We start from the raw sequence: 144179 nt of genomic DNA on the forward strand, positions 1-144179 counted from the left end.
ACTATTTTAATGTCCATTCTACAGACCATCTAACTAACTCTGAGGTGTTAATCGTCTAGGGTCATACAAATAGTAAGGGACCCAGGGTCTAACTTCAGAGACGCTGGATTTAACTGCCATGTATGCCTTTATAACAAAAGTGAATATGGGAAAATTTATAAATGAATGACACCAGAATGTTGATGTAAGGGATTTACTCTTTTGAAAGCTTCATTCAAGGAGTTAATGGTGTCAAATCAGAAACCAACAAGATCTCTCCCACCTTCCTCCCATTTCTTATCTTCGTCCATGTTATTGTTCCCTACCCCCCCAAAATCTACATGATACAATGAGATTTGTATAGCATTATAATGGACTCTGTCAGGGAAAAGTAGTTTTAAAAAATGAGTAAATCTTTATCCATTCATCTGTTGATGGATATCTAGGCTCTTTCCATAGTTTGGCTCTTGTGGACATTGCTGCTGTAAACATTGGTGTGCACATACCCCTTCAGATCCCTACATTTGTATCTTTGGGGTAAATACCCAGTAGTGCAATTGCTGGATTTTACGGTAGCTCTATTTTCAACTTTTTGAGGAACCTCCATACTGTTTTCCAGAGTGGCTGCACCAGCTTGCATTCCCACCAACAGTGTAGGAGGGTTCCCCTTTCTCCGCATCCTCGCCAACATCTGTCGTTTCCTGACTTAACTTTAGGCATTCTGACTGGTGTGAGGTGGTATCTCATTGAGGTTTTGATTTGTATTTCCCTGATGCCGAGTGACGTTGAGCACTTTTTCATGTGTCTGTTGGCTATTTGGATGTCTTCTTTGCAGAAATGTCTGTTCGTGTCTTCTGCCCATTTCTTGATTGGATTATTTGTTCTTTGGGAGAAGATGTGGTGTATATATATACAATGGAATATTATGCAGCCATCAAAAAAACTATATCTTGCTATTTGCAATGACGTGGATGGAACTAGAAGGTATTATGCTAAGCGAAGTAAGTCAATCAGAGAAAGACAATTATCATATGATCTCACTGATATGAGGAATTTGAGAAATAAGACAGAGGATCTTAGGGGAAGGAGGGAAAAATGAAACAAGATGAAACCAGAGAGGGAGACAAACCATAAGAGACTCTTAATCTCAGGAAACAAACTGAGGGTTGCTGGAGTTGGAGGGGGGGTAGAAGGGATGGGGTGGCTGGGTGATGGACATTGGGGAGGGTATGTGCTATGGTGAGCACTGTGAATTGTGTAAGACTGATGAATCACAGACCTGTACCCCTGAAACAAATAATACATTATATGTTAATTTAAAAATGAGTAAATCTTTGTCAATTTGCAAACTGCCTAATTTAAGTCTGAAACTCTTAAGCTGACTTGTCTCCCCTGCCACACCAAGTGTAAAAAGGTACAGAGCCAAAAGAAAGACTTTATTTCAAGTGTAAGAAGTTTTAAAAATAATGTTTTTTTTTTCTCTTAGCTCATCTTGATATTGAGGGTTATTTTTTTTTTCTTAATTCTGTGTTGTAACTTGTTTATGTATGTAGGATTTATGGGAGGAAATATTTTGGGGCTAAAAAAACTGCCTTGTTATTTTCTTTAAACTCCCAAGGAAAAATTAATAAGAACCAGAGGTAAGCATATGAAAGTATATCTGCAGAAACACCTTCCTGAATTAAAAATAAAGGAAAAAGGCAGGCAAACAAAGGAAAAACTACAAAACAAATTAACTCCCGGAGCCTGATGCCTGATCTAGAGAAGGAGGGCAAGAGCATTTATGTTTGACCAGAAAAGAATTTCACTGCACCTTGAAATTTCGGGGCACATGCCACTTGCATGTTTTAAGAGAAAGCTTTTTATAAAGGTCAACAAATTAATTTATATATGAATGCTTGAGATTTCGTGTGGGATTCAGACAGGCTACTTCCTGGAGAAAAACAGTTAACATAAAATATACTAAATCTTCCTTGTCAAAGTTTATTCCTTCTATTTATTTCTTCGTTGTTTCTTGTCATTAATATCTAACCCCCAACATATCAAAAAAATAGTCACCATTATTTGCCATCTGGGCCCGTGGACCTGTTAAAAATAATTTTTTGGTCATTTAATAAATAATTCACTGAGGTAAGAATAAAGTGAGTGGAAAACAGCCATGTCAGAAATTTTAAAATAAATTTAAACATTACAAACCTTTTGGTAACAAGTAAATTTTGGCACATAAACCTCATAAAAGATGAAAAATATGTCACACCTCCTTCCAGGTTCTTGCTGCAAAGCATTTCCCAATGAAGTTTTCCCTATTTAATGACTAGCTAGATGAAATTACCCTATTTCCCTTTGTTCTTGGAAATATATTGCTCACTTACAGATTCTAGAAAATTCATCTAGATACTGCCATCTGAAGACTCATTGTCTCATTGTCTGGGATTCCACTTACATGATCCATTCCATGTCCATGATCCATTTCACCATCATTACAGTACTGCTATCTGTCCCTTTGGATTTATCTTCTGATTCATCTAATAATTGTTAAACATCTTTCTCCATCAACTTTCTTCTCTATGCCATTAAAAACAGAAAATGAAAAATTCTGAAATCTCAATCGTGTTCAATAAAAGCTAAAAGCAGACTATAGAGATGGTATCTCCAGCATTTGCTTATACCTTCTTAAAAGATGATGCAATATTTTGGGAAACAGATTAGTAAAAGTGAAAGATAATAATTATTTCACTATTATTCTATCCTTCTAACAGAACCATAGCATAGGTAAACTTTTCCTTAAGGGACTATTGTAAATATTTTAGGCATAGGAGTTATATGGTCTCTACTGCAACTACTCAATTCTGCCATGGAAGCAAAAGCAGCTGTAGACAATACATAAATTAAATGTAGTTGTGTTCCAAAACAAATGTATTTACAAAAAGAGGCAATGACTTTGCCCCTGGTTTATATACCTCTGTGTGACTAGATGATTTCATCATTCTTCTGTTTTCTTATTATTTTTGCCTTTTAAAAATAATTGATAATTATTGATGAAACAGTTCTTCTAATGATGAAATAGAAAAATTTTTCAAGATATAGAAAAAGATCACCAAGATCCTATAATGTAGCTTAGATTTAAAGATATGTCCAGTGAATTCGTAAGATAGTATGAACTTCATTCTATTTTAAAATAATTAAATTTTCACTTTGTTCTGTGAGGAGTCCTCAGAAAAATACATAAGTTATGAAATACCAATTTTGCTAGTAGTTGGTGATATTCAAAAATAAAATTTAATTCTAAAATTTGTTAGTAGATCCTGATGATATATTAGGTATTATGGATCTCTTATGTATGTGTCATTGTGCTAAATGCCAGTGATGGTACCCTTATCTATGTTTGTATTTTTCTATGAAATACAAGATCTAGGCACCTGGAACAAATAAGAACCACACAAGTCAGGAAATGAGAAAAATGTTTGAGGGCTATGTAGACTAAAATTTAATAGCAGTGGGGGCTGGCTAAAAAATAAATGAGTGGCAAAAGTAGATGTTGATGTTAATAAAAAGTGAAAATCGGTAAAATTGGGGTAAGATAATATAAGAATGATGTTTTAGGAAATATTTAAAAAGTGAGGCTAGAAGGCAACTAATAATCTCTGAGGATGGGGACAAATCAAGGGTCAAAAATTCCTTCGAGAATTGAAAATCAAAAAGCAGTTTCAGATAAATGAAGGAAAAGAAGAGGTAATACAATATGAGGTTAAGTCCAGAAAGGAAAACTAGGGTTACTTTAATTTAAAAAAAAAAAAATGTAATTAATCTGTGAAAGATTTGGAGATACCCTCACATTACTGCCTAAATTTGCTCTTACGTTTACATTTACCAAGATTTTCACAAGAAAATTAATCTCTCACTTGGTGGCAATTGCCAGATGCCAGTCTGTGGAACAGAAGAAGTAAAAGCATCCCACCCACCAATATAACAGCTTGACTTAAGAAAATATGAGACAGCTCTTGATGGGAGAAGACAAACAAAAACAAACCTAATGGACACTTGTCAAATTAGAAAAAAAGTACGTTCAATTAATTATATGAAAACTTCTTTATAACTTGAATGCAAAGAACTGTGGAAAAAGAAAACTAGAAACAGTGAAAGAAACTTAATTTTGCACTGAAGAATTTAAAACCAATTTGGTGAAAACCTCTAATACTTTTTAGGCAGTAAGAACTGTTATATGAAGATTTGATTCTTAAAACTCTCTCAAAATATGTTTCTTTTATTTCTTTATTTATTTTTAATTAACATACAATGTATTATTTGTTTCAGGGGTACAGGTCTGTGATTCATCAGTCTTACACAATTCACAGCGCTCACCATAGCACATACCCTCCCCAGCCACCCCATCCCTCCCACTCCCCTCCACTTCAGCAATCCTCAGTTTGTTTCCTGAGATTGAGTCTCTTATGGTTTGTCTCCCTCTCTGGTTTCATCTTGCTTCATTTTTCCCTCCCTTCCCCTATAATCCTCAAAATATATTTCTAAATTAAGTTTATGATCTCTCTGTGGAATGCATCACTTGCTAATCTGAAAAATGTTCCTTTTGAGGCTAGAGCTTCAAAAAATTTAAAAAATTAAAATTAAAAAAATTAAAGAGTACATTGTGTAAAAGTGTAGAGCTTCATTTTATTAATAACAAATAGTATCCATATTTTAGCACCTTAGGGATAAGCAGAGAGAATGCTTAAGCTATATTATATGTCTTTGGCCATTAGTAAATGCTACATTGGCAGTAAGATTTTGATGCAATACATATTAATGCCTACTCTAAAAGTGGTTTACAAAATGCATTATAGGAAATAGTCATTACTGATGGTTTTGCAATACAAAAGTAAATATTGGAGACATTGGGTAACAAAGAGAAAATTAGGAGTCAGAAGCTCTGATGTCCTAATTCTGCCACCAATTAGTTGGACAATTCATTTAACATCTCTGGCCTTTGTTTCTTTATCAGACCTGAACTTATTATTTTAGTTTCCTCCTTTTTCTATTACACTGGTTAAGTAAAAAAATGCCATGGATTTTTCTCAGTGAGTCCTATGTTCAGCTGTTCCTGGTTTACTCTAACGTGTACTAGCAACTGAAAGGCATGTTTTACTAACCAGGACAGGTTCAACGAGTAGTTTCCATGTCATGATAGAAACCTTGAGGATTAGGGGCGCCTGGGTGGCTCAGTCGGTTAAGCATCTGCCTTTGGCTCCGGTCATGATCCCAGGGTCCTGGGATGGAGCCCTAAATCAGGTTCCCTGCTCAGCGGGGAGTCTTCTTCTCCCTCTCCTTCTCTCCCCCCCCCCCACCAGCTTTTGCTCTCTCTCACTCACTCTCTCAAATAAATAAATAAAATCTTAAAAAAAAAAAGTTGAGGGTTATATTTCTAAAAAGTATTGCGCTTGGCAAAACTAGAATTAGCAAGATCAAACTCTCCTAAAGTACATGGGTTAGCAGGGGAGAAAAAGGAATCAATATTACTGTATTAAATATGTTTAAAAACTAACATAATAGAAGTTCCAAAAGGCATTTGTGTCCAAAGAAAAGTTGTCGGCATTGTAAACTTACTCTAGTAGAATCATCTTCATTTTCAAGCAACATTGCTGCAGCAAGATCCTGCCTGATCTGCTAAGATCAATCTTTACCATAATTAAGGCTTTAATTAGAGAAATTGCATGTCTTTAAAAATATTTTTATTAGATTGAGATTGAATGTCTTCGAACTTATGTACATCATTGTTTTATTTTCAAATTTTTCTGCTATGTAACTCTTCCAGATTAAAAGAGACTACAAAGCAAGTAAATGCAACATGTAATCCTGAATTGGCTCCAGGAAAAAAAAAAAAATGCTAGAAAAAAATGTCTTATTAAGACACTTGGCAATATTTTAATATGGATCATATATTAGATAATAGTATTAGTCAATTCCTAAACTACTCAAAATCCTAAATTTGATCATCGTATTGTGGTGATATAAGAAAATGTCTGTTCTTATGGCTACATACACAGAAATATTTAGAAGTTATAGGGTATGTCTATAATCTACTATCCAACAGATTAGGAAAAACAACAATTCAGATTAGTTTGTGATAAGGAAATTCCAGTGGGGAAGGGAGAGAGAGAGGGGAGGGAGAAAGAGTGTAGAAGTGGCAAAATGTTAAGTAAAGTTGGGTGAAGAGAAGATATATAGAAGTTATTTGTAATATTCTTGCAATTCTTCTGTAAATTCGAAATTTCTTTAAAATAAGCATTTTCAAAAGTCTTTGTTAATTCTTGCCACATCCATATTATCTAATCAGAAATTATTTTCTGTGTTCAAGTTTACATTTTTTCTGGACCCTTCCTTTTGTCCATATATAAGGTGAATATATCTTTCTCTGCACTACCATGTACTCTCTCATGCAGGGAGGGTCCTTTTTTTTTTTAAGGAAATAACTTATAACCTACAAGGCAGTGTCATAAATACTTTTAAAATGTTTTTTAAAACATATTTCTATACATACAAATATATGGGAATAATTCCAGAGAGCCTCTGGAGTCCGTCTATAGATCGAACTGGTTCTGAACAATTGATATATAGAAAGATCAGCTGTTTAAAAAAGACTATATTATGCTAAGTACTAAAATTTTTATTAGTATACTACACTACTTACTAACTATAGTTAGCTCAGGATTACAGTGTCTCTCTCTTTAGAAGATGATAAGCCAGAGTTGTCATAAATGCCAAAATTCACTAAGTCACCTTGATTTCACAGTTTAGTAGGGCAGATTAAAATCGTAAATTTATTTTAGACATTGCAATTTTAGCATGACACCCTTATCTAATATCAAATTGTGGCATCTCAGAATCTCACGCAAAGCATGATAATCAGTTTTTAAATGCAAATCCTGAAAAATGGATTTCGGCAGAGAATGAATTTGAAACTTCAAGCTGGCCATGCCTGGGAGGACATGTGAGTGTTTACTGTTGAGTTGTGACACACATACATTTTTCTTAGCAAACTACTGACAAGAAGGCATAATACTACATAGCTTATTTCTGACATAAATCATGGTCCAATGAAAGTAAGACCATATGGCCAAATGGTGCCTCCCTCTCTGATTTACTATTCACTTATTTTTTAAATACCTGGGTAAGTAAAGAAAAACGAGTAAAATTTTAATGAATATTTTAAAGTAAAAGTGAATTTCATAGGGGTCAAATCATTACAGAAATGAAAATTTTCAACTAAAAATGAACATCTACAAATAACACCTTCAGATATTAGGCAAGATAATTACAACATCCAGCTGATATTCGGTAGATGAATAATTTTCCTAACCCTAAAGGTGCTTCAAGATGCCCTGGGTAGTAGAGCAGATTGTTCTGTAATAAGAAAACCCTCAGTCACCCAGTTGAGGAACTTTGCAAAGTTGCAGGAACTTTGCAGGCCAATATATAAGAATTTACATGACCCTTAACTTGAAGAAACCGATTTTCCCAGATTCTTCAATTCATGGAAATTTAGTTTTGAAAGAAACATTCAGAAAACATGAGTCCCGCTGTTTTTACAAATGTGAATTCACCTTCTTGCCCAAAGTCACCTGATAAATTAGTGGCAGGAATAGGACAGCAACCAAAGTCTTTTGGCTCCCAGGTTTATCCCTGATGCACTCCGCTATCTCACTTTTCCATTTTATGTGAACACAAAAAATGTGTAACTGTTAAAAAAAAAACAGTTGTTTTATGGATTTTCAGTCTTTAGTAAAAACCATTAGATAACAATTTAAAACATATTCCTCTTTGAAAGAGCGGATCATATATTATAATTGAATGCATATATTATAATTGAATGGGAAGAAAATAATCAAAGACAAAATTTCACAATAAATTCCTTATATTTACCTTAATTTGTACACTAAATATTTTAAGCTTATATGATGTACATATTCTTTGAAGATCACTTATTTATGATGCATATATTATATATGCATATTATATATATTATAATTGAATGGGAAGAAAATAATCAAAGACAAAATTTCACAATAAATTCCTTATATTTACCTTAATTTGTACACTAAATATTTTAAGCTTATATGATGTACATATTCTTTGAAGATCACTTATTTATGAATCCCCATTACTTGCTTTGTATTGAAAAGATAGTTTAACTGAGAGTATCTATTTTATTTTATTTCATTTTTATACCAAAGGCTTAAATATCTTCAACCTTATTAATTGCAATAGAGCTAAGGAGTTCCTTCTAACTTCTTTTTGTGGCATGGCATTGATTTAACATAAAGACTTTCAGTACATTTCAATAAGAAGTAAGGCAATCTAGTTAAATGAAATAAGTAGAAGAGAGATAACAAGGTGATGATGAACATCAAAGCAAATTTTCAACGACATGATAGTGTTCCTATTCTAAGAATAAATATGATAAAATATTGACAGGAACTCTAAACCTAGCTATGGTCCTGATTATTTGAATTTCAATTAATATGATGATCTGTTTGTATATATCTTGAAGTAAATTTTATTGATGACCCTTCTTCATTAAATCAATTGAGGATTTCAGTTCCAACTCTCACAATATAAAGAGGATTTAAGGGGCTAAGAAACAATCTCTTATTCTCTTCTGTTAAAATCAAATATGCAAAGGTTCTCATGATAATTTCACCAGAACAAATTATTTGGGAGCCAATCACCATGAAAAAACTTGTCTACTATAGAGCGCTTTTAATTCCTTGCTACTCAAAGTGGTCCGTGAACCAGCAGCATCAAAGTATGTTAGAAATGCAGAAACCCAGGCCCTACTTGAGACCTACAGAACCATAATCTGCATTTTAAAAGAATCTCTGAATGTTTTATATGCACATTAAGGTTTGAGAAGCATTGCTGTATTTTATTTTTCTTTTAAAGATTTTATTTATTTGACAGAGAGAGATACAGCGAGATTACAACATCCAGCTGATATTCGGTAGATGAATAATTTTCCTAACCCTAAAGGTGCTTCAAGATGCCCTGGGTAGTAGAGCAGATTGTTCTGTAATAAGAAAACCCTCAGTCACCCAGTTGAGGAACTTTGCAAAGTTGCAGGAACACAAGCAGGGGGAGTGGAGAGGGAGAAGCAGGCTTCCTGCAGAGCAGGGAGCCCGATGCGATGCGGGGCTCGATCCCAGGACTCTGGGATCCTGACCTGAACGGAAGGCAGACGCTTAACGACTGAGCCACCCAGGCGCCCCAAAGCATTGCTTTAAATTAGATTTGCAGAAGATGTGAGAGAGAAGGAGTGAGTGGAAGCAATTCTATTTACATCTGTATTTTCTTCCCTAACCAAACATACCACAATAGCATGTATACAATATTATATACTATTTGTTAGATACTTTGTGAAGACTTTTATATTCATTGTCATGTTTAAATCTCACAACAAACCTATGTGATGAGAACTGTCACTGCAATAAGAAAACAGATTTACAAAAGTTAAGTAGATAGGGCAAGTTCACACAGATAGTAACTGGTAGGAGGCAGACCGACTCAAGAGCTTGTGCACTTAATCATTGTATTTTATGGCTTAGCATATGGCTATATGCAGATTCCAATTTATGTCAAAATATGATACCAATTTTTGAATGGAGAACATATAAATTATACAAAGGCTCTAGTGGAAAAAAAATCTGCCTTATATATAAAAAAATTTATCATTATGAATCTTAAATAGCCAGGCTTTCAAAATCCTTTATATCTGCCAATTTGTGATTTTTAAGATGATAAAATACATAATCAGAACGTTTGGATAGGAGGGCCTCTGGGTGGCTCAGTCTGTCTTCCACTCAGTTTATGATCACAGGGTCCTGGGATCAAGTCCCACATCTCAGGCTCCCTGCTCAGTGGGGAGTCTGCTTCTCCTTCTCCTTCTACCCCTCCCCACCGCTCATGCTCTCTCTCTCGCACACTCTCTCTCTCAAATAAATAAGATCTTTAAAAAAAAAAAAAGAAAAGAAAATTTGGATGGGTACAACTACTGGTTAATTACTCATTCACCAAATAAGTTTAACTTGTACTTAACCCTCTACTCATAAAAATATGAAGGGAGATAATAAGAATGAATTATAAAACTATTTAAGAGTGTTCTGATAATCATAACACTAGAAAATACTTATTTGTATCTGCCTGGAAAAATGTATGTCTATATTGTCCTTTAATCTGGAAAAGAAATTATAGAATCAGAGAGATAACATATTTTTTACATTTTTCTTTCTTTAGTTACAGCTATTTTTTGATAAATTATAAAAAAACAAGAGGCTACTCTATTTCAGCGGTGGTGGCAGGGACCAAAAAACTAGCGAAAAGTGAAGGAAATACTATAGTGTTTTTATTAGAATATATTCTGGTCCAAAACTAATATGATTAAAATAGCTGACATTTACTGAATGCTTGCTTACATGTAAGGCGCTGTCACATGAGGATATTTTACAAAATTATTTAATCTTAACCATGAAATAGAGACTAGCTTTATTCAGGAAAAGAAATACGGAACTGCTAAATGTTGGATCTAGGATTTAAACTCAGGTAGACAGGATCTAGTCTCACACTCATGCTGCATAATTTTAGGAAAAGCTTCCTTTATTTCCCAGTGTATTTAACATATTTCACATTTCTTCCCTCTTTAACAGAGAATGTACGTATAAATTTCTCTTTGCATTATTTTAGAGATGTAAATGATGATCTACTTATGATCACACGGACTTAACGGACTTATAAATGAGATAAACGCCTTAGGTTCATGGGATCAATATATGTGAATTATGTCTTCAGTGTCTAGTTCTTCATTAAAAAAAAAAAATCTTAAAGACTGAAAGATAAACTATATTGTAATTTGTTTCCTTGCACCATCTAGTGGATTTAAATGACAAGTGCGGCAGTAGTATAAATGATTACAAGTCAATTATATAAGTCAAATTTTCAAACGTATCCGGGGAACCGTTCCTAAAATCGTATTTTGGATCATACCACAAATGTGCACGGCATTATTCGTCATTTTCCTGAGGGAGTCAACTAAGCATGTGTGCTGAATTCATTAGTGAATGTTTAAACCTACAAAGAAAACAAGATAAAATAGCATCTTTGCAGTTCTTTTACGTTAGAGATAATGAAAGTCAGCTCCGTTTAGTTCATCCCAACCATATTCATAAATTGCGAGGATTCCCAGGAAGCTGCGCGGAGGGAGAAGCACCGGGAGTCTGCGCGGCGCCAGTGCGCAGGCGGGCTGAGGAGCGGAAGTCGGGAGGCGGGGCTGAGCCCGGACCTGGGAGCGGAAGAGGCCGGGGGTGCTGGCTGAGGCGCGGAGACCGTTCGGCGGCGAGTCCCGGGCCAGCCCGAGCTCAAAGTCCCAGACCCCGGGAGACGCCAGGAGAAGCTGAAGGACTTGGGGTTCCGGAGCAGTCGCCGCTGGCTGCTGCTGCTCTTCTGCCTGTGCACCGCGGACGCCGCCGCCCCCGCCGCCTGAGGACGCGGCCCTGACAGGCTTCTAGGCCTAGGCGCGGCCCGAGGAGCCCGTCGTGTTGCTGCCGGTGCTGCTGTGAGTAATACGAGCGCCCTCTCCACAGTCGTTTACAAATTAAAATGGAGGAAATTTCGTTGGCTAACCTGGATACTAACAAGCTAGAGGCCATCGCTCAGGAGATATACGTAGACCTAATAGAGGATTCTTGTTTGGGCTTCTGCTTTGAGGTGCACCGGGCAGTCAAGTGTGGCTACTTCTACCTGGAGTTCGCAGAAACTGGTAGCGTGAAGGATTTTGGCATTCAGCCAGTGGAAGATAAAGGAGCATGCCGCCTCCCGCTTTGCTCCCTTCCTGGAGAATCTGGGAATGGGCCTGATCAGCAGCTGCAACGCTCACCCCCAGAATTCCAGTAGCTGCAACATGAGAGAGTCAGAGAGTGACCAGGACAATAACATAGACCGGTCCTGTGGTTTGGAGAAGTTAGGTATCTAAGTAAAAAAAGAAAAAAAAAAAAAAAAAGAAAGAAAAAAAAATCAGACGAAGTCCCAATTCTCATTGAACATCCTAGCCTTTAAAAACCCAAAGTGGAGAATTTAGGAATTCGGATCCTTTTATAAGCATATTACCTGGAATCAGCTTTGAAACCCTGGGCAGGAGGAGCTGTGCATCCTGTGCACCGTACCATGCAGGTTGATCTCTACACCAGGAAGTGCACAAGATCCCTGTACTGTCCCCAGTGCACAGGTGAGCAGCTGTGTGCCCGGCGTATAAATCCTTTGGTTCCTCAGCCTTTCTGTCTGCCTGATGTCAAGGGCTTTCTGGATAACTGACAGTTTGGACATAGCTGATGGTCAGGCCTTAATCGTTGGGCCTCAATGGGACTGCTCTTCTGATCTCTGAGCCTCTGATTTGGATTTCTCCAAGACAAATGAAAGTCAGGTATGAGATCTGGATATTAACAGTTCCAATTTGGGAAAACCAAGAAAAAGAATTACAACTGAATCTGGTAGGGGAAGCTCTGTGATCTTGGCTCCAACAAGAAGAAAAGGTCAAAGCTACCAGTTTCCCAAAGGTCCAGCATTGCAGTGACTTGAACGGACTTGGGGACAAGGGCTAACCTTTTGCTGAACAGAGCCCTTTGTCTTGCACCCCACCCGGTGGCATAGGCTTATTAAATGGACAACTTGGTTATCCAGGCAGGCTGAGGATTTAGTTATGATCCCTTAAGGAGGTAGCAGGGGCCTCTGCAACTATGCACGATCTCTTAAACTGCAAGATTCATATCTGGATATATTATGCTGTGAACAACAGTTTGGTGGGGCAGTCATTTTCTTACTCTGAGTTACTAGTTACCTAGCCAGTCATGTGTCTGACTTGGTCATTATGTCAGGTCACTACCTGCCTCCTATGCCAGGGTTAGGCCTGAATTATAGAAGAGCATAATGGCTGTGCAGGAGACTGTGATTTGAAAGCTGAGCCCAGAGGGGACCTCTTCCAGCTGCCCTCTATGTTAATGGGTTAGTACTAGGAGCCAAGGAGCAAGACTGGGTCGTCTCTCATCTGACTACAGTATCCTATTGAATGCCCCTGTTCTTGGGTTGGGCAGTCAAAGCTCTGTTCTAGTGAATATCTAGACTGTCACCACCTCTGCCCCTCAGGAGGGGCAGCCCCTTCCATTCAGTCCCTTTTGGACATTCTTGACAACAAGAGCTGTCTTTTTGTTGTCAGGAGTCAGGGAATGGGATAGGCAAGGATGGGAAATGTGAGCCACATATCAAAACTACCCTCCACTTTACTCCCTGATCGAGGGTTTATGAAGTGTAGAGGGGTGAGAACCCCAAAGTGAGCGGGAACGGTGCTGCTTTATTTGAAATGTTTTCTTACCTCATTCTGTGCCCCAGTAAGGGGCCCAGCCTCATCTGTCTGGCTTGGCCCCATGTTCCTACTGTCCCCTGCTCCACTGCCTATCTGGTGCAGCTCACGACCCCAGGTGCTGCCTGCTACCCTGCTTTCACACTGACCAGTTTCAATTCATCTCTCTTGATGCTCCTGCTTCTTAAGCCTGCCCAGTTTCGCTTTCCTTGGCTTCTTTTAAGTTTTTTTTTTCTTGGGTTTTTGTTTTTTTTTTTCCTTTTTCTTTTAGGAGATCCAGAGAAGAATCTTTCTGGTGGGTTCCTCTGTTGGGATTAAGATGGGGAGAGAACGTAATTTTTTGTGTATGAAAGGCAGTGTCATGCCTAAGCATTTTCCTATAGGACTGCCTTGCTAGATGCCTTCCTGCTGTGTCCTACTTCATAAGGAGTTACATCTTCCCACCTCCATTTGGATACTGCCTCTTAGGACCTAAGCAGAAGACCAGTAAAGGCTGACTGACACACACAGGGATGGAGTGGGTCCTGATCTATTTTCTCTAACCCTTGCTGTGCATGTATCCTTCCTTATCCCAGAAGGAACTGTTTGGACTGTATGGGCTGATTTTTGTTACATATAGACATTAAGTGAACCATAGTGATAGGGCCTCAGGACTGTCTATTACTGCATTCTCCCCCTAGAATTGTCCTGGTCAGTGTTGAGGTATAGTTACAGATTGGTCTTCAAGAATTGTGGTTTTTAGAAAGTTAAAGCTTGGGAAGAGCTAAAACAATATTGGGTTATCTGCCCTTGACTTTATAGACATCTCCTTCTAAGGGGATGCAGAGGGAAAGGAGGGTCTAAGTGAAACTCTGGCCTACTTCCAGCTAATGTCTGGGAAACAGGTTGAAGGTAAGGTCATGGTCCACTCTTCTTCAGAGAGGGAGCTCTGATTATGACATTATTGTTTCCTTTCTGGTCATTCGCTTGGTTACAGGAGGAAGAAGTGGAAAGTAATTTTGAATAACTGTTGGTTCATATTACCTCCCTCTTGGTTATTGTTTTTGTTTTTTTGCCCTCCCATTATTAGGGCAATAGCCCTAGGCCTGTCCTGGATGGGTATGAGGTGGGCTAGCTCCAACAGGTGCCCTGAGGGGACAAACTAACTCCTTTCTTTTCTGGGGAGTGAATTCTCCCTACCATATAGTTGACAGTGGTTAGGAACTCTCCCTTTCCCTACCTATCTTCCCTCTAACAGCAGAATTCCTATCCTTCCTTCCTTCCTCAATTAAGTATATTGATCACCCTGTAATTCTATTATGTATCTTGAGTGTGTGTGTGTGTATGGGGGGAAGGGACTCTTTACAAATTTTTGTGGTTTGTGGCTTTTTCTTCCATACATTAGTTCCCACCACCGCATGTCCAGGGGCCATTGCCTGGCATTATCGCATGCTGGGATCATTGGGGAAGTGTAGTGAAGCTCACCACTGTTCTTTGTTTTGGAGATTATTATTTTTGCATAAGTAGTCCATCCTATACAGATTGCTAACTAACTGTGTATTCCCCTTGCCCTATGGCTGCTGGTGTAAATAAACTGCATCTCCCCATTGGTAAACAGTACTAATAAAATTTTAAAAAATGACCTTATTTAGACTCTGTATGTTCATCTTTTAAGATTGTACATGTTTTTCAGGTATTGACATAGTAAAATAAATGTTGAATTGCTGTTGAACCCTAGTCACTTTCTCCTGAATGGGAGTTTTATCAAAGTAGAGGAACTTTGCCCAACTTTATTTCTCCATCTAGTCCTACAAATTTAGCTTTCTGCAAGATCCAGTGAAAAATAAACTAGGTGGTAAAATAAATATAATCCAGGCCTGTCACTAAGTCCACCGTGAAAGCTACTTCTATTTAAGTGGAACTCAAGGTACCTTAATATATACATTTTTACCACTTTTTCAGGCTAATATCCTTGTTCTCAAAAGACAAATGATTCAAAAAAAGACAAAAGATTCATAGCAGAAAATGAGTCGACTTTTCTAAAGGTAATTTTTTCCCAGTACTTTTCATTATTCTTTTACCCCAACTCTTTAGATCTTTCAGTTTGTCTTAGAGTAATTCTGAGAATTTTTATTCCTTTCTCTTCCTAATCCAGAGCTGGAGCACTTCCCTTAGAAATTGTATGTGTTCCTTAGTCCTGTTCAAAATCACTTATTTGCCAAATGTTCTAGTTCATTAAAGAAATAGTCCCAAATTGGAAGTAATACTTAGATGAATAAAAATTATCATAGGAATGGGGCCAGCAGAAAAACCATCTCAGTACAATACCTCAGGGATGTTACAGACCTGTACCATGGTATTGAGTCACCTAACATTTAAATGCCACTGCAGCAAATACTTTTGTATGGTATTTTGTATGTTTAGATTTGAATTAATTTATTTGGTGCTAACCTAGTTTTCTGAAATGAGGTATTTGCAAGATCTCAATGCTTTACTGGGTCTATTGGACTGCAGGACTTTTAAGACTTTCTTTTCATGTTTTCTAACTAATGTAATCTGTATATTTAAAAAAAAAAAAAAAATTGCATACCTCTTAACTCCCTGGATACTGCATTTTAACTACAGCATGTAGCATGAGGTCAGGAACCTAATTAATTGTTACTTGATGTTGACAAATATAAAGACCCCCAAAATAAAGCATGCTCTGTAGTTAAGGATTCAGGAAGAGCTTTCTTCGCACACAGTAATAATTTAGTAGCGCCTTCCATTGGGACCTGAGGTACTTTAAAGTGTTTTTATAATTTTTTAAAATATTTTATAAAATGAAGAGAATATATTAATGTGCTAAAAGCACACCATTTATACTTTATTAAATGCCCTTTCACATTAGTCTTCAAAATAGTTACCATGGTTAGTGAATTTCTGGTTCTCGGATCAGCTAGAGATAACTTGTAACATCAGACTAGAAGTTTCAGTCTGCTGTGGAGGATGCAAGCTGTTTAATTCTCATTCATGTTCCAAAAGATGCCAGTGATGCTTTGGACAGTAACGTTTGTTACAAGTGATGCATTTGTTCAAAAAGATACTGCAGATACACCTGTAAATCCTTGGGTGGCTTTTTTTCCCCAGATTTTTTTCAAAATGTTTTTTAAAACGTTTTCAATCATGTTACTTGAGCCTCATTGGACATATGTGAGCTGAAAGGGAAATATTAAATTCATTTTAGAGATGACAAAATATGTTCAACAGCAGTGATTTACTCATAGTTCAAAAACAAAAATACAGAAGCAATAGAAGCAAAAGTAGAATTCTGATGCTAGGCCAGTGCTTTTTGTTGAAGCAATAGAATTTTTAAACTAATAAATGAAAGGACTAAAAGACAAAATAACAGTTAAAGCAGAATGAAAAAATTGAGGTGCTAGTGAAAACTTAAAGGCAATGAATTGAATGGAAAAAATGAAAAACATTTAAAAATATAATTCCAAGGAATTTTTGTCTTTAATAAATGAATACATCTAGAACTTAAACTAATCCCATCTCTACCCAGATATACACACAAAAACACTAGACACTTAGAGTTTTATAGACAATACACAAAATACAAATGATTGTAAGCTAAGTGTATTATGAAGATAGATGAAGAAAACAAAGATGTTGGCAAACCCCAACTCCATTAAAATATCAAAAATAAACATCAACAAGTTAGGTTAATCCCAGGAAAGAAAGATTTTGACTCAGAAAATCATCACCATTGGAGAAAAGCCATGTAAAAATTTCAATAGAAACAGAAAAAATAGTTTTAAAGTTCAATACCAATTATTGATTTTAAAAAATACTTATTAGTCAATAGAAACAAGGGCTAAAAAAGTTTCATAAAATAATGTATTAAAAATCTACAATTGCCTTGTTTAATGGTGAATACTTGGAAGCATTCTCATTAAAAGCAGGAATTGGAAGAAGCTTCTCATTCTCAGATGATATCCAAATGGATAATTTTATAGAATCTATGAACATACAACTGGAAGTAATGATAGAATACAGTAAAGTTGCTGGATATTAAGATCAATATCCAAAATCAGAGTAATAGAAATTTTAAAACATTACATTTATAATGTAACAAAAATTATGATAGTCTTATGAATTAATATGACAAGAGAAGTGTAAGGTTTTATGGAGAAGATGATAAAATTTTCTTCTGGCATATTGAAGAAACCCAGATAGATGGAAAGTGATAGGATGTTCATAGATTGGAAGTTCATTATCATCAATCCAAATAAATGAATTGGAAGTAATCTTGATTAAAACCCAAACATATTTTTGTGAAACTTGACAAGCTAATCTTAACATTTATATGAAAGCAAGGCGCAAGAATAGACAAGATCTTTTTGACAATATTTTATATAGTTTGGTTTTGGTGCAGAAACAAAATGGAATAGAGAGTTCAGAATTAAATGGAAAACACACATTAATGGTATTCTGATCCATGACTAAATCCAAATCCTGATGTATTAAAATCAGTGGCTTATAAACCAATATATTGTTCTGGCATGGATTACCCATAAATAAATATTAAAACCTACAAAAACTATCATGTGGATTTAAGACTTACTATGGAAAAGTAGAACACCAAACCTTTCTAGGGAAATATAGGAGTGTATGTATATAATTGTAGGCAAGGGAAAATTTCTTAAGTAAAAGCACCAAAATAAAAGATTGACATATTGGACCATTATCATAAATGTAAAACTTTCTGCGCCTGTCATACTACAAAAAACAGCAACAAAATGCTATGACATGCTAGTAGAAGTGCTGTAGTTCTTATGACTGATAAGGATTATTACTATTTTTTAAAGATTTTATTTATTTGACAGAGAGAGAGAGCACAAGCAGGGGGAGCAGCAAAGGGAGTGGGAGAAGCAGGGAGCCTGACCTGAGGCTCAGTCCCAGGACCCTGGGATCATGACCTGAGCCGAAGGCAGCCGCTTAACCCACTGAGCCACCCAGGCGCCCCACTGGTAAAGATTATTAACAGAATAATTATACAGTTGACAAATGGACAAAGTAAAAGAACAGCTCACTTGAAGAAATCCAAATGGCAAAAAAGATATGAAAAGTTTACTTAGGTTTGGAGAAATGCAAACTAAAAACATGAAATACCAATTTATACCACTCAGTATGGTTAAAATAAAAAAGGTGATGATATCAACTCTGACAGGCATACAGAGCAATTAAAACTTGTACATTGCTGGTGTAAATTGATAAAAATATTTTTGGAAAACAATCTGAAATACCTACAGCAGTTCATAAGCATAACCAACACCCCAATATGTCTACTAGCTCTTGTAGCATTATTTGTAATAGGAAAAAATTGAAAGCTATATAAATACCCATTTAAAAATAGTCCCTATATATAAATGAAGATTACAAGGGTTGCACAAATATTCAGTAAAACATATATTCTTATAATTTGCTACCTTTCATTTGAAGTTTAACAATATGCAAACCAATGCTATATATATTGTTTAGGGGTATATGTGTATGTAATTAAAAAGTATACTCAAAATGTTGAGCTAGACTTCTACTTCCATGTGTATATGGTCTGGATATTGGAGAAAGACTTCTTGATGCAAAACATCTGAATGCTGAAAAAAAAATTGCAATAAACATACTTTAAGAGTCTTGCTATTCTGCCAAGAAAGTAAGGGAAACATCCAGCTTTCCCTTATAAATGCACACACACACACACACACACGAGCACAAACCAGAGATACAAGTAAAAATAGAAAATGGGGCTGCACTGAGAAACATACAAATATCAGAAACTTTCAGATGGGAATGAGAGATTATGCCACCATATATATATATACACAAGATACCTGAAATAATCTGCATCCTTACTGAAAGAATGGGCAGAGTAAAAGAGAGACCTTCCTGACTACAGAGAGAACAGATAAGAAAGTTTCTGCCATGGCCTGAGGTAAAATTAATTAAAATAATAAAAATATCATCATCATCATTTCCTTTGGGAATATGTACCCATAACCTTGTTATCCCATAGTTAGTTACCCTGCTAGTTGGAAAAAACTCTACCTGAAAATTATATAATAAAACGTGTCCAAGATGATACTATACCTCTTGGCTACATGATAGATTTTGGGTCCCTCACAAAATATAAACTTGGCAATGAAAGAAACTTCTGTTTCTTTAAAGATTTCTCTTATAGCTCATATTATGCATTTAATAATTCTGTTTATTAAGAGAAAGTTCTGTAGAGTATTATTTCTGCTGAATCTCTACAAATATGTACTCCTTTCTCATAAATAGAATTATTAAATGCAGAATATAAAGGCCATAAATTAAATCCTTAAGTTAATGGATGGAATTATGAACAAGAAACAGGAGAGAATGATGATGCAGTTATGAAAATGAAAGGAATAGAACTTTTCAAAATGAAAAGAATGTATGCCAATAAAATTAAAAAATGTATATGGTGAAACCTCAGTTTAATCAAACTGGAAAAGAGAGATGAAGGAAAGAATCATCATGGAGCACACTCTGTTGGTGAATAGTCACTGCTTAGTTATACAGACAGCAGAGTGTTTGTGTTTGCCTCCTTGTTTTCCATTGATAAACCCACAGGGTCATTTTGTTTTCTTTGCTGCACTGTCATCTTTATAATTATAATGTAAAGGTAACAGTGCAGCAAAGAAACAAGGTGGTGGCACTGAAAGTGCAATCAGATGTGATCAGAAGATGACTGACCATGGGAATAATGACACTGCCAATATTCTAGGGACCCAAGATATGCAGCCAGAGGAACTTAAGGAAGGCAAAATTACCAATAGAAATGAAGAAATGTAACAAAAAGAATAAAGATGTTTCAGAGGAAGTGAATCTACTAGTATACTTGACATTAAAGGGTATCAGAGATATTTCAAAATATTGAGGGCATGGGGTAAAATGTGCCTACAGGCGGAATTCTAAAGATGGTCTTGAGATTCTAGTCACCAGGTTATTCAGCCAAACAGTAAGCTAAATTCTGTTGTGAAGGGGTTTTGCAGATGTGAGCAAAGTGCCAAGTCAGTTATCCTTAAGATATGGAGATTATTTGGCTGGACTTTGACCCAGTCAGGAGAGGACTTTAAAAACCAAGTGTTCTCCATCTGGTAGTGGAAGACGACATCAGAGAGATTTGTGCAGAAAGTATTCAGTGCACCATTGCTGGCTTCAAAGATGAAGGGGAAGCATGTGAGAAGGGATCCAGGTGCATCTTGGAGCTGAGTGGCCTCCATCTGATGGGTAGCAAGGAAAGGGGAGCCTTAGACCAAAACCCCTGGAAACAGTGAATTCTGCAAACAATCTGAATGAGCTTAGAAGCTGACACTTTGTCTTTGGCCTGTGAGACCCTAAGCAGACAGTTCAGCCAAACATGCCCTGACTTAGGACCTGGAGAATAGTGAGCTAAGTGAGGACTTTTAAGCAGCTAGGTTTGTGATAAGTAGTTACACAACAATAAAAACTAATAACAGCTGCAACTGATCCAAATTTAGGAAGGATTATGACAGTTTGCCAAGGCTTAGAAAAGATGCTCACCCTAAATCATGATTTATGTATGAGAATAAGACAAGTATTGTTGAAACTAAATTTGATACATTTTAATACAAATGAAACATTTATTTTCAATGTTTCTAATGCTTATATTAACAGTGTACTAAATAAATACTGGTTTTACCATTTTTTAATTTCCCCATATATTTATTCACTGAAAATAAAAGAATTTTTAATATTCTGACAAAAAAATTTTTTAAGTGATCAGATGACCTTAATTCTTCCCATGTATTAGGATTGCTTTGCACTGTTTCAGCTTGCATGGTCAATTTTACAATCCACACAACTTTGCAGAGCTAGTGCTGCCTGTATTACTATCACGTCTTTTACTAAAATATATCAGAGATACTAATGCTCCATCATTTCTAAAATACATTCCAAATTCAAAGAATTAGCAGCCAAGAAATCGCATATCAACCTTTTATAGGTAATTTAGGAGGTTTAGCCTAAAACACAAAAGGTACTGTTCCCTGCCCCCCTCGGCCCCTCACAGATAGCTCTAAGACTGACAGAAGAAGAAAAATAAGGAAAGCAGTTGGTAGCAAGAGGGGAGCAAGAAAAATATCAGCTAAATGAAATCAGGAACATTTAAACAAGAACCCTGGAGAGAAGGAAGGTACTATCTGCCTTAATGAAGATCTCAAAGTGAATTGCATAAAAAAGAGCACAAAGTATAAGGAGAGAAAAGTTGATGGGCAGTACTCAGATACTCTTGACACTCATTCTACTAGTCATGAATTTGGGAAGGTAACTCATTCTTTATGACTCTGACTTTATAGTAATAATATAGCAATAGTACTTCACACTTATAAAAACTAACTGCAAGTTTTAACCTAGTTGGGGTAATAGGTAGTGACAGGAGTAAAGTACGGCTTTCCCGAGAAAGTGATACTTAAACAGAGCCTAGGGTTAAATGAGTTACCTAGGATAAATTTGTCAAAGTAGATGAAAAGTAAATTGGGGATGGGTTGTTGGATGGGGATGGAAATGGAAGAAACTGGTGTGTTAGAGAACCATTCAAATGGAAAGTTTAAAGCTCTGGGAAAATAATCATTATGCTTCTTGTAGATGGAAAAAAATCTGTTGTTAAAATAAAACCACATATCCCTTCTATTTCTATCATGAGGTTTCAGGATGCTCTTGAAAGCAAATGTCATTAGATGGTGATCGTTAATATTGGCAAAACCCCTTACTTGGATTTTATCAGGTAAATAGATAAATCACAATTAGGAACATAATTTCACAGAACTCTAAGAAAACTAACTTATTAATAAATATAACACTTTACACCTATAAGGTTAACCTTACATCTGCAAGATTCAGGTGTGCTTTAAGTACATAGTGAACTCTCCACTTTTAATGTGCTTTTTTCTCCTACTTATTCTTCTCCCTCTGGATTTCCCCCAATCCCCCTGCCCTTTCTGTTTTCAAACACATGCCCCCATGCATACCCATACGCCTGTGCAAACACAAAAGGTATAACTTTAAATCAAGCCCCAGTTCAGAGTAAGTTTAGCTAATCTGCTTCTGCTCTTGCTGCTGTATGAATTATTACAGTTCAGGCACTTACTAACAGACCAGCTACTTTTACAGTTTGAAGGTAGATTAGTGTTGGCTTCTTAAGTACTTCCCTTACAGCTAATTTTCTTTTTCAATTGAAAGTGCTTGTGTTATGTCTGCTTAATATTGGATTCAACAATGACCCAACAATTGATTTAGACTTTTTGTAATAGATTGGGAAGAAAAAAAAAATCTTACATTAAGCTAGTCTTAACTCTGCAACGAACTCTGTGACCCCAATCAGACAAGTGCTTTCATTCATAAATTAATAAGCTTGAATGAAATGATTTCTTAGCTCCATTCCACCTGTAACATTCTGAGATTGCATGAGCTTAAGGTTTACTCCAACTCATATAAAGCATGGAAGATCCAGATTCAAATATCTTTATCCCCTCAATTTTCTCATATATCCCAAATTACTCCATCAGTTAATCCACTGGACATTTTTTTACTGTATGTCAATGCAAGTCATACCTTTATTTCTAACTTCTGACCAGTTGCATACTTTTATCAAATATTATGTATAAATTTAACACTTTCTTTAAAGATTTGCTCTCATAACCTTCATTATAGTTTGGCCTTCAAAATCTATTTTTTAAAAATCTCCCAGTCATGGGGTGCCTGGGTGTCTCAGTCAGTTAAGCGTCTGCCCAGCTCAGGTCATGATCCCAAGGACCTGGGATGGAGCCTCATCGGGCTCCCAGTTCAGCAGGGAGTCTGCTAGTCCCTCTCCATCTGCCCCTCCGCCTGCTCCTGCTCTCCCTCTCTCTCTCTCAAATAAATAAACAAAATCTTTAAAAAATAAATAAATAAATAAATTTTTAAAAGTCTCTCAGTTATTCTGTGAACTTTAACTAGGGTAACGATATAATTTATTGCACAAAATATAACACTTTTGAAAGAACAAGGAGGCACTATCAATAACACCCAAGTAACAGTTGTAAACTGAGACTCTCCCAAGAAAACCAAAATGTATGGTCACTCACTCTAGTAATAACCTTTGGGCCTTGTTAAGACAGGAGGTCTGATATATATTTTTATACATCCACATGATAAAGCAGTTTAATTACCTTTTTCAATCTGAACCTAATAAATGTCCCTAATATACCACTTTTTGGTCCTCTGGTGCCCTCTTAGGTCTATCTCCTAGCCTTCCCAAATAGTAAAAATTATAACTATTATAGACCAGTTAACACTACTCTTGGGGGAGGGGATGTTAGACTGTACTATAGATTATTCCTCTCCCTGTTAATAATGAATAACCTATAATAAATACTAGATAAACCAATTGGAGTCTTTACTCTTTTATATATTCTATACTTAGAACATTATTTGAATAGAGATGGTTTTATTAATCTCTTCTTGCAGCCTGCTGTCAATATGCAGAAGAAGAGTTTTTACAGCTAATGTTAACAAATTGATGATGAGATAAAGCAAGACAGCATCTGCTATTTAAGGATCTTGGTTGTTGACTTTATTTCCATTCATAGGGAAAACTTATCAATAATATGTGGTATGTAAACAATAGACTGTGACAGTCCCCCTTTTTGGAGCACTTACTTGGGCACCCCCGTCCCCTCCACCCCCCACCACCGCAGTCTCAAATGTTCTACCCAAATCACTCTCGCCTCTCCCCTTACTAATGGAGGGGAGCAAAGTAAGCACACTTCTTGAAAGCAGAGATCCTTAACCTTAACACAGCTCCTTACAAAGTGTAAAATTTTCTATTAGAGTCTAAGTTTCCTGAGAACTGACAAGATTGTCTTGTATACTGCCCAACACAGTGTCTGGCACATTATAGATGTTCAATAAGTATTGATAGAATAATGATAAAAGTAAATGTATAAATGAATTGAATAATATTCTGTTATGTAATTACAAGAGTAAAACAATGGATTCATTTTGTTCTTAGCAAAGGATGAACAAAATTCTCTTACCATTATTTCAATTATGAAATCAGTCTTCTTTCTAGATATTTGTATACTCCAGGTTTTGATTTATCTTTTTAAAAATGTAAGATCTCACACTTTTTTAAAAAAATTTATTTTTTTAAAGATTATTTTAGAGAGAGAGAGCAGGCATGGGGCAGGGGATGAAGAGAGGCAGAGGGAGAAGGAGACAGAATCTCAAGCAGACTCCCTGCTGAGGGCAGAGCCTGACATGGGGCTCTATCTCAGGACCCTGAGGTCATGACCTGAGCCAAAATCAAAAGTCAGATGTTCAACCGACTGAGCCACCCAGGTACCCCTCACACTTATTTTTTAAAGATTTATTCATTTGAGAGAGAGAGGGAGGGAGGGGCATAAGGAGACAGAGAGAATCTTAGACTCCACGCTGGGTGCAGAGCCCTACTCAGGGCTCCATCTCACAGCCCTGACTGAGATCATAACCTGAGCCAAAGCCAAAAGTCGGGTTGCTTAACCACCTGTACCACCCAAGCACCCCAAGATCTCACGTGTTTAAGCAAATGCAATATTTCTAAGAATCAAGAATTTTTAAATTATCTTTTAGAAATGTAACAAACTACTACCTGTCCTTTTGCCTAGTACATTGTTAATCCAAACAGTGAAATGTAAAGGTTTTATGTTTGGTTGCAAAATGTAAATAAGATAAATTAATATTCATCTCATAACATCCATTTCCTAGGAAGCACCTTGGCAATTAAAGTTTGATTAATTTATTTTCTCTTTTTTGGGGCAGCACGAATGAGGTCATCACAACTTCTGTAAAAAGCTAAAATACTAGGTTTTGAGGGTGGACTATTATATGATGATTTAGTCACAGATTACACTTTAATTTTACATAGAAAAACAAACTTATGTTCAGGTAGCTTATTACAAAAGAAAAGTTTATAACAAAATATACAATACCACAACAAAAGCATCCAACAAATCTTAGAGAGCTATAATTAAATTTAATCACTGGAACAGAGAAAACCCCCAGTTTTAAGACATTTCTCCATTTGTCTGCATTGCTCATATATTCCATCATTTATTTTTTCTGCTGTGCTTGCTAAAATTAAATTCATCCTAAGGTTTTATCAACTCTGGCATATCTGTTCTTGCCATGATGGAAACTGAATAAAATTGTAAATCTTGATTAACTTCTTTCAGTAACCAAACAATGGTGACCAAATCTGAGGTCTATTTAGAGCAGCAGATAATTTCATGTGCTGGATAAATGTCATATTTGAATAGAATTTTTTAAACAATTACTTTTCAAAACAGTTCACGTGTTGGAAACATCATTTTTAGATTTGTGAACAAAGACAATTCATTTGTTAGGAAAATAATAACTAGACTATAAATCATATAAGCTATAATTTTAAATGCCACCCACTTTCCCCCAGTGATTTTGTTCTTTGTTTTCACTTCTGCGGGTTCGCTACAGGTCAGCCAATCACTCAACAGTTCAGCTAGAGGATCAGTGAAATGGCTTCAGAGCATCATTTAATGAAAAGAGCCTTTGATCTGAAAAGTAATTCAAGAGCGATCTCACAGAAGGACCAAATCAATGTACTAGATTATTTTAATGTAATTGTAATTTATTTTGAACTAATTTGTGATTGAGTTAAAGCCCCAAACCTGAAAAAAAGAGCAGATGGTAATACCAATTCTGCCATAGAAGAGCCATGTGATCATTGGTAATCATCTTGAAACTCCCAGGTTTTCGCACACTTAAAAGAGGAATGATAGTTTCTACCATTGTACCCTCACAGTGATGTTGTCAGAATTAATTAAGGTCATGGATATGGCAGAGTTTTTAAACATCAGTGTGTTTTAGTCTTATTTGACTCAGCTCAGTCAATGTACGTGAATATTGCAACTGCATACCCAATGTTCACAAATATCTTCAGAAAAGATCTAGTGGAAGATTCCTGAATTGCCCTCTATTGAATGTCTTGTTATCAGTGATTGAATTTTAATTCTGCTCGAAGGATACATATCATTTATGTATTCTAGAAGGAAAAAGAAGTTACTTTTCTTCTACTTTTATTTGGTAATTTAAACATTTAAACATTTATCCAAGTATTGCAGTAATTTATAGAAAGATGCTCTCACCAAAAAATCTTTCAGAGTAGTTAGCTATGTATTTTGCTCTTAAAATCTTTTTTTTAAAGTGTATGTAAATGTATGAATATAATTATAAAATAATCTTTACTGTGTGACATGTGAAGGAGCACAGCTTATATAAAAGAGAGCTTACCCAGGGGCGCCTGGGTGGCTCAGTTGGTTAAGCGACTGCCTTCGGCTCAGGTCATGATCCTGGAGTCCCAGGATCGAGTCCCGCATCGGGCTCCCTGCTCAGCAGGGAGTCTGCTTCTCCCTCTGACCCTCCCCCCTCTCATGTGCTTGCTCTCTCTCATTCTCTCTCTCTCAAATAAATAAAAATAAAAAATCTTTAAAAAAAAAAAAAAGAGAGAGCTTACCCAAAAATCACACCTTTACCTTATCTTAATTATGAGCTTTGCTTATTCTAAAAGCCTATTCCATTGTTACAGGATTGCCAGTGTCTGTGCTATTCTCAGTGCCGGATTCAAAATAATACTTTCAGCCAAATATAACAATTAGACTTCTTCTATCATGATTTTTTGTCCATGTGTATATTTTGTTAAACATGGAAAAAACACAATTACATAATCTATGTAGCTTCCCCCGTCTGTTTCCTCTCTTCTTTCCTCTATGGACTTGGGCTGTGAAATGATTGCCTTTATCAGTAATTCATTCCATTGTCATTTAGCAATATGAGAAGTGAGTGGCCTGTCATGACCAAAATATATAAATGTACAAACCATGTTTTGGAGAACTAAAAAACAATGTTTCCTACATACACAGTCCAGTAAATCCAGCTAAATATTATAGAACATTTATTATAATTCTCTGTAATTGTAAATACTGTGATTATAATATACCCCTAAGATATATCTCAAAAATAAGTTTTGCTTTCCTAGTCTTGCACTTTTTTGAGGAAGATCAGTAAACTCAGTTTAACCTTCCAGGCTAAGGTTTAAATCAAGGAAAACTTCAGGATATAAATATTATAGGATTAGAGCATCTCATTCAAGACTGTACACTGAATATATATTTTTTCTGTTATATCATGATTTTTGCTACAGAATAATTCATTTTACAAATAATTTCCTGTTCCATCATTTTTTATTTAATAACAGAAGTCATCCTTTCTGCTTCCAGTTTTAATAGGCTTTTTTCCAGTTGTCAAGATTGTTTTTTGGTGGGTGCAAGATACTTTGTTGTAAATATAATGTGAAGTAAAAAATTGTATACTGTATCCTTTTATGTAAAACTTCTGGCCTAGCCAGCACAATTAGAATTGGTAACTATTGTTAAATATACCTCTGATGCTCCAAATATCTTTGCCCAAATAAGAAGCAATTTTAACTTGCCATTTTGAGTCACCAACATCAGTATTTCCAAGAATATGTCATGGTGACTATTGATCTGGGGGTTCTAGCTAAAGTAACAGTTATTATTTTATAGCATCTTAGTAGGTATTGCATGTCTCTTTGTGTGGGCATAACCTCTAGTTATGTTTCTATTAGACTATAGGATAACTGCCTCATCCCTTAAGACTTCTCTCAGAGATCCCAGCATGAATTTTTGTATGCTAAGCCATTACAAATGTACTTTCCAAATTTGGGGAAAGCCATCTGGCTCTTTTTGCCAGATGTGATTTACAGACGAATGGACAAAAACTGTATTTGTAATAGAGATTGTATTTAAGTTGAATGGTTCTAAATTAGTGCAGCTTTAAGATGCATGAGCATTCTGCCATTACCATCAGTAGTAAGCACAGGTGGTCCAAGTTGCTGCTCCCTTGGTGAGATTTTAGGTCTTCTAATATCTTTTGACTCTCAGTCTACTTGAACTGAATTTCTCGGTTGAGTCACCTCTGTAAATTCAACAAAAGCACTAGGTTACTGTCTGCAAATATGAAAGAAGAAAAGAACATTTCACAGACTCTCATTTAGTAATTTTCTCATAAGCTTGTTCAAAACGAAGTTGAGTCTTTAGAGAGACAGCACTATGCAATAGCAACAGTATAAGGATCTTCAAATTATAGAAATCAGAATTTTAATCCCAGCTTTCTGACCAATAATCTTGCCATTTTACACAGTACATAACTTTCCTGAGCCTTGATTTTTTTCATGTGTACAAAATGGGATTATAAAAGCAACTTTTTATGTTGGTTGTTCAGATTCAAAATTGCATACACACACAAACACATGTACACAAACATAATTAGCGTATAATGACTTCATTAAAACAACATGTCTGTCCTCGGGAACAGCAAAACTATCTACTCACTGATTTCCTCACTTTGTCTGCCCAATAAACTGCCAGAGTCATCTGCGTATAGCAGAGACCCTTGTTTGAGTTTGAGGTACCTTGGTTACGTCTGGAAACTTAATACAGCGTAGCCATCAAGATTATTCTAGGGGCTATGTCATGAGGGAATGTTATGGGCCAAATTGTGTCTCTTCAAAATTCATATATTGACGTTCTGACCCCCAGTACCTCAGAATATGATTGTATTTGGAGACAGGGTTTTTAAAGAGGTAATTAAGGTAGAATGAGATCATATGGGTGGACCCTAATCCAATATGACTGGTATCCTTATAAGAAGAGGAGATTAGAACACAGACTCAACAGACAGAAGGACTACCACTTGAGGACACAGAAGGAAGACGGCCATCAGCTTCCAAGGAGAGAAGCCCCCAAAGAAATCAAACCTGCTGACATCTTGAGCTTAGACTTCTAGCCCCCAGAACTGTAAAATAAATTTCTGTTGTTTAAGCCCCTCAGTCTGTGGTATTTTGTTATGGCAATCCCTGCAAACTAATACAACTGTATGTTGAAGCCAAGAGATTTGTTTTAAGGTTGATAACTCATCATCTGAAGGGAGGGAGGATTCTCAGTACATACAGCCTGGTGCTTATAACTCAGACTGATCCTGCCAGATTCTCATAGAATTATGACCAATGCTCATTGAGTACATAAAAATTGAAAAAATTTTTTGCCACATTTTGTGCCAACAGGTGACAGCTCTAATATAAGTAGCAGACCCAGAAGTAGAACTTGGGACACCAGATGGATCCCATGTCGTAGGATAAAGGAATACAAGAACATGACTAGAGTAGGGGTGAAATTGAGAAGCTTCAAAATAGGAAACAAAATGGATGGCAAGTATTTTATTTGTAGATTTTCAATGAATTTGTTGGTTCTAGTATCCCAGAGAGCATGATTACATATAATTACAGCTTATATTGGAGATGCATTACTATCTAACATAAAACTTGAGTTAGTCAAAGAGCATGTCTATAGAGTGGGTAATGAGGGACACTGAAGTTATTAAAATGTATCTGTAGCCAATTTGGCAATTATTTGATTTAGATTTAGCTATCAATCCAGAATATATTTAGAAATAAATGATCCTAATAATTTTACATTGATGAACAGCCCGATGAAATGAAGTTGTCAAATACTGGCATTATTCCCCATTCATGAAAAGCTAGAAATGGCCTTTTTAATGAGCACTATGTTTGTTTGGAAAAACACAAGGTCTGTGAAGCCAAGTAAACAGCATGAGGCTATCGGGTACAATAAAATATAAACAAAGAAGTGAGGCTAATCACGAACAAATTTGTGAATTAAGAAGTTTTCTCATTTTAAATGCTCGAGCTGTCTTTCCTCTTCTATTGCCATTTTGGTAATGTTTGACTTCCATTCACCAATGCCCAATGCCCAAATACTGTTCAGTTTTCATTCATGCTGTTTTTCATTTATTCATTCAACAAGTGGTTATTGAGCCCTTTATTTGTGTCAGTCGCTCTCGTAGTTCTAAGGTCTAGGGGTTTTGAAATAGCACAGAGAGAATCTCTGTGAGCATAGAGCTAAACTGGACTTTGCTAAGACTAGAGCATGCCAGACTCATTTCTATCTCAGGGCATTTATATTAATTGATGTTTCCCTTTGGACCTCTCTCTCCTCACATCTTCACATCTTGGTTTTCATTGTCCAGGTCTCTACCTATATTATTTTTAGAATACTCCAATGGGTAAGGATGCTAGAGGCCTTAGGACCATACGGTCAGGTCTCCCAGGAGAAAAGGATGAGTTTCATGGTCAGAATTATAGTTTCAGGATTTAGAAGACCCTATGAAATAAAACTGATCTCAGCAAAAGTAGCTGCTCCCTAATCTCCATTTCTGCTATTTATTATGACTCAGTTACTTCCCCAGCTCTCCTTCCATTCCTGCAGGTGTTACTGGAAGCCTTCAGAGTATAGACTCGGATCAAAGTGTTGGACTCAACTAGCTACATGATCTCCCTGTACCTCAGTTTGCCACTTCTGTAGGATTTGGAAGGATCCTATAATACTTGTAGGATTGTTGTGATAATGGAATGAGATGGTATATGAAATGATCTTCCTAGCGTCTGGTTACAGCTGTCCATGCTATAATTATAAGTGTCAATGTACTTTGCTTTTGCTTCCCTTGTATTTTCTGTTCATTAGCAGCCACTTCTGCTTCAATCGCAGATTTTACTTGCTACCTTCTCAGTACAGTTTTAGCCTTCTGCCCACCCCCATCTTGCCCTAGTTGCCTTTATTAATGCCTCAAAGAGATGATCTTGATTTAATCACCATCACGCATGTTTGGCCAAACTTTAATGACAGATGGAGCTGGTCCTCGCCTCCCCACTCTACTCCTGGCCTCAGGGCGGCTGTGACTCAGCAGCAAAGAAACACGGCCTCCTTCATCAAGGGTACTTCAGGCACTGAGACCCTCACAGGCTTCTCTCCAGGGCATCCACCACTCATGAATGAAACACCTTACCAGAAATCTAAATGAAGTTTCCAAGTGCTGGTTCCTAGTACTTGTTGGAGATACTCCTGAAAGAGATGTCCGAAAACTAAGGAGAGAAAAAATAAGTAAATAGAAAATGATATTGAAATAAAACAAAACAGGAAGTCTGCTTTTTTTTTTTCCCTCCCAGAAAAAGTAAGTTGTTTCCACAGCTGGAGGCTAAAAAGAGCTGCATTATCTATAGCCCATTAAATGGAGATCAGTCCTTAATATTTTACTCATGTACACACTTCATTTTGATGCAATTTTCCTGTATAACCAGCCAGAATCATTTGCAGGATATTTAACAAAAATGATGGAAATACTCAGCTGCATCTGTTCATCATTTGGCTAACCATATTTTTGCATAAATTTAACATGGGCGTAAGCCACCACCATTATTTTCCTCATCCTTTTACTTCGCTGTTCAAATCTGCAAGCCAAAATTTATTATTATTCAGGTAGCCAATCACATTACCATCCCGCAATCAAGTCAAAAGCAGCACAGCAAAATTGAGGAGATGTTGTTTGCTAAAACTGCAGGGGCGTACAATACTTCCATGAGGCAACAACCGGTGGTTGTTGCAATGACAAACAGCTTTAATAATGAAAATAGACTCTTGGTTTTACCTACACAGATGCAGTTTAATTTTCTTCTTCCTTATTAGAATCCTCACTAGCTCTCCTCCTCCACCCTGCCCTCAGTTATAAGAATGAGTTGGCAAACACCACAACAGTTCTATTCATTCTCAGTTTAATATACAATTTCTCATATACACAAAGGGGTGAAATGGTTTCTAAAAACATTGGCTGGTAATGATGACAGTAGAATCTAATTCCCTCAGGTGCTCACTTAATACTTATCTCTCTGCTGGAGAGTGTAATAAGGTTGTCAGGATTATTGAAGTTGACAGAGCACCAAGCTCAGATTAATTACATCATAGAATTCAGAAGGAATTAGAAAAAGCAACAATACTGCTTCTGGCAAGTGCATATATTTTTTTATGGTTCTCTAAGGACTCTCAGTATAATATAATACAAATGAGTGAAGGGTGGCTAATGTAATTGATTTGTAGGTTTTGTGATACATGTTCTGAAAGATCAGTTATTCTGAAAGTAAGAAATTACCACCACAAATTCAAAGAAAATACTCAGAGTGGAATGTCTTAAATAAGGGAGGAGTAATTGAAGGGTAAGTGAAGGGTACTAATATATATGAGTCTCCTATTAAGTTCCAGAAAATTTGTATTCACTGCAATATTTAATCCTTACAAACAGGGTAAATAGGTATTGTCCTTTAAAAATGGAAACTGAAGCTGAAATACACTTTCCCCAAATCTCATATCTAGTGGGTGGTCAAGTAGCATTTGAATTTATTACCCAGATTTCAATCTCTTTCTTCTTCAACATAGGTAGTACCAAGGCATGGCTCTTGAAAAATTGCCATGTGAGATGAAGAAAAATTTACATAGGAAAAACTCATACGATATTAATAAATACATATTGAATGCCTTTTTTAAACAATGCTAAGGACTTATTTATTTATTTGATTAAAATACAAGAAGTTTTAGAATTCAGTGAGTCACTTATAATTAGCTTTTAAAATCTAAAATATTTAAAAAATCATACAGGGCAGCCTACACCACTACACTCATCAAAAACTGGGTACATACCACTGTTGCAGGTTGTAAACCTAAAATACACCAGGATAAAGAATAAAACACAATGAAAAAAGTTTCTGGGCAGCTAAAATAGATATTACAAAGCAATTGCTCCTCAGTTCACACAACAGACTTGCAACCAGATATTCTATGGGACTATTCCTATTTGTCTAGATGGAGAGGGATTGACTGAGGCTGCAAAGTTGAGGGCAAAGGGTAAAAAGCACAGCGCAGCACTCTGAAGAGGGCTCACCTGTTCCAGACAACTTACTAAGATAAGAGGTGGCCAAGCTGGTCATTATCAGTACCTGTGCAAAGTCTCCAGGTGGGGTAAAAGAAGGCTAGAGATTTATTAGAGATAGAAACTGCTATGGCATTTCCTCCCCTCCCTTTCCCAGGGAGGCAGGCTCCTCCTCCACACTTTAAAAAAGTGAGGGCCCCCTCTAAGATGACTCATAGAGTTTAGAGTTGTCAGCCATGAAAGAGACACAGCTGAGCTGCAGAAACTTGTAGGGAAAGAATGAACATGTTGAGAAAATACTTCTAAGTATGTGTTTGGAAGGGAAGAAAAAATCAGGTATCTGACTTTCTCTAGAAAAGATCTCAACTCAAAACCTGGCTGAATGAACCTATAATGGAAGACAGGGCAAGTGGAAGGGCAAAAGTGTTAGCAGACCTGAACTTCCCCTGTTTTGTGGAACAAGAATTTGTAAGTTTTCCAGTGGCCCAGAAGGAAACTCTGGAGGGCACCCAAGAATGCTTCCCAGGGCAAGGGAAGTTCCCCTTATCTATAAAGCCAGGGCATGGGGGTGATGTGAGATCTTCTAGGAAATAAATCCCCCACAAAAAGAAATGGTGTTGGAATTCAAAGAAGCTGCTAATATGGTGTAGGAAATATGTCAAATATGGCCACCTGCCAAAACCACAGAGAGAGAGAGAGAGAAACACAATAGGAAATTGTTGGATAGGGATGAGAGAAGAGGCATTTGGAATAGAGCAAACTAAAAGACCAAATTCCAGCCCCCCACACCCACCCCTTCCTCTCTGCTGGGCCTATAGCATATGGTCAGACCTCAAAGGGTGAGAAGGGAAAGCTTTACATTGAATGCAAAATTAAAATATTGATTTACATTGGGTCAGATAATTTAATATCTGAGAGTGACCCCTAAATTAGAGTATATCCCCGAAACGCCACCCAAGGGCAGAAAGGGGACTTTAAGAGGCTGTGATTAAGGCAATGAGAAGACAAAATAAAGCTGTGTCTATACCAGCCCATTGCATAAATCGGTTGCACATGCACAGAAGAGCCCCCTTGGGCTTACAGGGACAGAATATTTACTCTGACTTTGCAAAGAAATGTATCGTTTCTGCAGTATTTATCATTTTTTCGAATATGGCTACGTTAGCCAGCAGGGGAATGGCTGTTCCTAGCTGGTATGTTGGCAACAGTGAGCAGCGATAGCTGCCCGCCTTAGAGCGGGGAAGAAAACAGCAATGCTGGAAGAGGCTGACTCGAGACTGCAGAATCAGATCAGTAGTCCCCATTTTCCACTGGGGCAGACCTCCCAGCAGCCCCTCTCAAAGCCCACCCTCCTTCCCTGAAACACACACACTCAAGTGGCTTCTGAGAAAGTGATTCAATAGGTCTACAGGAAGCCCCAGAAGCTTTAGTGACTCCCAAAGTGATTTTGCCCAGATTTTGCCAATTTTGAAGAAAAACAAATTGTGTTAGTACCCTCCGGTTAATGGTATTAGTAATGATGTTCTTATGTCCCATCTATTTCCAATTTTAGTATCTTATAACCAGGCATAGGAAAAGCATAATACATTTTAAATGATTTCCATTCAAAATTAATTTTAAGAGTTTGCTGCTCATAGATGCGTATCTTCAGCTTGTCAGAAAACCCAGTTAGTGGATCAGAATGATGTGTTTCCTATATGTATTAAGTAGCCAAGATTTTCCTGGGTGAATATATTAAGTGCCATATAATGGAGTCACGAAATTAAGACCAGGGAGATTCAAGGTAAGACAGATATGCCGGGCTGGCAGAATGTTTTCAGGAGCTCAGATTTAATTCCTGGGCTTAAAGACTAAGTAAATGAAGACATGTGTAAATGTTAACCAGCACAGAACACAGTGCAAAACTAATTCAAAGGAGAAGTAATTGCCCATCTAGTCCTGAGGGTGGGTAAAATTATTGTGAAAAAGAATTTTGGACATTTTGCTCTCAGCACGCTCCTGCAAAGGGAGGACAAGCTGAGGAAATGGCTGGGTTTATTTATGAGATTGCTTAAAGGATACATTACACAGAAGATAAACCGGAGAAATTGCATGGTCGTGTTTGCCCATATACAATCAAATGCTCTGCACAATTGATGTATCCAATAAAATCACGAGATGCTACATAGACTGTACAAAATAGCAGAATGAGGGCATTTTCCTTGGAAGATGTCCAGGAGAGAGTATATGAAATAATTTATTGTATTGCCTAAACCCTGAAATCAGAGATGTCTGAGGAAAAAATACAGAGAGAGAAGAAAAACCACTAATAGCAAATCATGGAAGCCTTAAAGCCCTTACCCACAAGAGGGTTGCAATTTTTGTTCACTGAGGATTCCTGTTTCAGAGTACTTTAGTACACAGTGAATATTCAAAAAGTTGACTGAGGCTGAATACTAGGAAAATCATTCCCTCAACTTCGTAAATTAAACTCAATTCACTAAAACAAGTAGCTAAATTGACAACTTAATAAATACATGCGGGGTGAAGTGAGTGCTTGCTTCTTTTTAGGATTCCTTTCCGTAACATAGAAAATGAAGGTTATTTAAATGTCCTGAGGCATCACTGCCTTTGTAAGCCAGTGTTATTCACATATAGGTAAAATTAAAGAGAAGATTGGGTGCCTGGGTGGCTCAGTGGTTAGGCGTCTGCCTTCAGCTCAGGTCATGATCTCAGGGTCCTGGGTTTGAGCTCCGCATGGGGCTCCTTGCTCAGTGGGGAGCCTGTTTCTCCCTCTCCCTCTGCCTGCCGCTCCCCCCGCTTGTGAGTGCTCTCACAAGAGAAGATGAAATTTATTACTATGCCTACTACAAACTTTCACTGGAGCTAACCCATGCAGTCTTTTTATTATTCCTACTTCATCTGTCAAGAAATGATCTTAATTTACTTACTCTGTTTGCCCATTCTGGGTAAATTTTCCTGAAGATTAAAATATCCTAAAAAATCTTCTTCTCTCTGATCCATTTATGTTCCTTTTGATGTGACCTCTTTTGCCTTTTGCCTCATATTATATTTTAGTTCCTTTACACAAATACATATTTAATATTCTCTGTGTCCATACATAGAGCTGGTTCACCTGCTAACATTTACTTGGCCATCTGCAAATAGCTTCACACATATTGTCCCTCTGAGCAGTGTCCAGACATTCCTTCTCCTGCCAAGAGATGTTTATGGCAACATCCCTGTACTTCATCCCTGAAAATAGGCCATAGTTTTAGAAATAGAAGAGCCAATCAGTCCTCCTTGGAGTTTCTTTTCTAGAGAAATTCAAACTCCAAAACATCCAGAGCTTCACAACTGGCTCAGATTCTGCTTCATTCTTAGTGTCCACAGTTCTTTCTACACACTCTGTGATGGTGGTGATTGTTTTCATTCCTCGCTGCTTGGATCCCAACCAGGAAGACACTCCAATTCATTTTAGGTTAAAAACCACCTAAGATCCTATTCCATGGGTGGGTCATAATTCATATTTCCAGGTCTAAACAGGGGAGCAGGCAGTTGACTCTAGCACTTTCAGACATTGGTATTAAAACACCATTGCTGCACTCAACATTTCTGTAGACATCATTGCATACATGTTCTCATATATGTATTAAATAAATTCCTAAAACTGCAATATGATTTTAAATGTTAAAAAATTAAAGAATAAGGTACAGTCAAAAAATTAAAGAGTGATGTGTCATTTACTTCCATTTTTCTCAATTACCCTAAAAATAACATATTTTGAGACTATTTTCCAACACTTTTTCTCATATTGTTCTCTATCTACTGTTCCACTTATCATTTATAAAATTGTATTGGAATAGTTTATATTCTTCTCTATCTGTTCTTCTGGACCAGTGCTGTCCAATAGTACTCTCTGAAGATGGAAATATTCATATGATGCCCAATAAGAGAGCCACTAGCCACATAAAGCTACTAAACACTTGAAGTAAATATGTCTAGTGTAATAGAGGAACTGAACTTTAAATTTTATTTAATACTAACTAATTTAAATTTAAAATGTGTTTGGTGGCTCCCTTTTGGACAGCACAGTTCTACCCTTTGGGTCCTTGAGGGTAGCAACTTTGTCTTTCATTTCTTTATGACCAGCACCTAAAATAGTCAGGACAGTCTGGAATCTGCTGTGGTAACACATCAACCTCAATGTATCAGTATTTTTATATTACAAAGTATATTTCTTGCTCATCATACATGTCCAGTGTGAATTGGTGGGAGCTGTGATCCCTACCATTATTCAAGGTCCCAGGCTAATGGAAATTCCAACACCTTGTAGCTGCATTTGGAATACAAGACCTCTGAGCTTCCCATAGTGTGATCAAGCGTGCATGGAAATTTAAACCCCCTCTTCTATGCTTTGCTAAAAACCTACTGGTTAGGACAAGTCACATGGATTCCCTTGAATACCAGTTGGTAGGGAAAAGTGGGGGAATATGTTGTTATTAAATGATGAGTAATTATCTCAGCCACATAAAGTGTCTGGCACATAATACTCTATGAATGCTGCTTGAATGCTGAATAAGGGAATATTGTGATTGACAGACAGGAGAAGAGCATTGCAGAGAAATGAAAAAGCAATGACACTGAAGTGGGAAAGTAAAAAGAGCCTATTCTGTGAAAATTGGTAAGTATAAATTTGAGGCAGATAGATAAAAATGGTGGATGCTAGGTCAAGAAGTTTAAAATATACTTGGAAAATAACCACGAATGGATGGTGTGCTCTGGGTCATCAAATCATCAGAACTTTAAAAACATTTTTAAATTAAGCTTGATATTACGTTAGAAAGGAAGAGCGTCTTCTTTTTCCAAGACAGCAAAATAGAGAATATGGATGAAAATTTAAGAGAAATTTTGAGAGATCCAACAAATGTGTGAGTGAAGATGGAAAACTATGAGTGGCACAACAACTAACACATTGTCCCATATAATATTCCAGACACTGTCTAAACACTTTACATCTATTGATTCATTAAACCCCACAAGAAACATATGTGATATATACTATAAGCTCTCCCCAGCTTAGGGATGAGGAAACTAAAGTTTTAACAGAGCAGTTAAGGAATTTACCACAAGTCGTATAGCACATAAGTGGTGATTTCTTTGGTCTATAAAGCAAGAGGTATGGAATCTACTAAGAAAAGAATGAGGATTTGCAGAACTGTAGAAAATGCCTAAAGAGTCACCCTAAGGAATATAATAAGTCAGTAAGCCCTCTTAGGTTTAGTAAGAGCTATGTCGTGTCACTCCAATTTTCTACCACAAAATCAGTAATTGGGTAAAGCTATTCAACAAAGATAAAAGGAAATCCTAAGCAAAAATATAGCTGAGGTAACTATTGTTTTGTTCAGCTGGGGTTGATTCCTTGTAGAAATTTCAATGCCCCATCTCTCTGGCTACTTTTTACTTACAACTTAAGTGAGGAGAAACTCCACAGGAGAATGCATCAGAGGTAACAATATATCCAGTCCTTATTTACTTTTGTTGACTAGTTGCTCTAATTGGTTGCTATTTTTAGCAGTGTTGATTTAAAAAAGTTGATGGGGAAAGAAATTGGCTTATTTAGATGTCAAGCCATTTATTTGTATCTTACTTGTCAATATGTGGGGTTCAAAAACTATTTGTTCACCATCGTCATGCATATTTGGAAGTTGAGGGTGTGTTCCATATACGAAAGTGCATAAATTCTGCTATTTTTAAGATCAAATGTATTTTCCCTTTTAATTATTGCTAATATTTATTCATATCAGTTTTTATAAAAAAACATTTCTGAGGCAAATAAAATGCTAGTTACAGGAAAGATACAGGCCCTTGGTCATACCATTTTGTTGCTCTACAAAATCAGTGAGGATTCAGGAAAAAAAAAAAAAAAAAAACCATCTCTGGCAGTGCAAACTCACGGTTGCACATCGATTATTTGCCAGGTGGCTACCGCTGAGAACAAATGACATCTGTAGAAAATCAAATAAGGCAAGGCAACAACTTTGAAAGTGCCATCTGAGTTTTCATTCATTTCCTAATGTCATGTTTTTCAAATTGCATCACGTTCTCATTTCTGCTCTCTGTTGTTACTTAGGAAATAGAAAGCAAAAATTAAACTACATTTTGAAATGTGACCTCAATTAAGAAAAGAAGTTGTCATTGTCCTTGTGGTAAGCATCACTATTTATCAATGTATTTGATCCTATTTAGGGAGGCACTAAAGAAAGATATGTTCAGGAACATTCAAGGGTCTTTGTTGCTCCCACAGAGAGAGTTCTCTCCCATGTTCTGTAGTCTTCACAATGTCCACGAACTTCATAAATGTATATGCAAATGAAAAAAATGAATGCGTGCATTTTTTCTGCAAGAGGACCTATCATGCTAAGATATTGTTTCTAAAATCAGCTAAGATTACTTGCTATCTTTAAACAAAATTATTTTCTTACTCTTCTATCCCATTTTCCCCTTCCATAAGCAGATTAAGCTCAAGGAAAATGGTTAGTGACAGTGGTCAGTCTCTTTTTAGGAGAACCAACAGAAACCCTGATTAACTAGGAAAATTCCAGTTACATTCCATCGTATCTACCTGATACTTGGGAACCTGGAAAATTACCCAATAGGGCATTAATTATCACAGGGAGACACTGATTTTCAAGACTTGCTTTTAAAAGATTCATGTTCAGAAAAACTCGAAATCATGTTCACAGTTCACATATTTGTGTGTGTTGAGTGGTCTGAGGAGGCAAATCTGGAAGATGGGAAGGAAGAAAGCTGGAAGAAAAAAATATGGGTAGAGGGGGACAGGGAGAGATACAGTTGCATAGTTTTACTAAGGGAAGACACAATGTAGAATAAATTTTTAAAAAGCGATTAATATATATTTTAATATATTTATTGAGGTATAATTTACATACAAAATCGTCATTCTTTTTAAGGGTACAGTTGATGAGTTTTGACAAATGTGTGTAGTAGTGTAACTACCAACACAATCAAAATATAATACATTTATCTTCATCACCCAAAAAATTTCCCTCATGTCCCTTATCTGCCCATACCCAGGCCCTGGCAAAAATGATTCATTTTTTTTAAGATTTTATTTTTAAGTAATCTGTATACCCAACGTGGGGCTCAAACCTACATCCCCAAGATCAGGAGTCGCATATTCCACTGACTGAGCCAACCAGGTGCCCCAGAAATGATTCACTTTCTGATTTATGATATTGCCTTTTCAAAATGTCACATGAAGTGAACCATACAGTGTCTAGTCCTTTTTGTCTGACTATGTTACTGTTAACATAATGCCTTTGCAATTCATCCATGTTATAAGATGTATTAGCAGCCCATTCCTTTTTTTCGCTGAGTATCATTCTATTGTATGAATTCTCCACAGCGTGTCGACCCGTTTTTCAGTTGATAGACATCTGAGTTGTTTCCAGTTTGGGTCTATTATGAATACAACTGCTTGAACCACTCACTGAGTACAGGTCTTTTTATGGACATTTGTTTTCATTTCTATGAGGTAAATACATACCTACAATAGAATTCCTGGGTCTCCACTATATGTTTAACTTTATAGGTAACTCTGAAACTCTTTTCCAAAATAGCTTACCATTTTGCATCCCCAACAGTGATGGTTAGCATCCTAGTATCTTTCCTAACATTTGGTATTGTCCGTTGTTGTTTTTTTAAGCCATTTTAATGGATTTGCAGTGGTAACTTATTAACTGCCATTTTAATCTGCATTTCTATATTAAGTAATAATGTTGAGCATCTTTATATCATTTATTGACCTAATTATTTTTTGTGAAGAACCTGCCCAGTTTTTTTTGCTTATTTGTCAAATCGTTGTCTTTTTACTATTGAATTGTAAGAGGTTTTTAAAATACACATATTTCAGATACAAGTCCCTTATTCAGTATTTGTTTTACAAATATTTTTTCCTAGACTTCTTAGAAACAATTCAGAAAAAGAAGAAAAAAGGGAAGGAGTTAACTTACTGATTTCCAGGTTTGCTATAAAGCTATAATAATCAAAAGGGTATGACATTGGTATAAGGATGAACATATAGAACAATGGAACTAACTAGGAACTATTATAAATTTACACTTATAAAACAACTTTACGTACATCATCTTTTATCTAATTTAACCCTCAATTTTTCTTTTCACAGCAGGAGTATATTATACATCTTTGTAATTCTTCAACCATCAAAATGAACAAAATTTCCATAGGTTGTATTTCATTGTCTCATAAGATAAACTTTTTTTTGAGTATTTTTATTTTCCTTTTATTGTGAAACTTCCACTTAGCCATAATGCACATTCCCCTTCTGACTTGTTGTAACAGACTAGTCATATATTGTTAGGCTTCTGTAAATTTCTTATTCTAAAGAGGCTTTATCTCCAAGACTGTGTCCCTTTTTAACCTAACTATAATTGTTCTACAGTCCATAAAGCTATAATTGTTCTACAGTCCACATAAGATTATCTTAGAGTTCTTGGTGAAGTACATTCAAGGCTCTTCAACCTCATACTCAGGAAGAGAAATTGGGCAGAACTTTCACTGTACCCAGGTAAGCCTAAACAAATATCTGTTTTAACCCTCCTCTTAAATTTTCCTTCCTAAAGTAGTCTAAGAAGTACAGGAATTCAATCGGGGGTGGGGGGAAATTCCAGCCATAAATTTCCCCTTTGTCATTCCTTCCTATTGGACACAAGATCTCTTGTTATAGTCCTGGAAATGCCTACCATCTAAAATGAAGCCAGGTCTGTTTAAGGAAAGCTCTCTGGTGTGCAGGTCCTCCTGCCTCTAGCAAAGACAAAAGGCATTCCTCCTTAGTCAATCTTTGCTGACAAGGGCTCTGCACTAGGATTTGAGACTAAAACCTCACTCGAGTACTTCACTTGGGCAGGTGGTGTCCAAATTTTCCCAGAAACTTAACCGGAAAAAACTCCTATGTTAACAAATTCCACATAATCCCCTGGCACTGTCTTCATACCTATAATATTTATAGCCTTGGGAAATTGAAATAGTGTTAGAGAAAGAACCCTGAGGACTTTGAGCGCACAGAGGGCCTGGCAAATTGTGGGGTTCTCAGTCAAGAGTGAGGGCTCGGGGCGCCTGGGTGGCTCAGTCGTTAAGCTTCTGCCTTCAGCTCAGGTCATGGTCCCAGGGTCCTGGGATCGAGCCCCGCATCGGGCTCCCTGCTCCGTGGGAAGCCTGCTTCTCCCTCTCCCACTCCCCTGCTTGTGTTCCCTCTCTCACTGTGTCTCTCTCTGTCAAATAAATAAATAAAATCTTAAAAAAAAAAAAAAGAGTGAGGGCTCAAGTAGCAACTGAAAAGGCAAGCGGAGGAGCTCTTTATGGCCTCTCTTTACCACTTGACTCTAGCCAGAGGCAACGCAGCTGCAACACAGATTTTGTAGAAAAATTCAATGAAGCAGTGGCGTAAGACAAAAGAAATATTGTTTCAGTAATAAAATTCTTCACTAACTGATAAAGTTGTCTCTGGCTTTTCTGTGAATCCTGGTGAAACCAAGGTGTATTGAAAAATGCATTACTTCTAGCTTTCTCACCCTACTTTTCCCATCCGTACTCGTTTTTCAACCAGGCAATCCCTTCATTCATCCACTCAGTATACATTTATTGAGTTCCAGGTACAATTTTTTGCCTCTGAAATACTGCAATTAGAAGAAACTCCCTCGGGGCGCCTGGGTGGCTCAGTCGTTAAGCGTCTGCCTTCGGCTCAGGTCGTGATCCCAGGCTCCTGGGATCGAGCCCCACATCGGGCTCCCTGCTCCGCGGGGAAGCCTGCTTCTCCCCTCCTTCTCCCCCTGCTTGTGTTCCCTCTCTTGCTATGTCTCTCTCTGTCCAATAAAAAAATAAAATCTTTAAAAAAAAAAAAAAAGAAGAAGAAGAAACTCCCTCAAGGTGTTCACAATTGCTTTAGAGACAAGTGGACAGAAAGATCTGGTCTAGTGTGAAAATGAATAGCACGGAGTGTTTGGGGAGTGCAGAGGAGAGATTGAATTACAGACACAAAAACCTACATCCAATAGTGCAAATTCCTATATTGGAACTCAAGACGCAACTTTTCAAGACAGCCTTTGTTCAACCCTATCTTCTAAGAAGAGCCCTTAGTCATGTATTTGGGAAACCCAGTTTTTGTGGACTTCAAATTTTGGAAGGTGGTGATGGGACAGTAAGAACTCTCCTGGCTACCTCTTGCAGAATTTAGGAATATTATTATATACAGGGTTTGCAATTACTATCTCCAGTGCCCTTATACTAAGTACTGGATGAAATTATAAAACCCACAAAACTCTGTCTCCTAAGAAATAAATAATTTCAAGAATGAGAACAATTAAAAGAAGCCGTGAATCTCTACATGTTTCACAAAAAAAGTATATTCAAAATAATTTTAATTTTATTATTAAAAGTAAAATGTACACAATATAATGGAGCTTTTGCTCTGGACTATTTCACCAAGTTGCTTAAATTTAGATATTAATTATGAATAAGGTTATTAATAATGACCTAAGGTATCTCTTGGTGATGAAAAAATATATTTGAAATTAGGCAATACCTTAATCATATTTAAAAAGTTCTTTCTTACTGATTAAATCAATGTAGATTAAGAGGGATATTACTCTTAATGTGCTTTCCATGAATATGAAAAGATCCTAGAAATACAAGACATTCATAAAAATTAGTAAATGTTCTGAGGATCTAGTCAATAATACCCATCCCCAATTTAATCAAAGATTCTAAGATTTGTTTTTTTTAATAACTTGAATGTTTAGAAATGGAAAGTTCTATACAACCAAATTTTTACTTTCAGAACCCTGACTTTTAATTTCCGTTATTATTTATATATTTTTATTTCACAATAAAGAATTTGGTTTTGAACTATGCTAATTTCTGAACTGAATCTTTCTCATGACAATTTATACTATAAGATGCTACCAAATAATATTCACAAATCACACGTTTAATCTAGGATTAAGTCTCTGTCTTAATCAAAAGCATAAATATCTCCGGTTCTCAAAAGATCCAAGTCCCATTTTCTTAAACTTGCTTCCAAGGTCTTCATGATTTGGACCCAAACCCCTTTAAGAGCTCTGTCTCTTATGAATACTTTGTGTACTACACTCTCCAGAAAAATAGAACATCTTATTATTCCCCAAGTATAGTATGAATTTTCTTCTCCTGTGCTCTTGACTTTGTCTTTTCTTAAGTATTTTATCAATACCTGCCTATTAAAATCCTACCAATTTTTTAATCTAAAAAAATGTTTTTACTTTTTAATGATTGCATAAGTATCTTGCATAAGTATCTTTAGACAGGAATCATTTTATAAAATACTCTTACTATGCTCATTTTAATACATGGTTTAATATTCTAAGTAGTTTGTGGATCAGTGAAAGAAGAAAATGTTTTTTTCAAACATAGGAATTTAATTTGAAATCTGCTACCATTTAGCAGATCAGTTAAGAATGTGTTCTGGAGTAAAAGTAAATGGGTTTGTATTTTGGGTCCATCACTTTCTAACTGTCTTTGGAAAGTTATTTTTCTGTGCTCCAGTTGTCCATCTTGAAATGAGTTTAACACCAATCCAGACCTCATAGGGTTGGTGTAAAAATTAAATTAATGAGTGCAGTTAGCATGCTTAGTAGAGTGTCAGCATATTTTAAACAATGAATAAAACTTAATGAATGATTAAGTGGAAGATAAAATACTTGTAAATAAGTTTTCCTGAGCATGTTCTACTTTTAGGTATATATGGGGCCTTTGCTTAAATTATTTTCTGTTAGTCAAAACCATTATCATATTATCAACCCAATTTGACTAAGAATCAGATTTTTAAAAGTCTCCCTTACAGCCTGCCAGCCATGAACTCGAGCAGTTAACAAGGGGCCCTCCAAATGGGCTCTTGGTGGAGGTCAAGAACTGGCTCCTGTCCAAATATGATCCTCAGAAGGAGGTGGAGCTCCGAAGCTGGGTAGAGGGACTCACAGGCCTCAGTATCAGGCCCGACTTCCAGAAGGTTCTGAAAGATAGAATTATCTTGTGCACACTCATGAGTAAGCTGCAGCCGGGCTCAGTCCCCAAGATCAACCGCTCCATGCAGAACTGGCATCAGCTGGAAAACCTGTCCACTTTCATCAAGGCCACGGTCAACTACAGCATGAACCTCATGGACCTGTTTGAGAGCGGGAACATAACACAGGTGCAGGTGTCTTTTCTTGCCCTGACCACGAAGACCAAAGACAAAGGGGCTGCAGCGTGGCTTGAAGATCGACGTCAAATACAGAAGCAAGAACACAACTTCGATGATGCCACCATGCAGGCGGGCCAGTGCGTCACTGGGCTCCAGATGGGCACCAACACATGTGCCAGCCAGTTGAGCATGACGACTTATGGCACAAGAAGGCGTCTATACGACCCCAAGAACCATGTCCTGCCACCCATGGACCACTCAACCATCGGCCTCCATGTAGTCACGAACAAGAGTGCCAGGCAGATGGGCATGACGGCACATCTACGATACCAAGCTGGGGACTGACAAGTGTGACAACTCCTTGTGTCCCTGCAGATGGGCTACACACAGGGAGCCAACCACAGTGGCCAGGTCTTTGGCTCGGGCCGGCAGATATATGACCCCAAGTACTGCCCTCAAGGCCCAGTGGCAGATGGGGCTTCAGCGGCTGCAGGTGGCTGCCCAGGCCTGGGGAAGGCCCCAGAGTGCACCCCCTACCACCATGAGGAGGCACACTACTGAGGCGCCTGAGCCGGGTGTCTCCCCACTTCACCCTGTGTGCTTTTTGGGTTCTGTTTTTGTCTTGTTTTTCTCCTTTTCTCCTTGTCTGAGTGGTGCCAGTTGAGGGTTTGTGAGGAAGGGATAAAGGCACATGCAGAAGCGTGTGGCGCAGGGGTACCCGCCAGGGCACATCCAGGCAGCAAATTTCCCAGCAGGATTAGGGCTGAGCCGTGGGGGTTTGGGGGAAGAAACCTGGGCAAGGAGGGAACAGGCCCCAAATGGTTTCTGGTTGCTTCTCCCTCTCTTCCATTTTCTCTGCCGATCAGTTTGTGGTTTCTGTACCCACAGAAGTTTCAGGAAGTTTTAATGAAAGAAAAATAATTCTTTGCAGGAGAGTGGTAGGTGGATGCTAGAAGGGGATGCTGGGAAGGAAGTAGGTCCCCTGCGAGAGGGCCAGGCCACAGTCCAGAAATATTTTAGGTCTTGGGAGGAACTGGATTTTGCCAGCACTCTCAGACCACCCCCTGCAAGGGCCTAGTGGAGAAACTGAGGCCCAGATAGGACAACAGAGTTCTAAGTGGTTGAGGCAAAGCCACCCCCTTTCCCGTATGTGTCCCCATTCCTCTGCCAAGTACTGCACAAGGATCCCCACCCGGAGGTCCTCCCTGGGGACTGGCCCCCATCCAGGAGTCCTGGGACCAAGAGATAATGTGAAATGTCAACTGTGGACCAAAGGCAATAAAAACCTCCTTAGGAAGAGAAAACCAAAAGGCTCCCTTGCAAAGTCCTCTATAATAATTACTTGAGCTATGAATTTTGAACCCATTTCAACAGTTTGATTCCAAATTACTGCTCTAAAATAAGCTCTGTATATGGTCCTATATCAATGGTTTCCAAGTTTTCACTCTATTTCTCCTCCTTACCCCATCCATCACTCCTGCCAAAATTGTCTCTTATGACGCAGGAGTGAGCATTTGTGGGATTTCTGCAGGTGAAGCACAATGATAATCCCTTGGATTACTCAAAAACCTGTGGATATTAGGCTTTTCCCAATTGACCAGAAAATGCTATTAATGTAAAGTAATAACATAAAGGTTAAAAGAAAAAATAGTAAGCCCACATATATACACACACAAAAACTAAACAAGAATATTTATGAAACATTTAATATTAACATTAATACAAATTAATAACATAGAAACTTGGAGCAAGATATGAAATCCTTCTCAAAGCAGGTATAAATCAGTTGCTCAACACAATGCCTTGCTTTCTTAATCTTACTCATTTTCTAAATGCTGTAACTTAACTTCTAAGTTTTTTTTTAAATGGTACATTTGTCTTATAAGAGACTTTTTGTAAGCCTCCATCCATTTTTCATGCATCTATACATTAATGAGGATTATAGTATCCATGGCAAAGACTAGATTTCTTATGGTGAATTACAAATAAATATATGTGGGATAAGCTTTAAAATTTAATCAAGTATTTGTGACCTCTGTCCTCAGAACAGAAGTTATAATATAATGATAGGTTACCGCAGTTCACTGCAACTTGAATAATCAAGATATCTGATTTATCATAGTGGATTTCTGCTTAATTAATATTAAAATATCAGTAGTTTCAGAATAAGATGGTATTTCAAGTAAGGATACACTCATAGTCTATGGTCTGAAACATCTTGTTGAAACCTCTTGTCTCTAGTTAGGAATGATGCAGAGATGGCTAAAATGAGCAAGCAGATTTGCAAAGCATGAACATAGTCACATAATGATGAATTTTCTCTCTTCTAATTGTAGAAAAGTCCATATCTTTGGTTAGTATAGAATTCAAAATATCACCTCTATATCCTGGATTTGTTTATATCCACATATCTTCATCTTCAAATATTTTCCATGTAGGTCAATGAGAATTTTTTCTTTCCTTTCTGTTTTTTTTTTCTTTTTTTCTTTTTCTTTTATTTTTGCATGTGTATACAGAAGGCATGACATTGCCCATATTATAAGCCAAGTCAATGAAAATATTCATAAAAAGCATGAAATTGGCAACTTGAATAAATTTTTTTAAATGAGGAATATTTGGGCTGGGTTACTGTACCTTTTTATTCAGTGACCTTCTATATATCATATCATATATGACATCGTCATAAGTAAATGTACTGACCCTCTACTCAGAGCTTGGTTTCTGGTTACTTGCACATTCAGTTATATTCCAAAGGATGACAGAATATTCTTCATTAAATAATACTCTCCAAGATAGATATCATGTCTAGGCAAATGTGCATTTGAAAATGCTGTAGTGTTAATGATTTCTTTTGAGAATGAGTAATTATGTGTCACCATTCTGGCCAGAAAGATAATTTTGCTTTTCACTTCTAGGCAGAATGCTAAGATACTGATTCATATCAGCTTATTAAATTCCACAGTAGAAAATGTACCTTGCATTTTCAGAGAGAAGGAAGTTTCCTGTCTTCATTTGAGACTTCACACTTCCCTTCCAAATTAGATTTTAACTTACAGTTGTGTTAAAGTTTTCCTAACAAAAGCCATTTAATTTTTCATTTTTTCTACTTTCTCAATTATTTTGCACTGAGATTTCTTGAAAGGCATCAAAAGATTGAACATGGGACCGCATATGTTAGCAAGATCAGCTTAGCTCTCTGGTAGGGATAGGCTGTCAGGCAGATCTTAGACCGTATACAGTAAAGTGTGTGTGTGTGTGTGTGGGTTTGCACACGCTCTCGTGCACATGAACACAGACATACACCTGTTTTTTTAACTGACTATTTGCCAAAAGTCACCAAAATATTTAACTGCAGGTTACAAATCCAGCTGAAATACAAAGTATCCTTATTCCAATTGAGAGTTATATTTTGAAGAATAAAGAAAAACATCCAGCATTTCCTCAAATTATTAATAAAACAAAACAACATCATATAAAGCATTTTAAGTGAATAGCACACAGATCAAAATATGAATAAATTAATTTATAAACTTGTGTCATGCTTAATATTAGGAGACATTTGGGGAAAAAAACATTGTTACTAAAAAAATAAAAGTTAAACAAGGTAACAAAGCAAAAAATAACAATCTAATGTTCCTTGAATGCCCAAGGGTGGGTGATGATCAGCTTACATGCTATGTATTTGAGATGGTCGAATGGATTGCTAGGAGGCTATTCTCTTTGTCATTTCCAACAAAGAATAAATTCCACAGACAGTGTCATCAATATCACTACTAAAAACTTCCCCTATCAGCAATCTGATCTTGTTGCTATTGCTATTGCAATTTACCTTTTATGCCTCATTACTTTATTTAGAAAATGAACACATGCAGTTTAACCTTTGGAGAAAGGGACTATGTCATTTTCAAGTTAGTAAGAGCTGGAAGGGGAAATGTAATAAATGTACCTCAAACCTGAGAAAGATGGACTATGAAAGTTGAGATTAAAGCTGGGCATGGGCTGAGACTCTGAGAGGAGAGTCACACCACTGGAATGGAAGTAGTTAAGGAAGGAACTGAGAGCTCCATTCAGCTCAGATTTTAAAGGCACATTTTAAAAGATTTTTTAAAGTAAGGCTGAATTGAAGACTTCTAGAGTGTTAAATATTTCTTAAAACTAGGCAGATTAACCCAGTGGTGAAATACATGAATTCTGGAGTTAATTCCCTGGATTGGCATCTTAGCTTTGCCTTTTGCTACTTTGTCTTAAGCAAGTAAGCAAACTCTTGAGTCTAGTTTGCTGATCTTCAAATCAGGGCTAATATTAGAACTTTTCCTTTGTATTATTGTGAAGATATAGGAGAAGTAAACACAGTCTGGCAAACAGTGCACAATAAATGTTACTACAATTTTTAAAAATATATTTTAACTTTTTGTTATTTTTAAAGGGTTGTAGCTAAGTTAATGTTGCCAAAGGAAAATTGTACCAGACAAGGAAGACTTTTTGCAAGACTGTTGCAATAGGGGAGAGAGATTTAATTAAGCTCTGAAACATAAGGCAGACAGTGTTTAAGAGCTGGGTGAACAAGTGGAACAGTACTAACCAGTGTTAAGCAGGGAGTTTGGTCAGTGTGATTTGGCCATCTGTGTTTTATTCTCTCACTAAGACTAGAAAATAGGGGTACTATCTTTCTTAATGATTAAATTTCAAAGGGATGGCTCCCCGGGTCCTTGAGGAAGATATTCCTGGGTTGTAAAACTGGAAAGAAGCTTGGATAAGATTTACATCTCAAAGGGACAAAGGAAGAATTTACAGTTGCAAGTTTTCTAAGGTAAAAACTCTAAGAAAAGGGAGGTCAGGGGCCAAGAGTCAAGAAGAAAACTGTCTAAAGTTTAGTCAGGCTGAGAACATTAAGGTTATTTTGGTCAATAGTAACTAGTGATTAAATGACAAAGTACCACTTTTCAATCTCATATTTTGTACCTTTTTCTTTCTCAGGAATAATGACATACTGCCATTTTCAGTCTGAGGAAACACTATTCAGATGGAATTGAATCCCAAGATGAGTGCAGAATTTTAGGTCTGCTCCTAGCTGTTCTAAATAAAATGTAAGTTTTCTAGTTTGGAGAAACTGAATCCCAGGACACTGAAAAAAATGCATGGAAAGTTATTATCACCTACTGCAATATTTTCATAATTATGTGGAATATGAAGATTAGAGATTTAAAAAGAAGAGTCATGTCTTTCAGGAAGGTAGAGAAGTTAGATCCAAGACTAGTGATATTTAACCAGGGATATATTTATATTTAACCGGGGGAAAACTCAAGAATTAATTTTCTAATAACACTGTGTGTGTGTGTGTGTGTGTGTGTGTGTGTGTACTTGGAGTGGAGATAACTGGTAAACCCTAGATCAGTTCATAAATTGCTGAGAAATATATAGATAAAAACCTGATAGATGAGAGGAATCATCCAGGGATCTCAAACTCAAATGCTTTTAGGGGCCACACCAGAAACATAAAAGGTGAAGCTGTAACAGTAAATCAATATGGAGTACAGAGATCAATGGAAAGTTGAGAATGCATGTCCCTCCTAAAGTCACTGATTTCTTTTTTAATCTTTGAGGTCCAAAAACTGTATGTCAATTATGAATTCCAACTATGTCTATAAGTTTGGCATCCCTGATAATAATCTGGATTTTGTTAAGGATTTTACCAATGTCTATCAAAATATTATGTGGCCATCAGTGGAGAAATTCAGACTTGGAATAAAGTTAAGAGAATTCATAATTGGTGGAATACTGCATCAAAAAAGATTACTGAATAGTAAAGCATATCTGATTATATGTCCAAAAGTGCCTCTTCAAAAATCTTAATCATTTGGAAGACATCATTTCTGAAGAAACATCAAACAATTTGGGTAGGATAAAATGATCATATCAAGTTTAAATGATGGAGTAAGCCTAAGAAGAAATTGGGATAAAAATGGAGTCCTGATATCGGGTCTAAAAATGAACTGACAAGTACAAAATTAGAAGCTACAGTTTGGTTGTACAGTTTGGCTACAGTATGGAAAACCAAGAATGAGGATTCATAGTTGCTGGTAAGCTTGATAAAAATCAATAGTATAGGCTGTTATCTCAAATGTAAGTAGTCATTCTTACACAATTGTATAAGCATAAGTAACAAAACAAAAATCAACTTACTAATGACTTGTGAAAGAAGAACACTGACCTTGGAATCATAATTATGTATGAATATCAATTCTGCTACTTCCATTAATCAAATAGCTTAATCAAATGTGAAATGGGAATAAAACATATCACTGACTTTTTGTGATTAGTAAATGACATAAAACCCATAGCATATGTTACTCTGTCCCTGACATATCACTGAGTTTCAATAAATTAGTTTTTTTCACAGAGAAATTATATATTATAATCCCCACATTAGATAATTGAGGCTGAAGGAGGTACCCAAAATTTTAGATCTACTAATTAGAATAGCCAGAACTAGAACTTGGATCTCAAACTCCTGGCTTCTGTTCCTTCCACATCACCATACATTTTCACTCATGAGGAAAAATAAAGTAAATAAAAAGGAATGAAGCTGATTGAAGAGGTAAAAAATATACTTTGTTACTAGCATAGATCACTAAATCAATCCTTCTCTATTGAGGAGAATTAGTATCAGCAGAAACCATTGTTTAAAGGATGACTTTCATCTGAAAAATAAATCACAAAAATCATGATTTCTCCTCTGCCAGGTATCTCTTTTTCTTCGTGTGTATTTCACTGTTTATAACTGCAAAATATCATTAAATTGAAAACTGAACCAGCAAATTCCTTTTAATCCTCATTTCCCTTGTTGCTTCACTGATTTACAACAATCTTGGGCATCAATCTGCCTTCCAAAGTAATCCTGTCATAGCTAAAGGATTACATTCTTTTCTATTGAACAAATTTTAATGCCACTGTGCTAGTTATAGAAGTAATACGGTCCTTACTGTCATTATAAATTCAGTAAAGGTTAGAAAAACAGGAAAGTACATAAATGGATGGGAGAGAGAGATGATAGAAGATTAGATAGAAAGATAGAGATAGATGATAGATAGATAGATGATAGATAAATGATAGCTAGCTAGCTAGCTAGCTAGATAGGTAGATAGATGATAGATAGATAGATATAGAGAGAACCATAAGAAAATAAGGGAGAATTAAAGTTACCGGACTAACTATGAAAATGGTTGGAAATAATGTTCCAAACTTTAACACTAACAAGATAGTATGCACAACATTTTTATCTTATTCCTGTGACTCAGAGAATGGTAATATGTCTTAGAATATTTGATGCCAAGAAATAGCCTTGTGTCATCAAGTGTAAAGTATTAATATCACATAAGGTGAAATCAGGTATTCTACAAGGTAGCACAATGGAATGAATATGGACTTTAGAGGAAAACAATCCAAGATATTAGTCTTGCTTATGGCACTCATGGGTCATGAGAACCAGAAAAAAGTATATAATTCTCTATCCTCACTGTCTTTATTTATAAAACAGACATGATGTCTATTATATAGGTTATTAGGAAGGTTAACTGAGAAATTTTAATGTACTGTGCCCAGCATAAAAATATATATGCTCTACTTTCCTGATCCACATTTTTTATTGTCTCAATGGCTCTCATTTTGGGGGGACATGTTGAGTTCAGATTTTATAACAGTACAAGTTTTTAAATATAATTCATATCAAATTTCATTTTAATTAATAGTATCTTATAAAAGGTCATTAGAGGAATTCTTTTTGTTGGTTCTATGTACTTATTTTGTTATATATGGAGTCCCTTGGCAGAGTTTATTTTATAATAAATGAGCTCTTCATCAATGCTTGTGTCACTGTATCCATAAAGGCCCATATTAAATTTCAGGTATTATACTCTTATAAGAATTCCAAATTAGAGCCAACTTGTGGGACTACTGTTTTGCCAGAATTAAAGTTACTGTATATTCATACTTCTTGTTCTAAGATTTATATAGAAATGACACAGAATTATTCCATTAATTGCTATATAATTTTTCAATTTTCCATTTCTTTAATGCCATAAAAAAAAAACTTTAAAAATCAGGGGAAAATTAAGTAAAAAATAAAAAGGAGATGTGCTCATACCCACCACATCCAAGTTAAGTTCTTGCCTCTAGAAGTCATGTCTCAGTGGCATTTGAAGGACAGAAGCTTTCAATATTCATGATATTCATTCGACAAAATGAATTAAAAAGAAGATAAAATGAAGATATGTTATAAGCCTGGAGGCCTTCTGAATGGTGAGACTGCAATCAACTAAATGACTAGTCAAAGAGAAGACAAAAGGAAAAGGAAAGCCTCGTTTACAGCTTGTACTATGTGTTTCCTCTAAGTCTGGCAATAAAGTGAGAATATTGCTTCTGTGCTCATTAATTATTTATCACTAGCTCTTCGAACTTCTGAACACTTTCTGTGGCAGGAACTACAATACACATGGAGTTATTCATCAAACGCAGATGTTTGCACATCCCCTTTAAGGCTGTAAACACGAATGCCTTCTGTCCAACAGGAATCAGCTGAGCTCCGATTTATTAAAGGTAGTGAATTCCTCCATATACTGAAAACAGCAAAAAATATCAGGTCTGCTAAATTAGTAGGGATAAAATATATATATCACCACTTGTGGAAAAAGGTACAAAGATACTATAGGGAGGGTGGACAATGTAAAAATGTGTTTGTCTATTGGAGAAATGAAATAAAGACAGATAAAAGAAAACAACGTGGATGGAACTAGAGGGTATTATGCTAAGCGAAATAAGTCAATCAGAGAAAGACAAGTATCATATGATCTCACTGATATGAAGAATTTGAGAAATAAGACAGCGGAGCACAGGGGAAGGGAGGGAAAAATGAAACAAGATGAAACTGGAGAGGGAGACAAACCGTAAGAGACTCTTAATCTCAGAAAACAAACTGAGGGTTGCTGGAGTGGAGGGGGGTGGGAGGGATAGGGTGGCTGGGTGATGGACATTGGGGAGGGTATGTGATATGGTGAGCGCTGTGAATTGTGTAAGACTGATGAATCACAGACCTGTACCCCTGAAACAAATAATACATTATATGTTAATAAAAAGAATAAATTAAAAATAAAACTAAAAAAAAATGTATCCTCATACTTATATTGCAATGTAACTCAAACTACTACTCCTTTGACTTATTACATTAGACTGATTTCCACCAATTACGCAGTCAGAGTTAAAACAAAAATCCTTTGTACCAAGAGTTAAAAGACAGATTCTCTAAGAGAATTTTGTTTTCTTAATAATGAAAGATTCCTGAATGCAATGTACAGTTACCAGCATAATAGCAAGTGCCTCTTTCCTCTTTCCTTCAAAATTTCTCCATAACTCTTTACTTTCTTCCTCAATACTTGCATCTTTTCATCACTCCTTCTCCTACTGCCAATTGCTTTTGCCCCTAGATCTTTACTAAAACTACCCTCTAAAATAATGATTTTCTAATCTACTGCACATAAAAAGTATAGAGGAAGCTTGTTAAAATGCAGATTCTTGGGGTCTATCTTGCCAAATTCCAATTAAGAAGATGGAAATTGGGGGCAAAGGTAGTGAGGAAGAATTAGGATTCAGCATTTTAAATCTAGGTTACCAATGTTCCAGATAAAATTAACTACAACTTTTCGCACAATCTACTTTGGTTTTACATTTTTTAATTAATTTATTTATTTGAGAGAGAGTGCATGGGGAGGTGCTTGCAAGCAAGGGCAGGGGCAGTGGGAGAGGGAGAGAAGCAGACTCCCTGATGAGCATAGAGCCCAGTGTGGGGTTTGATCCCAGAACCCTGAGATCATGACCTAAACTGAAATCAAGAGTCAGACACTTAACTGACTGAGGCACCCAGGCGCCCCTGGTTTTAAGCTCTTTAAATAAAGTAATACACCCTTCATTTTTTAAAAATTCAAACAGTATAGAGGTATACAAAATAAACTGAAAACTCTCTTCCCACATTTTCCCACTCTTATAACCTAAAGTTAATCCATGTTAACATTTGGATGAGTATCCTTACGTATACATTATTTTAGTGTATATGATTTCATTTATATAAAACATGAGGAAGTTATATAGCTAGCCACATTTCTAGCATTGCTGGTTAACTTTTATAGATATTCAATTAATCACTTTGACTTTGCTAAATAGAAAAATATCTGCAATTTATGAGAATTTTTATACCCACCTTTCCATATTTCATATAGCTTTTCAAGAGGGTAATAATAGAAAGGCTTGAATTTTCACTTACTGAATATCGTATGCACTATAAGATTTTATAAGGAAACTTCATCTGTGTGGAAAAGACACCCCAAACCACAGTGCCATTCCCAACATATTCCCTAAGGTTGGGAAAATTTTCAGCTCTCTGTTTGACATCTGTATATGGATGTTATAGAAATACAACAATTTTTATAAGTCTAAAATGAAACTTGTCTTTGTTGAGAAGGATGCAAATGATGAGAGTCATGTCTTCATTTGTTCTCATGAAGTACAATCCTGCCTCTCCTATTCCTCTGTAAATTCTATCCATTTCTTATATTCAAGTAAACCTTAATCTTTTCTATCCTCCATTTTCCTACCTTGGAAATTCACAAATTTGAGAGGCCCTGTGGTCAGTAGGTAGATCCCCAGTGGCTACATGCTGCCTCCATGATAAATGGGAGTACTAGAATTTTTGTTGAGTTTGATGCCCCTGTATTGAGGGTCTTGTCACCCTAGTTTAACCTCACAGCTATACAGTTTAAAGTCTTATAAACAGCTTCATCTTCCATCTTTGCCTTTCTATCTTGGCTCCCATAAATAATATAACGTATTATAGAAAGTATAGTTGTTATGGCCAAGGGACTGGAAATACTGCTTGAGTCCAAACCCTGGCTCAGCCACTTACTTATTTGTGCCTTTGTGCAAGTTATTTAACCTTAATTTTGGCATTTTCAAAAGGAGTTAATACTGGTGCTGACCTAACTTATAAGGTTGATCGAAACAAAAGTAATAAAGCATGCAATGCACTTAGAATCGTACCACACACAGAGCTGTACACCTGTGTTTGCTTGGTGTTTATTGTCCTAGACACTGAGCATAATCATTAAACCCTCTACAAAGAAAGGAAGTGCAATGACCTCAAATAACACTTGATTTCCAACATGCTGCAGTGAAGGCAAGGGGAGTCAAAGCAGAACTTCCAGCTTGAGAGAGAAACAGAGAATATTCAGAAAAGTACAGATTAATGTATTTGGAAAAAAAAAAAAACTATCCTGACATACTAGATTATTGAAAAAAGGGAAGCACTAATTGCTGTGTCCAAATTAGATCATTTGTTGGCCTCATGGCAAACAGAAAATTAAGGACTCAGAATAAAAATTGCACACAAAGGACATTCTAAACATTTAGCAGTAAGACAGTGAAAGTACACAAACCTTGGTACAACAAGATTCGATATATTTGGTTCTAAGCACAATACAGATGGAAATACTTACAACTGCTTCTAGAACAATATTTTATCAACTCTTTTATTTCCTCTCAAAACAATGAAATAGTTTCAATTAGTTCTATCTCTTGGCATATATTAATTCAAGACATAAATTAAAAAGATAGATACCTAAAATAATCCTTTCTTCCATCATGAATAGTTACCTGGGCTTGCTGGAAAATGTAAATTCTCTAAAGAATAGTTATAATGTACATACTGTACGATTCACTAGATATTTTTTCCATAGTTAATTTTACAAGGTCATCATGAACATTCAACCGCATAACAATTTTGGAATTAGTTGGAACTGAAACTTGGCTTTATAAGACATTATAGCCAGTAAAATATAAAATCTTACATCAGATTTTAAAATTAGGCATTAGTATTTTAAAACCTTGATAAATATCAAACACTTCCTTCTATTATGCAGGGATTAACATTTTGCAGCCTCAATGGACTTAAATAATTAGCACTGATTTATGAAGAAAAAAACAGGTTTTAAGATGACTGCTGTTTTCTGCTACTTCTATTTGATTAATCTATGACCCATTAAAAGCTCCAGAATTTAGGGAATTTAGTGGGGAAAACGTTTTTGAAAGCTTCAGTAAAATAATAAAAGAAGCAGAGGAAATTTGATATGTTAAGTATAAAGGAAAACAAGTAACAACAGAAAAAAAAAAAACAAAGCTTTCAAAAAGGTGGTGGGGATCACTGCAAAACTGTTTGCCAGTTTATAAAATCAAGTTGAGATACTGTAGATTATCTTTGCTATGTAGTTTAACTCCCCAGCTATGAAACTGGAACTGTAATGATGATGATATTATATCGATGCACACCAACACCTGAAAAGATGATCCCTTAGTACTCTCAATGGTGTTACTAGCACTAAAAGAAGGAGACAGGGATTCAGAAAAGTTCTCATCTAAAAAGCAAAGCCTTCAGACTCTACTTCTTTCTTGTTTTCTATTTAAGAAGACACCAGCTTCTGGTGCAGCCACTCTGGAAAACAGTATGGAGGTTCCTCAGAAAGTTGAAAATAGTGCTACCCTATGACCCAGCAATTGCACTACTGGGTATTTACCCCAAAGATACAGATGTAGTGATCCAAAGGGGCACATGCACCCCAATGTTTATAGCAACAATGTCCACAATAGCCAAACTATGGAAAGAGCCAACATGTCCATCAACAGATGAATGGATAAAGAAGATGTGGTGTATACATATACAATGGAATATTATGCAACCATCAAAAAAATGAAATCTTGCCATTTGCAATGACGTGGATGGAACTAGAGGGTATTATGCTAAGCGAAATAAGTCAATCAGAGAAAGACATGTATCATATGATCTCACTGATATGAGGAATTCTTAATCTCAGGAAACAAACTGAGGGTTGCTGGAGTGGTGGGGGTGGGAGGGATGGGGTGGCTGGGTGATAGACATTGGGGAGGGTATGTGCTATGGTGAGCGCTGTGAATTGTGTAAGACTGATGAATCACAGACCTGTACCTCTGAAACAAATAATACATTATATGTTAAAAAAAAAAAAAGAAGAAGAAGAAGATAGTAAGAAGGGAAAAATGAAGGGGGGGAAATTGGAGGGGGAGATGAACCATGAGAGACTATGGACTCTGAGAAACAAACTGAGGGTTCTAGAGGGGAGGGGGGGTGGGGGGATGGGTTAGCCTGGTGATGGGTATTAAAGAGGGCACGTTCTGCATGGAGCGTTGGGTGTTAAATGCAAACAATGAATCATGGAACACTACATCAAAAACTAATGATGTAATGTATGGTGATTAACATAACAATAAAATAAAAAAAAACAAATAAACAGCACAAAGAAGGGGTGAGCAAAGGAACTGTTATAGATTTAGAGACCTAATAGATGTAGCAGCCAAAAGGAATGTGTGAACCATTTTTGTATCCAGATTTGAACAAATAAACCGTAAAAGTGTACGTATTTTAAAAAAAAAAACGAACACCAGCTTCTTCAAGCCAATTCATATTAGTCAAAGTAATAAGTTCTTACTCTGAAAGAAAATTGAGTACAAATTACACAAAGCTAAAAAAGTTGGGGGAACTTCCTTTTACTAATTCCTATTTATAGTAGTTTACATAGTCTGATTTTTCAGGTGCTAAGACTCTAATTTCCTGGGCAACAATCTTAAACTCCTCATTAGATGGCTTAATCATCCGTTGCAGGTTGTACATCATTCTTGAACATTAGGGTGTTGTTATTTCCTCTGGATTCAACTGTTCTTTACCTTGATACTACCTATCTGTCCCAGAATTTTGCTTAGCTTTTCTTTACAAGTCTTTTTCCATAGGTCATCCTGATCTTCTTGAAAACAAACAAACAAACAAAGCCTAAGCCGGTTCTTGTTGCTTACAAACCATGAAGTGATTCTCCCCTAGCGAATTCTATAATTCTATGTACATCAAAACATGCTCTGCTACCAAGAGTTATTTTCTGGATCTTCCACTCTTAACACCCATCCATGCCTTTAAATCTTTCCAGATTTGGTATATTTATTTTTATTTTTATTTTTTTTTGCATTTTTATATGTATATTATGTAAATTATATATATATATTATATATTATAATTTTATATTTATATTATGTAAATTATATTTACATTATGATTGTACATTTCATATTTTCTTTGATTTGTTATCTCAATATAACATCATTTTACTTAAAGTCTATATTTGCATTTAAAATTTTTGCTAATAACATTAGTGTAAAACATGACCATAATTATTTAGGAAATGGATTTTCATCACAGGCCAAAAGATTAGTTCAATATGATATGACAGGCAACATGAGGGACACCTGGGTGGCTCAGTAGGTTAAGCGTCTGTCTTCGGCTCAGGTCATGATCCCCCCAACTTGTGCTCTCTCTCTCGTTCTCTCTCAATTAAATAAATAAAATCTTTTAAGATTTCATTTATTTATTTCAGAGAGAGAGAGAGAGCATGAGCAGGGAGAGGGGCAGAAGAAGAGGGAGAAGCAGACTCTCCACTGAGCAGGGAGCCCAATGTGGGGTTGGATCCCAGGACCCTGGGATCATGACCTGAGCCGAAAACAGACCCTTAACTGACTGAGCCACCCAGGTGCCCCTAAATAAAAATCTTAAAAAAAAAAAAGAAACATGAGCATGACCTCATAAATTTCTTTCCTGTTCTATTTCTGGAGATACGCAAACCAGAAGATATGTGTTATATCAGCCAGCTATTTGGTCACATATGGCTTTTGTAGACAAGGCCCGAACTGTATTTTAAATTTGTTAAAACAGTATCTTTCATTTGCAAGTTATTTCATGGCTTACATAACATTTTAAAACATGATGTAACTTGTATTATTTTACTTTTGTAAAAACATTATTATAAAACTTGCATACAAATTTTACCAACAAAGAATCAGTGCCCAAGGCTAATCTCAGGCTTAGAATCAGCATTCAAATGTCTAACTACCACTGTATATTCTGTCACTCCTTTCCCCAAAGTGCACAGCTTGGCTGCGGAGACTTTTTGTGTAAGCTGATTCCTACCCAAATAAAATTGAGTTAAGAAGGCAGGAATATTTTTGTAGCTTTTATTTAAAAATCTGTAGGCAATTACATTATGTTTGTAGTAGACTTAAAGGGAATTTTTAAAAACAAAGTAAAAATAACTTATTTTCCTAAGGGAGGTCAAAACTTAAAGATGAGTAAGTTTTCCCGATTTCCAAAAGAAGCAGAAACTGGAGGATAGACATATGAATCATGTTTCTCTGATTCCTTTATTTTTGCTGTCATATGTTCCATAATAAGGGAAGCAAGTGAAAACTTCTCGCTTCTCATTTCATCTTTTCCAGTTCTCAAATTTCCGTATAATATTACATAACAAAATTAAATCTTTATTAACCCAAAGAAAAAGACCCTCAGAAACAACAACAAAAACAATTTAATGAAGTGACACAAGACATCGCTTTACCTGCAGACAACTGTACCTGAATATAATACAGAGAAGGGGAAACCTCCTGAATACAGATTCTATATGGGATCTAACCCCAGAGGATACTAATTGGACCCAGGAAGTGACCTGTGTTGTGTTTCCTAAGACAATGGAATCACCATATATTAGGTTTCCAGCATAACTGATTTAATCACACACTTTGTAAAAATATTAAATTTAGAGTTAGGGGAGAAAAGAAAACAACTGAAAAATAATTTTCCCACATTTAATAAGTGAAAATATGCAGAACCCAGAGAACCCAGTGGTTTAGTCAAGATTTACATAGACAAGAAATGAGCCTGGACTCAAGCCCATGTCTCCTGATTCTCTGTCCAATTATGTTTCCTTTTCAATAGATTGTTACATTTCAAGAATTACAACAATTAACAACAAAAAACTGTTTTGAATATCTGACTAAAATCTGTGGTATTACAGGAGAAAACACTAACCCATCTGATTAATTTAACATAGACTGTATCTTAAAACCCAAACCATGAAGAAGAAATGAATAAAGCAGCAGTTGTGTTATTATATTGGTGTAGAAAAATTTTCATGGAAAAACATTAATATACATTATGTAATACATTATACAAAGAGCTACTTTGAAAATAAGGTAGAAATCTGAGCTGAACTATCATCTATTTCCAGAAGGGTTATGAAAAAATAATTGCTTTTCACAATTTAACATTATAAATAAAGTAACTGTTATATGTACACTCTATTTGTTGACAGAGAATTTATTTGCTCATGTCATAGTCAGAGGGTAGATGGAAATGAATGAATCAAGTGCCCTTTCATTTCACTAGCCTTCAGATTTAATTGAAGAAAACTGCCTTGCTAATCTCCACCTCAGGGACTCTGTGAAATTGCTTATTAGGTTATCTTTCAATTTTAATCACTTTCCAGACTAAAAAGGCTCAAGCGCCTAGCACAAGGATTGAGAAAATACAATATTGTTAGTATGTAGTTTCCCAATTAATATGTTTGTAAAACAGACATATCATTCATATGGAATTACAAGACTGTGCTTCTGATTAGTCATATTGTAGTTTAAAATGAAAAAAGAATAAAACCATGACAGAATTGGTTTGCAGTTTTGCTAAGTTATTATGAAGGGGATAATCACAGATTTGATTCCCGCATATGGCAAAATACATTTCCAGGTGGCACTGTGCTTGTCAGAATACTGGGTAACTTGCCGTGAGTGAAAGTTTGGGTCGGCTTTCTGGATCCTCAGCATAAGCACTTCTTCATCTCAGTTCATTCATTGGACACAGAGTACTGGAAACCTACATTTTTGTGTGTGCAAAAAGATTTTCTGTTACACATCAGTGCATGAATATAGCTTTCTTCTACAATCTGACAGCAAAGGGCAACATCCAATGCGAGTTAAAAAGTGCTTGTGTTTATACACACACATATGAACATTTTTAGTATAATTGTTTTCCATAATTTAATACTGTAAATGTAATAATTTGCAGTAGTGATAATCTAATTTTCTCAAAGCTACTAGATAGAGACTATTGTTTTCCTCTACTTTGGATAAAGTAAACTATTGTCATCCACCCATAAAATGATAAAAATTAGACCAACACATTATAAGAATTCTGTGATTTGGTATCTCTTCATACTTTCTTTTCTTCAGTTTGTATTCAAGTCAGAATCAATGAATTTTCAAGAAAAAAAAATTCCATAGTGTGATAATAAGGTAGCTATCACTTTTGATCACTTAAAACATTTCACAAAATTGGCTGGAATTGTAAGAATTACTCAACATATCCTCTCTCACTTCATGTATGTACAACATTCTACAATAAGCAGCATTATGCCCTGCTTACAGATGATGAGACCTGAAATTACTTACAGAGACCTGAAATTACTTCCTCCAGGATGCATAGCTGGCAAATGATAAAGCTAGGAGTTTGAATCATATTTGTTGAATGCTAAAGCCTATGCTCTTACCCTGACTGACCAGCACTGCTTGCCCTAACAAGCTTAAATTCAATGACTAGGTGATTCCAGATGACCTGGTCAAAATTTAAAAAACAGCTGCATAACTTATGTTCCATCTCAGGAATCACTTCACAACATTCTCTAGTGAGGCATCTCTTTGGGTTGAGAGATGTATAGTCCATGTGTTTATATGACTTTGGTTATAATTTAGAAAATAGCAATGATGAAACCAAATAAACAAAAAATTGGTCTTCTTGTAAGTTTTATATGAAGAAGCCAGGAGACACTTTAAAGCTTAAATATAACGGTTAATTATTTTTTTAATTATAAAGTAATATTAGTTTTTATAGGTAACTTAAAAAACAGAAAAATAAATAGCAGGGAAAAAATTATTACCCAAAATTCCATAATCCAGGAGCAATTTATATAAATATTCTGCACATTTCCTTCCATATATATGAAATATATATGGAAGTACTTCCATATATATTTTTATATATTATACTATTGTATTATGCTATATACAGTATATTATACTCTTATAGTATATAGTATATATTATAGAACATAGTATATAATATATATTATAGTTTATTATAATTATGTATTTTTATTTATAGGTAAAGAATAAGAACATAAATTTTACATATTTGCCTATAAATCTTTGTCCTATGTTGATTTTTTTTAAAGATTTTATTTATTTATTTATTTGAGAGAGAGAGAAACAGCATAAGAGGGGAGAGGGTCAGAGGGAGAAGCAGACTTCCCGCTGAGCAGGGAGCCCAATGCGGGGGCTCGATCCCAGGACTCCAGGATCATGACCTGAGCCGAAGGCAGTCGCTTAACCAACTGAGCCACCCAGGCGCCCTATATTGATCTTTTTATTAGAAAAAAATCTAGAAGCAAACTGGGAAAAATTTTGATTTACATTACCAAAATTTCTTTTTAGGAAATTTATACCAACTTATACTGCCAACAGCACTATACGAGAGTAATTAATACCTTACCTTTTAGTGGTTGCCAAGGTGTGAAGCTCGGATCCCCTTTCAGAGCTAAGGCTCTCATTACCCAAGCTGCCAGGAATACTGCTTACCAATAGTTTATACCTGAGTTCCTCCCCTAAAAGTTGCTCAAGGTTAACCCACCTCCCCCTGGGCACCTATTTACTATGACTGGTGTCAACCTTAAAAATAAAATAGCCAGTTATTTTACTTACAAGCTAAATTTATTCAGGAATAGCAGAGGAATTACAATTTGGGACATTTGTAAGCTATGGTGAACCATAGACAAGTCCTAGGAGACAAAGGGAAAGTCAATTTTTCTTAGGTTTTAGGAGGGAATTGGGGAGGGTTGTTTTAAACAAAAGTTCACTGGAGAACAAGAGTTCATGGTTGTGGCGATTTTTCACTGGTTGCAAGTGGTGGTTAATTTGTTATTGCTGGGGCAGAGAGGGATCTTCCTTTTTCTTGAAAACAGGATATGAAATTCCATATGAAAAATGTCCCCCCTTGTCCAGCTAATTCTTACCTTCCTTCTTTCTGCGGGTTATGCGGGCTGCCATCAGCGGTAGATGTGTGGGAGCTCCTCCGGCAGGCTTTCCTGACTCCATTTTTAAAAAGGTTTCCTTTATTAATTTTCAGACTGATTAAGGTACAGGGAAAAAGGTCCAGACCCCTTGCCTCAATTCAAGAATTTCTAAAGGACCATCCCAGTTTCCAATCTCCCCACAGGATTGGCTTAGACTTTGTTGTAACTGGATAGGGTTCAGATTCTCACGCTACCTAATCCTGCCTCCCATTCCCTCACAGGTGTTGTACCAAAAACACTCCTCAATAATCTGTCTTCAAACAAATCTTCCTCTGAGGCTGTTCCCAATGAAACTCAATTTAAGACATACCAGTTGACATTTCCCCTCACAAACATGCAGTCCCTCTCCTTTTACTCAAGACTGTTTTCTCTGCTGTCTTTTGGCAATGCTTTGTGCTTTTCCTCTTAATGGTCTTAGTTTATAGATCTAGCTAGCATAGTATCTTTTGTTACTATGAATGAAATGAAACCATACATTTTACTACCTAAAAATAACAATTTATTTTCATTACAATCCCTCAAACACATCTAAAGATAAACCAGGAAATATTTATAAAGAATACAAGGTTAACAGTCGGTTAAGGGGCTGCCTTCTGCTCAGGGCTCAGGTCAGGATCCGGCCCCGCATTGGGCTCGCAGCTCAGCAGGGAGCTTGCTCATGCCCCTCCCCCCGCGCATGCGATCGTGGGTGAGTATGAAATATCTGTGCCATTTGCGTCACTAGCCCCCACTTTTTTGTTTCATAGTGAAGGAGTACAAAATGCAATTTGTCTGTTAGTAGGAAATTATTGGTCCAGGTTGGCAAGGGCAAATGGAAAACTGAGGATCAGACCGGCAGGTCAGTTGTGATGTAATTAATTATAGTCATGTAATTGGGAGTTCAAGCTGATGACCATTTCATTACACACCCCAGAGAGAGTATGCACAAACTGACGCTGTCCCAAATAGTTGGCAAGAAAAAGATCATTGTGTTTTACTCTGCTCACAAGTGTAACTCATAAAAAATTATCATCTTAATGGAAAGAACTAATGCACCTTTTTCTTCATTAAATTTTACTCGAAGTTGTTTTTACGAGTTATAAATGGCTAATGCATCAGTGTTCTTTACAGTTAAGGGCTGTAGGATTTTCTCTTTCCATTCATGAAAAAGTATAAAGAAAAATTTCCAATTAAGCTACAGTTCCTAAATTTTTCTACTCTGTTTAAAAAACATATAGTATCAGTAAAAATAGCTAAAAGAAAAATCAATCATTTGATATTCTCCTAAATTCATTTAACTTTACTGGAGCTTATGTATTTGAAAAAGTGAACATTTACATTAAGTAATTTATTCTCGTGGTGCCCCTAATATATATGTTAGGTTCTGAGTCCCGCTTAATATATAGGAAAAAAATCTGGTTTCCACATTGATACAAATTAATGATATATGTTGACTGTACATAAGAAACAATTCCATTTATTGGATTTTTAAATTTTAATGTTTAAAAAAGCACAGAATGTTTAAGAGCATGATTTTTCCTATGCTTTCTTCCAATTTTCATATCTGCAGTTCTCATTCCTGAGCCTTTTAATGTTTCAAGTATCCCCTAAAACTTTCAACACTCTTAGAATTACTCAATTTATCAACATTGTTTTCTAGTATTTCTCAATGATATTTTTGAGTCAGCATAAAGGTCTCAAGGATATTTTTGAGACAATTCTCACTACAAATAACATCAATTTCACATTTTATTCCAACAGTGATTGTGCAGTTCGAATGCCGTGCTGAGGAGGCTGGAGTTTACTTCTTAAAATCAGTATCCATGATAAATATATTTGTATAAGGGAATGGCTTAAGAAATTTTGTGCTGAGTTTGAAAGCAGTAGGCAAGACCACTTGAGGAAGGAGGAAAAGGAAATTAGGAAAACTTCAAATATAAGATATTATATATTTTTTTTTATTTACTTATTTATTTTTAAAGATTTTATTTATTTATTCGACAGAGAGAGAGACAGCGAGAGAGGGAACACAAGCAGGGGGAGTGGGAGAGGGAGAAGCAGGCTTCCCGCGGAGCAGGGAGCCCGATGCGGGGCTCGATCCCAGGACCCTGGGATCATGACCTGAGCCGAAGGCAGACGCTTAACGACTGAGCCACCCAGGCGCCCCAAGATATTATATATTTAAATATACTATTCCAAGACATCACTTCAAGAAATTATTCCAAGATATTATTCCAAGTGTGAGTTTATATGTTCCTAAACAAAAATTTAAAGAAGAAATTTAAAGGAGTGGACAGCTCTGAGAACTTTGTTATTATTCTTCCTTAAAAATCTCATTTTATTGCCATCCTATCCTCCATCCCTTCCTTTCTTCTTTTCTTCTTTGTACAAATAATAATTTAGTGACTAATATAAGCTAAGTAGTGAATGGGCTCCAGGGAAAGAAAATGCATAATCTCTACCTATTTACTTCTTTTCTTTATTAGTTCTCTTTTGTATTTTTAATATATTGGCTGTATTTTTTTTATGTTCTTACCCACTCTTTTAAAAGCTTAATAGGTACTCTATTTATATCTACCAGGAGTTTCTTTTGCAGTTGTTTGAAAATATGCTAAAAAAATAACCTATATTTCTCTAGTAATAAAGAGAGAAAATAACTTTTAACATAACTCTATTAAAAGCTAAGAGTGTTACATATCTTTGCTTGTTCACCTATATGCTTCTCCAACTTTTTAAATTAAAAGTGTGTTTTAGGGGCGCTTGGGTGGCTCAGTCAATTAAGCATCCAACTCTTGATTTCAGCTCAGGTTATGATCTCATGGGTTCTGAGATCCCCGCCCCCCACCCTGCTCTGTGCTCAGCCAGGAGTCTGTTTGAGATTCTCTTCCTCTCCCTCTGCCCCTCCCCTGCTGTGCCCATGTGCGTGTCCCTGCGCGGGCGCACACACACACACACTCTCTCTCTCTCTCTCTCAAATAAATAAATAAATCTTTTTAAAAATACCTTAAAAGTGTGTTTTAGATACATATTTCATTGTTTTATATATGTCTTTTTTTCAGTAATATTTTTTGAGAATTACAGCACTTTATCATCAGATTGTAATAATTATCTAAATTCGTTTTCACAAAATCAGGACTCTCATTACTTTATGCCATGACTTTCTTTTATATAGTGAATTTAATGTTTACACAAATGATATATGCTTATTACCAAATGCTCAAGAAAATCACCCAACAAAGAACAGAAGATCTTGTTGCTGTTACTCTGTGCTGTCTTTTAAATTTTTTTCTAAGTCTTCAAGTTTGACAAATTCCATCTTTTCATACTTCTTAAAAAAGCTCTGTTAACACCCCCAACCATGAAATATTTAGGTAAGTCTAACAGAATATGAACAAGACCTATATAAAAAAAAACTACAGAACTATGATGAAAGAAATTAAAGACCTTACTCAAAATTTTCTGTGATGTTATTTTGATCTCTTAATTTAGCTGTATGATCAATTAAAATTGTTTTATAATTATTTTAAATTACAGAGGTATACTTCTTCACTTGAATAAAGATTTTATCTGAGAATCTTTCTTGCATAGTTGTTTCTCCTTTGTCTTCCGCAAACACTACCCTAAAATGACCTGAAATTTACTCTTGTGTAGGAAAAGTTTCTTTTTTTAATTTGAGTGCTTCCTTACAAAGCTTTGTTTTATTATGTTTTTGTCATTCGAAAACATTCCAAAATACTTCCAAATATTTTATCTTTGATTTTGTCCTGAATGAGGTGAAACACCAGTTTGAATACACAGATCTTAACATAACATAATAACATTAAATTAAAAAAAATAATTTCAAAAATGTTGAATCCATATTACCTAGATTTTATTTTTTATTTGTTTTCATTTCTCCTTAGAACATTTTCTCTTCTGTCTCTTTCCTATATTTAAAATGATCTCTCATCTGGCTTATCTGTTTGTCTTTTTCCTTTGCAATTTTGGAGAACTTTTCAGTGGTCAGTGATTTGATTTTCCCTAATGTAAATTTCACTTTGTATTGATTCCAGTGGGGATTTAATTTTGTCTTTGCATTTGTTGGTATTCTTGCAGTCTTTCATAATCATGTCAAATTCCTGTTCCAGCTCATTCTGAAAGCATCTTTTCATCTGTTTGACTTTTCAATTCATCTTTAGGAATTTCCATTTCAATATCTTCTGTCCTAATAATTATTTGCTCCTATTTTTTATAGGCCAAGCTATTCTTAATTCCATTAACAATACAAATAAAAATGTTCCCAATGTTTCCTTCTAAATTTTGCAGTAGATTCTTTTTAGAGCTGTGCTCTTCTTCCTTTTATTGTTCATGGTAGTTAGTAGTTTCTTACCTATTCATCCACTCACCCCACGGGGTGTTTTCTCTAAGGCACTTATTTCCTCTTTCTTTTCCTTTTCCTTCTTTCTCTCTCTCTCTCTCTCTTCCTTCCTTCCCTCCCCCTTCCCTTCCTTCCTTCCCTTTTTTTTTTTTTCGTTTGTCCATTCTCAGTGTTACCAATAGAAAACATCTGCCCTTGTTTTAGGGTTTCATTCAATTTCAGTTTTCTGGTACTAAGGAACTCTGACCCAATCAAGTATACAAGGACATGCTAAGAATTACATTTCTTAGAAACATTACGATCTGAGATTTTTCATCTCTATTCCCTGCCTGTAGTATTTTACTTTTCTATAAATCACTTTCCAGGATATTTTCAACCACCTATCAGCCAGGTTATGCCTATTTATTTTCTGAGAATTGTCATCCTTTCCTACATATGAAATAGATGTTTAAAATGAAGGAAATTGATACTTTGGTTTTTTTATTTATCTCAGAGTAAAAAGATATTTGTGCAAATTATGCTTATTACTAATACTGGTTCTATGAGTCAAATGACTGACAGTAGACTATCTCTGAAATAATTTCCAATATGTAGTTAGTACTGATTTTATAATAAAAATCCTGGATGTTCTTTGGTGAAATACTTAGCCATGTATTTGTTATGGTCAAGTTTTCTGCCCAATAAAGAATAAAAGTCCTTTCAGATAGTTGCTTTTGATTAGCTGATAGTATTTCGTATTATGAGTTCTCTTGCTTTAAGTCTTACCCAGATATTTATTAGGATGTTGAGAGTGACAGATGGTAGTTAGACTTATCATGGGGATCATTTTGTAATGTCTAAAAATATCAAATCACTATGATGTACACCTGAAACTAATAAGATATTATATGTTAATTATACTTCAATAACAAAAAAAGATCAGATTTGTTGTATAGTGTGCATAATAAGGAAAAAAAACAAAATTCTAAGAAAACACAATGTATCAGGGTATGCAACTAAAGGAAGGAACTCAAAGGAAAATGAAAAGGAAAAATCACAAAGAGAAACATGGGAAAATAGTGTCTCTAAAGCCAAAAGAAGATAGATTTTTTTTTTCCAACTGAATCAATGTCCAAGAGTGCGATTGACATAGAGACAAAATGAAATAAGGATAAAGCATCTACAGAGTTGGTCAATTAATGCATGAACAATATTGTCAAGTAATGACTATGAAAAGATACCGAGAAATAGGGCATGCAAAGGTAATGAAACTTAGATGTTTGGTTCTTTCTCCTTTCCCCTCACTCTTCTGATCTTCCTCCTCCTCTTTCACCTTACTCCTTCCTCCTTCTCCTTCTAGTTTTGAAATGGGGGTAACTTCAACATGCCTTTAGGCTTTACAGATGAAACCATAGAGAGGAAAAAGAGAGACTGCTAACTGAGGAAATGAGGTCTCAAATAATGTTGGAAGATCAGGTTCACAACATAAATAGAGGTATTACCTGTGAACAGTAAAGGGGACACCTCCTTTTCAAGAAGTATAATGATATAGGTGAGAATGCCTCCAGATTCCTTGTTAGAGCAGAGCACAGGAGGGCTCCAGTTGGAATTATTTATCTCCAACATTTTGAATGCATATTGAGAGCCAGCACAGCATTAAGAGTTGACACTAAATCTAGCTAAGGACTGAAGGATAATGCCAGAGTTGCATTCTTAATAGGTTATTGTATGGAGACTTTTATAATAAGCTGCATATATTTATTTAGTTCAATCATCCCATAATTCTTTGTCATCTAAGAAAGGGTCTAGTAATAACCCTACTATTAGAGAGAAAGAAAAATGGAAAGATAGATAAATGTAATCATGGGGGAGGGGGAAAGGACCAGGTGGATCATAAAGGGCTATTAGAGACATTTGTTTCCAAAACAACTACATCAACATCAATGACATAATTCTTTCATTACGAAGTTTATTTCTATATGCATTTGGTTTAGTATTAGTAGAGCGAATTTTCTGTCCTTCATTTATTTCTTTTCATCTAAACTACAGGAGTAAAGCCTGTAATCATGAAGGAACTTTGATTTCTAATTGAACAGGAAAATTCCTTAGAGAGAGAGAGGGGTGTGTCTCTGGTAGTTATTATGATATTCTTATAAAGTATGCACATAGAAGATCTTACATATATCTTACATAGAACCTGCAAAGAATCTAAGGGGAAAACAATGAAATAGTTGACACAATCAGGGAAATTAAACAATCTTGACTGAAACTTGACTTGCAGTCAGACTGAAGCTTAAAATCCTGGGCTATTTATACAGTCACCTTCTAAGACAATGGGAGGGTTCCTATCAATAGATTCACATGGCCAAATATTTTATGTAAAACTTGTAAAAGTCAGATATTTTAATTGTAATTGGTTAAACCACTATCACTTTCCACTCTGACTTTCTCTCTCACATCAGTTGGCATTGAAGTGGCCAGAGACATCTTTCAGGCTCCCGTTGAGAGTTGGTAATACTCAATTTTAACTGCCTTTTGTAACGACTATTCAGAAAGTTTCAAGACAATAATAAGAAGCTGCAAACTCCTTATTTAGATATTTGTAAAAGATTTTTCTTTTTCATTTAAAAATGATTATAAAAAAATAAAATAAAAATGATTATTAACAACTAAAAAGGACCAATAGAAATAACAAAGTGCAAAACAAAAATGATGATTCTGAACACTTAAGTTGATAAAAAAGTATTCTGACATAAAGGAACAAATTGCTATAAACAGTTGTAATATAACAGAGATACAAAGGGGGATAAATGAAATGAGAAATAATAGAAAACCCCAAACTGAAAACCATAATTAAAATTTACATGAGAAATAAGGGAGAAAAATCTATTTAAAATATTAAACAGTAACATAATGATACATGTAAGTTATATCATTTAGGGAAATGAAAATACATGTGTAGAATAGAGCCTAAGGATTCCTATATAAGCATGTTAGTTATCACTTACACAGAAAGCTGAGCATTTAAAATGATGATATGCTGGTGTCTGGGTGGTTCAGTCCATTAGTGTCCTACTCTTGATTTCGACTCAGGTCATGGTCTCAGGGTCATGAGATGGAGCCCTGCGTGGGGCTCACACTAGGTGTGGAACTTACTTAAAATTCTCTCCCTTCCTCTCCCTCTGCCCCTCCCTCCTGCTCACATGCTTGCTTGAGCTCTCTCTCTCTCTCAAAATAAAATAAAACAAAATAAAAAGAAAATGATGACATACAAAAGCACAACTGAAGAAAACTGACCAGAAAACTAAAATATAAATGAAAGCATTGACAGATTTCCAGACAGATAGTAAAAACATACTTGTGCCTTGACATGCCCTGACTAAATAGTTAACATAGAAGTTGCATAGAGCCTAGTGTATGGTGGTGAAACAAAAACCTGGAAAAGAATAGAAATCATCTGGACTTCAGGTACATACTCTATGACATTAGATTCTACAAAGGAAAAAAGGCAGGCAAAGTTCATGGCAAGCTTCGTCAGACTGCTGGTGGCACAAGGTGCAAATGGGTGCTTCTCAAATATGAAAGAATATGAAAATAATTAAAACACAAATTTTTGGTCTTTTCTCCAGAGATTCTGGGTTCAGAGTTGTGGAGTGGAGTCCATGAATTTGCATTTCTCCCACGCTCCCAAATGATGCTAATGTTGCTCATCTGGTCTGTGAACTAGATTTTGAGTGGCACTGATTTAGACTTTAAATTTTATTCTAGGAGCTTAGATTGGTACTGTCAGCATAGATTGGACCCGTAATTAGATTTAGTCAATAGTAAAATAAAATTTGATGTTACAGTGTATTTGCTTCTCTAATTGGCAACCAAAAAAAGAATAAAAATGTTCGGTTTTAACATGTAAGGAAATTAGCATCCTCATATAATACTAGTGTTATTTCTTGAATCCCTAGTAGCAGTTTGCATTATTAGCCTTAAATATAAACACATACTTGGATCTAACACTTTTACTTCTGTGCAGTAGGAAATAATCAAACATGTGATCAGTAATACATACACAATTATTAATCCAAGGAGATTACCTAAAGAACTAAAAATCCAAAATTTACCAATCTAAATTCTGTGTAGTTTCTTTTCTGCTGAAAAAGATTCCTTTGTGATTTCTCCTTTCTAGACAGAAGTTTATATTACTGACTTTAGATCTTTCTGCTTTTCTAATATGTATATGAAATGCTATAAATTTCCCTCTAAACACTTTTTTTGCTGCATCTCAAAATTTTGAGAAGTTGTACTTTTGTTTTCATTTAGTTCAAAATATTTTTAAGTTTCTCTTAAGACTTCTTTGACCCATGCGTTATTTAGAAGTGTGTTGTTTAATCTCCGAGGATTTGGGGGTTTTCTAGCTAGCTTTCTGTTATTGATTTCTAGTTTAATTCCATGGAGATTGTACTTTGTTTGACTTCTATTTTTTTACATTTCTATTCTTTTCATTTTTTTCTATTTATTTCTATTTTTTAAAATTATCTTTATTCTTATAAAATGTTTAATGTTTTATGGCCCAGAATATGGTCTATCTTGGTGAATGTTCTGTATACGCTTGAGAAGATTGTATTCTGCTTTTGTGAAGTTAAGTATTCCATAAAAGTCAATTAGATCCACATGATTGATGGGACTGTTCAGTTAAAATGTATCCTTACTTATTTTCTGCCTGCCGCATATGTCAATTACTTATAGAGATCTGTTGAAGTCTCCGACTATAATAGTGGATTTATCTATTTTTCCTTATAGTTCTATCAGTTTTTGCCTCATGTATTTTGACAACCTACTGTTTGGCATGCACATCTTAAGGACTTGTAGGTCTTCTTGAGAAATGACCCCTTTTCATTGTGTAATGCCTTTCTTAGTCCCTTGTAATTTTCCTATCTAATATTTTCCAATTTTCTTTCCTCTCTGTCATATCAATTATATATTTTTCTTTTCTCCATTTTTAGTGATTGTCCTTTAGTTCACAGAATACATTTATACCAAACCAAGTTGGTTTTCAAAAAACATTGTACCACTGCATGAGTAGTACAAGTATTTTACAGCATAGTATCCGCAATTCCTCTTTCTGCCCTAATAGCACTGCTGTAATTCATTCCACTCATCCATAAGCTAAATTCACTGAATACCTTGTTGCTATTATTATTTTAAGCAAACTGTTACTTGTTAAATCAATTAAGATAAAAAATACAAGATTTTATTTTACCTTCCTTTATTCCTTTTCTAGCACTCTCTTTCTTTAAAGAAACGTCCAATTTCATTCTTATCTTTGCTCCTCTATTCCCCCTCCCCCACCCTCTTTCAAAACTTTCTCTTGTGATTTTTCTGCAGTGTGAATATGTTTGCCTGTGTGAAGATATTTTAGTATTTATCTCGCCTGGTGTTTTCTGAGGTTCTGAGATCTGTGATTTGGTGTCTGTCATTAGTTTTAGAAAATTCTTTGCCATTATTACTTCTAACATTTCCTTTGTTCCTTTCTCTCTTTCTTCTTCTGTAATTCTCATTTTACATATGTTTTACCTTTTATAAATGTCCCACAGTTCCTGGGTACTCTGTTCCATCTCTTTCATCTTTTTTTTCTGTTTGCCTTTCTATTTTAGACATTTCTATTGACATTTCTTTAATCACTAAATTCTTTTCTCAACTGTGTCAATTTCTTGATGAACCCATCAAAGGCATTCTTCCTTTCTTGTACAATTGTTTTTATTTCTAGCGTTTCCTTTTGATTCCATCTCTCCACTTATATTACCTATTTGCTCTTACATGTCATCCACTTTTTCCATTATAGCCTTTAGCATATTAATCATAGTTGTTTTAGATTCCTGTTATGATAATTAATTATGAGTCTGGTTCTGTTAGAAATTTCTGCCATATCTGGATCTTGTCCTGATGCTTGATCTATCTCTTCAAACTATGTTTTTAAAATGTGTTTTTTGTCTCTTGGCATGAACTGTGAATTTTTTGAAAGCTGGACATGATGAACAGGTAAAAGTAAATAGACCTTCAGTATGAGGTTTTATGTTTATGTGGCTAGGGGTTAGGCTGTGGATACTATTATCTGTAACTGTAGTGTCTGAAGGTAAAGTTTCCTCTGGTGCTCTTGTTTTTGTCTCTTTGGATTTCTCTAAGGACTTCTTACATAAGGTCTGAGATACGCAGTTCTTTCAGCTATAATCCTCTGTAATTACACAGGAGCCCTACTGATGTGATTATAAGCTGTATTGGGAACGAAAGTGTTCCATAGTGCATCAAGTCTCAGTCTTTTAATGAGCCTGTGTTGGTTAAGGCCTTACTATGGATACAGTACTATGGATGCATTTCAAAACAGTTAATTTGCTCTCCTATTTAGGAAGCATGAGAGAATTTTTTTTTTTTCACTGTGAAAATCTGATCAGATACCTAGAGATAAAACTCATGAAAATATGGGGGTCCTCTTCCCTGCTCCCCGCCCCCACAATAGGATTCCTTGGGGTTTTTTTAACTCTCAGACTCTCCACACTGAGCATCCAGCAATTTGTCAATTACAGTTTAAGTTTTAGGACCCCAGTACTGGTTTCGGCAGTGGTTCATGCTCTTGGGCTTCTGTTTAGGTATCCACTTCGTGATCTACAATTTTTGGAGCAGCTGTTTGCCCTATGACCTCAGTTCTCTGCTCAGGCAATTGATTACTCTTTCTCCTTTCCTCCTCTAGTATATTTATTAGTAAATATTATCAGGGTTTTCACATTTGATGATCCCTGGAACACTTGTTTCCAGTTACTCCCAAGGCAGTCACTTTTCCATCATTTAGGTCTTTGTTCAAATGATAGATGGATCATTTATCATCATAGATTGCCATGAAGAAATCTCTTCATAGATTTCTTTCCTGACTACCCAATCCGAAATGGCCTTGCCAATGCTGACCCATGCTATATCCATAGAACACAGAAGAGTAGTTTTTCAGCAGATATTTATGAGTAAAAGCATATTGTCTTTTAGAGAAAAATGTGTATCAAAAAATGTATTTCTATAGCTGTCAGTGTCATCTATATGTGTATTCATTAACCAATGTTTAAAATCTAAAAGCAGTTTCTTAAGTAAACTTTTCTGTAAGGAAAGAGAAATGCATAAAGATGATATATTTTCAAGGTTCACTAGTATATTGTATTATTTAATATTTACATATTTAAGGACTAACTGTATTTTCATTGTTTTCTAGAAATTAAAAATACCTTTATTACAGTAAATTTTTTGTTCCCACTTATAAGCTCTACACTCTGTTCCATGTGCTAAGGATCTAGCAGTGAATAAAGCAGGCAAAAGCCTCAACTTGCTGGAAATCAGTAAGATAGGAATAAAAATAGAAGATTGTTGTGGTCTGGAAGCCAAGTGCAGAAAATGTATCCAAGGGGAGTGATCAACTGTGTGAAATTCCCCTGAAAGGTTAATTAATATGAGGACTGAGAACAGAAGATTGGATTTTGCTAATTGGAGGAATGATTTCAAGTGGATAGATTCCAGACTTTGAGGTGATATCAACCTAGATTTGAAAATTTCATGTACCTTTATTCAAATTGTTTGTGTTCTCTGAACCTAGAATTCTGAAGATTATAAAATAAAAATCATAATGCCTACCTCATTGGTTTCTTCAAAGAATTAAAGGTGATAATGAAGATAAAGAGCCTAATAAAATAGCACGTGATAGACCCTACATAAATGTTATCTATTATGAGTTATTAAGTTAGAAATTAGATGAACTTTTAAAATTGAGGATTTTTTATTGTCTCTTCGTTTTAAATTATAGTGATGAAGACTGCAAGATCCCTGACAATGAATTTTATTCTGTTAGTTGCTGCTCCAGTTAACCAACTGGAAGTCTATTCTTTTGACAAAGTATTATGCTTTTAAATTCCTGAAAGAACTTGGGTCTGAGTATTTCAATGTTTGTATGTTGAATTTATTTAAAATTTTGTATTCTGTATTGGCTCTCTTTAGTGTCAATGCTTTATGCCCCATTGCCTACTCTTTTGCATCATGTTTTCCTTAATAACTAGTTTTTCAGAAAAAGATCAAAAGATCATTTCCTAAGTAAGCATATCAAACACAATGCTCAATTTCTAATTGTATATTTTGCTACCTCAAACTAGATTTAGTTCTTTCAGATTTTGCACAGTCAGTATGTGATTGATGCTCAAGTATTTCATATCTTTTCAGCATAATTGCTGCAACCAACAAAATATTTAAAGGCCATTTTTGAAGTTCATCCACAGAAATACTTATTGAATGCATACATAGTTATAAAGGTGAAGAAGTATCTGAAAATTGAAAAACATTTACATACAAATGAAGGACAATTTGTCCTATGACTTCCCAGTGAACATTTTATCTGTTCTTCTAAAAGCAAAACAAAACAGCATCTAATTCAGTGTAGCTCTTTGATTTCTGAAAGAATTAAATTATATAATATTTTACCATACGTTGTGTTAGTCACAGAGACATCGTCGAAAAGGGACTGCTTTGTGGAGTTGTTTGTTATGAATAGAGTCAGTAATAATAAAAACATTACTGAAAAATCTATATTTCCTAGAATGAATTTTGATCTACAGCCACAAAGACCTGATACCAGAAGAAAACAGAAACAAAGATAAAACTTTCTCTGTAACCATGCTTTCTTCGCTTCCTGAAGGACAATGGCTCCTCCCAATGGAGAGAGTTGCAATTGAAAAAACGATCGGCTTCATTTTTATACCTGTTATAAGATGATCAGCTATTGCTAATTTCAGCATAATGTTGGAGATTAGGGAATATTCTACTGGGGTCATTTGATTGTTATACATACTAATTACCTAAAGGAAGCAATGAATCCTCTTGGTGAACAATCTGAACATGTGCATTAAATGAAACAGAAAGCAAGGTAGTATTTTTTGCCAAATTTGAATGTAGCATAATTGAACTTAAAAAAAAAATCCAGGTTCATTAAAATTATCCACTGGCTCTTGTCATGGATAAAAAAAATCTGTACAAATCGTGGGAAAATTAAAGCAAAAAGCATTTCCTTTTTCGATTTGGCAACATATCGGATGTTTAGCAGTCTGTGAAGGATTGCTTTCGTTGAGAAATAGATGAGAAGATGATGCATGTGTGATTAAGAATCTTTTTCACACAGATAAGAAATTAGTATGGACTTGGAAACTTTGCTAGTTTTTTTGTTTGAGAAGCTGTTAAGTCATAGTCATTTTTACTAACATCTGCTAGTTCCATTTATACTTCCCAAGGACATAGTTATAAGTAGAAACTTAAAGAATTCAGCAAGATGCTTAAAAAACATTTTGAATGTGATTCATTTTCCTTTAGGGAAACCTAAATTTTCTGAATTTTTAGAATGAGAATCACACATATTAAATATTGTCCTGGTTTTTCACTAGTAATAAATGTCAGTTTTGTTGTTATTCTTTTTTGGTGTCTTGGTTCACGTATTTTTCTATATTTGCAGAATAATCTTTTCTTCTACTTCCTTTAAATACTATCATATGCTACACATAGGCTGAAACAGAAATTATTTTCAATTTTGATTGCTAGCTAGAAACAATTTTCTTAAGAGGTTTCAAATCAATTCTTTAAAAATATTTCTCTTAGGGACGCCTGGGTGACTTGGTTGTTAAGCATCTGCCTTCAGCTCAGGTCATGATCCCAGGGTCCTGGGATTGAGCCCCACATCGGGCTCCCTACTCGGCAGGAAGCCTGCTTCTCCCTCTCCCACTCCCCCTGCTTGTGTTCCTGCTCTCGTTATCTCTCTGTCAAACAAATACATAAAATCTTTAAAAAAATGAAAAAAAAATATTTCTCTTAAATTGCCTTTCTTTTTATACTGCAGCTGCCCTTATCCAACCACCCCACCTATCATTCAAATCTAGATCATTCAATATACTCTTTATTGGTATACTTGCCTGTAGTCTCTGTCACAAGAGCTATTTCAGAATTATATTATCAAGACTGATATAATATTGCTCTGTCATTATATTTACCTCTAAAGTTATCACTTAATATAATTAGGCTTCCTCCTTTATACTTACATTTTAAGTTCTAAGTAAATTATACTCAAAGACCTTTAAATCCATGTTTCTAGATAAGACCAGAGATTACATAATCAAATTAATTTGAATAGTAATATTCATACTTATGACACATTTTTGTGTCAAAGTAAGATTTAATTTATTCTGTCATCCAGCAAGTATTGTTAAAAGTATTACAATGGATTCATCAATATTGGGGGAAGGATGTCATTCTGAAGACAAGATAAAATAGTTGCAAGCAACTAAGAAATAGGCAGTGGACCCTCATTATTTGTAAATTTCATTATTATGCATTCAACTACTCATTAAAATTTATTTGGAATCCCAAAATCTGTACTGATTGCGCTTTCATAGTCATCCCACTCTTGGACATGCACACGCTCACTGTAGCAAAAAAACCTGAGCCACCCGATGCACACATTCCCAACTCAGGTCAAATAAGGCATCGCTCTGACATCTTGTTTCAGCTTTCATAATGTAAAAAGTGCCCTTTTCATGCTCTATTTAGTGCCACATTTGTGTGCTTCCTCTTGGTGATTTCACTGTTTAAAAAGACTCTCAAGCTTAGTGTTGAAGTGTTGTCCATTGTCCCCAAGTTGAAGAAGGTTGTGATGTGCCATATGGGGAACATAGATATGTTAAATAAGTTTTATTCAGTCATGAGGTATAGTGCTGTTGGCCATGAGTTCAATGTGAATGAATCTGCAATACATATTAAATAAGGGGTCTTGAAACAGAAACACACATAAAACAAGATTATCTATTGATCAGTTAAGGAAATGTTATGAACAGAGGCTCCCAGAAACCTCACTCTCTATTTTACTTTTATTTCACCAAGAAGCAATGATTCAGTGTTTGCAGTGACTTTATAGAACATAACTACCACTAATAATGACAATTGACTATAAATTTCTTAAAGTGAAGTACATACTATAAGACTACTGTGGTATTTAAAATAAGAAACAATTAGGACGCCTGGGTGGCTCAGTCGGTTAAGCATCTGCCTTCGGCTCAGGTCAGGATCCCAGGGTCCTGGGATCAAGTGCCACGTGGGGCTCCTTGCTCAGCAGGGAGCCTGTTTCTCCCTCTACCTCTTGCTTGTACTCTCTCTCTCTCTCTGGCAAATAAATAAATAAATAGTCTTAAAAAAATAAAATAAGAAACTATTTATTTCTGGAATAGATTAATAAAAGTATTGTTCTTAAGGAAATTAAGTTTTGAAGCTGATCTTGGAACTGTTGGATAGGCAGAGTGAAGGCTACTGGGGGAAAAGAGAATAGCAGAGGAAAAAGCAAAGAAGTGGGATTGGCCAAGATGTGCTGGATGTTATTGGGTAGCTGGATCAGGATTCCAAGAATGTGGATGGATGAGTGGAAGTACTAGAATCTAATGATAAAAGGCACTGAGTACTGAGCTGAGAATCTTGCATTTACTTTAACACACAAAATTTATTATGAGACCTAGGGTAAAAGAGGACTTGTTTAGAATTTGGATATATTTAGACATATCTCTATACTATATAAAATGCTATTAATGGGCCTAACATGTCTATGGCATCCATAACAAATAAATCAGTTTGATATTTATTGCAGTAATAGTTTTTAGATCCAGATATAGATAAATTTAATACCTACAACCTATACTCTGAATGAACTTTCTTTTCTAATGGGTTAATATTTATAGATAAAGATTCTTAATAAACAATATAAATTGCTTTCCCCACAGTGCTGATCCAATAACAATATAAATAATTGAGTGAATATTAATATTAATCCTCATTTTTTTCTTTATCTGTTTTATTAATAATTGTTCTAAATTGTCTTTCAAGTCCATGCAGAACTGATATTTTGGAGGTTTTTTGGTTGACTTTTATTGAGAAGATTAAATATTTTTATTACATTGCAGGGGAAACTAACCAAATTGCTGCAATTAGAAGTTAACATTTGTTATATTTTCTTCTGTTTTATTCTATTTGCATGTCTTAAATTAATTAATTCATTAAAGATTTATATTATTAATTTAGAAAATAAGATGTAGAGAAGCCATATCTTAGGACAAGCTGTGTTCCTCTGTGATTCATTACTAAAAGGACCATCTGGAGACATGAAAAGAAAAATCTATTCCCTAAACTCCAATGAAAGCGCGATTATCTACTCCATGTGGAGAGAGATTTGGGAGGCCTTTTCTAAATGTGCATTTCAAAGATTGAGGAATTGTCTATCACACTGAAGAGCAGAAACAACACCGAGGGCATGGCAAAGTTAAATGAATTCCAATTACTAAAAGCAAACATATAAACATCTGTAATTCTAATGGCCATAATAAATCTTAACAGTTGAAAAAAGAGAAAAGTTCTAGCTGGCTTGATAATTGGATCAATTTTTCACTTATGGGCTGTCAATTACTTGACATTTTAATGCATGCCAAATACAGCTAAAAGTATTTTAATTAGAATAACGTTGCAAAAACTAACCCTACAGCTTTAATTGTGATTTTGAAACACAAAATGCGCATCTGAATACCTATTTACTGAGCAGAAGTTAATTAAAAGCATAGTTTTATATTGAACGTGCACTGGGCAGAGAGAGGAAAATAGTTGGCAATTAGGGATATGTATGTAAGAGTCCACTCTATAAAGCTAAGCATGCTTGCCACAAACTTTAAACAAGTTGAAAATTTCATTATTTTGAATAGTATCAGAAGCAGTAACAATGATGACAGTTGTTACTATGATAAGAAGTTATATTTATATGATAATTTATTATTTTCAAGCTACCAGAGCATAAATGATTTTATTTGGTTTTATGAAATGCTGGGATTGTTTTGAGGGTGTCAGCAAATAACACCTCCCTTTTTTCATTTAAGTTATGAACCAATTGAGCACTAACTCAAAGACAAAAGGTAAATCAAAACATCTCTATGTGTGATAAAACTAGTATGAGGACATGGTGTGAAGCCCAAATGGGACTACTCACTCCCTGGGGCTGGGTGTAGAACAACCAAATTACACACTGCTTTATTCACCAGCGCACCCCACCCCCTTTCTAGAGTTTATAAAATTGGAAGAACTTACTTTCCCAGGACTTGGAAGGCAGAATCTTAAGCTTATATATAGTGTGCTGGTGGTTCTTTTAGCAAAGGCTCAATAAAGAAAAATAGTGCATCTCCAGAGAACATTTTGCCCAAACAACAAATGCTTCAGCCATTGTTCAGCGGTCCCACACTGATCCAGAGTAGAGAAGAAAGGATAAAATATCTCCCATTTAGAACCACTTCTAGCTTATCCTCATTCAATCAAGAATCATGAATTACTGACAATTATCCAGCATCAAGGAACCTGATTCCACTGCTGAAAGAAATAAGGGCAGGGCAAGAGGCTAGGGATATTTAGAGGAAAATACTCTTTTTATGGGAACCAGAGCAATGTGAAAGAGGCCTCTTCTAATGTAAAGCGGCTATGAAAGTTAGTCTTTGAGAGGTAAAGAATTTATGTTCTACAAGTGGCATAATTAAGATCAGAACTGAACCACTGAATTATAAGCCTAACACTCTTTCTATTATATTTTGTGGCATCTTTGTTTTATGTTTGTATTCTTTATTTTTTTTATTTTAATGGTTTCAGCTTTGGCCATTGGGAACGCTTTCAGTTGGCTCCTGTGACCTTTTGACATAGCCCCTCACCATCATTGTGGATTTTTTTTTTTTAATCATTTCTTTACTTCATGTACCTATCAGATGCTCTAGGCTCTGTAACTTGACCAGGATATTTCAAGAGATAGAGTTATCCTTACTATCTTCAACAATGGATCAAGTATCTAAATTACTTTTTAAACTAATTTGTGTGTGACCAGGAGTATTTTACTACTTAGGTTATATATCAACATTTCTAATACTCTGATAATTAACTCTTTAACATCAATTTTATTCAGTTGATCTGTGGTTGCCTACACTAATCCCTAAAAATATATTTGCACAAGAACACATTAACACAAACGTACATTCAGTTGATTATTTAAATCCTCAGGACAGCCAGAAGACTTGAATAGATATTTTTCCAAAGAAGACATACAAATGGCCAACAGGTACATGAAAAGGTGCTCAACATAACTAACCATTACAGAAATGCAAATCAAAACCACAATGATATATCACCTCACAGCTGTTAAAATGGCTATTATAAAGCAAACAAACAAGAGATAACAAGTGTTGGTTAGGACGTGGAGAAAAAGGAATCTTTCTTCACTGTTGGTAAGACTGTAAATTGGTACAGCCACTATGGGGAACAATATGGAGTTTCCTCAAAAGTTAAAAATAAAACCACCAAGTGATCCAGTAATCTCACTTTTGGGTATATATTGAGAGGAAATGAAATCACTATCTTGAAGAGCTGTCTGCACTCCCATGTTCATTACAGCATTATTCACAATAGCCAAGACATGGAAACAACCTAAGTGTCTGTCAATGGAACAATGGATAAAGAAAATGTAATATATAGATACATATAGATCTAAAAAATGAAATATTATTCTGTTATAAGAAAAAAAGGAAATCCTGCCAATTGTGACAGCATGGGTGAAACTTGAAGGCATTATGCTAAGTGAAATTTTAGACAAAGAAAGACAAATACTGTATGATCTCACTTAGATGTAGAATCTAAAAATTCCAAACTCAGAAACTGAGAATAGACTGATGCTTGCCAATGACTGGAAAGTGAAGGAAATGGGGAGATGTTGATCAAAGGGTACAAACTTTCAGCTATAAGATAAGTTCTAAGGATCTAATGTACAGCATGGTGACTATCATTCACAATACTGTATCGTATACTCGAAATTTGCTAAGAGAGTAAATCTGAAATGTTCTCATTACACACACACAAGGTAACTGTGTGAGGTGATAGCTATGTTAAATAACCTTATTGTGGCAATCATTTCATAATACATAAATACATCAAATACAACGTGATGATTGGAAACAACTTACACAATGTTTCTTACCAATATTATCTCAATAAAGATGGAAAAATCCTCAAGACGTAAAATATAAGACATGATAGTGTTTAGGGTGGGAGGCAGTGGGGGAAGAAAGAAAAGAAATCTGTGTTCTTTTTTTTTTTTTAAAGATTTTATTTATTTATTTGAGAGAGAATGAGAGAGAGAGCACATGAGGGGGGGAGGGTCAGAGGGAGAAGCAGACTCCCCGCTGAGCAGGGAGCCCAATGCGGGACTCGATCCAGCGACTCCAGGATCATGACCTGAGCTGAAGGCAGTCGCTTAACCAACTGAGCCACCCAGGCGCCCCAGAAATCTATGTTCTAAGAGAAGGGGCCTAGGGAGCAAACCTGAGGATACATGGCACCTTGAGTGGAAGCTTTCGGGTCCTGTTTCTGCAAGGCTCATTTCTTCAAGTCTGAGCCATTTTCTGGAACTATTTTTATCAGAACTAATACTGACATTAGGCAGGAGAAATATGATTTAGAACCCGACATTCTCACTTGTTAAGAAGTCTGATGTTATGTCTCTAGCTGTGACTCCTGGGTTGGTGTCCAGCCAAGTTTTAGTCATTGCCTCATGGAATTCTGGTACTAAAAACCGTGCCCTCACTCTCTATCTTAACAACATGCTACATGGTACAATTCCTTCTACACTGGCATAGCAACTTGCTCTTACTATTGACATCTCCTAGCCTGGAACCAATACCTAGCAGCTTAACTGGGACTCTGATTCCTGTTACTTGACTCTAAATTTCACTGTATCCTTTGTCCAATTCCCTCTATTAAGATTCTTCAAGATAGCTATCTGCCAATTTACTGTCATGTACTCTGGAAAACTTGTGTTGCTGAAAAATACGCTACTCTTTCCTCCTTCCCCCAGATCCCATGAAAGGTGTTGGTTTATTAAGCTTAAAGCAGACATTTCAACTTTAATAGACGATTCCAAAATTCTGAAAAGTCTTCAAATAACAGTGGGTGCGTAGAGGGTAGAATCCATTTCTGAATCCCCTTTTTAAATCACAGCTCTTCTCACCTGTAATTCTGCAAACCTAGCATTCTACTATGAACACCTCTTTGCTACACCCAATCCACGTGATTTGGTGAAATAGAACCTCTCGTGCCCAGAGGTAGACCTTGATTTATCTCTATGTGAATGAGTACATCTTATTTCTGGCTAGTGATTATATTTCAGAAATGTGGATATGGCAAAAATAAGGAAATAGGATGTGACGAGATCTTTCCTGGAGAATTTCAGAAAAATGAAACACCAGCATTTGATTAGATGGTAGGTAGATATAAGGCTTGTTTCTACAGCAAGAAATGTAGCCAACACCAAGGAGGCAAAACTGCAAGAGTATGAGGAAGAAACTGGATGGTGAAGAAATCGTTTGAGCCCCCAAATCCAACTGCACTTGAAGCTAGCTCTACTCCTTGAACTTTTAAATGCATGAGCTAATAAAATTCCTTTTTGCCAGTCTCTGGTATCTGGTAAAGCAGGCAAAATAGTGTGTAAGTTATAGGAATTGGAATAAGATAAACCTGGATCCAATTTTGCTGTTATCTAGTTATATGAATTTAGTCAAGTTGTTTAACCTCTGCACGTGTAAAATAAATACCCAACTTACTCAAGATTTGATCTCACCTAATCATTAGTATTCTTGAACTGACGTTGTTTAAGACAGTTGGTTATTAGAGTGACAGTCCTTTAAGAGACAATCTAAAAATAGGTAATTGAGTAATTGATTTAGACTAGTGACTTCAAGTTGAAGCTTTACTAAATTTTTAATTAGTGGTATATTTAATCTTTTGGACATATAACATTGTTTTTTCTTTCTTCAATTCTTGATTTTTTATTGACATATAATTGACAGATTATATTTGTTTTATAACATTATAACAATATAATGACTTGATGCTTATATGTATTACAAAATAATCACCACGATAAGTCTAGTTAACATCTGCCATCACACATAGTTACAAATTTCTTTCTTGTGACGAGAACTTTAAAGATCCACTCTTGTAGCTACTTTCAAATATGCAGTACAGTATTATTAAATATAGTCATCATGCTGTACATTGTATTCCCAATACTTAGGATTTTCTTTTTAATCTAGAGAGGTTAAGTATTTTGAAAAAAAAATTGAATATAGTAAATTTAGAATTTCATTGTTTAAAGTTTGATTAAGTTTGGAAAAAGAAGCAAACAATTATTTAAAGGTCCTTAGAAATAATTATTAAGACCCAGTAAATTTAGAAATAGGATTAAAAATTTGTAGAATAAATTTAAGACACAGAGGAAAATATATTTTTAATTTTAACAATCTTAATATTTAGTTTTAAGCAAAAATAATTCTTCTAAATTGTCTTTTTTATATATAAAAATCACCCTCAAGTGTATCAAAAAAGCTCATGTCAATGTCATCCAATTGTTTATCCATAAATATCCCTTTAGTGACAGTATAATGCCAAAAGTATGTCTGATGCATCATTTTTCCTTTTATCTATTTTATGTTAATGGATAACACACTTACATGGTACAAATGAAAAATAAAATCTATCTTAAGAAATATAATGGAAAATACATTCTTTCAACTATTTATCCCAAAACACAACTCCTTTCTCCAAAGGTAGTTTTACAAGTTGTTTGTTCTCATCCTCCATCCTCCATAGATATTCTGTATATATACATATTTTGTTTACATGAGTAGGACCATATTATACCTTTTTTTTACACCTCACATTTTTTACTTTAATATATCTTAAAAATCTTTCCATATTTGTACACATAGGTTACCTCATTTTAAAAAATGGCCTGACAATATTTCATTGTCTAAATTTATCATTATTTAGTTAACCAATTTCCTAAGGGTAGCTAGTTAGGTTTATTTTTCCTTCTTTGCTATCACAAATAACATTTCAGTGACTATTTGGTACAAGGTATTTTCATACACATTCACGCATATGTGGAGAATTAACAGAAGAAAAAAATGTCGAGTTAACAGATATGACCATTTTTCATTTTGAAAAACTATCTAATTTTCCTCGATAGAAATCATTCCAATTTACAACCCCACCAACTCCCACGAGCTACAAATAGGCAGTATTTTTAAAAAGTTTTAACCAAATTCCCTATAACATTAACTGATTATCATAAGTCCCCCTATTATATTTGGTTTATATAAAAATGAGAAAATCAATATTAAAACTAGTAATAACTGCTGAGGGGCCACCACATGTGTGGCACATTACAGGTTTATATTTCTTTACTGTCACAATAATCCTTTACAATGAATAATAGTCTCACTTATGTTTTATAGATAAAAAATTGAGGCGATGGAGAAATTTCCAGAATTACACAGCTAGAGAATGGTGAAGACTGCAGCCAGTTCTTAAGAAGCTATGCTGACTTGCCAACAGAGTAACTTATTAGTCACAAATGCTAAGTTATGGTGAAGTAAGAACAACCTCCAAATCTTAGTAGCACAAAAGAAAAAGTTTACTGTTTGTTAACAAAGTACACTGCAGGTCCAGGAGATCCTCTAGAGCAGCTCTTTCTCCGACAAATACGGTATGATCTCACTTACATGTGGAATCTAAAAACGTCACTCGTAGAAACAGAGTTAGAAAGGCGGTTGCAAGGGGCTGAAGGGTGGGGAAAATGGCAAGATGTCAACGGGTACCAACTTCCAGGCTGAAGATGAACGAGGTTCACGGAAGTAGGGGCACCGTGTGAGTGGAGCTGCGTTGAGTTGTATTACAGTAAGAGTTCAAAACCCGGAAAATAGGTAGGAATTTTATGGATTTTGGTCAGACTAATAAAACTATTTTGATAGGATAAATTCATAGATTTTGTGCAGATTCTTTTTTTTTAATTAAAGATTTTATTTATTTATTTGACAGAGAGAGAGAGATAGCAAGAGCAGGAACACAAGCAGGGGGAGTGGGAGAGGGAAGCAGTCTTCCCGCTGAGCGGGAAGCCCGATTCGGGGCTCGATCCCAGGACCCTGGGATCATGACCTGAGCCGAAGGCAGACGCTCAACAACTGAGCCACCCAGGCGCCCGGATTTTGTGCAGATTTTATTGGAAAGGAGAGAAACGGGAGGTTTTAAAAGAAACAGAATGTTGCAAAACACAGGCTTTACGTGAGTAAGCGGTGGGGATGAATGACTACACTGGAGAGGGGGAAATGTGCAAGATGAGATTGGAAGTAGAAACTAGAGAATATATGGTTAACTAAATTTTCCCAATTTCATTTCCCCATGATCCTAAAGTTAAGCATTCTGTTATTGTTACTAAAATAGTAGTACCTATTTTAGTAAGAATGATAGTAGGAGGGGAAAAATATTAATACAATCAAAAGTAAAAGCCTACCTGATAAGCAAACTGAGAAAAATAGGTTCCTAATATGTTTAAGTCTATATTAGCCTGAATAGTTGGTATGCTGAAAAATGGATAAAGAAATGGAAGTACAGGGTGTTAGCAAAATTAAATATGTATTTTTCGGAGATCATTCTAAGGTGTTAATGATTGTTATATAGAAAACTAAAATAAAAATTACAGGGCCGAAGAAATTTTAAGAATAGAAACTGTAAAAATGATCTTAGTTACATTCTTAATGTTTTCAGGTGGTGACTCTTTGCAGTGCTTATATAATCTGAAAATGATTTTACACAGTGATGCTTGGAGAGCTGGAGTGGCTTACATCTACTAGAAGTTCACTTTAATCTTCATGAAATCAAATGCTTCTGTTTTGAACTTGCAGAAACTTGAGGTAGTTTTTAGGCAATCTTTTACAGTTCTTTGATTGGAATAATAGAATAAAGCAGTATTTTTACCTAGGTACCACTAAGACGAATGTTGGATATGTTTACTCTTCAACACATGTATGCTAATGCAAGCAATTTTACATTTTGTTGACAAGTAATAATTTCAAGAGGATTTTAAATCCACTAAATTTAAGTTGGCAACTTGTTTAACTCGATACTATTTTTATGCAAATATTGTTAGTAATAAAATAAAAGAGAGGTGCAGAAAATGCAATTGGGAAAACAAAGCTGTTTCTAAGTGCAACATTTGTCAAACCTCTTTGGGATTGAGCAGTTCTGAGACTGATTAATTGTGCATGAGTGACTATGAAAACATAAATTCAAATAAATAATTGGTTGGTTCTAGAAATGATTAAGTAGGCAGATACCAATCTTATCATTTATTTTGGCACTGCTAAGGGGAAGGGGATTACATGTTGATTTATATGAATAAACGTTAACTACAAAGCATCCGATTTAGTCCTAGTAAAGTGCAAATCTTAAAAAATAAATTTGAAATCAATATTCTTCTAATAAATTGTAATATTTTATGAAAGTCAAAAAATTTCTGTAGAAATTTTATACATGTGTTTGTAAACCTACATTTTTTATATCTTTATTTTTTTGCTTCAGTTTTTACATAAATTCTAGTTATTAACATATAGTGTAATATTAGTTACAGGAGTAGAATTTAGTAATTCATCACTTACGTATAACACCCAGTGCTCATCATAACCAGTGCACTCCTTAATACCCATCACCATTCCCATCCTCCCACCCACCTCCTCCCTCCATCGACCCTCAGTTTGTTCTCTATAGTTAAGAGTCTCTACTAAATGGCTAACAGACACATGAAAAGATGCTCAACATCACTCGGCATCAGGGAAATACAAATCAAAATCTCAATGAGATACCACCTCACACCAGTCAGAATGGCTAAAATTAACAAGTCAGGAAACGACAGATGTTGTTGGCGAGGATGCAGAGAAAGGGGAACCCTCCTACACTGTTGGTGGGAATGCAAGCTGATGCAGCCACTCTGGAAAACAGTATGGAGGGTCCTCAAAAAGTGAAAAAATAGAACTACCCTATGACCCAGCAATTGCACTACTAGGTATTTACCCAAAGGATACAAAAATACCAATTCAAAGGGGCACATGCACCCCAATGTTTATAGCACCAATGTCCACAATAGCAAAATTATAGAACGAGCCCAAATGTCCATCAACTGATGAATGGATAAAGAAGTCCTGGTATACATATACAATGGAATATTACTCAGCCATCAAAAAGATGGCTTGTCATTTGCAATGACATGGATGAAACTAGAGTGTATGAGCTAAGTGAAATAAGTCAGTCAGAGAAAGACAAATACCATGTGATTTCACTCATATGTGGAACTTAAGAAATGAAACAGATGGGGCGCCTGGGTGGCTCAGTCGTTAAGCGTCTGCCTTCGGCTCAGGTCATGATCCCGGGGTCCCGGGATCGAGTCCCACATCGGGCTCCCTGCTCGGCGGGAGGCCTGCTTCTCCCTCTCCCACTCCCCCGGCTTGTGTTCCTGCTCTCGCTATCTCTCTCTCTGTCAAATAAATAAAATCTTAAAAAAGAAAAAAAAAAAAGAAATGAAACAGATGAATATAGGGGAAGGAAGAAAAAAAAAGAGAGAGAGGCAAACCATATTTATATCTATAAATAAGGGCCCAAAACCATGGAATTATAGAATTAGAATTGGAATTTAAGCCAGAACTCAAGACTATTAAGACATAAACAAAAAAGTTTAGGATGTAGGACTTTGATCCACCATAATTACAGTGGCCAGTGACTGTTTTTGTCTAAATATGGGTGTATGGAAATGGATTGCTGCTTGTATGGATTTCAGGCAGAAGAACTGAACAGAAAGATGTCGATCTCATCAGATCTGTATCAGAGAAAAGGTCTTCAGATATCTGATGTAAAAAGCCAATCTAGCCTCTTATTGACCAGCAATGTTCTATCAGGTTTTCTATATAGATACAACTTGAGAGACAGGATTTTATCTGCAGTTTATCCACATATAATACACAGCATATTCAAAGATGCTCCTCAAAAAGCAGGTCATTGACTTGATAATATGTTGTTATAATCAGGAATGGCTGAAAAATATCCAGGTTGTGTTTTTTTTATGCACTATATTTGTTTCTTAGGATCTACCTTAGAATATAAAAACCATCTATTCTTTTTCATTCTGGTGTTTGATTCATTTGTATGTATAATTGATGCATTCTGAATTACAATGATGCATATTATAATTTAATTACCAAATGTCTCATGATGCTGATGATACAAAAAGAAAAAATATAAACACATATTAAGAAATCTAATCATTTTACAACAGTTTAATGAAGTCACTTTTCTTTGTTAGTCTTTTGGAAATACTTTTTAAAAAGTTCAGTGTCATTCGATGTTTTTTTTTTTTTTTTTGGTGCAATGGTGTTTCTTTTTAAGTGTTAAAATATCACACTTTTAAGATTTTTAAAAACTAATATGACATTTCAAAAGTTAAAGATCTACTGTATAAAGAATCATGACATTCCTCAAGCTTCTAACACATCTTTTAACTAAGTGTATCTTCATGCACAATTTGTTCTTCTCTGAAAATCTTTCCTGTCCTAATAATGCCATTGTCTGTCTCTGCCTTAGTTCAACGATCCAAAAATCACATAGTGAGTGCCTACCATAGAACAAGCTCTGTGCTAAGTTATAAAGATAGAAATATTAATGAAAACAAGAATCCTTAACCTAAGCCTCTTGTGTTTCAATTGAGTTAACGAATATATGACATATAATTTCAAATATTGTGAAAAGTGCTATTATGAAATCACCGAAGATGGTCACTTACTGTATCCAGGAGATTCAGGAAAGTATTCTTAATGGAATAAAATAGTGCTCGAACTAAGATTTGAAGGATACTTAGTGTTAGATAAAAGGTTCATGAAAATACATTTCAAGGAGAGGAAACAGCAAAAACCCAAGAGCAGAGGCACAGAATAGTATAAAATGTGCCATGATCATTGCAGGCAAACTGCTTTTACTAGACTATAAAATAAAATCAGAACAAGATGGAGTCGAGTCTGGACCAAATTTTTATGCTTTTTATGCCAAATTTTTTATATGTTTTTTATCTGTTATTTTGCTTCACAAATAAAATGAAAAATTTGTGGAATCATAAAAATACATGGAGGCATAGTGTATTTCCCCCTTTAAAAGTGTTTTTGCTGTAAATATTATAGGAAAGGTATAATAGTATCAGCAGAACATGAATTATCATTATCCTTTTAAATATAATATAGGATGATGAAATAGTCATAATGATGGTATTATTATCTGGAATTGCTTTGTCATTTTCTTCCCTTGTTGGCTTTAACTTCAAAGAATCATCAGTGGAGAATGCGTACCTCCATTTTCTTCACTTTCTGGGTAAGGGCCTAATACCAGAGCAACACTCCTGGTCTCTCATCCATCCCCCAAGTTCACCAACCTGAAGGTAGTGCAATAATAGGCAGGTGGGGCAATGAATTGGCCAGGTGTAACTTGGCTCCCTCTGGTTCCTCTTCAGTTCTGACTGCCTGTAATAAAAGGTGTTGCCTAAGTGTATGTGTGTGTGTGTGTGTGTGTGTGTGTGTGTGTGTGTGAAGCTTGGTGTTGTCCAGCTGCGCCAGTGACTGGGTTAAGTTAATAAGTAGAATTCAGGGGTCAAGGATTACAAACCCACTTAGACAAAAACTTAAGCATAAAATACAGAGACCATTATGAGTGAAAAATTGATATTGTTATTTCCTTCTGTCTGTCCATTTCTTGGTTTGTTCCAACATCAAACAGAGACGAGAGGAACACAATGAACTGTTCTTCTATTTTTTACAAATTTATGTATTTATTTTAGAGACAGAGAGGGGGAGGGAGAGAGAGACAGAGAGAGAGAGAGAGAGAGAGAAAGGGAGAGTAGGAGGAGGAGGGGCAGAGGGAGAAGGAGAGAGAAAATCCCGAGCGCGGAGCCCAATGTGGGGCTCAATCTCACGAACCTGAGATCATGACCTGAACAAAAAACAAGAGTCGGATGCTTAACTGAGCCACCCAAGTGCCCCTGAACTGTCCTTCTAGAACTCTATTATATGCGAAGTAATCATGTAATATGTATTCCTAATTAAAACTGGCACACGTCAAGGTGCAGTTGAGAGGAAACTTAGTTGTACTTGTTTCCCTCATTAGTTCATTTCATAATACCTGGAATCCAATTGCTTGTGATGCCAAATAGTCCCTCCAGGGCTCCCTCCCTCAGGCGAAACCATTCTGCTCTATTTTTCATGAAGACACATCTGCACATTTAATGATCTTGTCTGTGGTAACAAGATAATGAGTGGTCATGGGTTTTTGAGTTACCAGCACTGAATAATACATATATAGTCTAGCATATGTTCTCTGGTTGGCAAGGATCTTAATCCAAATATGTGACCCTAAAACTGAAAAATTCACATTAGGTGAAAAGCTTTTGGGGAAGTTACTTTTGAAAAGACGGGCCCTTTGGTATGTTTAATTGCATCAAGTTGGTAACTAAATATTTCATCTGAATATGTGAGTAAGCTTTGGTAGGAGCTCATCAGAGGAGGCCTAGGTAATAACAGAGACTAAGATAATGATGGTGTGGCAAACCCTGTAGGATGTCTCATTCAACACAATTCTTTGCCTGTCTCTTATAAAAACAGAATCATGAAATGCCAGCCTTCTTGCTTGAGAGAGGGCATGTAACAATGCCAGCCGATGAGAGGTCTGCAGAGGTCCCTGGTTATGGCACTCCTTCTCAAATGATGTTAGAAGGAAGCCTTAAGTCACCCCTTCCCTCTTACCTTGTATGCAGACAAAATAGAGATGCAGAACTCATCTTAACAATGAAGTCAGAAATCACATGCTGAAGATAATTCCCGGTTGACATCCTTGAGCACCGTGTGAAAAGAAAAGCCCCATGTTTAATTAAGCCCCTGTTTATTGGGGTTTCTGTTACTAATTGACAGAAATAAAAAGTACATTTCAGCTTCATATGGCTGCAGACACCTGAAACTAATCTAGCTGATGCATTCATATAACAGAGTTATTGGGATGGCCTTTAAGCCTGGGCACTACATTCCTAGAAGATATATATGAGGATACATAAGGATAACATATCCAGGAAAAATGCCCAGTCATACTATAAGGTCATTACAAAGGCAAAACTTTGCCATCGCCCCTCCACAACAGGAACAGGAAATCCGCCACAGCTGCCCCAGGAGACCCACATGCAACAGCTGCCTTATGTTGGTTATTTCCTTCTCCTTGTTTCATGCAGGTTCATGAGCTTGGCAGAACCTCAGTCCCACGTCTGCTTTCTAGTTAAAAAGATGTTTGGAAAATGCACCTTGTGAGTTGCCAGCCTCCATTGTTCAAGAAAGTAAGCCTAAAAAGCATTGAAATGAGTGGTGAGTGAGCTAATGCACAGTGTCTGCAACAAATTGTGCCAACCTTGATTGGTATTGACTTCCTGGAGTGGTGCTCTGAAGATTGGCCAAACATATGCAGGCTCAGCAAGACAGAGCGACATGATTCATTAGAGGTATCTGCTGAGATAACGAGAGGGAGAGCTTGGATGTGCCTGCCACTCAGTGTTTCATCCTCAAGCAAACACAAGAAGCAGCGGCAGTTGGGGAATGGCAACTGAGCTGTTGAGACAGATAAATAATTACAGGGAAGGAAGATCTGGAGGACGCCAAACTGCTGTACTTGTTGCGCTGCTCACAAGCTGGAGGAACCGAGCTCACGAAGAGAGCTGACAATGGACGTGGTGCTATCCGATAGCAGAGCTACTCAAATTCATTCTCTTCCCGTAAATTGAGATTATTTTGGCCTCTGTTTCGTCAATCCTTAGTTTATGGGCAGAAAAACATAACAAACAAACTTGAATTAAATCACGGCTGTGCATCCATGTTATGCACACGTGCTCCTGAAATCTTATGAAGGAAGACCATATTAAAGGGCTTCAAGATCTGCTGAACAGAATGGGCTGAGACACATTATATAAATATGAATTTCTAGAACCACAGACCTTATCTAACTATTTCATTTTTTTATTTTTGTTATTATTATTTTTAAAGATTTTATTTATTTGACAGAGAGAGATAGTGAGAGCAGGAACACAAGCAGGGGGAGTGGGAGAGGGAGAAGCAGGCTTCCCGCCGAGCAGGGAGCCCGATGCGGGGCTCAATCCCAGGATCCTGGGATCATGACCTGAGCCAAGGCAGACACTTAACGACTGAGCCACCCAGGCACCCCTAACCATTTCATTTTATATGTGAAGACTCTGTGACCCAGACATACACAGTGGCTTATGCAAGGTAAGATTTAGCAGAGTGGTATTTGCTTTGAGTGTTTCTCAGGCCTATGCCTTTTCTGTGTAATCATGTGTTTATTCAATCATCTATTGTAAGATGGCATTTTGCTAAATACTATGGGTGATACAAAGAATAAATAACAAAGCGTATCGTGATCAAGCAGTTTATGATTAAATAGAGGAACAAAGACACATAAAGATTGTATTCTCTACAAATTCCAAAGAAAGGGAAGTCACAATGAAATGAAGTATGCGACTGAAACTGATCAGGTTTTTTATTCAAGTAGCAGAAACTTGCTCTATCTGAAAAGGAAGAAAATGAGTTTATTAAAAGAATCATTGGAAAGACCAAAGAACCGAATTTTAAATTAATTGCCAGGAATAACGCATAACACCACATTGCAGAACCAACATGTTAAAGAACATTCCTTCAAGCACTAGACACTTCCGTTTTCATAAATGTCACCTTCCATCATCTCCTACTGCTCTCCCTAGCTGAGAAAGAGAGCTGCTCGTTTATAAGCTACTGAGTCAAGGTTGACTGTGCGGGAGGTTGAGATCATGAGTAACTAGCATTTTTATTTATTTATTTTTAAATATTTTATTTATTTATTCCTAGTGAGGAACCATTGCTATTCTATGACTTCCCTCTTTGAGATATTCTAGCTCACTCTGATTTAAGTGTAAGTGTAAGCCAGCTGGACCTCTCAAGATCATGATATTTTCAGTTCTGATAATCTTTTTTTTTTCTTTTTAAGATTTTATTTGACAGAGAGAGAGAGACAGGGAGAGAGGGAACACAAGCAGAGGGAGTGGGAGAGGGAGAAGCAGGCTTCCCGCACAGCAGGGAGCCTGATGCGGGGCTCGATCCCAGGACCCTGGGATCATGACCTGAGCCCAAGGCAGATGCTTAATAACTGAGCCACCCAGGCGCCCCGCATTTTTAGTTTCTAGACAAGGAGGGTATTTTTTACCCTCTACCGACATTCTTTAAGTAAGGAAATCTCCAAACATAGTTAGAAGATCAAAAGCTAAGTAGCCATAAATTTTGAAAGGTGTACATCACAAAAAGCTACATGGTATAATAATTCTCCCAATAAAGATGATCATACTAATAATTCAAGCCAAACTTATTCTTCTTCCATGACATATCTTCAGGAAATGAGAATAATTGTTAGTTACTCCACAAGCCCTCACTGTATTAGAAGAGTTATACAGGGATTTCATATTGATTTATATAAAAATAAATATATTTGAATGACAAAGATTGTGTCAGTATATACATGAAGAAAAGAAGGGTGAATATAATTTGGTCCCTTCTCTTAAAAAACTACATTCTAAAATCAATCTCAAAACCAACATCAATCATCTTGCCCCAAACCAGAGTTCCTGATATGAGCTGGTGGGTATTAATTCATTTGTCTCCCAGGGTAAATATCTTTCCAGTCAATGCACCTTCTGAAAATGAAGGGGCAAGCATTTCCTCTCCTTTAAACCTAAAACCAAACTCTGTTAAAGGAATCTGTTTTGCATTTTAAACAGATTCTCCTGATACTACAGGTAACATAAAAGGCATTTAGACATTCAAGTCATTTTCTCTTTTCTGCTAATAATGTTTGCTGATACTGACTCTATTCAACTGGCACATTGGTTCTAATCATTAGATTTATATTTTATGATAACCAGTGTGTTACCTAATGACCCTTCATTGAAAAAGCAATTCACCTTATTGAAGGAAAATAGGGAGGATAAATCATGCATGGAAACATATAGATGAAAAATATTAACAATACCCACGAAACTTGTTATTATCTATAGAATGGTAGTTTAACCTTTAGAGAAAGTAAATAATTTGTTCCATTCTCCTGTGTGTCTATATCATTTTAGCAGCTTTAAAAAAAAAAGCAATTCTGTTTCCACTTTTTCATTAGCTTTTCAAGCACAGACATCTGTCACCAAGCAACTTCCCAGAAGCTGTAGCCAACTTGGATGAAAACCATAATTGAGAATGTGTATTTATAAATAAAGACTTGCCTGAGATTCAATAATACTTTGCCTTTATTCTTCTTGTGGAAATTTTATTCTGAAATCGATTGACTTTAAACGCAACATTTTTCTCCCGATTATATTATGGTACTGAAGGCTGAAGATGAATAACTTCATTTATAATGAAACTCATGTAACTCAAAAGCAAAATATTATTTCTTGCTTTTGCTTTTACAAAAGTCAACATTTTCTTCTTTTCTTCCCTTTCAATGACTTGGTTTTTTTTCTTTTTTAAACCACTTGATTGAAGTATAATTGACATACAAAAGTTGTACATATCTAATGTATTCAACCTAATGAGTTTAGAGATAAGTAAACATTCATGAAACCATCATCACTATCTTTGTTCATTCTCTTTTGCTTTAAAGCCCTTTTCAGTATGAAGTTCTGTGGTTCCCTGATTCTCGGAGTGTTCAATATAAACGTAGCATTGCATGAATGCTCAGTATCAGCCGTGACAGACGTCAGCTCTCTGCCCCAGAGAGCTTTATAGCCAAGAGAGTGAGCAATACTAAAAGTTTAAAGTCACATATTTAAAAAGATGGTCTTGCGTGTAACAGAATGTGGAATGGGGGCGTGGCTGAAGTATCAGAAAGTTCACTATGGTGGAATGCCACCATCTGAGTACCTACCACAATGGAGAGCACAAACAGCATAAGCCAAATGAAAAGGTGGTGTTTTTTTTTTAACTTCTATCATCCCTTCTGCTGATGCTTTCCTGAAAGAGTCAGTGGAAGAAGAGGTGGTGGGAAAGGAAATCAAGTTAAGAGAGCATAAATAAATAAATAAATAAATAAATAAATAGCAAACTCTGCCTTTTCCCCCTTCATTGACTCTGCTTCCTCTTAAAGTCTGAGCTGATCTTGGGGAAGGAACATTGAACTAGGTGAGGGAATAAGATTTTAACTTTGATTAGTTTATGCTTTGAGGTAAATTTTTAATACCCCCATATTACCAGACAGTTATAATTTGCAAAAAATATCTCTAAGGGGTTGGGAAGGAAGTTAGGCAGTGTTGGAAGGAAAAAAAACAAGTTGTCTTCCGCTCATGCCCTCCACGTTTGGCATATTCAATAATTTATAGATATCTTTATATATCAATTAATTATAAATTCTTTAAGGGCAGGGAGAATTTAATATACAACAGTGCATAACACATGGTTTAGCATCTCATGTATTATAAGTCATTTCATTTCAACAGTCTGAACAAGAGAATGAACACATTTTAGAACTAAAGATTTTTTTTTTCTGTTCTTAGTACTGTTTTTCCTACTCAAGCCTTTAAGCCTATGGATCTCTACATTCATGTAAAAGTCACATGTAAATAAAAATCAATACCGGGCCATCTGGCTGGCTCAGTAGCGTCTAACTCTTGGTTTTGGCTCAGGTTGTGATCCCGGGGTCATGGGTTTGAGCCCCATGTCAGGCTCCTTGCTCAGCACAGAGGCTGCTTGAGATTCTTTCCCCCTCCCTTTCTCTTCCTCTCTGCTCCTCCTCCTACTCTCACTCTCTCTCAAAAATAAATAAATAAAATCTTTTAAAAAAATCAATACTTTATATGCTTTAGATTCTTTTCGGATATGACTGATTAGAATTGAAATCCTATGTTTATTTTGTGTAATATACCAAACTACAATGCTTTGAGACCTCTGCTACTTGTTACCATTACATTAAATGCTTTCTTAAAGATTCCCCAGCGAGTATTGAGTTCCCCAGGACACTGAGCTCAACTGACCTTAAGAACAAATCCTTTTTGTTCTGCACATTCCACTCTGCTTCCTCCTCTACTCGTGACCCTCATGAGATCTCCATAGTCGATTGTTTTCAACTCTTAGTCTCACCTCCAGATGAGGTAGAAAGATATGGCTTTCCCTAAAATATAATCTTTCTAAACTGAGACTAGGTGTAAATTACAAAGAATATTTATTTTAAATAAATAGACCAAAAAAACCTAGAATCCATAATATAAAAGGTGTGGAAACTCTACTAAAGGACCTAGTTATATTTTTTATGTAAACGGATGCAGACTCCACTTTTAAGAAGAAAAAAATAAAAAATTATAGTTTTTTTTATATATCTTTCTTTATTTTATTTTTTTATTTGTGTAGAATTTACCGTACAAATCTATGTCAGCCTATGTATCAGCTTTGTTAGCCTACTTTTTGTACATACAAAACTCTTTGATTTTTTTGAATGTTTGAGGAATACAGGTATCCCCTGTTTTTGAAAATTTGTGTTATGTCACTCATGTTTATGAAAGACCTACATTAGTACCTGTTTTGGGTAACTGAAAGAATTCTGGAACGGATTTTCGCTTTTATGAAAAAAGGCAAATGGTGTTCAGCGTTTGTTTTGCAGACAGCTGTGACAGCTGTGACAGAAGCTGTGTGCCCCCTGCAAGAGTGGCCCCACCACGCTCCTTCCCCTGGAACCACACTCAGCATCTTAGCCTGAAGCCACCATAACTTTGAACTGTGTCTGTGAACATCTGTGCTGTATCTGTATTTATTTTATGCATCCATGAGCAGTATGTGTCCTAAAGCATTAGGAAACCTAAGAGAGGTTATTTTTGGGGTCTGGAAGCACTCAAAAATTTTTTCAATATAAATTAATGATAATTGCTTCTTCGATGTATGCTGTTTCAGCTTATGAAAAATTTCATAGGAACACTCCACCTTCGGGGAGCAGGGGAACCGTATCAGCAACCAAATGATCGCTAGATGGCAGCATAATTCAGTTCTTATAAAATACATTTCAACGGGTGATTTTCTTCTTTATGACTGATAACTTGTTTCAAAAACCCCAAAGATAAAAAAATAGTTGAAGTAATGTATTAGTTTATCTGAAATATTAGTTTTATCAAATTGCCAATGTATTTATTATGCTCCCAAGTAAGAAGGCAACAATCAATTTGATGGCTACCAGAGAGGAGAGGGGTGGGGAGATGGGTTCAACAGGTGATGGGGATAAAGGAGGGCACTTGTGATGAGCCCTGGGTGTTGCATGGAAGTGTTGAATTGCTATATTGTACATCTGAAACTAACATTACACTGTGTGTTAACTAACTGGAGTTTAAAACTTTTTTTAAAAAGATTTTATTTATTTATTTGAGAGAGAGAAAGAGAAAGCACAAGCAGTGGGAGAGGCAGAGGGAGAAGCAGGCTCTCCGTTGATCAGGGCTTCATCCCAGGACCCTGGGATCATGACCTGAGCTGAAGGCAGACGCTTAACCAACTGAGCCACCCAGGCGCCCCTAAATTAAAACTTTTTAAGAAGAAAGTAAAGTATGTAATGCTTAGATCTACCAAAGATGTAAACTAAAGTACATGAGTTTTGGACTCTGACATGTCTGAATTTAAACCTGGCTCTCTTCTCTTTACCAGTCACAGAACTTAGAAAATTTGCTGTGATCTTCTCTATCTCAGTTCCTAAATAGTCACTTTGTATTTGGCATCTTTGAAGCAGACTTTTTATGTGTGTTGTAAGATAATTTTTTTCCATGGGGGATGACTTCTTTATTAATTTGTCCTACAATAATTAAATTTCCATAGTATTAACCTTTTATAGCATAAACACTGGAATTTAAATAATTATAGTTTTCTTATTTTATAAATGCATCATGCAGGTAAATATTATTCTTCCACTATCTTTATACAAATACTGTCTTTAATTTGTGTCTCTCTCAATCCTCAGGGTTACAGCGACCATACAATAGATGCTTGGTAAATGCCCGATATCATGATTTGGAAGAGATCATTCGTTGTGATGGTGATTGATTTACCTCAAAAATATTAGATTTTTCCTGCTAAAGGGGTTATCGAGATAAACTGGATGAAGAATCAGAGACTAAAGTTTTTAATAGACTTCTATAAGGTCACACAATCTGTTGAGGCAGATCCAAGATTAGAAACAAATTATCTTTCCAATATACCACATACTGACTTCTGTTTTGTTCCTGATCATCTACCATGACTCCAGCTAGAAACTTTAGACATAATTATTCCCTCCTTCCTCCCTGACCCACCAAATTCAATCACAGATTCATGCCAAATCTACCTCCAAAAGCTTCCTGAATCCATCTCATTTTATTCATCCCCATTTCCAGTCTTTAAAGCCTTTATTATCTCACTTGTATAATTATAATGCTATCTGAAAAGATCTCCTATTCCTAGTCAGGGACCATTGCTATTCTATGATTTCCCTCTTTGAGATATTCTAGCTCACTCTGATTTAAGTGTAAGTGTAAGTCAGCTGGACCTCTCAAGACCATGATATTTTCAGTTCTGATAATCTTTCTTTTTTTCTTTTTAAGATTTTATTTGACAGAGAGAGAGAGACAGCGAGAGAGGGAACACAAGCAGGGGGAGTGGGAGAGGAAGAAGCAGGCTTCCCGCGGAGAAGGGAGCCCGATGTGGGGCTCGATCCCAGGACCCTGGGATCATGACCTGAGCCTCCTGGGATCATGACCTGAGCCGAAGGCAGACGCTTAACGACTGAGCCACCCAGGCGCCCCTCTGATAAACTTTGAGAAGTGACCCACGTGACTTTACAATGGCAGGGAATAAATTGTTGTTTGTTAATTCTCCCCCACCCGCCTGGTTGAACATCCTAAAGACTAAGCATATGCAGCTGTTTGTCTCATTAGAGATGCTTTATATAATTAAAAATTAAAATGAAAGAAAAAAGAAAAGAAGATTGATTCTTTTCTGTCCCTTCGCTGTTTAGCTGAAGCTTTAGAGGAAGTTAGAGTGTTGCCTCACTAACTCAATACCCCTTTCTGCATCTAGTCAGATTATACCTCTCAGATGACAAAGAAGACAAAAGTAGAGAGCTAAATTTCATCCTGAGAAAATTGTGTAGGCCAAAAATAAAACAAACAAACAAACAAAAAAGAAAAATTAGACAAAAAATAGAAGCCAGGTAGCAGTGTCTCCTGGGACCGTTGTGTTTTCACACACTTTTCTATAGATCTGATTTCCTTAGACTGATACTGGGTGACCACCTCATGTGAAGTCAGCCTTTCTAAACGAAAGTTTAAAATAATTGAGCTATATATAACACACGTCAAAGCAAAAATTACACGAAAATTAAACAGGCAAGCAAGACTTTATTCTATATTATCACAATAGGAGAGGCCTAAACTCAACTCCAATGAAACAAAGGATAGAGTTTTTAAGAACTGAGGAGGTTGGGGTGGAGGATCATAGGCCTTCTGTGTTTGCTAATTGGCTTTATCCTAAGGAAAAGGAAACTTTCTGATATTTTCATGACAGGACATACTTTTACAATTTAGAGCAAGGAAGTTAGGCTCCGATTGGCAATTTCTTGTTATTACATTTCAAGGAAATGTTCACAGATCCTTAAAAAAGACATTCCTGAATTGTAAAACTGTTTCTATCTCAAAGGGGCAGGAGGTCAGGAGCCAAGAGTCAGGAAGAAGCCTGCTTAAAGGTTTAGTCAATCTGAAAGGAACATTAAGGACCTACCACTCATGTGTGATTATTAACATGCTGTCTAGCTGCAAGTCTTAAACACGGATAAAACAAGCCTATGTGAGCAAACAAAGCAAAACAAAGCAAAAACCTTGAACAAAGAACCATTGGAACAAACTGAATGACAAAATATGCAGAGTTATGCTGAATCTCTGCCTCATTGGGGATATGAAGAACAAACATACAACATAGGCCTGTGAAGAATTATTTCAAGACAAGAGAAGGAAATATCACCTTGGAGACGTGGAGGAAAGGTAGGCCCTGCAAATGATTTACTGCAAGAGTTTCTTTTACAAAAAAAGTACATCATATGGTGTAAGACATAGTCCCTATAAAGTAGGAATCAAAATTCATAAGAGGATAATAAAAATATTAAAAGATATAAAATAATCTAAAATATAAATAAAAAAGTATGGAAAGATATTAATGTTCCCTAATCAATTTCACAAGTAGGATAAATTTAAAAAAGCATTTAAAATAATGAATGATAAAACTTATTAAATTCTGTTTAAATCCCTATATAAAAGTTAGAATTATTGAAATATATATCATATATCTATATATACCATAAGAATAAATAAGCATAAATCAGCATTCTCCCTGCCCACTCTCATACCTCCTGTGTTTTTGAATTCCTTTGAGTTTTTTCATTTTTTTAATCTCATGAATGTTAGAGAATTTCTTCAATTGTCTCATAATATTTGGCTGCTCCCTCATATTTAATTGTAAATGATGTGCATTAGTAGCCTTGTCAGCTAGTGGCTTTTTTTTTTTTTTTGGTGGCCTTTTTTATAGGGTCATTTGGATGAGAGATTTAGTAATTTCCCCACTAGCAGGTATGCTCTTGTACTATGCAATTTTGCTTGAAATGAATCTTCAGTTCTGCTTGCCATGAGTTAAGACGAAGGAAGAGTGGAATGAGGGAACAGGGAGTTCCAAGTTACCCATAATCTTGGAGTCAGACTCACGAGTAAGTACACACATTTTTGTTAAGTCCTTGTGTTTTAGCAGGATTCTCTCCGAGTCCATAATCTCTCCTGTTTGTCTTTTCCAGAATATAAACATTCACTCTTCAGCTAGGATAGGTGGGTGGAACGGGGGAATCTGTTTACTCCAAAGATTTTGTGAACTTGCTGAAAGTTCAAAATAGATGTGTTGGGGGTATGGATTTTAGTGAAAAAAGTCAAGTATATAAGAAATATCCCATTTTCATAATTTATGAACAGAAGATTAAAATTCTAAAAACCTATTTTATGATTAGGTTTAACTTCATTGTTAACACACACATATATAATTAAATATTGCAATAGACTATTGTACCTCCCCCTCAGGTTAAGATACGTTCCTTCCTGTGTTCCTCCTGTGGCACCAAGGGAACTATTATTCTGAATTTTGTGTTTGTCCTTCCTCTATTTTCCCCTATATTCTTTATATTGTTATTTATGTTGTTAATTTATCAAGTGTTTGAAATTTATACAAGTAGTATATTGTGTGAATTCCGATAAATTTTTGGTCAATAGGATGTTTGTGAGATTCATAGATATTGATAAATGCAGCTGTGGCTTATTCATTTTTATCATTGTAAAATATTCCATTGTATGAATATTATGAATGCACCACAGTGTTCTATCCCACTGTTGTTATACGTTGAGTTTGCACCCAGATTTTCCCCACACATAGTATTATCATGCAAGCATCCTGACGTGGGTGTGCAACGGTATTTCCTAGGTAATTATCCAACTAAAAAGTCTCTAGAGGACAGGAGCAGAAATGCTGAGTTGTAGAGTAAGAACACTTGCCTCATGTTGTGAACTGTTTAATTTATAGTCTGCCCAGTGGTAGAGATGTGTCTTCACTGCTTCCTATCTTTACTAACACATGCTATTTTTAAAACTTTTACTTCTTTTCAGTCTAGCAGGTGTTGTCAAAGATAAACCAAGCAGGACACTAGTTTGAGTGGTAAGGACTGACTTTAATCAGTAATGTACTATCACAATAGGGAAAAGACTCCATCCAGTTTGAGCTGAGTTCAACTTCCATCTATGCATAGGTGAGAGGGCATTGTAAAAGGAGAATGAAGGAAGAGAGACATGGTGGAGTAGGGCCTCAGTAGGAGTCAGGGAAGTGAAGCATTACAGGAAGCTGGAAGGACAGGCTGCTCACTACCGCTACTTGTCAAATTTAGGCTCCTTCCCATCCACAACTAGGATACAGGGGCCCATCTTCATGTGTTGGCTTCAACAAGGAGCAAATTTTTTTGGCAGACTTGAGTTTTCTCAGGCAGGCACCTTAAGGGGGGCTAGGTCATTCTAGGGATCTGGCCTTGAGCTATTAGAAACTATGTTAGAATAATGAACCATGCTTATTTTGGAGTGAGAAGATGCGATCCCAGATTTTTGCTTCTCCCCTGTGTGACCTTGGGCAGTTCACATGAACTCTCTGAGCTTCAGATTTGTTATCTATAGAACAGGAATATCAGATGCCCTTTACAACTCACAGAGTGGCTACAAAAATCAAATGAGATAGATATTTTACAAAAGTAAATTATCAACACAAAAAATATTTCCAGCAGTAATAGATTATTGGTTTTTATAGCTACAAGTTGGCAATTATGAAATAAGGAGTTGGAGAAGAACAAGGAGGAGAAAGTGTTAATTTTGACAAATAAAGCCTGTTTACATGGTGATACAATTGTGATTGACTTAATTTTGTAATTATTTTTCTACACTCTCAGTCCACAGTTTACATATTTAAACTGCATATAATTTATATTTCTGTCAGATTCCCAGCTGGGTGAGATTCTAGGCCCATGTAAATATAAATGACATTCTTTGGCATTTACAGCTGGAAGCTTCAACCTAGTTTCATTATCATATGGCTTGATGTTTTCTTCCCAGCAGTCTATGGGCCTCAAATTTGCAGCATATAAGTAAGATCTCACATTTGAGTCTCCCAACAACAGCTGAGACACCAGCTAACTTTTACTCTGAATCTACCTGGTAGAATCTAAGGTCAATATTGGTCCATCTCTATTTCACTAAGGAAAGCAGGTTACCACTACGCAAAATTTTTATATCACAAGAAGATTTTTGTTTTAAATGATTTTTATTTTGACCAGTGATGCTAGGAATCAATATGCCTACCTCTCCTATCACTTATCAATTGGTAACAAAAGAAAAAATGTTATGCAATCCCTTGTTCCATTCAGAATAAGTAAATAATTTACTAAGTGCAGCCTTCATGCCAAGCACTGAACCAAGAGCTTTACATGTTTACTCATTTTAATTCTGAAGTAGATACTACTATGAGGTCTGATAAAGGTCACATAGATAGTAAGTGGTAGAGACAAATTTTAAATGATGATCTATATGAATCCCAAATCCATTTTCTTCCACACTCCTCTTTAGCATTCCTTTTATTTGGCAGCCCTACTTTAGAAAAAGTAATTTCAGTGGCTGCCTGGCACTCTCTTCCTGAAGCCCTCCAAATTTCCCAGCTGAGACCACTTAATTCCCACCTGCAAACTCTGTCCCCTCCCAGCAGCTGGGAGCCTCTCTTTAAAAAGCTCTAGGCCAATGACTGATTGTTCAACATTTCATCTTGTTAATCCTGCTGGGTTTCTGTACCTCGGTAAACTTAATTACCGAATTGACAAGGTTCCTTCCCCTCTGTCCCATTAATTGATGCCTGAAGCCTAATACTGTACTTTGTTCTCACCAATACTTCTGAGGCCTAAAGTCCCCCCCCCTTTTTAAGCTTTCATCACCTTTTGATGCCTGTTAATTTTCTCCAGATTTATATGGTACTTACAACTTGTCATTCTGGATCCCTATAGCTATGTTTTGTCACTTGTCTGGAAACTCATCCTTTATCCCATGCTAGAGTTCCCAACATGACCTGTCTGCACATCTGGATCATTGCCTGTCATATTCTTTGAATCCCATGCTTAACCAGAGAAACTGGATTGTCACCATTGTCTTCTGCCAATTTAGCCTGTAAGACTTTGTTTCCATCCCAGTGTCTATCACTTTTATCTTTAACCCACTTGATCAGAGACCACATTCCCATTCTGATAATCTACATCTTCATTCAGCATGCTTCCATTTGTCTTCTCAGGGACAATTTCTACCTTAAGGCCAACATCCAGTTGCCCAATAATTTAATTCTGTATGTTGAATGAGTTTTTCTCTCCACCTTCTATTTACTTAATGTGGTTCTTGGGTAGATATTTAGAAAGCTTGAATAGTGAATTCACATCAAGTTATAAGCAAAGATGCGATACACACATATATATATAAAACCCTTTGTAGAGGTTTATATTTTCATTTTGTCTTTTGACATAATTTTAAACTTACAGAAAAGTTGCAAGAATAATATGAAGAACTCACATGCATCTTTTCCTCAAATCCACCAATTCTTAATATTTTGGCACATTTACTTTCTTTTTCTCTCTAGTTGTGTGTATACATATTTTTTGAGCCATTTTATAGTAGGTTGTGGTCATCTTGCCCTTTGGCCCCAATATACTTCAATATGTATTTCCCAGGAACAAGGATAATTAATATCTTGCATAATACATTGCAGTTCTCAAATTCAGGAATTTTAACACTGATATATTTTTATCTAATTTGTAATCCATATTCCAGTTTCAACCATCATTCCAATAATGTCCTTCATAGCCATTTTTTCCAATATAGAAACTGTGGCAGGTGTTCTCAAGATCACCCTCGGAGGCTTGATGATTCTAGAAATATTCACAGGATGCATAAAAGCTATTATATTCATGGTTATATTTTATTATACTGAAAGGTTACTGATCAAAATTAGCAAAGGGAAAGGCACATGGGACAAACTCCAAACCAAATGCAAGCTTCTCGGTGTCTCCTCCCATTGGAGTCATGTAGCAACACACTTAATTCTCTCAGCAACAATATATGATAACACATGAGAAGTGTTGCCAAGCAGGGATGCTCACCTAAGCTTTGGTGTTCAGGGTTTTACTGGCAGTCAGTCACACAGGCATGCACCACCTGCTTGACTGACCTCGGCTATTCAGACTCTAGTCTCCCGCCCCAGTGCCCCAACACACCAGCAAAAACAAGGATACACCATTAATCACATTATCAGGTTAAACTTACCTGGTTTAAGGTAAATTGATAAGAGTATGGCCCAAGACTCCAGGCATACAAAAACATTCTTAGCATGCAGAATATTCCAAAATCTCAGAGATTATTTCCCAAGAGCCAACCAACCTGCAGTTCTGAAGACAGAACTTTCTTCGGAATGTGCAGTGTGTGAGCAGCCAGGCCTGCAGAGTTAACCCTTTCTAGCTGAGGAACCAATCCGGTGTCTTGTACGATATTCAGACTTTCTTTTGTCTTTCATGATAATGAAGACTATAGACTAATTGTGGGGTTTGTCTGCGGTTTCTTCATGATTAGATTCTGAGGATGTATTTTTGGTTGGAATACCATAAAAGTAATCTGTGTGTGTGTGTGTGTGTGTGTGTGTGTGTGTTATGTAGGCCTCAGGGATGAATCTCCATTAATAGAGTTCAAGTTTCAGTACAAGGGCAGTTCATCATGACAGGGTCATATTCCTGGTTCTCTTCAGATGACAAACCTTGGCCTCTTGCTAAGTCAGTCATTATTTTAGATCAACTGTGTCCATTACCTTAATATGCAATTCCTAGACCAAATTTCCCCGAAAGGGCTTTTGTGTAGGTAGTATCCATTACCTAGGGTGACCATATAATTTATTATCCAAACTGGGGAACCTTTGAAATATGTATTAGGAGAAATATTAATTATCCTGGGACAAGTTAGGCATAAAATGTGATGTATGATCACCTCATCCATATCAAGGCCATAGCTGAACATGAATAGTAGTGGTTGAAATTAAATCACTTAGGTTAAAGGTAAGCTTCTTGGTGGCAAAAACCAAGTCACATTTATCTTTATTTCTTCATATTGAAAAAATATTTCATATTTTCATACTTCATATTTTTTGGACTCAACATGTTTTGATCAGTTTATTTTTGCACTGGGCATATAGGAAGATTGTGAGGACAAAATGAGGGATGCTTTCTGAAAAACAAGAAAAATACTGTGGCAAACAAAAAGGGGTGTTGTAAAGGTCATTTACAGAAAGCTAATCAGAACAGTACTGGTGTGTACTTCACAATTTACATAAGGTAAATTCAATTTTCTACAACAAATATAATTATCTGTCATAATTACTACACATACATAGGATGAGTATAATACAATTGCCTGCAACAAACTGTAAAACAAGCTTAGCAGCGATCACAACCTCAAAGGTAACATTTAATTCCACTCAAATAACTATTGACCTTTTGTAAAGAAGCCTATACAGAACCTTTCACATTTTTCAGCAAATAAAAAAAATAGCAAAACAATCCTTTACATAACTGCTTACACTGGGCAGGCTCCCTTCTAAGTACTTTACCATTATCAATTGTCAGAGGTAGGCATTTTTATTCTATTTTTATCTCCATTTATAAATGAGGGAACTGAGGCACAGAGAAATCAACTAACTTGCTTCAAAATCATGAAACTACTTGGTGGTAGAGCTAGAATTCTGTCCAGTTCATTTGGCTATAGTGGTCATGTGCTCTTAACCATGGAGTGTCCTACCTTTCTATTTATAACATGCCAAGAGTTCAATTTTACTTTACCATTACAAGGCACAAAATACACGTAATTCTATTTTGAACAATACTCTCATTACTGCCACCAACCCGGCTAACCTATTTATTCATTGTGTCTGTATGGCATATGATCTGTAAATATTTTTAAACCTTCTCCTTTTTTGATGCAGAAAAGAATATTGAGTGGACCCCTCTTTTACATTTTCAAAAGCACATGTGTCAACATTATCCTCTGCCTGTTATTGTTTCTCATTTTAGTTTCCACTATAATGTTAACCAAAGATGAATCAAAGTATTTGGAATTACAATTTTCTAATTCTACACCTACAATGTTACCTCCAGTGTTACCTTTTCAAATTCCTACATGGCCCTGATTTCCATTGTGGAATTCATACTACTTATCTTTTGTTTGGAAAGAAACATTAATTAATTGTGACTATCAAATTATATCAAAACCTGTGTGTTCAATCTGAAAAGATAAGTCATATAATGCAATAGAGGATGAAAATATGGTGTTTGTAAAATCTCTATGATTCTTGGTCCAGAAACTATTCTTGTTTATTTTTAATGCTTCAAATAGAGAATAGAAACTGATCTGCCAAAACCAAAATAAGCTAAATGTCTTGTGATTGGATTACATCAAAATTCACCATTTTTTGCCCAGTGAATGTACAATTCATCCTATGAAGCCGTCTCCTAGTCAGGTCTTCAGAGCTGTTCTGTAAACTGGCCAGACCCTTCTGTGTCCAGCTGTGTAATAAGACTGGAAGAACCCAAAAATTCTCAGACATTCACAATACCACAGCAGAGATCTGGGAAGATAGGTAAAATATAAATATTAACAGTAAATAGAGAATAACAGTCCTTTGACTTTTTCTATAACTAGTTGCCTTGAGGAAGACCTCACTCTTAAAAGGCAGCTTCATCTAATTCTGACAAGTCTAATGTGCCATCTTTGCAAAGGCTGTATTTATCAGGTACATACCGATACAGAGCACAGCTGTTATTGTTATTATAGTGGGAACCCATTATGTTTGGGTGCTGCTTATTGCTGTGCAGGTTTTAAATCATCTTAAATATCACTACTAAGAGGGTAAGTAAAGCAGTTTTTTGATTTGACATTTGAATCTGGATCAAGTGTGCTTCTGAAATTTTTATTTCAATTTCAATTTAATTAAAACTTAGCCAGTGGCAAAGTTGGAAACAAGATAAAGGCAAAAAAGATCATGTATCAAAGGTAATTTTAAAAAAGATAATAGAAAGGAAATATATTTTAGGCATAAATAATATTTTCTGAGTAGACCATATTCAGATGACTATATTCAGATTATTTTTAAAAATTGTTGTATTGATTTTGAATAACTACAGTAATTTGAATTTGTGGAGTCCTAATTAGATGATTCACATCCAGGATTTTCAAGCAAATAAAGGGCATTCTAAAATCATCTAGGGGGCGCCTGGGTGGCTCAGTCGTTAAGCATCTGCCTTCAGCTCAGGTCATGATCCCAGGGTCCTGGGATCGAGCCCCGCATCGGTCTCCCTGCTCCGTGGGGGGCTCGCTTCTCCCTCTCCCTTTTCCGCTGCTTGTGTTCCCTCTCTCGTTGTGTCTCTCTCTGTCAAATAAATAAATAAAATCTTAAAAAAAATAAAAAATAAAAAAAAATAAAATCATCTAGGCAGGTATTTTATACTATGTACTTTGACCCTCCTCCACTAAATGATAGTGCTCTTTTCTCAAACTTGGCTGCATATTTGAATCAACTGGAGAGCTTTAAAAAATACTTTTACTTGGGTCCCATCCCCACTTGGCCTGAGGTTCAGTCTGGCTATCAGGATTATTTTTAATCATCCCAGGGTATTCTAATGTACTACCAAAGCTGAGAACAGTTAACCTGTGAGGACTTCTAAGAGGACAGAATAAGGTGGACATTTTGATTGACAGGTGATTTTCATATGCATGTCAGATTGCTTTCTTCTAGTTTGTGACCTCAGGCAGCACCAGTGTGGTGACTCTCAAATATATATACCTCAGCCTCAAACATCTTCTGAGGTCTAAACAGTAGTTACAAACTTATACAATCAAGCCCTCTCTTCTCTTCTAGCTCTTCAAGCTCTTCTAGTCCTCTCTTCCACATCTCAGTAACTGGAACCATCATTCTACTGAGATTCCCAAGCCAGAATCCAAGAAGCTCTTCTTGGTACATTTCTCTGTTCCTCCAACCCTTCATAAATTAGGTCTTAAGTTATTTGAATTCTCCTTCTGTAACATCTCTTAAATATATTTACTTTTTGTTTCAGTTCTTTATGGCTGTGAAACCAGGACCCATCTTTGTTCCAGGTGGTAGTAGCTGGAGTCTTTCACATAGATGCATTCAGCTGTGAACATATCGGGCAGATCAGCTGAGATAACAGGAAAGGCTACACATCACTTTCTCCACACAGTCTTTCTCTAGGATTGCTGGACCCGTTTACATGGTGGCCTGAGGTTCCAAAAACACAAAAGGAGCTGCTAGGTCTCTCGGTGCCTAAAACTTAAACTGGGATAGATCACTTGTATCAAATACTGTTGATCACAACAAGTCACAAGGCTTCCTCAGATTAAACGGAGGGGAAATTGATGCCATCTGTAGATGGCAGGAGATGCATGTGTATACAAAGGAAATTTTGTTGGGGGCCATTTTGGAGATAATCCACCACCCTTCATTTCCACTGTTTTACTTAAGCACTCATCTCTTCTTTTCTTTCTACAAAGCAATTTCCATCTTGAAAACAAGTTGTATTAAAATGTCACCTTTAAAAAAGTCATGATTTGGACCTTCCTTAGTTCTCCACATTCATCTCTTGACCTTCTCCCTTTTTATTTTCTCCAATAACTTTTGGTCACCTTTTAATTTCCCACATCTTTTCTCTTGAACTTTTGCCTATTTTACAAGCTCTTCTCTCTGGCTAGAATGCCATCACTACTTTACTTGGCTATGCCATCTCCCTATTCAGGATTTAGCTTTGCTCCATCAAAAATATTCCCTGACTACCATCAGTATGATATATGTGCCTCTCCAAAATATGTTATACCATCGCAGAGAAATCCTCATACTTCAACAATAATGCTTATACCACTACACTGAAATCATCTGCTTTTTTTTTCCAACTCTCAATTCCTGGGCTTTGCTTGAATCATTTAGAATTTTCAAATGCCAAGCCATCACTATATTTCCAGACAGTGTCTTCTGCTTCAAAAATCTGTACTTGGCCCTTAAATTGAAGTATTTAATAACAGTGTCATCCATTTCGATTAAAGGAATCTATAACCCATTACAGTTGTCCTTCAAGTCTCTTTCCTTTTCAGTTATTCATTTCTTTGTATTTTTCCTCTGTATTCTAAGAAATGTATTCTTTACTCAGCCAAGTTTCCAGCAGGTGCTGTTCTTTTTCAATTTTAAATCCTAAGATTTAAAAATCATTTCCGGCTGCATACTATATGCTTTTTGCTTCAATTTTATTTTATTGATAATTGTCTATATTTTTCTTCATTTATCTAGAGTAGCCACCACATTTTTTGATTTGTCATATTAGGTTCTCCCTTCAAGTTGGTAAATCCATTTAAATAGATAATAACTGCTTGACCTACTGTATGGGTTCATTAGCAAATGCGCAGGTCTGATTTCTGGGGTCTCTTTTGCAGTTGTAATCTGGCAGCCAGTAGAAAAAACAGTGATCTTTGTTAGGTGAGCCAATATGTAATGGATAAAAAAAAAAAAAATGGGAGATTCACTTCCTGAGATATGAAACGCAGGGATGAATAATCTAACAGCTTTCTCAGTATAACTGAGAGGCCAGTTACAAAGGAGAGTGGGCCTCTCCAACTGCCGGAGCAGATGTGATTCAAGCCAGGAATGCATTATAACGCCACGGTGCCCCTCCAGGTGCCAGGAGAATCCTCTGGGCTCCCAAAAGACAGTCCATAGCAGGTTGGGAAGTGTACCCTCCTCCACTTGCTCTTCAGGTGTCAAAAATATTCACCGGCCAAGGTTGCTCTGATAGCTGCAAAAATCACAGCTATGGCTTTCGATTCTCTCCCTTTCGTCCAGACAACAAATCTCCTCTTCCATCTTCTTCAAGGAAATTCCAAACTTCCAGTGTACATGCTACACTCACAAATTGAGTTTGTTTGTGGAGTCTTTCCAGCAAAGTTGAGAATTACAGGGACCTGGCATATCCTTCAGGACTCCATCTTGTCGGAATGCCCCTAGGCACGGTGTAAGCCAGAGGTGCACAATGAATGAACAATGTTTGCACAACAGGGTAAACTGAGACATCCCAATAAATATGTAAGCTTATATAGGGAAGAATATTCTTCTCTTGATTTATCATTTCCAAAACATGCCTAATGGTTATTTCTAGGCCTTTTTAATTAGGAGTTTATGCCTATATACTAATAAGTATACTAATAAGTAATGCGATTAAATCTCTTGTTCTGTAATATTGATAAAATTCATTTTAATGTCTGTTAATAATCATCAGACAAATCTCTGCTATACTCGTATGCTTTAGTTAAAGACAAAATGAATTGGATGCACAGTAGTATATAAAAAGATGCAGTTCTCTGGGTCTTTATGAAATGTAAATTCTTTGCAAATAAAAGCGGTGAAAAAATGTCAATTCAATGATAGTGTACAATAAAGCTCTCAACTTCATAAAAGACACAAGGGAAAAATATATCTGTGCTTTTATTTTCTTTTGATACAAGATCAAGCAATTGAAAGAATAAAGTAGGCATTAAATAATTTCCAGTTAATACCAATATTTAACTTGGAAAGTAACTTTAGCAACTATCCAGCATGTATTTGTTACAAAAAAATGAGGCAATTCAGCCTAGTATTTAAGAGCACTACTTTTGAAGCACCCTGCTTTCAACATTTGAATCCTGCTCAACCAGTCACTCGTTGCATGACCTCAGGGACTCCCTTAGATTCTCTGTGCTTCACTTCCCTTTCCTCCCCTCTAAAATATAGAAGATGAGTACCTATTTTGTAAGTTGTTATGAAGAATAAATGGTTTAATATGTGGAAAACACTTAGAATGGCGCCTGGCACCTAGCAAAAACTGTATGAGTCCATTTTTCCTCCGCTCTCACATCCTCCATAATGTCCAGGATCTGTGATTGATTCTATTACTGATATTTCCCAAGTGTCCAGAAGAGTGAACACAGTTAATCAATCGTGTTTGCTAAATGAGTGAATGTGCTAAGTAATTCCTATTCTTAATACATATGAAAAGATAATGACATTTTTTTCTATATGAAATATATCATTATGGAAATCAATTATTCATAACTATACAGGGATTTGGCCCTATCAGAAGAGAATCACTTTCTAATACATTAATCTCTACTGCCAAATAATTTATTATACATAATTTAAGTAAAATCCCCCTGTAGTAAAATGTTATTCCATTACTATGGTGACTAAATTACTTGATTCATGTTTCTGTATGTATATCCATTTTCAAATCTATTACAGATTTTAAACATTTTTATTAAAATATTATTGAGAAGACCACATTAAGAAATACTTACTTATGTATGTTTACTGATCCATCTTATATTAAATGTTACAACTATATTATTATTTGGGGCACCTGGGTGGCTCAGTTGGTTAAGCGACTGCCTTCGGCTCAGCTCATGATTCTGGAGTCCCGGGATCGAGTCCTGCATCGGCTCCCTGCTCGGCGGGGAGTCTGCCTCTTCCTCTTACCCTCCCCCTTCTTGTGCTCTCTCTCTCTCATTCTCTCTCTGTCAAATAAATAAATAAAATCTTTTTTAAAAAAACCAACTATATTGTTATTTATTACATGAAAAGAATAATTTTCTACATGTTTCATATTTCAACTGTTATTAAAATATTATTTTAGGTTTGATTAGACATTTAAAATATGTTTATTTTAAATGTTTATAATTTTCTAAAACTGTATATATATGTATTTTATTGTAAATCATGATAAAATGCTAATGAAGAAAATAAAAATGAGGGACACGTGGGTGGCTCAGTCGTTAAGCGTCTGCCTTCAGCTCAGGTCATGATCCCCGGGGTCCTGGGATCGAGCCCCACGTCTGGCTCCCTGCTCCACGGGAAGCCTGCTTCTCCGTCTCCCACTCCCCCTGTTTGTGTTCCCTCTCTCGCTGTTTCTCTATCAAATAAATAAATAAAAATCTTAAAAAAATAATGAACTATTGTCTTCAATCAATTTAGAATATATATAATCATATTTTTATAGAACAGATCATTCTCTATCTTCAGCTTTAAAGATAACAAAAAAGAAACCCTTAAAACAATTAGAAGATTATAAAAGTACAAAGAATCACCAAAAAGAAAAACAAATTTTATTTAGAATTCAACAACATAGAAATTTTTATAGATTTTGTTTTTTAAAACATTAATCAACATGTCGACTACTATTTTGATCTGTATGATGTAAGCAGAGGTTATTTAAAGATAGATTATTTTTGAGAGTTATCACAGTTTTTATACATTTATTGGTATAGTAGAAAAGGTTCTTTCTTTGATTAATTAATATAATTAATATTAGTGACTTTCATCATTTAAAAAAAGAATGAACCATACATTTATAAACCTAATAGGCTGTATATTGTCTAAACAACCAAAACAAATTTTAAAAAATATAATACTTTTTCTGTAATGTGATAATTCATATAAACAATCTGTGTAAAAAGTGTTATTATAGTCAATAAGCATAAATTTACAATGTTATCAAATAAAAAACAAAAGATTGTCAACCACAGATTCCCTAAAAGACTATGAAAAAGAAGGAAAGAAGAAAGAGAGGGAGGAAGGAGGGAAGAGAGAAAGAAAAGGAAAGTCTCACAACAGCTGTTCATCAAGCAAAACCTAGTTTATTACTGCAATAAGGGAGAACACCTCCTTGATTCAATTTCAGAAGACTTCTAAGTTCTAGGTTGGAATGGCCTAACTAAAGTAGATCTTTGAGTGCAGGAATCTGCTTCTTACTGGGTTAAATTCTTGATATAATACTTGAGGATTGGTGGAAACATCACACGGGGGATCTTCAGCCACTTGAGGTAAGTAAAGCAAGTTTGCCCGGTTGTCCTGGAAAGAAAGCCGCTTAATCAGATGAGCAAGCTATTATGCTGAGAAGGGGCCTAGTTGGTCAATCTGTTGTTTGGATAAATGGATTTGGGGGAAGTTCCTGAAGCTAGGGGTAACGTTATTTGCTGGTTTGCAGTCTTATTTTAGTAAGCACAAATTTTCTGGAACATATAGTATAACAATTTTTGTAGAGGTATTTGTCGGAGCAAAGGGCAGGCTGCTCCAAATTTGCCACTTTGGCATATCGATTATTTTAAGTAAAAATTACTTAAGAAACAGCCAGTGCAAGGATGCTCAGTCCCTTCTCCGTTCCACTAAAAGCAGAAAACAAATCTCCCATATGAAAAATACCCTCACTATACTAAGAAGTTAAAACAAAAATCCTTATTACCAGAGATAGAACTTTAAAGCCGAGAAAGCTGTAGAAGCAAACCTTTTTACTTTTTTTTTCTAATCTACTACCTCAGCCTAAATTCTGCTTTAAATTCCCTGCTAAAAGCTTCCAAACACCCGTTTTCTTTATCCTGTCGATTCCTCACAAAATTATTGTTTCCTGGTCTAAAATGTACAAAAACTGCCTGCCTTGGTCATTTCTTGAGGTCTCAATTTCGATATTGGGCCTCCATGTGCATGTAATAAAACTTTGTTTTTTTTTCCTCCTGTTAACCTGTCTTGTGTAAATCTATATTCTTAGTCCAACTGGAAGAACTTACACCTTTGTTTCTAGTCCTGGCAATTAAACTATAGAGGACAGCAATTTCAGTTCTGAGGATGGGAATTCCAATCCTTGTACTTCATTGGCAAAAGAGGAAAAGGAGTCTTTACCATCAGTATTTGATTATTATAATGATTTCAGTGGTAGTTAAATATGAGTTCTAAGGTATAATTTTTACTTTTATTTTGAATTCACCTATTTAATTATATGTACATTGTTATGAGATTATCAAATAAGTGTCAGTGACTATTGCCAATAAATTAAACAAGAAGACTTTGTGGAGGGGCGCCTGGGAGTCTCCGTCGTAAAGCATCGGACTTCAGCTCAGGTCATGATCCCGGGGTCCTGGAATCCAGCCCCACATCAAGCCCCACGTGGAGCCCCGCCGCTCGGCGGGGACCCTGCTTTTCTCTCTCCCTCTGCTACTCCTCCTACTGGTGCTCACTCTCTCTCTCTGTCAAATAAATAAATAAAATCTTAAAAAAAAAAAGAAGACTTTGTGGAAAGTAAAAATATTGAGGATCTGTATTGTTTGAAAAGGGTGGGTGGAATGTATGTATTTTTGAACTAAAAGAGTTCACTGTAGTTAGTTAGCTAGTGGAGATGTAGAAGCAATATCCATTTAAATTTCACGTATTGTTGACCACATATACATATTTTTAAAGATTTATTTATTTATTTGTCAGAGAAAGAGAGAGAAGGAGAGAGCGCACAAACAGGCAGAGGGAGAAGCAGGTTCCCCGCTGAGCAAGGAGCCCGACGCGGGACTCGATCCCAAGCTACGGTCAGAGATCATGACCTGAGCCAAAGGCAGACGCTTAACCGACTGAGCCACCCAGGCGTCCCTGTTGACCACATATATTAACAGTTGAAAATGCATTGTATTTTAAGACATAAACCAGCAAAACATCAAAACTGATCATGCTTAAATTTTTAGTGCAATTAATTCTACGGGTAACCTAATATGATTTTGACGGATTGGGATGTGATGAGCAAATCAAGTAAATTTCAATGGAAACAATACTAAGTAAACTGTAAATGAAAACTGTCATAAGCAGGCCATGAAGGCGCACACATGAATTGTGTCTTTCCAGGATGTCAGCTTCGTTCAGTCATAAAGCAAGGTTAACATAATTATAAAGCAGGTTCAGGATTCCAAACTCAGTGACATTTCACCACACGATTACCTTGGCCTCTTACACAGCACACAAAACAGAACACAAGACAAGTCACACAACAAACAAGATAACACAGGGGGTAGGAAGTTAACGAACCAAACGCGAAGTCAGTCTGGGGGCGCACAGTTCTGGTCCAGGTCAGCTCTCGGCACCTACTGCTTGTTATGTTCAAGCAGGGAAGGATCTCGGTTCTCTTCGGAGATCACTCAGCCAGAGCCTTATGTAGCAGCTGCCTTTTTGAAGTGTTCAGACATAGAAGGGTCAGTGTCTGAGGAGTCTGAAAGTTTGCTGCAAAAATCCTCCCTTTTTAAAGGGATTGAATCAGTCCTGGGACCCTGCAGACCTCCCCTGCTTCTCCTCGTAATCAGTTCTGGAGTGTCGTCAGCTGGTGCTGGTCTCAGCGATATCTGGACACTGCATTTTAACTGCTTGAGTCACAGGCCCCTGCTTGACATGAGTGACTCCATCTTGCTCTCTACAACAACTTTTATTGTCCCACATATATCTCACTTTCCACATTTTAGGAGCAAAGTATTCAAAAGCAGATTACCACTGACAGTTTAGCCACATTTGTAATCAAATTTCCAAGGACACATGGATCAGCTTCAAAGGCAAAACAAAAATCACCATTTTTTTCTTTTGATTACTATACCAAAATGTGTGATCAGAGTCATAACTAAATTGAGAAGTTTGCTTCTATTCCTGCTATAACATAGATTTTTTTTCTAATTTGCGAAGTTTGATTATTTAATTGCCATAAAATTTTACTCAATTTAATCAAATGTGAGACATTAAAATTAACATTTCTTTCCTTAAATAGACAGTCAGAAATCAGCAACTAAAACAGGCCTTTGAAGTTATCTAGCCCAGTGTTTCCCAAAATGTGCTCATCAAAATTACTAGGGAAGTGTGGTGCTTTTTCCCAAACCTCTGCCCTGGAGATTCTGATTCAGTAGATCTGGGATATGGCACAAAAATCAAATTTGTTCCAAGGGTATCAGGTGATTTGATAATAAGCCACATTTGTTAAACACAGATTCGGTCCAATAGCACAGGGGAAAAGTATTAAATTTATAATTAAAAGTCCTGTATGTGTTATGGATTTCCAAGTGATTAAGACTTGGTCCACGTAGTAAATGTTCCCTTTTTTTTTTTTTTTTTGAGGCGTTCACGAGATCATGAGCACTTTGTATATCATAAGGCCCTAATTTTATTTTTGAAAAAGAAACCTTAAGTCACTTATCCAACATCACAAAGTGTCTTGACCATATTGGGATCATGTAAAATAATTATTTGCTTAAAAAATACTTGTTTTATGAGGAATTAAAAAAAAACCCTATTTTAAATATTAATTTGTCTTAGTTTATTCAGGGAGCTATTCTTTGAATTTTAAATTTAGATGTGGATTTTTCTATAAATTTATTTTTATAAAAAATACCAAATTTAATCTATTCGACAAATATTAGCTTTTGTTTTCTAATCACAAATTTTATTTCAATCACTGAACTGAATATTGCATTTATTCTTGAAGCCATTAGGAAAGTAATATTCTTATTCTAGTAGCAAAGCTGTGATTTACATGCAGTTTGTGAAAATAGAAAGCTGACAAAATGATGCTATTCAATAATAAATTTGGTTGTTGCAGGTCCAGACCGGGGGTGTCTACCAGGAGTTCTGATCTCTTTCTATTGAAGAGAAGAATAGGTCCAGAAGAAGAAAGAGAAAATAGAGAAAGGGCTAGGGTTTTGAGGGGTACAAAGGAGAATATTAGACAAATTGACAAGAAAAATGAAACTTTGACATGCCTCAATACATTTTTAGGATGGTTTGCCAAAGACTGTTATAAACACAAGTCACCAACCACTTCTCCTGTCCCTTTATTTCTACCTTTACATGAGACTTCCATAAGCACTTCTGTTATTTTCCAATTGGCAGGGGCAGTAACATATATATTTCTTTGAAATATGATACTCTGTGAAGTTGTACTTTAAGAGAGTGAAGGGGTTGAGGAAAGGTGTTCCCAGAATGTGCCACTTTGTCATGTGGATTATTTTGAACTGAAGGGAAACGAGACCCTTTGGGTTTAAGAGAAATTTTTGCCCCTCCCCTAACTACACAGAAGAATCTAGATTGGGGATATTTCCAGAATAAGGGCTATTAGCGAAGATAAATTTTATCTGAGTGAACCATCTGTATGGCAGGGCAAACATCTAATTACCAAACATCTGCTCTTCTTATTGCCCCGTGAAGTGCATTCCTTTCCTCTGAAGTCCCAGACCCCTACCCCCTTCTTCTTAGTTCAAATGACATATATACCTCATTTTGCCTAATTGTCTTTGGAATTTCCATGTCTGTGTGGATTCTTCATACGTATGATATTAAATTTGACTTTCTCCTGTTAATCTGTCTCATCACAATTTGAATCTTAGTCCAGCTAGAAGGACCTTTGAAAGGACAGGAATTCTGCTCCCTGACAAAGAGTGACCCCCCCACCAAAGCACAGATCTATCTTTTTTTACAAATACCAATTATCTTTCAATTCTATGAATCCCTCAGCTTTTCTATATCTATTTAATGTCAAATAATTGACATTGGTGGGAGTTAAAAACTGGTGGGAATTTTGGTCAAATATTCAGATATTTCCTTTCCATTATTCCAAGTATATGTAGTATTTTGGAAAGATTTTGTGACTTCTTTTTCCATGTGTCATCCAAATGTTCAACATTATTTAAACCTCCCCCCTTTCCCCTATAAAGTAGTATCCCAATAATTTAATGGTCAAATGCTTACCTATGAAACAAATTTTTCATAAATAGCTCCAATGTACATACAACCAGAAGACTGGCTGTGACCATTCCTGACAGTGGTTAGTTCATGCTTTCAGGTTTTACTCACAAAGACAGATTTTCAGGTCCTAAAGCATGTCCGTGCTCCTGAGGTAGGACACAGTTACTCTAAAGGCTCTGGGAAGCAGAGCCCAGGACACAGGGGTTTATTATTAGGTGGCAATTAAAATGGAAATGTTGTTTTATCAGTCTGCTCTATGAATTTCTGGCATCTTCATATGAATCCATTTCCATAAATCTTTGAATCAATAACTATAATCATAAAGAAGGAGAAAACTGCCATAAATTTCAAAACATGTTGTTAGATTGTTCATGCTTTTGCATTTTGTTAACACTATTAAAATATATATGCAGCGATTTAGTGAGTGATATAAAATTTTATTGCAGGTAAGTTTTAAATAGAGAGACTGGATATACACATTCAACTCCTCACTCTTCTAAATTCCCAGAGACATAATCAAAGAAGAAAAACATACTTGAAAGTGCCTGTAAAAATAAGCAAGGGTATAATGAACAAATCTAATATGTTTAGAAAGTCTTTCAAGTGTAGGAAGGATGAGACTATCTCAGCTGTGGCGCCATTCTCAATTCAACTGGGAAATAAATCGGTAGAATTGCAGGAGAACTTCTAAACCCCAAGTTTGAAGCAGCAGCAAGGACTGAGGATGAAGATGGGGCTTATGAGAGTCAACTGGAGAAAAATCTGAATTCTGCCAGAGACCTCAGGAAGTACAGGGAAAACCAACACTAGGGGATGATCCCCCTGTCTTAACTAGGCAGCATATGTAAAATATGAGAGGTATCTTACTGTGGAAATGTTCAAAGTCTTCTGGTCTGAAACTGTTGGCCCAGTTTACCTGTCCTCTGTCCTATTGCGTTGTGTCAACTCCTAGGATCTATTCTTTCATGATGCATATAATGAAGAAAGGTCAGAAAAGAGCTTGATGGAAGAGAAAGGAAGAGCACAAGAAGCAATTATTTGAGTCAATATAGATAATAAAGAGCTGAGAAAGAGAGGAAAACAAGCTGGTAGGAAAGTGAGAGAGTGTCTTATGGTTCTGGCACAAAAGGATCAAGACTTAGGGAGGTGAAAAAGTTGGAGAAAGGAGAAAAGGGGTTTTAAGAAATGTTAGTGTTATGACTTGTGCCTCCCCTTAATGTATTCTGTGGTAGGGGAACAAAAATTACAGTATCTTTTTAAAAATTAAATTTTAGCTATTAAATTCTCAATGTCAAATTAGATACTGTTCACAAATTGAACTATGTAAGTAGTACCTCTTTTGTGAGTGCTAATCCATGATTTTGTACTCAATTCCAGATAAAAACCATTGATTCAAAGCCACATGTACCATCTGAATTGCTAACATTGGAAGGAAACAGGAATCCTTCAAATAAGAGGCATAGTTGTACTCAAAAGGTGCCAAAAATACAAAAAGATCCCTGGAGACTTGCTGACTTCAGAGATGAAAATAAGAGAATGGTCTCCTTGAATATGGATGCTTTCCTGTGAGGATGAAATGTACACAGCTCTCATGTCAACTTGTTTCAGGAGATGTTTATTTTGAGTGTTCTGTTGGACTATTTAATAACCACCCATGTCAGTTTTCAAGTTCAAATTCCAGCTACAGCATGCCATTCAACAGTTAGCAAAATGAGACTTTGGGGCTCAAAAAACATAAACTAAGTTCAAAAGAATCGGGAATTAATATACAATGTTGGACATCACTTCCATTCTCAGGAGCCATGTGGTCTTAATTCTAGCTGGTGATTAAATAAAGCCTGGGGGGGGCGGGGAATGCATGTGGATCAAATGGCATATATGGAGCAGGACTGACCTTAGAAATTTAGACTTAAGGCTTGAGGGCAAACTTAAATGCTAGAAGAAATGGAGATACCACTTCACTCAACGATAGCCAAGGATCCAGTGAGTAGGAAAAAAGTGAAAAATATACAAAATATATGAAAAGGGTAAAATGGCACGAAAGTAGAAAATCCAAAAAGCAAAAATAAAATGGACTTAAAGATAAATGTATCAGTGATGAGAATAAATCTAAAAGGGAAATAAATCCATGGAAAAAAATAGAGCTAAAAGATAACCCTAAAACATAATAAACATAAGAAGTGAACCAATCTACAAATACTTAACTCACATTAACATGACTTTAGTGTTCTGTATCCTGCATTAAAATGTCTTTATTAAAACCAGGAAAGTTTCTTTAGTAAGACGAAGTTGCAAATAACTTTAGATAATGTTTCAGGAACTTCGTGAAAATTCATTTATCCAAAAGATAAACTACTCAACTACTATCTACATTTGCTAAAATCCACAGGTAATTTGAAATTTGCACTTGAAAAGTGAGCTATCTCAATATAGTTCTTTAATATTTACTAGATCAAGTGACATGCAGAATATTTGAACTACACAAATAAAAATCTTTTAAACGCACAGGATATGTCCACAAATATTTACCATCTTACATGGAACTTTCACAAAAATGGATTATATATTGATTGTATATTGATCATATATATTCCAGTCCTAAAGCAAGTCTCAACGAATTTCAAAAAATCAGTAACATACAGACCAAGTTCTCTTAACCTATTGCAATTAAATTCAAGACCATTAAGCACACCAGTAACACCTGGAAAGAATGCACAGAGCAGCTACTTGAGGACTCTGAAGTCAGTAACAAGCAGATTTGGGAAGAAAGCCAGAATCTGAAGTGCCACCAAACTAGCGGTGAGTTGCGCTTTTTTGTTTCTGATATCTTCCCACCCCTTAGCCCTAATACAGTCAGAGTCACAGGTAGTGCACTGAAGAGTAAGTAAACAGAGCCGCACATTTGTGGCTGGAAGAACAAAAAGGGGAGCCACAGGGAAGTGGTAAATACCACTGATGTGGGAAACAAAAGCAAAAGAAAAATTACGTTTCCTTACTACTTACAGCCCATTGACAAGTCCTTGAAACAGGTAGAGTGACATTCCTCTAGGAACTCAGCTGCCTCGATGTTAAGACTTTGCTAAGGCAATGCATAAGCAATCTTAGCCCCACCCTCAGAATCCTGTAAATCTACTTTAACGTATAAAAATCCCTTTGGAAACTTCCTTTATCTCTACCCCCTCCCCAAGATACGTGTTCGCAATCATCCCCCAAGCATATAACCCACCGATATACATCTGAAGGGTCTCATGGCAAAGGTTTTATTAGACAGTAATAAATGACCTTTTCCTAACCATAGCTAGCCCCTCAAGGCCTTGGAAACCTTGCTTCCAAAATTCCTTGGAGACTTACACTGTCCCTAACCCCCTCCCAATTTGGAAGTATAGAATCAGTCACCTGTCACAACCCCGGTGCAGCCCTTTCTGCCCACAGGTCCTGTCCCCGTGCTTTAATAAAACCACCTTTTTGCACCAAAGGCATCTCAAGAATTCTTTCCTGGCCGTTGGCTCTGAACCCCATCATCTTTCCTAGATCACCACTAAGACTGACAAGAGGGAGGCCTTGGGAAAATTACCCCTTAAAGTAGTACGTGAATTCCTGGGCTCACCTCTGCCCTTCACATGCATAGATCCGATTGATTTTAGGTATCTTCAGACAGACTTTGAGGACTGAGTTCATAAATAGACAACTACCCAGATCCCAGATTAGTCTCTGGGTGGCCCACGCGAAGGACAGATCCAAATAGAGCTATAAAGGTTTTGAAAACTGAAAGATCTCAAATCAGTAGTCTCAACTCCAGTGTTAGGCAAAATCAATCCAAAGCAAGCAGAAGGAAAAAACAAAAATAAGAGCAGAAATCAATGAAACTGAAAACAAACAATACGGACAATAATTGAAACCAAAAGCTGACTCTGTGAAAAGATCAAGAAAATTGATCAACCCCTAATAAAAAGGACAAAGAGAAAGGGAGAGGACACACAACTGAACACCTAGAAGAAGACTAGAAAAAACTATGAAGTTTGATAGCCAGTGTAGGAAAATTTGCTGATCCATAAATAATAAACCTTGCTAGTGCAAACTATAAATTTATATAACCATTTTTGAAAAGTTTAGGATTATCTAGTAGAGCTGAAAATATGCACACCTTACCAGTCAATAATTTTATTTCTAGGTATATACCTTAGAGAAATTATTCTCTATATGCACAGAGAGCGAAATCAAAAAATATGCAAAACATCACTGTATGAGAGAACACAAGGTAAAAACCACACAAATATTAATCATGACTGCACTAGAAAAATGTACAGTGCTATATTTGCTTAATGGAGTAATGCAGCATTGAAATACATGAACTCAGGCTACACACAACAACATGGATTAATCTCACAAAAAAAATGTTGAGAGAAAGAAGCAATGTCCCACAAATTCAAATACCATAATTCTATTTATATAACATTCGAAATCAGGTATTATTTCTCAAAGTTCACTGTATTAAAATGCCTCAAGATCCTTCTTAAAAATATAATGCACACCGTGTTTTTAAGAATGCATGACTGTTTTCAGATGCAAAACCTAATTGCCAAACTAATGGATATAGTCACATAGACAAATGCATGTACATGTGTGCACGCACACTACACACTCACACACATGCCCATACATATACATCGATTTCAACACAAAACTAAATCAGTAAATTCAGAGTATTGCAAAACTTAGGGGAAAAGGGGAAAGGCATGGACATATTAATTACAAATAAGTAATTTAGGTGATATATAAAAATATGTATTTATATATATGCCATTATATATATATGTTATATATACATATATATAAATACCAAAATGTAACAATAAATCAATCAGTGGAGAAGCAATAATCAATACATAAACTTTTTCTGGGGTGCCTGGGTGGCTCAGTTGGTTAAGCGTCTGCCTTCGGCTCAGGTCATGATCCCAGGGTCCTGGGACTGAGCCCCACGTATAGGGCTTCCTGCTCAAGGGGAGTCTGCTCCTTCCTCTGCACCTCCCCGTGCTCATGCTCTCTCTCTCTCTCAAAGAGTCAAATCTTAAAAAAAAAAATACATAAACTTTTTTGATCGAAAGGAGTCAGTGATCAGACAAAAATGCAACCCTTTCTAAACATACTTTCGCGATCAGGTTTTTTTCAAAGGTAAAAGGAATTGATTCCAGGTTGGCATAATACCTTTCTGCGTGGAATGTTGGTCGTGGGGGAGGGCTGTGCTTGCATGGCAGCAGGGGAGAACTCTCTGTGCTTTCTGCTCAATTTTGCTGGGAGTCTAAAACTGCTCTAAAAAATAAAGTGGATTCAACACACAATGGGAAATTAAGAAAAACAACTTTTCTGTGGCCTCAAGTAATAAGTATGGACTATAAATGGAAAAAAATACAAACCTCCTATCTATAATCATATACATATTAAATTCAGTGGCACTAAACCATGTTCTCAGCTATGTAAGAAATTAGGAATCATTTTATCCTTTATACATACACATTGTGAGAAAATTATTTGTAAGGAGTATCATTAATCTGGTTCCTCTTTTAAATAATATTATTTAAATAGGTTAACCTTTATTTGGGAGAGAAGCTTAGATTTACCTGCAGGAAAGGCAGGGGATGACTGCTAGTTACGTGGCTGCAGCCGGCATTTGTCAGTGAGAAAGCAAAATGTCTGCAATTAATAACTAGATTTAGCCGCCTTAGAAGGCTCTTTAGGAACCACCTGTAGCTAATGGCCTAATCCCTTACCCTAAGAGTCTTCCTGTCTAGTGTATAAAACATCTTCCTTGAGTGAAGTCCTAGTAAATAATTTTTTACTCTTCTCTTTACATATTCATGAATTTTTTAGTGCCCCTTGGAATTAGTGTTCCCAGGAAACTACCCACCTGTTCCACGCTTCAATCCAGCAATATCTATAGCTTCTAAACACAACAAAACTCATCACCAGATTGTGCAAAACAGTATATTACCTAAATGTTGAGGTGGTGGAGAAGGCTTTCCTGTACTTTAGAAGCTTTTTCTTTTTCTTTTTTTTTTTAGAAAACAATTTGGCATTTATATTAGAAGAAAATATATGTGGACATTAGGCTTGCTACAGTGTAAACTCCAGATGAATAAGGCACATATTCACAATAGTGAATATTATAGATGAACTTGAAAAACATTTCCCAGTAGTTGTCATGGTATCTGACGTTAATTAGAAGAGAAGTAAATTGTAATTAGCAAACCAGAACCTGTTTCCATTTTTTATATTCTTTTCTAATAAAGTTATAGAAGTGAACTTATTTTAACAGCTAGCTATGTTTAAGATTGCTTCCCAATAGACAATATTAGATGATACACTTTTCATCTAATTTATTATTACGTTATTTTGACCCAATCAATATTCACATCTGATATTTCAGTTCTCGACTCTATACTCTTAGTTGACTAAGATAGTGAGTTTGTTTAAATTTTCATTTAACACAAAGAATATTTGCTGATGGAATCATTTAATCAAAAGCACATTTAAAACTAAATTACCTAAATTATAAGAATAAATAAGCACACTGGAGAATGTAGCCTAGATTAAGCTGAAATGAAACCTACTCTGTGCATATTCATAAATTTATGTTTTTCATATTGGAAAAAATGAAAACTAGTGATTTTTAATCAAGACATTATGTCAACTCAGGATGTGACTATTTTTGTTTGGGTATATACTTTAAGTTTAAAAATCCGAAAATGGGCATATTAAGTACAATAAAATTAAATGTTATTCTATTTTAAGGACAAGCAAAGGAGAGGTCCTAGCTTCAGAATTCCAACTACAGAGAAAAAAGAATGAGGATAGATAATAGATACAGAGAAAGAGAAAACAATTGAAAGATATCCAACTAGGAATTTCCCTAGATGAAAATAAAATAGAGCAGCACATAAAACATATATTAAGTACAACACCTCTTCATTCCTCTTTGTTGTTGTTAATAAGATAGATATAAGATATTAAGAACCCATACAGGTAAGATGTATTAATTACAATTGCTTCATTGACTCAAAGAACTCAGTGAAAAATGTTGGAAGGAAAATCAAAGGGGTGCCTGGGTGGCTCAGTCAGTTAAGCATCGGGACTCTTGGTTTTGGCTCAGGTCATGACCTCAGGGTCATGGGATCTAGCCCCACATCAAGCCCCAGGGCATCAAGCCCCACCTCAAGCTCTGTGCTCAGCGGGGAGTCTGCTTGAGATTCTCTCTCCCTCACCCTCTGCCCCTCCTGCTTGTGCTCTCTCTCAAATAAATAAATAAATCTTTAAAAAAAATGAAATGAAAGATGTTAGGATAAGTTAAAGCTATGAAAAAAAAATGGGGAAAAAAGAAATCTGGTTTTGAAAGCTGGTAGCCAACAGCTAGACTGTAATGGTATTACTGAGCAATAAAAAAATTTATAAACTATTAACAGTAACTAGATAACATTCTTCCAGGTCTATAATAGAAAGAAAGAAAACATGACCACTTGTAATCATGTCTGAACATGAAACAAAGACATGACACCACATCAGAAAAACAACCAACCGTCCGCCTCTCGAGGTTTACTTGAGTGAAGGCTACTTCTTTACCAATGACAACTCTAATCCTCCATTTGCCTCTTGCATCCTGCAAAAAGCAAAGATGCCTTATCATTAAATCTCCTCTGCATTCTAACAGAACCCAAATTAGAACCAAACAGAGCTCAGGCAGCTAAAAAGTCTTATTGTCTTGTAATAAGTGTCAAATAAACAGCAAGTTCTCACCAACTGGCATTGAGAGTTTGGGACACTGACCCCTGGATTTAGTGACTGGTGGCACTTGAAGTCTCATTGTCCTTTTTACAGTCCTGACATTCCCAAGGAACTGGGCTCTCAAGGGGACTTGAGGGTACTGGACAGATAACCTGGTAAACCCACGTGGGCCGCTGCACCACGTCCCCTGGCCAAGCCTGTAACCCTGGAACTCTACAAAGCACTTTACTTGATCATTCTACTCTTTGGGGCAACCATATTAGCTAGGTGTTAATATTTCTTCATACAAAAGATAAATCTGGGTCTTAGGTTAAATACTTTCCCAAAGCCGGGAAGCCGATTTGCGGTGTAGCCTCAGTAAACAGAGATCAATGTAATTATTATCTCTATAGAGTTCCTGCAAAGAAGGTGGGCTGCACAGATAGTAATTGAAGTTAAAATTGAAAACAAACACACTGCTTTGTCCAAACTCTTCATTTCAAAAGTGAAAAAAACAGACATAAAAAATTTGTTTCCTAGTGTCTGAGAAAAGCAGATAATGAGCACCCTGTCATAAGAATGTCAGCTTTATAATTTTTATCTGATACAATTTCTAGAGGCAAATGATCATTTCAATAGAGATTCAGGAATGGGCAACTCTCTCGGGTCCCCTCCCTCTTTGGGAGCTTTGTACTCCCGATGAATTTTGCTTTACTACCACTCAATAAACTTGGCTTTGCTGCCCACCAAGAAAAAAAAAAAAAGAGAGAGAGAGAGAGATTCCGATATTAGCTAATTAAATTAGAGGACAGTTCGCTACATGACAGCATCTCACCTAAAAAACCTTGCAAAGGCATGATCTGTCTGTTGTATTCCTGAAGCCTAGCAAGTGCCAGGCGTATAGTAAATGATCAGTAAATGTGCTCAGTGAATGAACAAACAAAAGACATGATTATGATAGTTTATCATTAGAGTTATGTGGTAAATGACACCAAAATGTAACAATAAACTATCTTCTGGTACTAAAATATTTCCCTTTTTATTACAGATCTTCTGAAGTCATATGTTAATTGATTTTCTTAGCAGAATAAATAATTAGATTCACACATTGCGTCTGCAACCAAACTAAAGACATTATTTTCATTTTGTTTTTAAATCCTGACAGAACATCAACTGGTGACAACTGTAGAAATTAGAAAAAGTGGCCTCCATTTAAAATGGACAAGAGTATTTATGCAAAGGAGCTAGGGAGAGGCATGAGAGTCTATTCAAGTATCACCAGTAATTCAAATCTCACATTATAGCTTCTAAAATATCAAAATAGGCCACCCAATTAAAATTACCGATATGAGAGTATTATACTTTCAACACTTCTCTGCAAACACTCATAAGCAAAGTAATTTCTTTTTCTTTTTAAAGATATCAAGGAGATTACTGACTCTGACAGTTATTCTGAATGAAATGTTATGAAATCTGAAAGACTGCTACAAGATTGTAAAACTCTCCATAACATGTTAAACAATAAAAAATTATCTCTTCTGTATTGTCTTTTATTCAGAATAAGTAACAGAAACTTATGGCAGAATTGCCATATTATACAAGACAGCATAAAAATTAAAATAACTGAAACATACATTTAACATTTCATCCAGATACCAAGATACCATCCTGATAGAACTAGTCATTGCATTATGCTAGGATTATTCTAATTACATGTTTTATTAAATTCTGTTCATTACATTTTAACAAATATCATAACAAAACTAGAATGGAGCTGTGGAAGTGTTCAGAACAGTGTTGAATCTGTAAACCATGTCAGATAAAAAATGGTTGAAGGGACAAACGGAACATTCATGGGAAAGAAAATACTCATGAGAACATGCCTTAAGTCTGAACTGATTCTACTTATAAGAAGAAATAGATTAATTTGTCTGTGACTCCAAAAAACAAAATTAACTCCAGTAGAACACAATCATCAAGATGTGTAGTTTTGTTTCAACAATAAAACAAACAAACAAACAAACCCTGTTTTAAATTAAGCAGTCAGGTTTAGAATGGCTTCACAGATCACTAGTATTTCACCTTCTAGTGAAACCAAAGGTGACCCCATGATTGAAAAGTGATTCTTGCCTTGTGGGGGAGGGTTGGATGAGCTTAAGTCACTGCAAAGTCTGAGGGCTTACAAATCATTGAAAATGTTTATGAAACCTAAGTGAGGAAGTAGCTGTAAATGGTCACATTTCCTCATAAAGAAGACGTGCTTTCATTTGAAAATATTTAGTGATTTTGGAATTTTTATTTGTGTTTAGAGGATGTATTTGTATTTTTAGCCCACTTTTTCAATCAGGAAGTTTAAGAAACTATTGTGGGAAACTACTACAGAAAATCCAGGAAGACTAATAATGCCAAATCCGCCTACACCCTTTTATTATAGATAGGCACCATGAAGTTAATAGGTAAAATAAAAGTATCTATCCTGTTATTCAGTCAAAATAAGTCAATTCAAATGATTTCAATCTTAGTGACTCAATAAAAGAATCTATTTGTGGATATTTTCTTTAACATGAATCTTGTTTATTTCAGAAATGAAAAGAACTCATTTCTGGGGTGACTGTAAGACAAGCACAGAGGCCTTGGAAGGCTCCCAAGTTTAACCCCAAAAAAAGTGAACTGCTGGGAAGAAAGGAAATGCATTTTCTTTTTTTTTTTTTTAAAGATTTTATTTATTTATTTGACACAGAGAGAGAAAGCACAAGTAGGCAGAGAGGCAGGCAGAGAGAGAGGGAGAAGCAGGCTCTCCACTGAGCAGGGAGCCGGACGCGGGGCTCGATCCCAGGACCCAGGGATCATGACCTGAGCCGAAGGCAGCCGCTTAACCAACTGAGCCACACAGGCGCCCTGGAAATGCGTTTTCTAGATAGTTGGATGAGAGCCAACAGCCTGTTATAATGAAGTAGATTCTGTTTTGGGGATAATAAAGGATGCACATACTCTTTAGTGGATCATACAAATAAAGGTGATTGATTTCAGTGTTATGAGTTTATCATTTACTCCGGCTTCACTTCTAATTATTTTGAATAAAAAAATACAAAAGAAACAATTCTTGATGGAAAAACAAAAGTCATCTACACATTGGGATATATCTTTTGGGTTCAGGCATAGAATAAAGACCTCTAAAGGATCAAAGAACAGGGGCTAGCATTAAAGAAAAAAATTGAAGCTGTATGCTGAAAAGACACACTAAATCAATTTATGAAAACCCAAAATACCAATTTTGGAATTGAGAACCTACTGGAAGAAACAATACATATTCAATTTCAACTGTGAAAAATTTTTCTTAAAGCCTTTATTAGATTGGCAGTCAAAATTATTTAAACAGTCTACCTCAGAAATTGTTCTGATGCTTGTTCTGAAAACAACAACAACAAACAAACCTACCTTTTCAAATCAGATATTTTATCAGCAATGATTATTATATAAAACATGAAGTCATCCTTTATATATGAGAATGAATATTCAGATATAAATAAAAAGCTAATATTGATCTTTTACTATCTGGAATTAAAAAATGATACTAGATTTTGGCCAAAGCTTTGAGAATGTCTGTGCTAATCAATGGACCCAGTCTAGGGCTCGTCAATGTTTCTTAAGGATATATTTGCCAGATACTACTACTTGAGTCAGCACAGGCAATGAAGGGAGTGTATTTTAAGGAGTTTGGGTTATTTTTTTGAACTGCATTGCAGGAACTGCAGCTGGGATGTCACGCATCACCTGAAATTGGACAGCCATCAGGAAGTAGAATAAAAGCTCTTTTAATTGATTTCCAATTTACAAACACATTGCATTAGCCAATAATTCCCATCCCGTCTCTAAAACATACTGATTAATTCTCTCGTGGCATTTGAAACACTTCTGTTTAATAACTTCCTGTGATCCAACTGTTCTGCCATTTAGGTTTATTGGTATGCTTAAAGTGGTTTGTGTTGTTTCCCTAACCTTTTTATGCTGGTTGTACTTAACTTTTGTAAGTACATAATGCAATTATTATGTAAATTGATGAAGTAAAATAGCATATAGTCAGAAATGCTTTTTCTATAAAATGTAATTTGAATGCTTTGGAAATGCTTGACAAAGATGCATTACAAACTTACAGTTAAATAAGAGTGTGAAATTACAAAGGATGGGAGAAAATTATTTTGAAAAAAGTAGAAACGTTCTTCACTCAGTATGCCTCACAAGGGTATTTAAGTTCTTGTTCCATTCAAAAAAAGTTAAAACCAGAAATTATAAATGATACATTATGTATTTAGTTTATGCAAAAAGTACCACAAAAACTCTAATTAGCCGACCTATATTTATAGAAAAGGCTTTGGCACTCCATGAAAAGATATGGGTATAAATGTGAATTTACATTAAAAAAGAATTAGAATCTTGGGGCCTCTGGGTGGCTCAGTTAAGCCTCTGCCTTTGGCTCAGGTCATGATCCCAGGGTCCTGGGATTGAGCCCAGAGGCCCTTGTAAGGCTCTCTGCTCAGCAGGAAGTCTGCTTCTCCCTCTCCCTCTGTGCACTTTCTCTCTCATAAATAAATAAATAAATAAATAAATAAATCTTAAAAAATAATTAAAAAGAATCTTTAGAGTAAGTATATACTCCTTTTTAATGATTCCTTGCTTTAACCGAAGTTTCAATTACTTGTCTTTATTTTGTAAAATAAAAGGACTTCCTTCTACCATGCAAATCTCTGTATCTCTCTGGGATCAATTTCTCACTTGCTCCTGCTTCTCTCTTGTGCATTATCTCACTGTAACCTGTACTTAAAATGAGCTGAACTTATTGTGGTGTAAGTAAAAATGTAACAACAAACAAACGAAAGACATCTTTTTTCTTTGAAGATATAGACTATTACCCTCTTGATGAAGTCTCATGCAAGCCACATAGATTTTTTTTCATTCTTAGATCATAAAAAGTCCTTTAGGCACTTTTAATACCAAGAAAAATCTCACTTTGGTAATAAATGCCCAGTCCCATGTCATAATTACATAAATCTATACTCTCACCTAATTCAAAATTTCTTTCCTATCCAGCACAGAGCTGCATTCTCCCACTAATTTCCTATCTTTGTTGTTAGCTACTTACAGAAAGAGCTGAAAATTATTCATCCTTAATTCTCTAGAACTGAACATGTAGCAAGTGTCCATTACATATGTGTTTAACTAAAATGGTTTCCCAGGAAAGAACATTTCTTTCTGAGATACTGAGATTTTTAGCCATAAGTGACGATGAAAACTGTCACATCCATTCCACATCACAATTCCCATTTGCCTTCTCCCCTTTCCTCCCCTTGCTGCCATACCACAAACCACCACTAACCACTGCCAGCAACCATCACCACTAATAGCAAAAAACCCTAACTATTTACAGATACAAAAATAGTTTGGTCAAATCTTTTCTATCACATCTGATTACTTTACAGGTAATAAACTGGCCAAAAGAATTTTCCTTTGTATAATGCCAGCAGTCAAAGAAAAAGGCTAAGTCATTTGACTGAACTTGATAAACTCATAGTTGTTCAGTGTCTGGTTGTTGGATTTTAAATTGAGAAATTTAAGTTCATAAGTTTGCCTGTAGTGATTCTCTCTTCCATGATCAACCTATGTCTACTACCTCTGCCTTCTCATTGAGAACAATAATGTGAATGCGTGAGTATTAATGCATACATCATCAATGTAAGATTTGTTGGACTTAAGAGTTAGGTTCTGAGCAGAGCTCTTACTAAGGAAGTCAGTCAGGAGATCAAATCAAAGATGAGTGGATTCACAGAACATTCATTCATTCATTTAATCAAAAAATGTGGAGTCAATAAATATTTATCAAGCTTTTCTTATATGTCAGATACTGTTCTAGGTAATTATGGTGAACAAACACAGGCTGTATTTCTGCCCTCCTACAGTATTCACTTCCATTAGTTTAGTTAGGAAGGAAAAGGGATACAAGCCAATAAACAAGTTAATTTTAGGGTGATGCATGTCATGAAGTATTAGCTCTAATGAGAATTGACAGGGGAAATTCACTTTCAATTGGGTATCAAGGGAGACCTCATGGAGTAGCTAAGAGCTGAAGGATCTGGTTACTCAATCTACTCTATGGGCAAAATGCCTGATTGGGTAAGTGCTTGGCATAAATTTTTGAGAAAATAAAAATAGAGCAAAGTTTTGGGTTCAGAATTTCTTACTGTTGTGCTGACTGATTCCCTCAGGATAGCCATGAGATTTGCAATGAGAGAGAGAGAGCTCATCTTAGGTCTTCAGTTAAAAAAAAATGTCTGCACTTTGGAGTATTGAATGTTCCCAAGAGATATGTTCTTCCAGTCGGATGGCTTGTCTTTGCCTATCTAGAGATATTTCTTTTGAAAGAATAAGAGCACTCCCTTTCATAGCCATAGCTGGTGAAATATTTATAGATTTTTACTTTCAACTTTAATATTTTATGTCACCACAAGGGTCAAGCAAGTCATTACACAATTTCTTTGCATTAATTATTGTTAACTCCTCTGTTATTAATATTATGCATTAGTTTCCTTGATTGAAAATGCAATAGAGAATTTTCTACTCACTAAGGCCAAGTGAATATCTTATTGCTGCAGATTCCTAAACTCGTTCATTCAGTCACAAGCATGTATCAAGGGCTCACTATGTATCAGACATAAGACAGGAGCTAAACATAGGTGGGCAAACAAGTCTGGCAGTTTTCCTGATTTCATGGAGCTTGTATTTTGTTTATATGTCTGGATTTTGTTTTTATTTCAGAAAAAAAATAACCTTTTATTTTCTTTGTCCCCGGGCCTATAAACATGTTTCTGCAGTTCATAACTGAGAAGTGACATGTCATTCTAGGTATAAATATAGTTCTAAAGGTGTAACTCTGCAAATCACTTACTCAAATTTCTTATTAGCGGTCTCCACAACATGATCCTACTGGGCAAGCTCTTTTATGAGAGCCTAAGCATTGTGGGTTTTTTTTTTTTTTTTTGTCAGAATGGTGAGAACAGACAGCGATGAGGATCAAAATAAATTCTATCACGGCAGTCACAAAACGTGACCGATTCATTTCTCATTTCAAAAAACAAAACACTGAATCTATATACATTATTGGGAAAACACAATGGAAATCCTCACAGAGTATTTAAATTCACCACAATTAACACGAAGCATCAATGTTCCCTCCTCCCAAGCATCACTATGGATTAGACAGATGCACAGGCCGCTGTGTCGCCACTGTTTACAGTAATAGCTTGATATTTGCAGTTGTTTACGGTAAAGTTAATAAGGTAAGAGAATTTAAGGGAACTCAGTGAGTGCTTATATTTAGTCGAAAATTTACAGACATTTTGAGACTCCAGTGATCATCCTATAATGATTCCCGCCTTGGAGAGGTCTTGGTGAAGTGTAACAAACTACTTGACTGATCACTTTTTTTACATGTCAACATCAAATGAAAATACCCCTGGAATCAACTGCAACCATAAGTAGAGCTTCTTGACATCTGATCTGTGGCTGGGAGGAAAGGCAAATGAGACCAGCAAAAGGACTGTGGGTCTCTGAAAGAATAAGAAAGGACAGAGCTTGGGCTCTGAAGATAAGCTTCATTGCCTCACCAGTTTTTCTGTCTAGCCCTACTCTATCCACTAAAGAACAGGCATAAACTCATGGTCAGTGAAGATGGTCACCTGCAGGTTTGCAGTGAGAGGAAGGAACAATGGCTGCCACCTGGGAGAATCTGATCCCACCAGGACAGAGAGCTCTCAGCACCTTATCTAGAGGTTATGGCCTCTTGCATTTTTCCTTCTTAGTATATTTTGATGAAGGAGTGTACTCCTCCTCATTGGTAGATTGTGTCATACGAATTCTATAAGCTTAGAAGGAAGTTTGCTAACCAGCTCATTTACTATTTGGTATCTCACTATTAGAAAGATTATACTTGACAGACATTTTAGCTAAAAGCAAGGAACAAGAAGACAATTTTGTAAAAGAAGCTGTTGAAATAAAAATATATTTAATTTGTCATGAATGGAAGATTAATGGGAGTTTTTTTCTATTCCTAAATTCCAGCTATAAATAAACTCAGTGCATTTCTTTTATCTTTTCTACCCAACCACAAAAGAACAAATTACATAACAGGTTCTTTTTTTTCTTCTGTCTACATGATTTACCAATATGGTAATGAATTGGAAATCTTTCTACTCGTTGTTTTCTCTAACCAAGTCTTTAACTAAAGAATGGCATAAATCCTAATGTCAAGAAATGAAATTCTAAAATAATAACCTAAATATTTATTCAGTCATAATTTCCTCTATGCTCATAAATGGTAATTAAATATTATGACAGTTAAATATCCTAATTATTTGCGATTTCTTAATTAAATGCAAATGTATTCAGATTTTCTAGCAGAATGAAGTATATAATTCTGTATTGTTAGGTGTTATTCGCTCATTCACCTATTCAGTATTGTTCAATGTTAATCGGATCAAATACTGAAAATTTTCTTTATCTGTAATCAAAGAACAAAAAACCATATACTAACTAAACACAAAATGCTCAGCATTCCAGTTAATTATTATGTAAAAGGGCTGCGCAGATAGTGGTTTCTGACTCAGGAGTTTAAAACAAAACTGAAAATCCAGGATTACTAGGCCGCTTCCACTGAAAGTGGGGAGACCATTACCACTGGCAAAGTAGAGTCATCAGAGTTTAGGGGCTCATTGTCTCCAGTTTCATCAGGGTCTTTCCTCATGTTGCCATCTCAACTTACTCCCATTCTTTCTCAGTCAATACTCTCACTTTAACAGTAGATACCCTGTGATGCTGAGAGTTCAACTTAATTTAGCCAATAACAGGATGAGGTCCTGTGTTTGATTTTCAGCATTGTCAGTCCTGCTGCTACAAGAGATAAGGCTATCTCCTTCAGGACACACATAGAAGATCTTAGGTCATTTATGCAGTCCCTGAGCTGGGAATTTGAATCCCTGAGCTTATCCTTTTCTCGCACCACTTTGTGCAGTGATATTAGGAGCAACCAACCATCATTATATTTCTTAGTTTTTCAAAAATGTTCAAAAGTATTATGTACAGAGTCACATAGCTCCTTGCTTCTTTTAAGTGGTTGATCAGTGCAGATAGTTTTGCATATCTCTGTAAACAGTTCATGCTATGGACTATCAGTGCATAGACTCATTTGCATCTTTAAATCTAATCAGATTAGAGAACCAATTCCAGAAACCCCAGAGCCAATTTGGAAAATTCATCCATAAAATTCTAATCTTCTAGAACTGCTGTCAATACCAAATTCTGTATTAGCCAGGGTTCTCCAGAGAAGCAGAACCAGTAGGCCCTATATGGATATGTACATAAAAGAGATTTACATAGGCATTTTCTCATGTCACTGTGGAGGCCAAGAAGTCCTATGATCTGCTGTCTCTAAGCTGGAGAATCAGGAAAGCTGGTGGTATAATTCAGTATGAGTCCAAAGGCCTGGGGTCCAGGAATGCTGATGTCTAAGGCAGGAGAAGACGGATGTCTGAGCTCAAGCAAAAGAGAGCAAATTTGCTCCCCAACTGTTTGCTCTATTCAGGTCCTCAAGGGTTTGGAAAATGCCCAGTGCATTGATGAGGATGGTCTTTGTTACTCAATCTACCAATTCAAATGCTAATCTTTTCCAGAGACACTCTCATAGACACACCCTGAAATAACATTTTACCAACTTTTTGGCCATCTCTTAGTTCAGTCAAGCTGACACATAAAATGAACCATCACAGGGGCGCCTGGGTGGCTCAGTCGTTAAGCGCCTGCCTTCGGCTCAGGTCATGATCCCAGGGTCTTGGGATCGAGCCCCGCATCGGGCTCCCTGCTCAGCGGGAAGCCTGCTTCTCCCTCCCCCACTCCCCCTGCCTGTGTTCCCTCTCTCGCTGTCTCTCTGTCAAATAAATAAAATCTTTAAAAAAAAAAAAAAAAAAGAACCATCACAGTGGGCAAGATGGGTCTTCTTATTTTGTAATGTATTCTATAATCTTTTACAGTGACTGGCACATAATAAGTTCTTCATAAATACATGCTAAATGAATAAATAAAAATTAAAAAATACTGGCACACCCTTCCTTTCCCTGATTTTTTCTTTAATCAAAGCATCATTACTTTTCATAATGTATTCTGTGTCTTCCTTCTTTTGGTATCTAGAGCATAATGGTACTTTCTTACATTTTTAAGTACAAAATTACTAAAGAATATAATTAAAGTATTTCAAATTATTCAATAAAAGTGTGGAATAAGGGGGACCCCGGTGGCTCAATCGTTAAGCGTCTGCCTTCGGCTCAGGTCATAATCCCAGGGTCCTGGGATCAAGCCCTGCGTCGGGCTCCCTGCTCAGCAGGAGGCCTGCTTCTCCCTCTCCCACTCCCCCTGTTTGTGTTCCCTCTCTCACTGTGTCTCTCTCTGCCAAATAAATAAATAAAATCTTTTTTAAAAAAGTGTGGAATAAATTATGTGATAGTTAAGTGATAACTTTTCTCAATTTTATGAGCATTACTGGCATGTATATTCGTCTTCAGGGTCATAGTGTGAGAATTTATGAATCACTAAAGATGTCCACCTATATGTGGAGAGATACAGAAAAGGAGAAAATAATATTACTAAAAATATTAGTATTGTTAATTTCAGGTCATTTTCAAAAATGGAGCAATTTAAGCACAATAAGTAAGTATTTCTGGCATAACAGTTCAAGGTGATCCTGATATTGTTACAGAATATATTTAGATGATATTTCTATCTTGCTCACTGTATACAGTTTTCTAATTCTTGATTGCAAAAGCAGATGGCGATGTTAAGACTTTGTTTTATGGGAAATCAGACATTACAAACATAGCTCTCAAATGTGTTTCACTTGTTTAGAAATGTACTCACTTGAGATGTGACCAGAAGGCAAAATTCTTTTGCTGATATTTCAACCTACTTATTACTCTGCACATGTAAAGTGATGTAAGTGGCACTGCCAGATGTGATCAATTATCACAAAAGCACTTTCTTAATCTAGGATCTGGAAAAATCTATAGCTAGACAGTTCTTATATTTGATATCTCAACCCCAATTTACATGAAAACATAATGCAACTGAAAAATTGGACTCCAAAATCTGAAGGTAAAAAGACCTTGATTATGGAAATAAGGTAACATAATCTCCATGTATTTATAATTCAATATTGGTTGGAATTTAAATTGGAACTGGAATCCAAAAATTTTAACAGCAGCAGATTAGAGTTTTTGAGAAAATAATATATTTGTTGATGGGAGTGCTTTGAACAGACATTGGGTTAGAGATTATGACCCGTTAAAAAAAATAAGGAACATACATGTTACCATAAAATTTAAGTCAATACTTATTCTGTATTCAGTCATCACTGAGTCTTCATAAGACTGTTTAAAAAGTGAAAATAAATCTGGTAATTGTAACAGTTACTAATGTGCCAGGTTGTGCTCTTTGGGCTTTATCTATTCTTCCAAATATTGTCTGTTAGTTCTCAGCTCTATCTCATCCTCTTTTGTTGTCTTCTGTCTACAAGCCTAGAGAACCGTGTTTCCCAGACTCTTTGCCAGCTCAGTTACCAATGGGAGGCTCATGTTGAGGTTAGAAAAGGGAAAGATGGGGGAAATGATGATACTTCTGGCTCTGGCATTGGTGGGCAAGCCCAGGCTCCCGTAGTATATGCTTGTGGTTTCAGCCACTGCAGCAACAACAGTTGGGTTCTTGGGTTCCTGTGGGCTCTCTGGTTGCTTCTCAGTGGCAACAGAGGCATTTCTAACAGTAGCAACAGCAGCAGCAGAGCTCCAGTGGCATCATGGGGGAATGTGGTCTTTCTTCTCTGCAACCCTAAGGGCAATAGCAGCTTCCTGCAGTTACTATCTCTGGGTCATGCCTCTCTTGTTCTTCCAGCTCTTCCAACACATTTGCAATCAGTTCCTTGTACTGATTCTTCCTTTATTTTTAATACCTAGAATAGTTTTTATTTTCTTAACTGGTTACAGAATAACATACACATATTGACTCATCTAATCTCCATACACAGATTTCCAAGATTGTTATTATTACTAACCTCATTTTACAGACAAGGGAGTAGAAGCACAAAAAGATTGAGTTACTTAGCACCTAGGCTTTTAACCGCTATGCTATGCTGCTTAAACCAGAGCCTTTCTCTAATGTTAGGAGGTTTGTTTTAATAGGACTGTTGGCTTGTAACCTTGAGACTATGCCTGTATATAAGAATCTACACTTGTTAAGTGTTACTTTAGAGAAAATTAAGTTTGCATCCTAGAGATGTAGATTATGTTTGTACTAGGTAGTTACATTTCCTATAATACCTTAAATAATCATCTAGGAAAAAATCTAGTATGTATAATGCATCTAAAATCACAATGAGATATCACTTTAAGCCCACAAGGATGGTTATAATAAGAAAGACAAGATTTAACTAGTCTTGATGAGGATGTGGAGAAATTGGACCCCTCATACACGGCCGGTGGGAATGTAATTTAGTGAAATTACTTTGGAAAAATAGTTTGCTAATTTCTTTAAAGAGTTAGTAAACATAAATTTACCATATGACCCAGTAATTCCAGTCCTAGGTATCTAACCAAGAGGAATGAAAACGTATGTTCACACATAGACTTGAATATTCATAGCAGCATAAGTCATGAGAGACAAAATATTAGAAACGATCCAAATGTCCATTACCTGATGAATTAGATTTTTTAAAAAAGAGAGATGTGGGATATCTAAACAATGAAATATTATTTGGCAATAAAAAGGGTTTGAATATGGATACATGCTTCACTCAGTGAAGGCCCCGCAGAATGTGACTTTCTGTCACCGGGTTCCATTGTGAGCCGTTGCTGTCTTGGTTCCCTGCACAGTCTCAAACTGCTGGCCATGACCTCCTTGAAAGAATATTGCTCTGTCTCCGAGAGCACCAGAGAATTTAAGAGTAGGACCAGTTGTGTTGCTCTGTACTCTTGTGTCCCTTTCTTATTTATAATACACTGTTGAAGATAATGGATTGAAACAGTTATGTCCTCTCCTCCCTTGTCTTCTCAAATTTATTTGACATGATACTGCCAGATCATTTTGATCCAAATCAAAGTAATTTGCTCAAATAACATCAAAATTATGAGTATAAATGAAAAATTTCTTTCATGATTTTTGTAATTATTTGTCTCTCATATTCCCCCTATGGCTTGCCTTTTAAACTTTAAGGAGTATCTTATTAAACAGTTTTTAAATTTATATATTAAAAATTATCACTCCATTTTAATATGTAAACTATTTAACAGATTCTTGTTTTGATTAATAATTTTTTGTCTTTATTTTTTCAAAAGCTTATATTTTCTCCTAGTGGTTTTATAGTTACTTTTGTGTTTGGTTTTTTATATATTTTTGGTATGAATATCCAGTTACTGTTATTGAAAAGAATACTATTTCTCCACGGATTTGAAAATCTACCCTATTACTGAAATCTCATAAATGCGCAGATATATCTATTCCCATAATTATCCACTATGTTAACTGTCAGTCTGTTATATGAAGACAAAGGTGTGTAACTGAGACTTCACCTTTGTGGTCTAATGCTCCTGCATGACTTTCCTAACCTCTGCTCCTTCCACCTAGAAAATGCATTTCTCTTGTCATTGAGGCAGGAACTTATGCCCTGTCATGTTTAGTCAGGATTTTTAAACTATGTCAAATCCTTTTAGTAGCTTCAAAGATCCCCAAAGAGGCCTATAGGGCAGGTGTTTGATTATTCATTCTTTCATTCCTGGAGTTTAGCCAAGATCATAAAGAACTAAAATTATTTTGCTCTTAAATGACCTAAACTGATCTGGAAAAACTATTTAACCCTTTTTACATTTTTAGATTTACATCTAAAAGCTTTAAGTTTAAATAGCTAAAAATGATATGAAACATAAGTATTTATATTTTAAAGGAAATTGTTATACCACATGTTTAAATAATTCTGACAATCGAATTGCATAACAATGATACACAAAATCACTTATTTAAAACTATATAAATATGTCCTTCTCTAACATCCATAAAGTTTACATTAATCTTTTTCTAACCAATTTTCCCTCAGAATTATATCATACTTTTTTTATATCATACTTTTCTGCAACAAAATATATTAATTAAAAAAAATGTTAAAGAATGTCTTATAACCATAATCGAAGTGTTAAAAAAAAACTGGATTGAGTTATCATTCAGTTGTTACTAGTGTAAAAGAGACCCAAATAATGAAAATATGTTGCATGTTTTGATAAATAATTATTAAGCATAAAAAAGTCAATTTCGTTGGAAATTAATTTATTAATGAGATGGATAGAGCTGGATTCTTTTCAATTAGTTTATTAGTTAAATGTAACTAGCATGAATAGCAATTATTCTTACAATGAAAGCTTTTTGTTTAGAATCTATTATTTTCTATTTCTTTATTTTTATTAACCATAAGAGCAGAGAAAGCTTGTCTCTCATAGTGGGTAGAAATGGAAGGTATTTGTTATAGCAAAATAATTCCACTCTTAAAACTCCATTTATGTTATTTGTCAAAAATAACAAAGTGATCTACCATCAAAAAATATAATAACAATTTCATTAGTTCCTCTAATGACAAAGACTTAGAAACTTCCTACCTCCAAAATGAGTTATTTCCCAGTTATTAGAAGCTTCTGTAACTTCAGTTTGCTGGTTATGCCAAGATCTTGCCAAGCATTACTGAATAACTTTTCATTATAAAGGCATACCTCAGATACTACGTGGGTTTGGTTCCAGACCACTGCAATAAAGGGAGTATTACAATAAAGTGAGTCAAATGATTTTTTTGTTTGTTTCTCAGGGCATATAAAAGTTACACTTACACTATAGTCTATTAAATGTACAGTAGCATTATGCATAAAAAAATGTTTGTAATTGTTTTTAATTAATTAAAAGAAAATTATTAAAATTAATAAATTAAAAATTAAATTATTTTTAATTAAAATGTTAAAATTAATTTAAATTAAATTATATTTAATTAAATTAAAAATATTGTTAAAAAATGCTAATCATCATGCAAGCTTTCAGTGAGTCATAATCACTGGTAACAGATCACCATAACAGATATAATAAT

General features: G+C 35.8%; 1 protein-coding gene, 1 long non-coding RNA gene and 1 pseudogene across 2 annotated transcripts; all 3 read left to right on the top strand.

Annotated features, from left to right (window-relative positions):
• The first annotated feature begins 11265 nt into the window (after positions 1–11265).
• On the top strand, positions 11266–15001 carry ATXN7L3B (ataxin 7 like 3B). The gene has a single exon (XM_036096914.2). It carries the CDS (start codon positions 11623–11625, stop codon positions 11914–11916), a length of 294 nt encoding a protein of 97 aa, XP_035952807.1. The 5' UTR covers positions 11266–11622; the 3' UTR covers positions 11917–15001.
• A 23809-nt stretch (positions 15002–38810) lies between these two features.
• Positions 38811–97256, top strand: LOC144382401 (uncharacterized). Its single transcript, XR_013449280.1, has 3 exons — positions 38811–39477; positions 50505–50614; positions 97140–97256. It is a non-coding gene; the product is annotated as an uncharacterized LOC144382401 (long non-coding RNA).
• LOC118538746 (calponin-2 pseudogene) lies at positions 43293–46264 on the top strand (annotated as a pseudogene).
• Positions 97257–144179: the final 46923 nt, after the last annotated feature.

Source organism: Halichoerus grypus, chromosome 6, assembly GCF_964656455.1.
Source record: "Halichoerus grypus chromosome 6, mHalGry1.hap1.1, whole genome shotgun sequence".
NCBI lineage: Eukaryota > Metazoa > Chordata > Mammalia > Carnivora > Phocidae > Halichoerus > Halichoerus grypus.

Bases quoted from the DNA above. Each gene is read 5' to 3' on its own strand.
- ATXN7L3B (XM_036096914.2), top strand. From the start codon at position 11,623: ATGGAGGAAATTTCGTTGGCTAACCTGGATACTAACAAGCTAGAGGCC.